This window comes from Solanum pennellii, chromosome 1 (assembly GCF_001406875.1).
Source record: "Solanum pennellii chromosome 1, SPENNV200".
NCBI lineage: Eukaryota > Viridiplantae > Streptophyta > Magnoliopsida > Solanales > Solanaceae > Solanum > Solanum pennellii.
In genome coordinates this window covers 103,892,532-104,010,655 of record NC_028637.1, presented here as the reverse complement: position 1 = coordinate 104,010,655, position 118,124 = coordinate 103,892,532, and the positions used below count along the sequence as shown (strand labels likewise).

Below are 118,124 nucleotides of genomic sequence, written 5' to 3'. Positions count from 1 at the left end.
GGGGGGGGGGGGGGGGGGGATTTCAAGTTTTGGGGATGAACTACTACTTTTGGACTAAACATGCTAGAAGCTGAAAGAATCTTTTTTGTTGGTCAGAACAGAGTTTTATTGAATTTGCAAAGGTTTATTGTCCCTTCTAGAAGAAGTATTTCATTTGCATCTTCTATTGTTTTATATGTGTAAGTGCATTTGTAACCGATTTTAATTCATAAATTTTTTTCTTTTGGTTTAATTTTTGTTTTAAGTTTATGATTCTTCAAAAAATGCAGTATTTTCGTAAAAAACTTGCCATGGTTTATAGTTTGTTCCAGTTTTGGGCTTGAAGATCTTACTTTTAGAGTTAATTGACTGCTGAAGTCAAAAGGCATATATCATAGTATAGCTACTATTAATGTTCATATGGTCAATATAACTGCTACATGGTTGCTTCAAGGAATGAACATCCCCTACATATTCAATTTTTATGACAACCAGAATTTCTTGCTCAATGATCTTTTTCCACCTCTTGACTTGCAGGATTATATATTCACAGTTATACTGAAACACAGCTAGTAGTAGATACTTCAAGGGGAGGAAAATTACATATACATGTAAAGTTCACTGCCTTCTTAAGCATCATCCATAGTATATGATCTCTGAGAGTTTTTTTTTATCCCTGTATTTTTCAAGATCTTATGATTTCTATGAGAATGCTGATTTTATCTTTGGCAGACATAAGGTTTAAAGTGTCTTTTCAGACCAGTATTAGTATACTTTCTGCCTGTGAAATTTGATTTTTCTGTAATTATAGATGTAGACTTAATTTTTCTCGTCTTCACGCAGTTTGATATCACTTTTCCAGCTGTTCCATGTTCACTACTCAGTCTTGACGCCAGGGATATTAGTGGAGAAGAACATTTTGACATAGTATGTGAATCCACATAATATTATATTTTTGTTTTTGCTTCTACTGTAGTCATTACGTCGCTGTGTTTCTTCATTCTTGAAAACTGTTTTTTATTTCAACTTCAGCGACATGATATATTCAAAAAGAGGATTGACTCCCATGGTGCTGTTATTGAAGTCAGACAAGATGGAATTGGTGCTCCTAAGGTTCGTTGGTGATTGATATTATATGTTTGAAGTATTACTCCGCATATTTATTTAATTTAAATTTGAAGGCCCATGCGTTCATGAATATTTGGCAATATTCCTCTGCTTATTAGTCCATATGATTCTTCTATGGACTTCCGACTTCCGGAAATGCTAGACTCTGCTGCATTTTTATGGTGTCAGCTATCTTAATGTTTTGAGAATAGTGATTACTTGCATGGTGATACCTAATTTCCTTCCATGGGTCTTGTAGTGAAGAGGAAGCATGTTGTGTTAGCCTGGTGATTCAGATATCTTATTGCCCTCTTTGTTTCGTTCTGGTTTTGATTTACTGTTTGTGTATGCTTCATTAACCGCATTTTGTTCTTGCTCTTTCTCTGTTTCGGTATAGATTGAGAAGCCTTTACAGAGACATGGTGGCCGACTTGAACACAATGAAACATACTGCGGCTCATGCTTTGGTGCAGAAACGGTACTTTTTCAATCTCCAATAGGCTTCTCTTTGTTTTCCTTCAACTAGCAAAGGTAGTTGCTGCTTTTAATTGATATTAGTCGGAATTCATCCAAATGTACATTTCCAGACTGGTGAACGTGAACTCTTGTTTTCATCAACAGATCACCAATTAATCCCTTATACGAACTTAGTGTCAAAGACTACATTCCATATATTTTACATCTATGTCTCCCATGTCTTTTGCAGGCAGATGATGAATGTTGTAATTCATGTGAAGAAGTTCGTGAAGCATATCGAAAGAGAGGTTGGGGGATGACAAATCCAGATTTAATCGATCAGGTTTACATTATGTTCATTTTTTTAATTGAAATTCAGAATATTAAGTACATTTAAAAAGAGAAGGTGCATTCAATTGCTTGTTGACTGTTATTAGCATGTGGCTGTTGACTTCTAACGCAGAAAAAGAATTGCTTACAAATTAGTCGGGTTAATGTCATCAAGGACATTGACAATCATATTTCAACCAATTTCTTTTGTATTAGCTTGTTGCCTAACCACTCCGTGAGGGGTTCGGGGGAAGTTAGAGACAGTTTAATTAAGTAGTGAAAGGGAGTATACAGTACTATTATTCAACACAACATAGTGTTGAAGGTAGAAGTTCCTATTCCGCATAGGAGAAATGATGAATGAATTGGTAAGTAGCAGAGGACGTGCTACTTGTTGTATTGTATATATTTCTGGCAGAAGTATATTGACTCATTATCAATGTTATTGACCCTTGCTCTTCTGCTGTCATTCTTCTTACTACAGCGGTGTTACTAATTCGATATTTTAATATGTAGTGTAAAAGGGAAGGTTTTGTCCAGAAGATCAAGGATGAAGAAGGTGAAGGATGTAATATTCATGGATCTCTAGAGGTCAATAAAGTGGCTGGAAATTTTCACTTTGCTGCTGGCAAAAGCTTTCACCAGTCAACCTTTCAACTCTTCGAATTGATTTCCTTACAATCGGATACTTATAATGTGAGATGCCTTTTATAATAATTTACTCTTAAAAACAGATTGTTATTAGTATCATGATATGTTTAGAAATGTTGGCTAACATTCAATCAACATTTATTTGTGTCATGCAGATAAGTCACAGGGTAAATAAGTTAGCTTTTGGCGACTCTATTCCCGGAGTTGTAAATCCACTTGATGGGTAATTTCTTTGCTCTCTGCTGACTTTGCTATGGTTCGCCGTGTGTGTTCTTCTGTCTACAGGTCAAGGTTGACTTGCTGTTGAAGTTTAACATGCATTTCCCAACTTATACCAAATCATAGTTACAACTTAGAATATTGGTTTGTCCGATTTGGCACATTTGTCTTCCGAATTCTTGCTGAACAACTATATTTATTGTATTTCCTCTACGTGTATCACATATCCTCCCTGCTTTTCCACCTCTCCCTAGGGAAAAGGAAAAATGGAGAAAATAGTATTTCCATTCTGTTTTTTCTAATAACTGTGGTGCTCGGGCCAGCTTGTGCGCGCCTCGACTATTTCCACGGGATATCTGCCACCTCCCACCAGCAGCAGGTACCAAGCAGCTTTGTCCACCAACGCTAGGACAAGGACATATAAGAAGAAATCACCTAGTGTTTTTGTCTCTGCTAGGATTTGAACCTGAGACCTCATGATTTTCAACCCACTTCATTGACAACTAGGTCACATTCTTGGGTGCATATTTCCGTTCTTTTTAGTCTCTTGCAGTGGTATATTGCCTAAGTTTTTTTGGTTCTATTTCTTTTCAGGGTTCAATGGACGCAGGAAGCACAGAATGGAATGTATCAGTACTTTATCAAAGTAAGTGTCTGTGGACATAGTATTCATCCTTTCTGTTACTTTCTCCTCCTAAGGAAATTAAGTAATTTGATTAAAGGGAAAATAAGGACCTGTACAGGAGAAGCATAGCAACTCAACTGTAAATTTCAAGTTTCTATGAATCTAACACCCTCCATGTAAGTGTAGGTAAAGCTGTGGTGGGACTCAGAAATACGTATACAATCTAGTACTTCTCAAAAAATAGTTCCACCAGGCTGAATGTGTGTCACAAGGAAATATTCGTCTAAGCCCAAGAAGTGCTCTGTAAATTCTATGCTAAATGTGTCATTGTTATGGTATTAATTTTAAATCATTAGTTAACCCCTTGGCCGCCAATCTTAGCTGCTATGTCCAGCATGAGCTTGGTGCTTGGCTAAATCTGTTAATAAAAGCTTAATTTACTGATTAGAAAAATTCAATCTTAGTTGCTTTTGGGGGAAGAAACAAAAATTAAGCTTCACGATCTGGAATATTGTCTTGCCAGCGACAGATATTACATTAAAAACGAACACCAATTGTTGCATAATTCCACAAAGTACTGATTACAACAAAAAATGTGACACAACATACTTGTGATTTAGTTAGGAATCAATTGGCAAGAATCAAACATTGTGTTTGTTTCAAAGGTGAGAAAATAAGAATTTGCTCAACGTGTCTGCTGGTGTTTCAGGTGGTCCCTACAATATATAAAGGTGTTAGAGGCCGTACTATTGATTCAAATCAGGTATTTCTTAGACCATTTTTAGATGAACATTTTCTCTTGAAGTTTTTGTATATCATTCTAATATGAAAGGACATTGGTTATGTATAGTTCTCAGTGACTGAGCATTTCAAGGGTTCAGATTTGGGTCTTTTCCAATCAATTACTGGAGTTTACTTCTTTTATGATCTCTCTCCTATCAAGGTGAAATCTTCCATCCATTTTTTCCCTTTATTCCTCTTTTTGTTTTTTTTTTAATTAATTATATATAAGTATGATTCTTCCCATCTGTCCTAGCCTTGGTGGACAGAGTCACCTGGTACCTGTTGCTGGTGGGAGGTGGCAGGTATCCTATCGAATTAGTTGAGGTGCGGGAAAGCTGGGCCCAGACACCACTATCTTAAATTTTTTTTATATATAAGTAGATGTGCAAGTGATGGATTTAAAATATGGGTTGGAGGGGTTTTCCCTTCTGTATTATATCAATTAGATATCACAATTTTGACAGTAGTCTCTATTATGAAACATCAAGCATGAAGGTGAAAACTTCCCATGGAACTAAATATTTGAAATATACCAATGTCAAAAGTAGCACAAGAAGGGATATATGGTCGGTCACATTACAAGTTTAAATCTTGCTGTCTGGCATTTAAGTGATCACGGGTTGCTGGTGGACTTATTATCAATCGAGTTTTGAAGATGGAAATTGCTTACTTTTTGGTTATAAAAAAGAGAAGAACGAAAGATGATTAAATTTGTAGTGGAGCAAGATGGTTTATTCTTCCAATTTGGTTTATTTTTGCAGGTGACTTTCACAGAGGAGCATGTGTCATTCTTTCATTTCCTCACCAATGTTTGTGCAATTATAGGAGGTAATTTACTGTATTATATATTATTTAAGCTGATTCTTTTTTGTATTAATGTTACTTGTGGTTGTTGGAGGAGTATCTCATTCTATGATTATATGACTTCCAATGAAAGATAGAATGGGTGGGGAAACTAGACCACTAGAAGATCTCTTTTTAGCCTCATCTATTCCAAGTGCAATCTGGAGTTCTTTCAAGCTCCAGATATCAGTTTTCCCATCATTGTAAAATCATGCTTGATTTGCCATTAAGCTCGACTGCTTGACTAAGTTACTTTGCTTTGGTAACACTTCATTGCGAGTAGGGTGTTAAACAAAATTCCGTGCACAACTTTGTTTATCCAAATTTTGCTTTGCATTTTATTTTAAATCTACAGTATGTCATGTTCCGCCACTTCACAATTCAAATTCTAAGTTCAAATTCAACACTGGAATAGGGGAGAAGAATCTTGAGTTATGGAGAGGCTTATGGAGAACTCTAGAACCATTAGACATTTCAAGAATACTTAAGAATTCCCTAGAATATCTAGAGAATTCTAGAAAGGGACCAAAGTGTAAATATTGTAGGGGATTTTTTTATTTACATTTTAACCCCCTAGGTTGTAGTATAAATAGAGGGGCATTCATTTGCAAGGCATCACTCAACTTGTCAGCAATCTTCCAAACCATACAACAAGCCTTGTTCCAAAGCTCTTTAAATCTTTCTTTGCATTCTCTTAGCGATCTAGCTTAAAATGGCTTACTTGAGCTTAAAAGATCGTGAAAGAATCGTGAGTACGTTGTAAAGTGCGGCACCCGTGACAATAAGCTTTTATCCGGTCACTAAGTAATGAACATTCATTTTTCTAGATAACTTTGTATGAGTAATATCTTTTTCTTCTCAATTTTTGTTCCTTACAACCTGTATAATACTTATAGCACTGTCCTTGTCCTTCATCAGGTGTTTTCACAGTTGCTGGAATATTAGATGCATGTATTTATCATAGTCAAAAGGCCATAAAGAAGAAAGTGGAACTTGGGAAGTTTGGTTAATCACCCTTGATGCAGTTACTGCATAGTACTGATGCTTGTTCATCTGTACTCGGCCCAACAAAAAGGAAGACATGCATCAAGTTTCATAGGGTAAATTACATTCAGAAGGGCTGAACTCCACAACTGCAGAATATGACTAACTTATGTAATTTCTGCATCATTTTTCATATTTTAGACGAACGATTTTGGGTATTGTTGAAAAAGTCGCAAGCCGAATGTTTCCTAGTAACAGAGTAAATTCTAATTTGTGTTACAAGTTGTCTTGTGTCAATGTGCTACCACCTTGATTGTATAATTAGATGTCAAACATGAGCCTGAATTTTAAGTACTTCTGATCGGACCATCAATTTGCCCTGTGAAATTCTGTCAAGTGTTTGCTTTTTATTTATAATTTGATTGCATTTACGGAGCTAAGCAGAAGTTTTAGCTTATCGAAGCTCGTGGTAGGTTGAAACTGTGATTTCATCAAGAATTTATATACCATGTCAAAATATTCTCAGAAATAAAAACAACAGTTTTAGATGCCGCCTAAACAACGTACATGCTTCTCTTAATTTGCTGTGAAATAAAACTAAAAACCAACTTTAGTACATGCAGGTTGCTAATTTACTCTCTCTACTTTTAATGTGAAAATAATATAATAATGTATGCTTGTTCTCTATGCATGCAGGTTGCTAATTTACTCTCTGCTTTTAATGTGAAAATAATATAATAATGATGTATGCTGCTGCTGGTTCTCTATAATTATGTTGCTGCCCAGGATCATTAAAAAAATGATTTAATATAAATAAAAATAATAATGTTGCTGCCCAGGATCGAACTGGGGACCTTCAGTGTGTAAGACTGACGTGATAACCACTACACCACAGCAACATATTGTTATGTAATGTATGCTATACGCTATTTAACATTTTTGAAAATAAAACTTGAAGACAGGGTTTCCCTTTTGTCACAATTCTGAATCCCATTTACCATGGAATAGGTCATAAAGGTAGGGTAACGTTAGTATATATCTTATCATTCCAAACCCACTTGGGATCACACTGAATACACATTGATGCAAGCAATTCAAAGACGAATGTATAATCCATTACATTCATTCCTATCTATCTAGTTATTTACATTACTACAAGTCTATATGTTTGAATTTATAGTGATTGTATTTCTGTCCCCCAGCTCTGTTTGTGTCCAACATACTTTACTAGTACCAATTCAAGTTCCTACATAGCTTAAATAACTCCTTCAGGGCCAATATACCATTGCCTGTTGTAGTAATAACTCAATAAAACTGCAAGAGAAACTCTTGTCAAGGGAGCAAGTTTTATTATCATATATGCTACTGGAACACAAGCATGAATAGTCAACCTGAAAACTGAATCCAAGCATTCAAACTTATTGCAACACTTAAATACGGCAGTTCAAAGCGTCTTTGCTTTTCAACTGCTTGTTACAGTGAACTCTTCGCACCTGAAACACTAAGCTATATACTTGAATGGACTGGTCAGATAATACACAGCCAAAGTTACTCTAATCGCAACATGAGAATATGAAGCCTTTGCTTTTCACTGACAAATATTATTACCATTGAAGTTCCCCAGCTTAACACTTGCAGTCAATGTAGACACTGAACAATTCCGCTAACAGATCTCGAGGCATGAACTCTTTCACTTGAAGGAACATCCACTATTCATACCAAGATTGAAGTTGGTTTATCTGCAGTTAACTGAAAGCAGCAATTGTGAACCTTACACCAAGCTTGGTTTGAGGATTGGAAATGGGTTGGTGTACCAAGGGCCAAGGCTATCTATTTTTTCTCCCAAATGTGACCAGATGAAAGTGAAAGAGAGATCTGACTCCTTTCATTCAACTTCTGAGGGGTTCAGAGTTTAAACTCTGTCTCATTTTGCCATGCTAGGTAAATGTTTTTCTCTTCCTCTTTAAGCTCCACTCCTATGGGCCATCAAACCAGTCGCTCAATGAAGGTAAGTGTTAGGTATAATCAAAAGACTCAACCAGCACTAAAGCTTCACTAAAAATTGAATGTAATTGACAAATTAATGATTTGTATCGCCTGCTTGGAGAGGTAGAAACATTTTGTAATTGCATGCACACCCTCATAATTTAACTTCAACTATTTTCTTGTTTTCTCTTCTGAGCAAGATATTCATGATACTCTACCAATTCTTTCTCCATTTTCTCTATAAATTGACTAGTATGCTCCAAAGACTGCTCATATCGATACTTCTCCAAGGCCTGCAGTTTTACAAGACAACAAGGTAAATCTTCAATTGAATATAAAATTCTTTTTATTTTTACGATCAAGCTGATTCAAGCCATGATATCACAACAAAAAAATGCATACATTACCTTATCTTTAGATAGAGTATCTGGAGGAGACATAACATCTGGTTGAACATAATTCTTTCCACGATAAAATATTATGGTATTGTCTGGCTTAATGTCAATAACAGTGCCTCTGCTTAGCCGAGTGAGCTCTGCAGCATATTCATGAATCTGCCCAGGCTTGCAAGGCCTGCATACAACCTTAACTGTCTCATGTTTCTTCCAGTGAAGATGCATATTCAACACCACCCCTCCAAATACTCCTCGTCTACCAACTGGTGCATAATTTTTCTTTTTCTCACCAGTGCGCTTCAAGTAAAACTTCTCCTCTTCAGTTAAAATTTCAGGATCATGTGGTTCATCTGGAGCTTTAGGTACCTCAAAATTTCTCAATTTCTCGATCAACCAAGCTTCCTTTCGTTTTGCCTACACAATATACATGCAATAACCAACATAAAAAGTTAGATCTCATCACTCTTCTTTTTCTTTATTCATCAGTTGGAGCATTGCCGAAGAAAGTGACTTAGTTGTCGCATGTCGCAAACACACGAAAGCTACTCACTTGATGTACGTACATGGATAAATGATTCTCTAAGATTTCAAAACCAAAAGTCAGAGCAAGCAAGAGAACAATGTCAAAAATGATGGCATACCAATTTCTTCTTTTTTGTTTAAACGAAAAGATAATATTTATTACTTCTATGTACCCCTATCCCATCCAAATTGCTCAATTGCTCAAGAAAGCATAAGCCAATAGGGAAGGGGACCAAAAACAGGGAATGCAGCACAACATAAGCTTATTCACATAAATAAATCAGGACCACTGAAATGCTTGGTAGTTTAAACTGGACAATTACTATACAGAGGGAAAGTATTATATTCAACATATCTTCGACATAGATATCATCAGCCATAATGGATCTAACCTTCTCAAGTTTGTATCTGATCCTAACTTCAGGATTTGGAGATCTCATTTTCTTCTTTGCCTTCAGTCGGTAAAATCTTAGTTCATTCAATTTTGCTTTTTTAGACATTTTAAACTTCTTCACGACACGCTTAACCTGTGTCTGACCACCTCTTTTTCCAATTTCTTGACCAAATCTAAATCTGACAACACCTTTCTCTGTATTCAACTCTATGGATGGACTAGAGAACCGCCTAGCATGAAGGAATTTCAAAACAATCTCACGAGATCCAGAACTTAATGAAATTGGCAATAGCGAAGTGTTCAGTGCAGGATCTTCACGAGATAATTTAGGAATTAATCTCATTTGGTGATAGTTTCTGGAAATTGAGGAGTTGCTATGACCAAGAAAACGCATAAGGGAAGTAGCTTTAGGCAAATATGGATTTGGAACACTTTGTCCAGAGTAACAAAACATATGAGGAGCTTCCCTGCATAAAACAAAACCAATCAGCGAATAACTTACAAAAATGCTTAGAAAAAACTAAAAGAAGATGTAAGAATGTACGTCATCAATTCGTAACAACCTAAACTGTTGAATAACCTCAATTTGAAATGTTAATTGTGTCATTCTAATCAAGAGAAAGAGAAAAAAAAATTCACACTTCCATTTGACAAATGAAGAATATTTCTTATTGGATACTCTAAAATAAGTTTTAGATAGAGAGAGCCTGCGCATAGTAATTCTAAATTTTGGACAAAGAGTGTGTGAAATTAGGTCTTCGGCCTAACTCACACCCCAAAAGCTAGTTCATAGGGAGTAGGATTGTCCAAGCCTTATAAGGAATCCACTCATCTCATTAACCACCGATGTAGTACTTTGTCATTCTTTTAACACCCCACCTCACGCCCAGTGTTTAGCATCGGTTGCATGGACAATTTTGATTTTTGGGGACCCCAACATCGGGTGAGACGAGTCATGCTATGATACCATGTGAAATTAGGTCTTAGGCCTAACTCACACCCCAAAAATTAGCTCAAACAGAGAAGGATTGCCCAAGCCTTAAGTCCACCCATGTCATTAACCACCACCGAGGTGGAACTTTTGTCATTCTTTAATAGAGTGAAATTTTCAATAAATTGACGTGCAGTTTGGAAAAACTATATGATGATTACTATGAACTCAAAATATTTCGGATAGAATGATTGAAAGATGGTCGTTTCTTGTTCCTCATTAGCTTAAATACATCAAGAAAGCTGAATAAAACTCGTAAATTGACTCGCAGCCTCTTTCTCCGAACCAAAAGAAGGAAACGATCAAGCGTCAATAAATAGAAACCCTAAGTACAAAAGTGTCTGTAAAGGTGTACCTTGAGACGCAATTGATATCGGAAGGCCTGAAAATGAAGCCCCAAGATCTGATGGAAGAGTTTTTCATGCGTTTGCTTATTGCAAGCATGATCTTCATGGCAGCAAGTACTGGTCGCTCAGCCGCTCTCATTTACCGGCGAAATTTGACCCGCCAAACGCACAACTCCACCCCGTGAGCTATGAGTCCCCGTTTAAAATTGGGGCCTTCTAAATTCGGCCTAATGCCAAAGCCCATCAAGAATTAATGGGGAACTTGTGGTAAATAGCCATTTCTTTGGTTTTTGACTTTGGAAAATTAATGGGAAACTTTTGTAAATAGCTTCTTCTTTTGATTTTTGACTTTGAAAAAGTATGAAACTTCGTTTGGTTAGATGTTCTAATTTATTTTTAGATGTTTAATTGAGCATAAAATTTAAACTTGTAATACTAAAATAAATTTAAATTTTTTTAGCAATGATTGAACTTACATGAAATTAACCCAAATAAACCACCTAACCAAAACCATATTTGATTTTTTTACTTTTGACAACGGAGTAAACCAATTCACTGTACAATGATGAGAATTATGCTGCACGGGCTTATTATGAAACCATTCAACTAATGAGTAAAATGATTATCGCTTAATTGTTTCAATACATTTTTCATTTTAGTCTATTTTGAAAAAGTGGTTTTTTTAATAATTAGAAACTTAATTTTAGAATCTCTCTTGTCACGCAAATGATGTGTCTACGTCCCATAAATTGAGAGAAAAGGAGTAAGCATAGATACTAATTGTTCAAATTAATAACATAGTACAATATGCCAAATTAGTTACTAATTATTCAAAATAATTATCGAGAGGGAGTTGCAGTTGCTAGGGAGTCATCTGTCATAGATTGATCCAGTGAGAAGGAGAGATCATCTTCGTCTTCGGATTCGGGTATCACCCCATTAATACTTTCCACTTCCCTCAACAGTTCACTAACTTCCGGCCGTTTTTCCGGCGACTTATCACAACAGCTTATAGCAGTCTGCAACAATTTCAACATTCCTGAGTTGGCACTTCTCTGAACAGCTATTTCCGTGTCAAAAATCTCAGCCGTCCATTCTTCTCGGACCGCCCTATGAACCCAACTGCACAGATCCGCACCGGTCACCCCCGCTGGAGCAGAATGTGAAGAAATTCTACCTGTTACAATTATAACTCTCTTATTATAATTTGATATATAAGTGGCTTTGATTATAAGATTGTGATCCGTTTAAAAAATTGGTACATTTTCTATATACTAATTCATTGATATGCAACAATGTGATCAATCTATAATAATGATGAATCAAGAAAAACAAATACCTGTTAACAATTCCAGGAGAAGGCAACCAAAGCTCCAAATATCAGATTTCTTGGACACTTTCTTGGAAGCCAGATATTCGGGTGATCGATAGGAAACCATTCGTTGAGTAGCGATGGGAAGTGCAATAAGGGAAGTGAGACCAAAGTCAGCAACACGAACATCATCATTTTCGTCGAGTAAAACATTGGTGGATTTTAGGTTGCCATGGGGAACAACGAATTGGGAGGAACTGACGTTCAGGTGCAGATGCTCTAATGCTCGAGCAATACCACGAGCAACGGATAATCTTGAGCTCCATCGAAATGGAATCCTACCTCTCGTCCCTTTTCCTCCTATCGTTCAACCAACCATGAAAAAAAAAAAGAGTTATGTATTTGAGTGATTATAAATGTTATAGGACAAACTAAAAAGAAAAGCAGATCATAGTAACATACCGTGAATGCGGTTGTATAAGCTTCCGTTAGGTGCAGATTTTAAGAGAAGCAACTTCTCATCCCTTGTATAATAATAACCAAGAATAGGCAACAAATTTGGATGCTTTATATCAGCAATAGCTCTTACTTGTCTCACAAATTCATCATTTGTTAAAGGTTTCAAATCCCTCAAACGTTTCACCACAACAGTTGGTCCATCTACCAACATTGCCTTGTAACAATTTCCAAAATTTCCTTTTCCCAAACCTTCTGCTGAAGCTCTCAGTAAGTCATCTAATTCAAAATTTATTTCACTACCTAAGAATATCAATTTTCCTTTCTCTAATTCGACCTCTGATGCCAAACTTCTTGATTCGACGCTCCTGGTTTCTGTTGGCGTTGTTGTGATCTCAGTTTTGCTAATCTCCATTTTATCAACCTCCATTAATCTTGTATTCTTATTCATCAGCATTTTCTTAAGCTTTTTTGTTTTTTTGAAGTAGTAAATGACTAGATATAAAAGTACAACAATGCCCACAACGTTAATTACTACCAAGATTGGTGTCAACATGGTTAATTTTGAACTATTTGAAGATCCATTATGTGAACTATCACTTGGAGTTGGTGTAGATGACTCATTATCCTTGATCGTGGTGCACGTTGTGTTCGTAAAAGGAGGACCACATAAATCATGGTTACCTAAGTACGAGGACGGACCAAATTTTTGAAGAGCTATTGTGCTTGGAATTTCACCAGAAAGATTGTTGTTTGAGACATTGAAAACTTTCATAGTTGACTGATTAAAACCGGGGATTGAACCGTTCAATTTGTTGTTCTGTACCTGCAATGACTCTAACAAATTAAGTGTTAGAAGAGAAGGTGAAATTTCTCCATCAAAACTGTTACCAGATAAATCAATGTTCTTCAAATTTTGGTTGTTGGAGAAGTTCATCAAGTTCCCTGATATGGAATTGTTCTTGAAGCTAAGTGTTTGTAATTGAGTGAGATTGACAAGTGCATTTGCCTTGAGTTTCCCAGTAAGGCCAAGATTTTCTAGCACAAGTCCAGTGACTCGACCGTTGATACAGCTAATACCATACCAATTTGGAGTGTTATTCATGTAACACATGAGGCTGTTCCAACTTTTTTGGAGCAATTTAGGATTGTTGAATTCAGCTCGAATCGCCAAAAGAGCATCCCTTTCTGTGCCATGATAGCCTATCGTAGAACCATCTTCGGCTATGGACACGGTACATAATTTCATCATGAAAATCAAAACAACATAGTACTTGATGAAGAGACTAGATGAACCCATAGTTGTTTGTGAAAAGGCAAAGAGATATGCACACAAATAAGGCTCAAAAAACAGGGGAGGCAATTGACAGCTACATTGTTGGGAGAAGAAAACAAGGACGATTGTTACGAGAAATTAGTTGTATTAATTAACAGCTGAGAATACTAGGAAATCAGCTAATTACTTCGTTAACTTGTAGTACTAGGTACATAGGAGATAGGTTTGATTATGGGAAACCTCGTGACAGTGTTTTTGTCTTAGAATTTGCCGCAAGACAAGCTCTTTTTATCTTATTAATCAATATGTTCTATGGGTTCAATTCTTAAGGTTCTTAGCATTGAAGGTATACTTCCGTTTATAGTCACCGGTGATTTCTCCATGCTCATTAAAATCCATTCAAGAAAATGAATCTCGAAATACAAAAAATCTAATGCAATTGCTATGTAGAAGTAGAGATTGTTCATCCCTAATGTCAGTCGATAGACAACAATTAGAACTTTAACCATGTTGAGAGAATAAACATTAGGCCAAATGAGAAATTGTTCAAAATCATATAAAGAGATCAACCATGAGCTATACCCATATTTTCGACCCAATATTAGGTAAACCAAGAAAAAGGACATATTTGTGTATTGTGACACCAAAGGACGGGCCAACAAGAAGTATTGAGAGACTGACAAATTTCTGAAGAATGATTCAGACAAATCTAACATTGGTATCAATAAGGATAATATGCCCCTTTTTGGGTTAATGATGGCTTAGCACAAGATACAAACCATAAGGTTTATTGAGCCAAAGCAAATATTACTGTTGATTTTAATAGATTGTATAGAATATAGACAATATAATAGCCATCATTTATTTGCAAGATCGCATGCAATGTCATCAGAGACTTAGTCGCGTGTGCCAGCTTCAAAATAAATTTTATTTTCAACTCTTTTAACCAAAAGTCTGTTGGATTGGGTCCATCTAATTAAGGTTTGTGCCACTAGGAAAGCTACCCTTTCCGATTGTCACATTAATCTTAATCAAATCCTCCTTTTGAACTACTAATCAATCACGTGAATTTGCATAGTTTTATATCTCTTTTTTTTCTTTCGTTATCTGATACCTATATTGAAGTCCAATTAGATTTAATTTGTATCATAAAGTCCCATATTAGGTAAAATATTTTCTAACAAAAGCGACTTTATAATCAAAAGACTCGAACCCAAAATCTCTTCGTTAAAATATCACTCACAACCATTATTGGTGTGCATGGTCTTATTCAATTTCATTTATCTATAGACTTTTACGTTCTCTTGGACCTTGGTTGACTTTTCTAGCTAGGTACTCTTGTAGCATCCTCCAAACAAAAATCTATCGAAGTCTTCCCAAATTTCTAAAAATTGCGTAGTGCTAAAAATATGCAAGTAATATTATATTCGCTTTCAGAATTACTTCACTAGCTACTTCATGGCATTCTTTCATGGCTATAGGTTGTCCTTGCTCACCTACCATTACAAGCGAAGCTAAGATTTCAATTTTATGAATTTTTAATTCTATAATTGACAATTTTAAATAGGAATAATAATAATTGAATTCCAAATTTAATGTGTACATATTCCATGAATCTATTAACACAAATAATTATCCTAACATATATGTTTGAGGCTAACACTATCACTCCAAAATTGTTTTGATTTTTTTAATCTATTCTCCCTTCCATGTTTAGTACGCATGTAGTTCTTTCGTACAAATAATTGTAGGAGAAAACTAAATACAGAGTACGCGCTCTAACAAATTAAAATTTTAAAGTAAGTTATATACATTTACAATGTGAAAGGTTTTGACACTATTAATCTAATTTAACATGTAATGATAGATACTATTGATGTTGTCGTAGATATTTGCTTATAATTATACCTAAAGAAAATTTCACAACTGTATATAATTTTAGAAAAACATATTATTTTGGTGAATGGCTTTATATAATAGCTTAGTTTGGTTAAAACTTCGTATATATAACCTCTTTTATCAGGAGCAACAATAAGTTCAGTGGGTAAATGCTTTTATTTATTGATATTGGATATAACTAACAATTTCATCTTGCAGCTTGCGCTAACTGAACGAAAGTAATTAGTATACATATATGCATCAGTTGAATGCAGAGCAAACTTTACGAATTTCACCATTAGTCCCTGTCAAAACTTCAATATTGCTCATTTTAACCATGGACTTTCCAAATTCTAAGCCGAATCTCAATCCAAGAAATCCCCTGAGGCCTAAGTACCTTTGGACAAACACCTTGGTCGAAGCATCGGTCCACAATATCTGGTCTGATTCCAGAATTCCGCGACCATTCCTCAAGTTAGAGAAATACGAGGTGTCAAAATTGTTCACGCTTCCAGTGTCCAGTGCCACACGCTTCGAGCCATCTCCGTTTTGTGGACATAATGCTTGAAGCTGAGAAAGAAAGGTTGCATCTATTGAAGGGTCAGGGCCACCAGTGGAGTTGAAATTGTATAGCCTGTAGCTGAAGAATTGGCATGCTGAGGTTCCAATTGTGTGCCCACCTGACCATACAAAATTAAAAGTTAAATGCCATAATTACATTCAGAGTCGTTAAAGTCTCTAGAGTATTTGATAATAATACTATTCATATCAAAATTATTTGTTTTAGTAAATGTTATGTTAGACTTACCAACAAGGGTGACAAGATCTTGAGTGTTGAGACCCTTTGCAGCAAACTTTTGCTTTTGAGCATCAACAGATTCAGTAAAACCTGGCAGATTAGATGTGTCTGATGCGCTTGAAACTCGTCCATCTCTGCGTCCCGTGGGGACAGACCAGGTCAATCCTTTAGTCTGCATCAACAAAACTATATATTGTTACGAAGGACTTAAATTTTTATATACACCGATAATATCGGAAAAAAATACTACATTACTAGAAGTATATGTTAACTAGTTATAGTAGGTAAGTGGTAACATCATGTAACGTATAATTATTTTTTAGGTGATTTGATAGTATCAAATTTTTTGAAGTTAAACTCTATTACCGATGCATGGGACGACCATATATATAACCAAAAAGTCCAAATAAAAAAACTACGTTCTTGCATGCAATATCCATGTGTGTATATATATAATTACCACGAGAACAGAATCACGAGCAGCAAGAGCAAGAATGTCAGCACATGAAACAACTCCAGGACAAACAGCTTCAATTTGCTGCTTAGCATCGTCAATAACCTCGAATCCTCTCAAATTGGTATTCGGAGGAGCTGTTCTCTCAGTGCCAGCACCAGAAATGAGGATGGAACCGTCACAACCTTGTACGAAACAATCATGAAAGTGCATTCTCAATAATCCTGGTGCCACTGTTGGATCAGACTGAAAATGAGACCTCACCGTTGATTGAACGATGGATTCGGCCCTTGGGCACGTACTGGAATAAAATCCAACACGAGTCCCTTGGCCGAATACCATAGTCACATCAATTACTAGCACCAGAATAAAAATAATTATAACCATTTTGTTGATTAAATTGTAATTGTAATACGCCATATTTTGGTGTTATGTACGTACTATGATAAAATTCTACTTTCTCTTAGTTTTCGTTACGTTGCTTAATGATTAAAATTGTATAAGAAACCTGGATATATTTATAGGCACAAGTAAATAAAGGATATACATGCAACTTTAGTAGCTAGATCAATGGAGTAAGAGACTACGAGTAAGCAAAGGTGGCTAAAAATACTTGAAAATGACTATATGGGGCCTATACGCGTTTGATTTTTTTTTTCTTCTTTATTAATGAAAATTACTAATTGTTGTTGTTTTTTAAAGCTTTTTTGAGGTGAGGTGAGTGGTGGATCAAGAATTCAACGCTGTTTTGTGGCCATGAGTTGGCAAGCAACTAAACAATACTCTCTTTGTTCCAATTTATGTGATATAGATTAGTATTTTTTTAATATGAAATTTACAAAAAAAAGAATGAAATTTAAAACATGTAGTTTAAAATAAGTTATAGATGTTGTATGACCACAAATCATTTTATTAGAATGATCATTTTAAAATTAAATTTTTACTAAATATAGAATTATATGATTCATTTTATAATGATTGAAAAATAAAATGTTATATAAATTGAGATTTAAAAGAAAATAGCATCCTTGATTTTGTCTTGTCTCTTTTAGCTCAAGTTTGTAATTAATATATAGGCATAATACATAAATATGCCTTTCAACTTTACCTCATTTTACATTTATGGGGTCCAACTTTGAGTATACATAAGTAGGCATTCAAATTTGTATAAAATTGAACAAATAAACAAATCGTCCTACGTGATATCCTACCTAACAATTTGTGTTCTACGTGTTGTCCTGCGTGTAGTATGCCACATTGGACTCATGTGTCTACTTGTTCAACTCTATGTATAAGTTTAAATGGCTACTTGTACACACTCAAAATTAAAAAAACACAAATATAAAGTAAAATCAAATTAAGAGTATATTTATATATTATATCTTCGTAATATATGAGATTTGCATGTAAATTTGTAGGTATAAAATAGTGAATTTTGTAGGGCGTTTGGGTGTCACAAGTGATAAGCTAATAATGTGAAATGTTGACTAAAGAAAAGGTAGGGATTACTTTTTACTAGTACTAAAGTATGACATCATGTTAGAAATAAATAAATAAAAAAAAACATTATTCAAAGGAGCACTCGTATCTTCAATTTGTGAGAGAATAATTGGTGGGTTTCACACTTACTTTCGGTTCCATGTATTAAAAAAAATTCGTCAATACATGTTGCTATTGGTAATATTAATTGCAGATCGGTAGGGCACGTTAAAATTTAGAATTTAAATATTTTTATTCAATAATCATTCAATATAAATATTAAATTAAAAATGAATTTAATCAAACATGCACTCAATAAATTAGCTTCGTCGAAGACTAGGACATTGTTTTAGTGCGTTTATGGTCTGGTAGTGGTATGTAAAAAGAATAAATCACGAAGCAAATAGAGAAGAGACATATTGTAAAAGAAAAATGTGCAAATAAGATTTCATAGTTCTAATAAATTGACCACTCCACTTTACTTTATAGTATTCTCATGTATATAATGGATCTTCTGGTAAGGGATATAAAAATAATGTTACATGGAATATATTAGTGAATATATAATGGATCGTCCAGTAAGAGGTATAAAAAGGATGTTACATGGAATATATTAGTTATTTCACATTTATTATGCATTGTTGATTTGAGATTATTTAAAATTATATGTATTACGTGAAAGAATTATAAAAATATTCTTCACAATTATTACGAAAGTATTTGAGCGGTAATTAAGCTTTTAACCAGGCTAATGCATGCATTCAATCTCCTCTCTTTACCAATATAAAAAAATTGATGATATTAATAATACACCTTGATACACAATAGAGTTCCACAGCATTAAAAAATATATCAAACAAGATATTACTAACACAAAGTTATTGCATTCATTATTTTTATAACACACTCTATCAAATGACCCTTAGAGACTGCGTTGAGGAGCTTGGGGTAGCAAAGGGTATTTTTGGAATTATCAGTTAATTTTTTATTTTTGTTTTTGTTTCTCTTTTCAGCTTAATATAGTTATTTTTGTTCTTTTTGTTTTCTTTTGAGCTTCTTAATTATTAATCAATTATTGCTTACTAGTTATAAAAAAAAAAAAAATTAAAAAGTAACAATAGAAGCAAATGCTAAACTATTAATGAAATATTTTTATTCAATTTCACGTTATTTAAAGATATTTATCTAGATTCCAGCATTATCTTTTAATTCCAGCATTATCTTTTAATATTATATCAATTATTGAGTTCAGAAAATTGAAGGACATTTCTTCGATCCCATAAATGGACCACAATTTTCCGATGTAATCAAATTCATTAATTTTGGGTCGATTGTATACCAAAAAAACCAACGTTGACTGTCAATTTTAACTTATTTTTTTCAATTTAAACCTATTTTTTGTAGTGTCAATAATTTAATTGTAATATTAATTGCAGATTGGTAGGGCACCCAAAATTTAAAATTTATAAATTTAAGTTTCAAAGTTATGAAGTTTAAAATTACATTTAATAATTATTAATATAAATATAAAATTAAAATTAGTAAATTCGATCGTAACCAACGTCAATGAACAGGCTCCAAAAAGCAAATAGAGAAGCGAGACGTTGTAAAAAAATACTATATGTGCAAATCAGATTCATAAGTCACTAAAAAGACATATGCTTTGGGCAGATGCTATAAATGATATAAAACAAATATTTTTAAATTAGTGTTTTTCTAAGGCGGTTAATCGTTGAAAGAATTAAAGTGGTAATTCACATTAATTTTAAAACTTTTTCAAATACTCATATCTTTTTTTACGTTTGTAATATGATATAACATAAGTATAAATATAAATACATTTTTTATTATTTTATTCTTTTAAAGTAATTAATCAAAATTTATTCTACCGAGAAAACTACGAAGAATATAGCATATTGAAATATCAAGTTTGGATTATTTTAGACCCAATTTGTTTCTCATGTTTGATCTTGTGGTAAAGTGATTTATCGTCGCTGAATTTATTTATTATTGTTCGTATATATTTTCCTAGGCTAAAATATCATCTTATATTTCTACACCCAATTAGAAAATAGGAGTTTTCGTTTACCTAAGTATAGACATTCTCTTTCACCACTTTATATTCAATTTTTGGGGAAACTACGAGAAAATACGGCAATTAAAGCATATACGTCAATGGAGAAGCTAATAATGTAATGTGACGTATGGGGCCAATGAAATAATTCATCTGTTTTACTATAAAACCTTACTAAATTAATATTTGACAATTTAATAATAGATAATATTTTCTTTTGATCCAACTTGGCCAATGGAAGAAATTGTTCATTGATAATAATAAATTTTTAAAAACCTCTATATAAATACAATCTCATCAATAGATAAATTAATAATTCTTTAAAAGTATAGATACTTTTTAGATAATTTAGTGAAATATAATTTTATTGTGAGTTTTTCTTGTTAACAGTTAAAATTGGTTGAAGTTTATCTCTAACTTTTCTTACTCCATCAAAAAGTTTCAGTGTTATCTTTTCGAACTGCACCATAAAATTGTGAACAGTTCTAGATGTAATAAGTGTTTTCTTATGCGTAACTAGTCGTAACGGAATTGTATAAGCTTCACCTTTATTACCTATATTATTTTTTTCGATGATATCCACAATTTCTTCTAAGTAAAGGACCTTTGAACATGTACCACTTTCATTTGAGTAATCCAAAAGGTTGTTGACATAATTTTTTTTTACGCTGACATCATTAATCATGACCTCAAGTTTATAAATGACGTTTTCGCTAAACACTCTTTAAATTAATAATATTAATTTATCAATTAAATAATATATTTATAAAATAATAATATTTAATAATCCCCTATATTAATTTAGTGAAGTTTTACTGACATTTTTCATTGACCACATTCTTTGAGAAACTACTCATTTTTTAGAAAATAAGTACTTCATTTATTCATTTGTCCTTGTTAAAAATAATTGTTCTTAATATTCTACTTACCATTTCACAAAATTAATGCACTATTTTTTTAATTTTATCCTCAATAGTTATCAACCTTTAAAATATGAATAGATTTTATATAAGAAAAATTAAATAATTAATTCATATTCATTGATTAATTAAATTTATTAAAATAAATAAATCTATTTTTATTTATTGAAAACTTAACTTTAAGATATTACTAAATTAAGATACAATAATAAATTTATATAGTTTTTTAAAAGTGACATAATAGCAACGAAGGCAGTATTGTCAAAAACACATCTAAATTATTCATTTTTTTTTTAGTTTCATATCCAAACTATTGAAAGTGTGAGTCTCATACATAAACTATCACTTTTTAGTTTGAGAAACACACCTTGGTGTGTGTAGTGCACTCTTTCTTTTATATGAAAAACCTTTGACACATGACATTCCACATAGATAAAATATTTTATCAAGATAAAAATTAAATAATAAAAAATTAAAGATTACTATCTATATAAAAAATTAAATTATTTTTCTTATCTCACTCCACCACCTCCTCCAGGTACCCCCTCATCCCGACAACCCCATCCTTTTTAAAAAAATAAATTTATATAGTTTCTTAAAATGACATAATGGTAACGAAGGCAGTATTGTCAAAAACACATCTAAATTATTCATTTTTTTTTAGTTTCATATCTAAACTATTGAAAGTGTGAGTTTCATACATAAACTATCACTTTTTAGTTTGAGAAACACACTTCAGTGGTGTGTGTAGTGCACTCTCTCTTTTATATGAAAAACCTTTGACACATGACATTCCACGTAGATAAAATATTTTATCAAGAAAAAAATTAAATAATAAAAAATTAAAGATTACTATCCATATAAAAAATTAAATTATTTTTCTTATCTCACTCCACCACCTCCTCCAGGTTGTTGGGCTTTGTGGAGGCTTGTGAGCCGGCCCGACCCATTACTGAAACCCTAGGTTAACCATTTGGTTTTCCTATAAATATGATCCTTGTATTTGTAATTCAAAGAGGCAGCACAAGTGAAATAAAAATCCTCCTGTTACAGTCGTGGAGTAGGGAAACCGAACCACGTTAAATTCTTGTGTGTCCCGTTTGTGTTCCGTTTCTCTTTTCTCTAGATTATTTGTGTGTGTTGTGTGTTTAATTCCCAACAATTGGTATCAGAGCGAGGTTTCAACAACATTGTAACACAAACTGTGAGAAATTGTCACCTAGGGTTCTTGTGTGAAGAACTGTGTGCAGGGAGGAGTAGCCGCCGTTACCGTGTGGGTAACCTCAAGCAGCAGCCGGCTAGGAGAACCGCGCAGGGTGCGAACAGCCGTCGTCCGTGTGCTGTCCGTCGCGCCGTTCCGTTGGCCGCCGCGTCGAGGAGCCTCAGATCCAGCCGCGAGCGTCCAGATCGTGAGCATCGTCCAAATCGCCGCCCGCTGTCTGTAGACGCCGTTAAGGGAATTGCCGAAGTCCTTTGAGATGGCAGAAGATGGGAAGTTCCGAATTGAGAAGTTCGATGGTACAGATTTCAGTTGGTGGAAGATGCAGATTGAAGATTTGCTGGTTCAGAAAGATTTGGACGTAGTGTTGGGTGACAAGCAAGGAAAATTGTCTGATGCAGAGTGGGCAGTTTTGGATCGGAAAGCTATGTCAGTTATCCGACTCTCGTTGACCAAGAATGTTGCGTTCAACATTCTTAAGGAGAAGACAGCGAAAGGCATCTTGGAAGCCTTGTCTAACATGTACGAGAAGCCATCTGCAGCAAACAAAATTTTTCTGATTAGAGAGTTGGTGAACACAAAGATGAAGGAAGGCAGTTCAGTTACCGAGCACATCAACTCATTGAATTCGATCTTAGCCAGACTTTTGTCAGTTGGCATTAAGTTCGATGATGAAGTTCAAGCTTTACTACTGTTATCATCATTGCCTGACAGTTGGTCCGGAACGGTTACAGCAGTTGCCAGTTCAGTGGGACCTAATGGATTCACCTTTGAGAAGATTCGTGATCTCGTTCTTGGCGAGGATGTCAGAAGAAGGAGTTCTGGAGAATCATCAGGTGATATGCTAAACGTCGTCAGAGGCAGAGGAAATAACAGAGGTAGTGGGAGCAGGAACCGAAGAAGGAGTCAGTCAAAGGCTCGGGATGGCTCAGGTGTAACATGTTGGAACTGCAAGGAGGTGGGGCATTTCAGGAATCAATGCCAGAAAGACAAACAAGTCAACATTGCAGAAGACAGCGTCAACGAGGATTTGTTTATCTGTTGCGCGGAGAGCAATGTGGATTCCTGGGTCATGGATTCTGGTGCTTCTTTTCACGCTACCCACAGCAGTGAAGCATTGCAGAATCTGGTTATTGGAGACTTTGGAAAGGTAAGGCTTGCAGACGATAGAGCTCTTGATGTTACGGGCATGGGTGACATGGTGCTGAAGACGCCAGTCGGTTTCTGGACCTTGAAGGATGTCAGAGTTGTTCCAAGCTTGACGAAAAGTTTGATTTCTGTTAGGCAGTTGGATGAACAGGGACATCATGTGAAGTTCGGAAATGGGCAGTGGAAGGTCGTGAGGGGCAATCTTGTCATGGCTCGTGGAACAAAAAGAGGATCGTTGTATATTGTCGGATTACCGTCTGAGGGAGTGACCGTCCCAGTTCAGAAGAAAAACAAAGTCCGGTTCACAGAATCTCGTGGGCAGAAGAAGGTTGTCTTTGCAAGAAAGAAACCCAGAGCCACAGGTCAGATTCAGGATGAACGAGCAAGGAAAGGTTCAGGAAGACCAGTCAGAGGCGTTTGTGGCAGTGGGAGCACCGGCCGTGCTTCAGCCAAGGCTCCTAGAAGACAGTGGGTCAAGAGAACCAGTATTCCAGCTGTTGATACGTCTCCAGAAAATTTCTTGCTGAGTATGGAGAGTGTTTGTTCTCAGGGAGTTCTAGGATCCGGCAGTTCGTGTCTCAAGTGGGAGCCGGTAGGGACCGAGGACGAGTCAAGGGCAGTTTCAGCCGTGACTGATGTGTTGAAGCTTCGGGGAGCTTCAACGGGCCTTTCAGTTGACTGATGAGAAGGCCGCTGTAGCAGGAGAGAGTTGAAAAAGATTACTAGACATACAAGTGTTCTAAGTGGATGGCAGTTGAAATTCTTCAAGCCTCCAAGTGGGAGATTGTTGGGCTTTGTGGAGGCTTGTGAGCCGGCCCGACCCATTACTGAAACCCTAGGTTAACCATTTGGTTTTCCTATAAATATGATCCTTGTATTTGTAATTCAAAGAGGCAGCACAAGTGAAATAAAAATCCTCCTGTTACAGTCGTGGAGTAGGGAAACCGAACCACGTTAAATTCTTGTGTGTCCCGTTTGTGTTCCGTTTCTCTTTTCTCTAGATTATTTGTGTGTGTTGTGTGTTTAATTCCCAACACAGGTACCCCCTCATCCCGACAACCCCATCCTTTTTTTTAAAAAAATAATATTATTTATAAAATATTTTTAAAAATTTCATATTTCATCCTCCCCCTCCCCCTCCCTAACCCCCCGATAGAAATTGATATTATTTTATTTAAAAAAATCTACCCCATCCTATTTAATTTTCCTCTCCTAACTTCTTTTTTTTTTACGTTTTTCTTATTTTGTGTTAGATATGCACGTACATATATTTTTAGAAAAAAAATTATACTAGTGTACCGAATATAACATAAACAACTAAAAAATATAAAAAGTCTTGTAGCGGCAAGTAAAAAATATTTTCGATGTATATCTAAACACTGAAAAAAAATTGAAAGCAGAGGGTTAGGTGGGATGGGTAGAATTATTTTTAGGAAAATAAAATAATATCTAAATTAGTATGTGATGAAGTAAAAAATGAAATACTTTTATAAAAGAAATTTAAACAAAATAAAAAACTTTAAAAAATGGTGCGGAGTAAGAAAATATTTTACATTTTATTTTATAAAGAAAATATTATTTTTTTACAATAGTTTTTAAATTTTTAATTTTAACTAATACTAATAATTCATTTATTTTTTGTCAAGGTTGAATATTTTATCCATGAGGAGTGTAATGTGAAAATTCTGTAAAATAAAAGAGAGAGAGTGTATTACACATACCATGATGAGAATGGTATAAAAGAGAGATGTGTGTACTAAAAAGTGATAGTTTAGATATGAAACTCAAACTTTCAATAGATTAGGTATGAAACTAAAAAAAAAAGGTATAGTTTAAGTGTGTTATTGACACTTATCTGTTATTTTATACTAATTTTTTCCTGATCAAAGAGAAACTAAATTCGACTAAGTAATTCTTATGTCTTGGCTAAATAAACAAGAATGATTTTGAAATAAGGAAAAAAATTTTGGCCAGAAAATTTGGTCTGAGATTTTCTTTATGTAATTTTACTTTTAAAAAATATTTTTATCCTTTTAGCTGTAATATTTTTAACTAAAAAATGAAAAAAAGATCTGTTCATTTTAAAATTAAAAAATATTATAATTTTTGAAATTTTCTGGCTATTTAATACTTCTCTTTGAATAGATAAAATCAATTTTTTCTTGAAATCTTAAAATATTGTTTAACTTAAAACCGACAAAATAGACGACATGTTAGTCAATAGTCATAATTAGTATTAATTAAGGTATCAATCTAACAACCTGACTTTAGTGTCATTGACACAAAATTACATGTTTATACGAGCAGATGAGTTATCACGTCACTTGCAAAGAAATATCAAAATCTATTCAAATTGAGTACTAATGATTTATTTGGAAAAAAAGAAGAGGACGAACCACAAATCACAATAATAATTGGAAATTGATAATGTCGATGTTGATGGGACCTTGGATAAGCACAAATATCAGTTGTAATCTAACAAAAATGTATTATTCAAACATAAATTATTATATAAAAGTGATTTTCGTAAATAATTTTTTAAAATAAGAAAAATTTAAAAGTTTAATGAAGTGATCAGCTATAATTATATAGTAGAGTTTCAAAAGTCAAAAAACACAAAAAAAAAATTAAAAATATTCAAAATATCTTTTAGACGTATAAATTATTGGAGGAAGGAATTAGAAATATCAAAGAAATATCAATGAACACTCTTTTTACTTTGACAAGTGTAAGTCCACTATATTCAATGCAACAAGGAATAATTATCGGTTAAAAGTATTTGTAAAAAAGTTATTGGTGTAGTTGTTTGTTTTGTCTTGCGTGTGAAGAATGGTAAATTATTGTCTATGATTTGGATTAAATTCATAATTACCACTTAATTATTTTAATATTATATTATTAGAAAGTACTTAAGTTAAAAATGAAAAAAGGAACTTCGACATCTTAACGTTATCGTAACTCAGGTTAATATTGGAATTAAGATGGAATTCTCTGTTTTCCGTCGTATTAATCTATTATTAGTTGAAGTCAAAAAAATAAGAAAAAAACTTATTAATCAGTCAACTTAACAATCGCAGCGAAGGCGGAAAAAAGAAGTAAGCAAGAAGCATTAATTTCATTTATAGAAATATCTTACAAAAACTATAAATATATAAACAAGTTGTATGCAACTATTGTAAGTAGGCACTACACGTTACGCTACAATGTCAATGGCGCTGTTTTAGAATAGGAATTATTCAAATTGGATATTTTTTATTACACAGATATCACAGTAGGAACTTCTTAAAGGCAGGAATTGTCTATACGTGAAAGTCCACTACAATTTCAATAAATGTTAGATCTATAAACTTATACTTTCAAAAATACAATAAATTCAATTTTTGTAACTCTAAATAATCAAACCTATTAAGCTTAGTGAATCTTGAATTGACGGCATCTAGGCTATAACCACATCGGTAGTTGAAAACTTTTATCAATTTCGTCAATATAAATACGATAAAATTGTACCATCGCTGGTTAAAATGCAGTAGTACATTGTACATTGAAAATTCGTAAAATTCAAAAAAGGATAAAGAATTATTGGTTTTAAGTTATGTGTCACCGTTTCAATTGACATAAGAATAATTTTAAAAAATAAATATTTTTGAAATTTATGATTTATAATGAATTTTATAATTTATGTGACTATAAATTAAATTATTTTAATACATTAAAATGAGAATTTATAAATTTAAATATTATAATTACTAAAATGTGATTTTTGTTTAACAAAATAAAAAATAAAATATCACAAAAATTGAGTCACCAAAACTAATGAATAGATGAATAGCTGAAAAGTCGTCTCTCAAATGTCATCACATTAGTTAGGTGAAGAGCGCGTTCCACTTGAGATTTGAGAAACAGTGAGCCGATTTGCATGAATTACGTGAGTTGATGAGAAATACTCGGTTCAAATATAGTTGTCTATTATATTATTTTATGATATTTAAAAATATTTAGTAATAAATAATTTATATTTAATTTCTAATTTATTTTTGTTATTAATTATAGTCATTTCTCTATTACACTTCAATTATTGTATTTACTACTCCCTAGCTTTGTCAACTTTTATTTGTTATGTTACACTTTTCGGAAGTCAATTTGACTGATGTCCAAAGTTAAATTAGATTACATTAATTTGATATTTTACACAAAAAATTTAAATATTTAAAAATTATATAAAGTTATATAAATTGCAATTTTTACATATCAATATGATGAAAAATATATATCTTAAAATGTTAATTAAAGTCTTTATGATTTTACTTTAAAAATATAAATCATGACAATTAATTAAGATGGAGGAAATATATTTAAAGGATAATATAGAATATTAGCTTTCTATTTATAATTTCCTGAAAGTACGAAAGTGAATAATAATGCAGTATATGATAAAGTCAACGTTGACCTAATCAGGATGAGTGAAAGATACATTCACCAGACGAGGAAGCTTCCTCCCAATGATACCGTCTCCCTCTGATTTCGCCACTACCCAGTTGTAGTGGCGAAACTAGAGAGAGCTACTTGTAGTGGCGAAACTAGAGAGAGCTACAAAGAGTGTGCACCAAGAATGTTAGAATTCTTTTCTCTTTTTTATAATATGAGAAATTTTTTAATTTTTATTAATAATATGAGAAATTAAACAATAAATTAATTGAGCTATTAGAATTTTTAATTAGAGTCATCAATATGGGCTAGATCTGTTGGGTCGACTGGTCTAACCCAAAATTTAATAGGGCTGAGCTACGATTGGAGCCTATTTGAGAAAATAGCTTTCTAGCCCGGCTTGAATAAGCCTGCTAATTTGTGGGGATTGAGAAATATCGGTAGGGCTGGCCCGCGGGCCAATAAAAATTAATTAAAAATTATAATATAATATTAAAATTTAAAATTAAAGAGAGTCCAAACTCAAAACAATTAGGTTAATATTTCTATTTAGATATTTATACTTTTACTTGAAAAAAAACTTAATAAATATTGTAAAAATAATTTTATTTGTGTATTTGATTAGAAAACAGTAACATTAACTTCATGTAATATTGTTTTGTCGATATTTATGATAATATTTTTAAATTATAATTTATAATTTAATTTAATAATTCTAAAGATAATATAATTTTTTAAAAGTGGACTGGCCCGGCAAGCCTGTAGCCCGGTTGGACTGGCCGTTTTCTAGCCCACACCAAAAATGAGCTAACCCTGCCTTATTCGTAAAATGTCGAAGTCTGTATGGATTAGCCCGAATAGAGTGGGCTAACCCATATTGACAACTCTATTTTTAATGAATAAGCCAAATTATACATGAACAGATTGAAATAATTAAAAATACAAATTTATAAAATATTTAATTTGTCTATATAGTTATTAGTTAGTTACTTAAATTAAATGATAAACATTTTATTAAAAGGTGAAATAAAAATTCTAAAAAAGGAGTACCAAAAATAAATTTATGTTTAATCAAAAAATGAGTTATCCATATTTATCTATGGCTTCAAAATTCATAAGATGAGAACACAAGCGAATATTATTAGCTTAGATTCTAAAAATTAGAAAAACATCGAAGATTGGGATTACTCGGGGGCTAAGGGGGCCTAAAAGCTTTGTTTGAAAAAATTAGAAAAAACTGCTTTAGCAACGTCTTTTTTTAAACAGTTCTTCAAAATATTGTTTTTCAAAAAATTAATTTGCGTTAGTAAATTCATTTGAAAATTTTTATAAGTAATTTGTGTTTGATTAATTTTCTTTTAGAATATATTTTTGAGAGTCAAATTAGAAACAAGGGCAAGTAATAATGTGCATTCAATATTAAAATTATTTTATAGTGAGAAACTATTTCAAACATCTAATACAAAAATTTTAATTATATTTTAAATTTAATTATTTAAACGTATATATTCAAATTTTCAATTAATATTATAGATGAAAAAATATTGTTAGAAAAATATTGAAAGAGGAATCTTTTTGTTATTTATTACTTTTTCTTTTTGGATTTAATCTTAGCCTATTATCCTTTTTTTTTTTTGGTTATGATATTCTAACCTTTTAAAATTCTCAAATTGAAATAAAATAATAAGTAAATTAAGAAATGAAAAATTTGTCGTTTGTTACATTCTTGGGAGAGTTTAAATCTTTAATTGTTATTTTTTCTTTTTTGATCCTATAAAAGTATTATTGTTAACTTTTATTTCTAATTCTATAAAATGATACATAAAGTAATATATATATATATATANTAATATAAAACATAAATAAAATAATTTCTTTTATTATATTTTAAAAAATAATCTTGAATAAATATCAATCAAACTTATGAGATACGTTAGTTAATTAATAAGCATATATTGATAAATATATATATTTAAGAGAAATTTTTGTCTTAAAAAATAATTTTTTATTTCTGCTTCTGATTTTATAAAAAAATAAACAAATCTTATTTTAGCTTCTTCTTAACAGTAGAAAAGTTATTTCTACATTCATTTGAAAGTGGTTATAAGAATTTGCCAAATACTTAATTTCTCGAAATAAGTGTTTTTATTTTCTTTAAATAAATTTATGTCCTCCCGATCATTAATATCCATTGTATTGTATTGTATCGATACTATATCTACAACGTTTGTTTTGATTGTTACTTAAAATGCATTGTATTGTATTTTCGCAAATTGTTCTAAATTCTCTTTTATTCTTAAATAAAACTCACCAAGACTGTTTAGTTATACTAACAATATTTTCGCAGAATAATTAACTAATTAAGCTCCATCAGTATTTTATCGTTTTGGTTTTTGACCCAAATAAAACTGACCAAGCTCAATTAGTTTTATAAAAAAGAATTGAGTTCAAATTAATCGAATCGGTTAATTATTTTGTCGATCAATTTTTACAAGTTCTTTTTTTAATAATCGCCATTAATTTAAGTTCTGTTAGTTGGATCAAACATTCTCCTTTTAACAAGTTTAAGTGACCAATTAAACTATGTTCAAAGGTTATATTTAAAATGGAAAAAGGTCAAAAATACTCTTAAATTATCTGAAATAGCTTACATATACCATTAAACTATATTTTGGCTCAAAATTACCTTTCCCGTCAAACTATAAGATCAAAAGTGTCCTTCTAATTAACGGAAATTATTAAATGCCATGTGGATGTCACATCGCACCCCAATATATTTCGACTGCCACATAGACTAAAAGAAAAAGGGTCAAAAATACCTTTAAACTATCCGAAATAGCTCATATTTACCCTTAAACTATATTTCGACTCAAAACTACCCTTTCCGTCAAACTAGTGGGTCAAAAAGTGACCTTCTTATCAACAAAAGTTGTTAAATGTCATGTTTAACAACTTTTGTTAATAAGAAGGGTACTTTTGATTCAATAGTTTGACGGTAAGGATAGTTTTTAGCCGAAATATAGTTTAAGGGTAAAAATGAGCTATTTCGGATAGTTTAAGGGTATTTTTGACCCTTTTTATTGGCATGCAATGTGGCAGTGGAATCCTATTAGCATGCAATGTGGCATCCATATGACATCCACGTGGCATCTAACAACTTTCGTTAATAAGAAGGTTATTTTTTACCCAATAGTATGACGGAAAAGATAGTTTTGAGCCGAAATAAAATTTAAAAGTATATATGAGCTATTTCGAATAGTTTAGAGATATTTTTAAGCCTTTTCTATACTTAAAAACTAAAATAAACCAACTCCTACAAATAAGCTGAGGCATAATTTTAACTAAAAACTCTGAAAGACACCATAGGTTAACATTATTATATTTATGCACAATGGTGGATGTTAGTTCATTTTAATCAAAGTTCTCCAATGTGAAAGGAATTAACAAATTAGTGGCCATGCATAAAATTCATTAATTAATGGGAATCCTAGCTAGTTAATTTACTGGCAGTCAGCACTTAGATAATAAAACAAATGAGCTGTTCAACGATTTGGCATATTAGTACTATTGATTGATTGTTTATCATAAATCATCATTATTAGCCACCACTGAAGAAATTAATTTGACTTGGTAGCTCAGTTACAAAATTGCCAGCATATAATTGGATAAGTAATTGAGTAACGTCTGACTTTCTGAGTAGCAAATGTTGATTTGGTACCTTGAGATATAAGATAAAAGAGAATTCAACTATATAATATATCTATGAAATTTCTTTTCAATCTAAACATGAATATTCCTTGTTCATTATTATTCTCATGCAGAAACAAAATTAGGTTGGTTAGTGTCTTCTATACTCTATAGTCTTATACTAATCAAATTTCAAAAAATATTAAATATTCAAATAAATAGAAGAAAAAAACTTGTTTTAACAGTACGATAGATTAAGCTTATTAATTCTAGCAAGTATTCTCACTGATTATTTTGGAAAAAGAGTCTACTAATAGGACAAGTCCATGCAATTTAAAACTTGATTTAGATCCGTTACGTGACAGTATTATATTGCTACTGTACTTTTTTATCTTTATAAATTAATCCCAAAATTAAAGTTTTTGTGACAACCCCCTCGGGATCCACATATTCAGGTATTGTCTCTGCCATGGGCGGCCATTCGCTCTTTTTAATCTCCTCTTATTGGCTCGCAGCCTCAAGGGAGAATCGAACCCGTGACCTATGGCTCCTTTACATCCCTCCCAAGGAGATCGCCTCTTACCAATTGATCTGCAGCTCAATTGGTAAGAGGCGATCTCCTTGGGAGGGATGTAAAGGAGCCATAGGTCACGGGTTCGATTCTCCCTTGAGGCTGCGAGCCAATAAGAGGAGATTAAAAAGAGCGAATGGCCGCCCATGGCAGAGACAATACCTGAATATGTGGATCCCGAGGGGGTTGTCACAAAAAAGGCGCTTTGACTAAAGTACCGTTTAACATTTTTTTTAAATTAAAAAACCAGACAAAAGCTATGGAGCAACGTGGAAATTGAACATGAGTTAGCTATTTTAGTTTGAAAAAAGAAAAATGTTGGAACGCAAAATAAATCTAGTGGAAGTAGTATATTTTGGACTTAGAAGATTTAATGCAATTAAATATTAGGTTGGAATAACCTAATCCCACTCTACTTGCTCCATTACTTGGAATTGTAGATGGTCAATGATCGTAAAATAGCACAAAAAAATTGCCCCTAATTTTAACGGATTCAAAAATATTAAAATTCGAAGATTTTGGATGCATCAATATTATTTTGGCTCACATCCTAGTTGAATTTGAATCCAAGTTTCCTAGCTTGTACCCATCGGTGGCAGAGTCTGACGTTTTATTTAGGGTGTTCAAGAATAATAGTTTTGCTGTCAAAATAAAATAAAAAAATATCTAGTTGGATTTGAACTTAAGTCTCATGAATGGATACTCTAACTTGTACCCGCCAGTCAGTTGTGGAGCCAGAAATTTTATTTAGGGATGGATCCGCCTTTACTAAGTGCACTATTGAATGATTTTAACTTGCTAATGATAATTAAATTTCTTGCTGATTCATGTATCTTTTATTCAACGAAAGCGAACTTGTTTAATTTTAGAGAAAAATTGGAGAAGAAGAGACAAATTTATATTTTCAAATTATAATATTTATAAGTTATGATCAGACTACTTGATATAAGTTTGACTATTAATAAATAACAAAAATTAAAGACGAAGATTGTTTAAAGAACAAAACGTGTAATTTTATGTATTATTATTATTATCACCAAACCTTTTCCCAATATCACTAGCACCACTATCCTGATAGTGGATTTTCAATGGAACTGCTAAGCTAGGTCAAAACTTGTGATAAAATTTAACATTTATAGAATAAAAATAAAGAGGACAATTATTTTATGAAGGCTTAATAGCTGAGATGTGAAGACTGTTAGGATTAAATTTCTAGAATAACTACACTTTATTTACATTTTTTATTGCAACTAACTTGTATTATCTTCTAATTGTACTGGATTACTAGTGAACCTACGTGTATGTGCATTGGTATTTGCTACATTCTAAAAAAGATGTAAATATATTAAACTGAAAGTAATACGTTACTACAAGTTTCTTACATACCTACATTAATTAGTCAATATTTTACATTATTTAGTTAATTGATTATTTTCTGTGGCACATGCAGACATGCAATAGCAACATTTCTTTTATTTTAAAAAAGATAGCACTATGAGAAACATTTTTAAAATTTTCTTAATAGAAACAGCACGTGTATGAGGTGCACCTCATTGTATGCTTTTGATAACGAAGAATACAGTTTACTTTCTTGAAATTAAGAAGAAAAAGGATAGAAAATTATTTGCTGGATGGGGAATTAGATTTTGAATCACACATGAAAATCTTGATTACGCGCCTCTAATCACTAAAGGAATATCTTGCAAAATCTTAAATAAATCATGTCAGCCGTTAATATGGGTTATGCTCGTTAGGTCGGTTTGGCCTAATTCAAAATTTAATCGGGTTGGGCTAAGATTTTTGAAGTCTATTTTAAAAAAAAAGTTTTTTAGTCCGTCCTGAATAAGTCTGCTGATTTGTAGGGCTTGAGAAATATCGATAGAATCGGTCGTGGGCGAATAAAAATTAATGAAAAAATATAATATAATATAGAGGTAACTTTCACATATAGTAACATAAAATCATATTCATATGCTATAGCTATAATTTGAATAATTGTGCTCCATAGCAAACATAAATATGTATATTTTGCTATACATATTAAAAAAATAGTTGTATAATTAGCTATACTTATACAAAGGAAACAATTATATAACTCGCTATACATATACAAAAGAAAGTTGTTATATACAAAAGATCAATTGTAAAATTTGTGTATGCGTAAAACGAGAAAGAGAGAAAGGCAAAAGAAAACGGGGCAGGAAAATATTTGTATTGTATAATTAAAAGTGTATAGGACGAAGATATTTGTATTTTCACGTGTATATACAATTTTCTCCCGCTTTATACAAACAGAAATACAATTTATACATTTCGTTTCTGTTTGTATAAGCGAGAGGGATGAGGGTGGCGAGCGAGATTTGGGAGAGTGGCGAGCGGGTTTAGGGTGAGAACTGGGAGAGTGGCGAGATCTGGGAGAGGGGAACGTAAATATATGTATATATACAATTTTTTCTCTCGCTTTATACAAACACAAATGCATCGTATACATTATGTTTGTATAAAAGCGAGAGAGGCGAGCGAGAATGCCACCAAACGAGAGCGGGGCGAGCGAGATTCCACCAGGAAGCGAGGTGAAAATAGCAATAGTTTGCTGTAGGGTACAATTAAATCAAAGTATATTTATAACATTTAACTTGAATTGATAGTTTGTTATTATATACAATTTTCCTAATAATATAATATTAAAATTTAAAATTAAAGAGCGTCCAAATTCAAAATAATTAGGTTACTATTTCTATTTAGATATTTCTATATTTACTTGAAAAAAATTTAATAAATACTATAAAGACAATTTTATTTGTGGATTTGATTAACAAGTAGTAGAATTAACATGTAATATTATTTTTGTTAATATTTATGATAATATTTTTAAAGTATAATTTATTATTTAATTTAATAATTATAAATAAATAAATAATTTTAAAAAAAAATAGAATGACCCGGCAAGCCTGCGGCCCACGTACTTGTAGGTTGGATCGATCATTTTCTGGCCCATACAAAAAATGGGCTACCCTAACTTGACCCGTAAAATGTCAAAGTTTATATGAGTTAAGCCCGAATGGGATGGACTATCCCAGATTGACATCTCTAAATACATCCATCTTAACGATAAAAACACTAAATAAGATATAGTAACTCCATTCTAAAATAAATATTTTTTTATCATGTTAAATAGTTTTTCGGCGCCATAAATATATAGAGGTATAAGATAAGAGAAAAAAGTAATTTTACGATATGATTTTGTAGTAAATAACTTGATTGAGATATAAAAAGATAAAATTAAATAAGTTACCCGAAAAAGAATTAGCTAACAAAGAATACGGGAAATGAGGAAAGAAGAAATTGTAAGAAAATAAGCATGCAATATTTTATTATTCAACAGAAATCTCTAAAGAAAAAAAAAAGAGATTTTAGAGAAGTTTATTGGAAACGAAAAAAAGAGAGTCCAAGTTTAATATAAGCAAGTGTTTGGCCATATTTATTCATTATACAATTTTTTAAAAGTTTTCAAAGTAAAAAATAATAATTTAAAGATTAGAGTTGATTTTAATTTTTAGGAGCGATTTAGAGTGAAAAAATAAAAATACTTTTGGTTATCTTTCAAATTGTTAAAAATTCTGCAAGTTGTCGAGTTTAACTCAAAAACATAAATGAATTATGTCATGTGCATTTATATTTTGAAACTGCTCTTTTTAATTGGAAATTTTTCAAAACAATAATATTTTGATATTTAATAGGATTTTTTAGTAAAATTTTAATATTTATTAAAAATAACAATATTTCAGTTTGTTACGAGTTGATTTATGTATTTTTTTAATATTTAATTTAATATAATATAATTAAGAAACGACAAACTAGAGAAAATCAGGGGAGGATATTTCAAATTAAATTAAGTTGCTGAAAATCTTTATTACTTTCTTTACAAAAGATTATGAGACCTAAAATAGGTGGTCTCCTCCTACTTCATAAAGGTCATTATTTGTCCTTGTCTTTCAAAATTAGTTATTTTTATGAAAACATTAGAGTTTTATCTATTAAAAAAATTATTTTTTTGAAATTTACAAATTTGAACACCTATAATTTTATATGTAATTTGACATACTTTTTTCACAGTGTATTTATTTTATTTACCATATTTTTGTGTCCTTTCTAAAACCGTATCATTCCAATATGTATGCCATTTGTATTTGTAATCATTCTAGTTTTCAAGTTGTATTTTCATATGTTATTTGACATACTTTTCTCACAATGTATTTATTTTATTTACCAGAATTTTATGTCGTTTCTTGAATCGTATTCATTCCAATATGTATGTCATTTGTATTTATATTCATTCTAGTTTTCATGTTGTATTTTGTATAATTAAACTTGTATTTCTTTATTAAATCGTATTCATTCCAATAGGCGTGTCAAATGAATTTGTAGTTATTTAAGAAACATATTTGTATTCATTTTATTTTTTTATTGTAAATTTTATTTTTCTCTTCAAAATTATGTTTCCTTTCCTAAGTTGTATTCATTCTAATAGATATATTATTTGTATTTGTATCATTCTAGTTTTTATATTATATTTTGTATTATTATATAAATGTATTCAACATCATATTAAAAAAATGTATTCAAAATATTAGAATGTACTCAACATTAAACAAAATAATCATATATATGAATTTCTAGAATCTACAAATCTGAAAAAATTAAAAGAGAATCACAAAAAGAAAATTGAAAATTATAAATATATGATGAATAATTAAACAAAATCAAATGAAAATTGAAAAATTTGACTGAAAATCCGTAATGTGTATAATTGGTGCTTTAAACATCAAATTAAAAAAATAATTTCGAATGATGAAAATTACCTTGCTAATCGAGAAATCTGTTTGAATTAATAAATAATTTTAGTTTTAACTATAAAGAATTTCTTAGTGATCAACAATTTAGCACCTTGAAGGAATCTAAATTTGAAAGGTGAGATATGATGAGAAAACATGAAATGTGGGGAAGAAAGGTGACTAATAATGAGAAAAGGTAAATTGTATTAATTTTTTTTCCAATTTATAACGGTTATTAGTGTGTATTTTCGTCCAATAAATGACTCTTTTCATAAATAAAATTAATTTAAAATACTAAAATATACTGAAATATGAATACAAGTTATTTTATAAAAATATTTTCATTCTGCCGATTAAATAAATATTTCAAATTATTGTTATTTTGATTAATTATGTTAATAATTGTGACTTAATTCTAATTTATCCCTTTTTAATTCTGCCTTTATTTTGCATTTTTCTCTTTTTCCTTCATTGAATAGCCCACTCCTTCTCCCTTTTAAAAGTGATTGGACTTGGGGGTGGGCTTAGGAGAATCCAAAATTTAAACTAAAATTTGAACATTTTGGGCCTATGATGAAAATTTATGATTAGATTGTAGGGATTGAAATCGAGAAAATGTTATTAGACATAGCAATATGTAATCTTTAATATTTTAGTTAATTAATTTTCTTTTTATCTTACCACTACTTACTCTTAAGAACCAGTTTTAGACTTTTTAGGGACTAATTTCTCATAATTAATAGATATTTTTCTTGTAGTTTTCATTTGTGAAGCTAAACGACTCATGTTTGATCAAGAACTTTTCCCCCATAACAACTTATATATTTCACATAAAGGATATATATTTATTTATTATTATTTTTACTAAAAGGCAATTGATTTGATTTGATTAACTTATTCGAGAAAGCTAGCTTAAGATAAATAAAATCTGATAATATTTTTTTGTTTGAAACCTTGTTCCACGCATTAATTAACCTTTCGTATATCTATGAGAAATTCAACTCAATTTATTTTCTTATTTTTAATTTTGGGGTCTATGTTTTGAAACGGAACGATTCAAATCACTAAAGGATGAGAATAGGTTATGAGTTGAAAGACAATAATCAGACCCCAAACAACGATATATATTCCATTTAATCAAAATTTCAATTAAAAATTAAATTTCTCCCTGATAAGTAATTAATATTTAGAAGTAAAAATTATTTTTGCCTTCAAAAAATTGTTGTTAAATTGAAAATTATTGATGAAATACATAAAACCAAATAATCTTATAAATGGAGGATTCACATGACTCAAACAAAACTCAACTCATTCATTTCTTTCAAAGCTTGGATGGGTAATTGATCCGTTTATTTAGTAGTTTAACTTATTTTATTTAATCAAAAATTAAATTAATATATTTACTCATAGAAAATCTTATCAAAATATATTTAAAAAGGCATATTTTAATTTTTTTATGATACATAAAAATAAAATCATAATAAAAATTAAAAGACTAATTTAATTTATTTTAATCCCATTAAATTTAGCCAAATAAAGACCCTTTATTTAGCTAAACAACTCTGTGGTAGTTGCTTGCATTAGATTGGTCACACTAATAAGGTCGTTCGGTTCTTCCAAGTCTCATCAACGTTGTTATCTCCGCCTCCACTCCATTCTTCTCCTTCAAACTCCCCTACAAACCACTTCGTTTTTGTCGCTCCCAATTCTTCTCCTTCTCCAAAAAACCTTTTTTTTTTCTTCAATGGCTTCTATGGCTCTATCCCAATCTGTCTTCTCCACTCCCACTTCTCAAAGATTTGAGAATGCCTCTTTTCCATTGCCCTCATCTATGCTCAAACAATCTCTTGTTACCTTCAGATCTCACTCACTATCCACCCATTGCAAGAAGATACGGAGTAATGTCATCACCAACTGTGCTGCTCCAGACAGTGATTCCAAAATCGAAACCCCAATTGAATTGAGTATGCAATTAGTGCGTTTATTTGCTTTTCTTTTGCTTTAGCTTTTTCTGATGTTTGGAATCTTGATTTGTTTACAGGGTACCCAGCATTTCCTACTGTGATGGATATCAATCAGATTCGCGAGGTTTTGCCCCATCGGTATGCATTTTGTTTTATCTGTTTGTATAAATGTTCATTAATGACTTCACATGATAAATTATTTAGTATTGGGGTATGAATGAACGTGAATTGGGTTGGCTAGGACTTACAGTCAACTAGTTTGGGATTGAGGGATAATTGATTGATTACTTTACTGATGAGAGCTGCATTGTATTCAGTTTTCCGTTTCTTCTAGTGGATCGAGTGATTGAATACAATCCAGGAGTGTCGGCTGTCGCCATCAAGAATGTGACTATCAATGATAATTTCTTTCCTGGACACTTCCCTGAGAGGCCAATCATGCCTGGTGTCCTCATGGTTGAGGTATGCTTATGAATTTTCTGACTGAATTTCCATTTGCATTAGTTCAATGTTCTATCATTTTGGTTTCTTATTGAATGTGGTATAGCTTTTCAAAACTATAAAATTGGATGAATTAGTTTCCTATCCCCTATTTCAGATTTTAATGTCTAAACTTTTCCATATAGCATGTTGGTTCATGTTGTCATTAAACAGATAAGTGATATCCGTACTTTGAGTTGCTCTTTTTGTGGCTTGGTTTTAAATATTAGTCAGAAGAGGGCTTTTAATGAGTTATGAAAGTTCACAAGATAATTGACTCTATTCAGAAAATGGGGCTAACTGGATGAATTGGACTTGAGCTTTTGACATATTTATTAAACCGGATTTTTCTTTGATCTCTTAGGTGATCTTTTATCATTTCAGAATTCTCTTCTACCTGAACTAATTAACTTTCTTTTCCCATCTTGGTTTTTTTGTCCAAGTAAAACTGTGAGAGCCAGAAGATAGCTGAAATTTGATCCTCTATCAAAAAGAAAAGTGAAAGTGAATAGTATTATATTGTGCTGACTGGAATTTTTTCTTATAATTAATGAATCTTTTACGGCATTTTTCACTATGACCAAATTGTTCATAGGAAGAATTTCCTGGCATTTTGTGAATTTGGAACACGAGTGAAATGCTGTTACAATAGTAGGATTTTAAGGGAAGCTTTTAAAACATCACATACTCATACCACAGTATAGTAGTGTAGCACACCTATTTTTGTCTCACATTTGAAAAAGACAGTATTTTGTGATATCCATTACAAAGTGCTTAAATCGCCATGTGCTTAGACACCAGATTCCTCCTTAACTATTATCATATATCCCTATTGGAACCTTCTCTAGTGGAGCTTCTTGAACCAAATGTCATTATAACATGGAAGATTATGTGCGTTAATTCTAGAAATATGCAGGTTGTTCTGAAGCTGGATAATAGAAGTGGAAGTAGAGTAAGTTTAAGTGAAAAGGCAATATCTTGATTCCATTGTTATCGTACAAAAAGCATAGAGGATCACGCCTTAATGGCCTCAGAGAATGCTAAATGACATTAGTTACTGCTAAAGCTGTACCTCTCCAGGTTTTCAATGCACCTATTCTCTATGACAGTGGGGAAGTCCTAATCTTCAGCCTTTTCAGATTTGTTCCTAACATATCAGTCTAATCCCAAATCCTAGAGTATTAGATTATCAGGATTTGGGTTTACAAAATACAGGCAGAACTGCAACGTAAATCTTTCTTTGTAGAAGGAAATTCTAGAATTCAATTTAACATGAAAAACTATTATAAAAATTTATGAGGAAAAGGGAAGTTAATGGTATATGTAGGATGAGTTGTAATGCAGAATCGTCAATGTTGATGCAAAGTTCATCACTTATTTCTTCTTCTGTTTAACTTATTAAGATGGGTCTAAATTTCTACTTGTTTTGTTATCTTACCTTTGTTGCTGCAAGGTTTTAAGTTTATGAAACTCTGATGAGTGTCTGTTTCTGTCAATCCAGGCAATGGCCCAAGTTGGTGGCTTGGTTATGCTCCAACCTGAAGTTGGAGGCTCCAAACAGAACTTCTTCTTTGCTGGTATAGACAAAGTAAGGTTCAGGAAGCCAGTGATTGCTGGAGATACTTTGGTAATGAGAATGACACTGATCAAGCTACAAAAACGTTTTGGAATAGCCAAGATGGAAGGTAAGGCATATGTAGGAGGGGATGTAGTCTGTGAGGGTGAATTCTTGATGGCTACAGGCAGTGAATAATGCTGTGAAAGCTACTACTAGGAAACTTTCTAGCATCTAGATCAGTTTTTTCCTCCATCCAGCTGCCCCATTAAATGTTAAACTAGGAGATTATCTCATTATTTTCTTTATCTGAAGAGTAGTTGCAATCTATGAGCTTTTGGCTTCTTTCCTAGCCAAAGATAAACAGGATGAATGCGAATTCCTGTATCTATGATAAGGTCCCTTTCCTTTGGGTGCATTGTTATGACAATTATGATTCTGGTTGTATGAATATGTTTCGTCTTAAAATCCAGGAGGCAGCAAATAACTGACAACTCTGCCATCCTGGTTGAATTATTTAGTTGGAAGGTTTGTGCAACATTTTAATCAAATTTACATTTGTGACTGCAAATTATACTCATTCTTGAACCAGTTTCTTCAATTTTAAGTTATGATTATTGAATAATTTAATTGGAACCTCTACTACCATATTGCAACCTCTGCATTGTTAAAATTTATATACTGTCTCAAGAGGAAAAAGCTTGAAGTGACAAATTCAAGCTTTGGTTACTTTCTTTCTACACTCAACGGCTCTTTCACAGTGAAATGTTTAATGTGAATCTCTTACAAACCAAGAGCTCCAAGGGGTGTCTTCCCTTGTCCAGCCTCAAAATAGAAAATTAACATGGCTAACATAGCAAGTCTAGCATGCTTGATCTCAGCAAGCTTTAATCTCTCAAGCTTCTCTGTGTCGGGGACGTAAACTCCATTGTTAAGTGTACCAGCTAATGCCAAAGGATCAAAGAATTTGCCACCAGGGTAACCCTGTTCGCCTGTGAAGTTGGCAAAGTTCTCAGCAGTCTTGGACCATGGAGTGGCCCAATCTATAGACTGAGAGTCATTGTCGAAGAAGTCGACCCACCTTTTGCTCTCAACCCAACCCATGAGGAGAAGCTGAGTGCCAAGAAGTGAGCCAAAAGAGAAAGGTGCAATAGCTCCAGGATCAGCACCAGCCTCAAACCATGGAATGCCACTCCATGCTTGACCAACAAAGATGCCCAATACAGCAGCCATTGCCCATCTGCCATGAATGAGCTCAGCTTCTCTGTACCATTTCAAGAATGCAGGGTCCTTGCCAAGACCAAGTGGGTCAAAACCAAAGTCACCAGGGAGCCTGCAGGTACAAAATACAAGGTTAAGCCTTTACAACAGAATGAATGAAACAAGAGGAGATGAGGGAAATAAACTGTTTGTATGTAAAAGTAAACTTACGAGCCATCGAGCCACTCGGGGTCAACCAAGTTGCCACCAGATTTTACAGCAGGAATCCAAGATTTCTTTGGAGCAACAGCAGCAGCTGCCACAACAAACCTCTTGGGAGTGGCAACTCTGGCAGTAACAGGAGCACCTAACAAGGCTTGAGTTTTCTTGCCACCAGTCAAGAAAGAGGAGCTCAAGCCATTCAGCACTGCAGTAGCAGATGTGGTGGTCATGTTTATTTTGGATAGTGGTAAACTGCAAATGCAAAGTTTCTGTATTTGAATATTGAAGTGAGATTCCTGTTATATGGTCATGAGATCAAAAGAGGGCAAATAGTAAGTAGCCAAGTAGGATAAATGAAATCTGCAGATGAAATCTAGTGGATAGATTTCTGACCAATGAGATGTTGAGCTCCATCTCTATGTCCCCTATTCTTAACCATACAAGTGGACACCTCTACACGGGGTCTGTAATGCCCCTCTCTCAAATAAGAAGATATTGGGTTCCCTAAGAAAATGACATCTTAGTGAAAATAGAGAAAGAAAGAAGTTCGTAAATAACATTGCACTAATAACTAAAAGTGAGGTTTGAGAATGGTAGAGTGTATACAGACCTTCTATTTTGAAGAGGAGGAGGGAGTGTTCTCAAAAAGCCTTAGCTTAAAAAGGAACCCTGCCAAACAATTTGAAGAAGGGGATGCAAATATGGGACAATTACATCAACACCATTAATGTGAATTGAAAAGTATTACACAACAAACAAGAGAAAGAGCATTAATGAGAACTAAATAATGCAATAATTGGTGCCAAAACAAACTAGTGAAAGCCGTAATTGAAATTCAAGAAACTATAAGAGTAGTAAAAGCTTATCCGATAGAAAAAAAGAACGATCAACTATCTACTAACCTTATACCTCTAATGCATAAACTCTAAATACTAGGTTTATTTTGTTATTTTCATTAAGTTGTAGGCACAATAATTTAATATTAAACCATCAATTCGTAAACCTATTTTTGTAGTTATTGACTCCAAACTTAAATCAACTTGCAAAAGGTGACCCATGGACTTAAGTATTAGGACAAGTCAAATTATATATATGTTCATGTCATCACTAAATATTTTATTAAAAATATATCCTATTTCATCAAGAACCTACAAACACATCCATATCTCTGCTCATTTAGGACAAGAGGCGAACTTTATAAACTTGTGCGCGGAACAATCAAATCAACTGAGTTACTAAAATTATTATTTTTTATAACCCTGGCAATTTGAGTCATATAATAGGTGTTTAGTGTAATTAATATTTTCACTAATTCACCCATTCCCTCCCCTTGTGCAAAACCCACAGTCAATTGCCCTAGCCCCCAAACCATATATGCAACAGAATTTTCTAACTCACAATCACAAACACACTTATGAAATTGTTAGATAAATCTCTATTGTCAACCCTAAAATCCATAGCCACCCAAAACATTGTTTCCCATTATCACAATCTTCAGCAACATAGAACCATAGTGAAAGTCCGTTTGAAATGGGTGAAAAACAGAGGTTTGGACCATATAATCGATGTGCAAACGGATCTTAAAGCAGCTTGTTTACTAAAAGACGCCATTGTGCGTTCACCAGTTGGGTATCTTACTGCTAAGTCGCTTGCTGATTCCCAAAAACTTCTTGGGCTTACAGTTCCTACACTTAGGTTTATTAGAAGATATCCAACTCTTTTTGAGGAGTTTCCTCACCCAAAGTACCAATCTTTGCCTTGTTTTAGGCTTACCCAGATTGCTAAAATTCTTCATGATCAAGAATTGAAGGTCTTTGAAGATAACCATGCTGATTTGGTTGAAAGGCTTTCCAAAGTACTTATGATGACAACCAACAGAATGGTAATTCTTTTTTTTCTTTTCAATCATTTGGTTTGTTGCTAAAGAAAGAGCTTTTCTTGAGGATTTTTTTAGAAGGTACTAAGTATTCTATGAGAACTGTAGTAAGACTGCGTTTCTTGGGATTATTGCCAATTTTGAATGTAATTATACTTCTGTTAATGCATTTTACCCATCATGTATCCAATGTAGAGAAGCTAGTGGATTGTTATTAATTCGAAAATGCTTTGTATCAGATTGTGGTTTTGGTATATTGTAGTTGGTGGTGCAGAAAATTGGATCATTTTGGCTAAGTTGTGAAGACTTCCTGATGAAGCTTTTAAGTATCAAAGATAAAATGCCATTTTTGTGAATTTCAAAATACAGTTCCAGTACTGCTCGTTTTCTCTATGTGGTGCTGTTTTCTTCTCTCTCATTTATCAAATTTGACTTGAATATTTGCAGGTGGCGCTGCAATCATTGCATCCTTTAAAATGGGATTTAGGATTGCCTGATGATTTCGATAAGAGATTTCCAGATCATTTTAGAATAGTTAAGGGAACTAATGGGTTGGCTTGCTTAAAGCTTGTTCAGTGGCCAGAAAAATATGCTGTGTCAGAGTTGCAAAAGATGAATGATGATAGCAGCCCTCCGGCGGGGTATAGGGAATTTAAAAGGGGCAAAGCTGCATTAGAATTTCCCATGAGTTTCCCAAGGGGATATGGGGCACAGAAAAAGGTCAAGGCGTGGATGGATGAGTTTCAGAAGCTGCCTTGCATCTCACCTTACGAGGATTCAAGGGGAATCGACCCTAATAGTGATCTTATGGAAAAGAGAGTAGTTGGGGTTTTACATGAGTTCTTGAGCTTGACACTATACAAGAAAACAAAGAGAAATTACTTGAGGAGCCTGAGAAAGGAATTATACCTTCCAGATAGATTTACTCGAATATTTACTAGGTATCCAGGAATATTTTACCTCTCCCTCAAGTGCAAGACAACGACTGTGGCATTGAGAGAAGGGTACCGTCGTGGGAGACTTGTAAATGCACATCCTCTGACACGCCACAGGGATAAGTTTCACCATGTTATGAGGACTGGGTTAATTTACCGAAGCAAAGGAGTGGACATTTTGCCGCAGCTGGACAATGTGCTTGATGAAGAAGAGAATGAATTGACTGAGGAAGAAGAGATTGAATTGACTGATGAATGCGATGGAACATCTGATGCAGAGACAGCTAGTGATGAAGACTAGGATCCCTTCAACATAGGAATTTCTATAGAGAAAAAGCTCTTGAGGTACCTTGACTTATGGTATTATATCTCTTGAGTTGTTGTATTGGTGTTGATTGAACTGGATATTATATGTATATAAATGTCTATCTGTTATGTGAAAATGGAATCTCTACTTTAAGATCAGCATTGAAAATTGGCAACTCTTTTGGGTTCACTGATCAATCGTTGTAGGTAGAAGGAAGTTTTTACTTCTACATTACATATTACATAAAACATCTATCTAGAGGGTGCAGTTATATTGCTGTTCATACAATGTGAGTTCCTCCATCCATTTTTATTTAGATAGCCGGAAGCTGGATGTGAAAATTATGATCTGGCACGGTAAATTTTGAGAATTGGTACAACAGAAGAAGGATATTTCAATTCTACAACATTGACAATTATAAACATATCATACAACGAAACAACAGAAAAGATGGTTATAGCAAATATCGATATCTGATATAGAAATTAGTTAGCCATATCTTCCTAGTCTAAGTATATTACATAGAACACAAACATGGACCCAACCATTAAGCTGATATGACAGTTTTCTCGCCCATTTAATTGAATTTTTTAAATTAGTATGGTTTATGTTCTTTTTGTTGATATGTAACTCTCAGGCATAAGGTATTTCTTGTAACTTGATTCCATATTCCAAGATTGTCAGAGACATTGTTCTTACGTCTATTTAAGGAGGAAAATATGTCTGTTAGAATGTTGGACACTGTTTTTTTTTTTTTGGTTTCTCTCCTTTTTTCTCTGGGAAAAAGTCTTATTTGGGTTTCTTCTAAATTACAGGAACAAGCGTTTTACGTGTAGTTGGTAGCCTATTAAGTGGACTAGGACGCAAAGCTATCACACATATCCAGAACAAGAAGTGGAACTGTTGACAATAAGTGATACTCCTCTTGGAAAAAGTTTTAAGAGATCTACACCTTGTACTTTGTGGTATATACCAAGATAAATAAAATTCTTTATGCTTGTAACCTGGAGTGCGAGGCTTCAGTGAGAACGTCTTTTGCTGTAATAGACAAAGGTTCAGGAAGCCAGTGGTGGCTGGAGATGCTTTGGCAATGTGAATGACACGGATCAAGCTGCAAAAAAGATTAGGAATAGCAAAGATGGAAGGAGTGAGATATGTAGTAGGGGAGGGATGTGCTCTGTAAGGGAGAGTTCTTGACGGCTACAGGCAGTGAGTAACAGGGCATATGTATTAGTCTATTAGTAGGAAACTTTCTGGCACCTTGATCAGCTTTCTCCCTCCATCTGCCCCCATTAATGTTAAACTAGGGATTTTAAAAAAAAAGAAAAGATCATCTGAAGAGTAGTTCAATGAGATTTTTGGTTTCTCTCTCTTGCCAAGGCTAAATGAAATGGTTCACAATGAATGCATATTACCTATATCTGTGAGCAAGGGTACCACCTTTGTGTGCATTGGTATGATAATCCTTATTCTGATTGTATGAGCTTCTGGTCATATAAACCAGAAGGCAGCAACTCACTGAAAATGCCACCTTCCTGGTTGAGTTATCTTCTTGTGAAGGTTTCTGCTGTATTGATTTATGATCATATTTTTATTTGTGACTGTAAATTATACTTATCAGTGAACTAGGTATTCAAATGTTAAAAGTCACGGTTCTTGAATCATTTGATTAGAGTTTTAACTACCATATCTCCGCCTCTGCATTGTTACAACTGTTATACTGTCCTGCTTGGGCCAGACCAATATTAAATATTTTCTTGAAGCATATTAGATTATGTAAGATCATAAACTGTATCAAGGGGAGATCTTGAATTTTCTAAAGGGGACAAACAAATTTTGATTTCTTCTTTCTACATCCAGTGAATTTTTACAATGAAATTTTTAATATGAAACCCCTTACAAACCAAGAGCTCCCAGGGGTGTCTTCCCTTGCCCAGCTTCAAAATAGAAAATTAACATGGCTAACATAGCAAGTCTAGCATGCTTGATCTCAGCAACCTTTAATCTCTCAAGCTTCTCTGTGTCAGGGACGTAAACTCCATTGTTAAGTGTACCAGCTAATGCCAGAGGATCGAAGAATTTGCCACCGGGATAACCCTGTTCGCCTGTGAAGTTGGCGAAGTTCTCAGCAGTCTTGGACCATGGAGTGGCCCATTCTACAGACTGAGAGTCAGGGTCGAAGAAGTCGACCCACCTTTTGCTCTCAACCCACCCCATGAGGATAAGTTGTGTACCAAGAAGTGTGCCAAAAGAGAAAGGTGCAATAGCACCAGGGTCAGCACCAGCCTCAAACCATGGAATGCCACTCCATGCTTGACCAACAAAGATGCCCAATACAGCAGCCATTGCCCATCTGCCATGAATGAGCTCAGCTTCTCTGTACCATTTCAAGAATGCAGGGTCCTTTCCTAGACCAAGTGGATCAAAACCATAGTCACCAGGTAGCCTGCAAGTTCAAATATAGTTATGCCTTTGCAAAAGAACGAAACAGGGGAAAGGAGCAGAGACGAGTCTAGATCAAGTTCAGGGTTCAATCTTTCTGCTCGAACCACATATACATTTTCTGAAAAAATACATGAATTCTGAATCCTAGATTCATCTCTAGGAGATGGGGGTTGAGGGTTGGAGATATAAAGTGAACTTACGAGCCATCGAGCCACTCAGGGTCAACCAAATTGCCACCACCTCTTACAGCAGGAAGCCAAGATTTCTTGGCAGCAGCAGCCAGCACAGTGAACCTCTTGGGAGTGGCAGCACCGCCAACTCTGGCAGCAAGGGGAGCAGCCAACGAGGCCTGACTTTTGTTGCCACCAGTCAAGAAAGAGGAGCTCAAACCATTCAGCACTGCAGCAGATGTTGTAGCCATGTTTGTTTTGTATATGTTGAAGAATGGAAATGATAGTAATATGCAAAGATATGGATGGTTGTTTCTTGTGTCTCTTCTATGAATGAAGTAGTGAGATATAAGTTTATAAGATCAAAAGAGGACCTAGTAAGGAGCCAAGTAGGATAAATGAAATCTGCAAATGATCTCTGGTGGATAGATTTCAGACCAATAAGGTGTTGAGTTACATCTCTGTCCCTTATTTGTACCATACACGTGGACACTCCCTTCTCCTTTAGTTTTGATTCTTTGTCTTAGTTGTTATTCCTGTACTCTATGCATACATGATCTGTAACCCCTCCCCCCTCCCCCCGCCCNNNCTCCCCCCGCCCCCCCCAAAAAAAACAACACAACTTCTGAAATGCTTGAACTACAGATTTTGCTGTTCTCTTTTGTGGCGGTAATTGTCGTTAAAAGGTTGTGTTGATTTTAAGATAGTATGGAGTATCATAGCTTTTTTACCAAGTTCTATGAAGCTAGACTACTAGTACTTGTAACAGTCAATAGTTTTTATAATTAGTGTTTATACTTTTATGTTACATCACTCATGATGACACTCGCAAAATGCAACCCATGAAGTTAGGACCTAGAAAGGGCAACTCAAGAATTAAGTTGTAAAAAATCTAAGGGAGAAAAGGATGTGGTTAAATTGATAATCTTGAAAGATGGATTAACTAGTAGAATAGGACCATTTTAGACGAAAGCAATGGGAAATATCTCATTTGGGTTTGCGGCCCATATAGCAATTGAGAATAAGTGGTGCTGTTTAAGAGTTATTAGGTAGCCAAAAAACCATTTCCCGGGTAAAACCAAACAGAAAATAATGATCATCATTCCCAAGAAAAGAAAAGACATGAACTTCTATCCACAAAAAACAACTCAAATAATCTTTAAAAATTGTTAGAGAAATTGTAGTCATAATAGTTATGGCTGATTCTTTATGCAAGTTCTTGGATGTTCGGTGCATAACAGGTTCTCAATGCTTTGCCACCTATTTTTCTGCCCAAAAACCCTTCCTTTTCCCAACTCTTGTCAGAAGAAAAAGAAGAAGAAAATCACTTCACATTGCTTTCTGCTCCACACCCATTTCCCCAAATCTTGATGTTGTCTCTACCCATGGTATGTTTTCCCTTTTAAATTGCTTGAATCTTTCTCTTATGTGATAAAAATTTGTTCTTTTACCAATTTGGTGGGGCTTTGATGTTTGTTTTTGGGGTGTGGCAGAGCATTCTGATGGCACTTTACTGTTTCGGTTTGGGGACCCAAGAGAGATAGCGAAAGAGGATGAATTGGAGGAGCCCCTTTTGGATAGTGAGGAGGAATTTAGTGTGGTGAAGGTTTTAGATGGTGATAATGAGAGAGAAGTCATTGTCAAGAAAGTAGAGAGGGAAGCCAGGGGTGAGGCTGTGACTGTGGTCACTGATGCTGGTGTCTCTGAATCAGTAGTAATTGGCAATGGAAGGAATGATTTTGTCGAAGTAGAGACTGGATTGAGTGAAAATTTTCTTGGAGATTCCGCGGATGAAATTGGTTCGATTTCACCTGAAGGAATTCAAAATGAATCTGTAGCTGAAGTCGATATTGAGAATGCAGTACATGTTGAGGAGATTTTTGAAAAGAAAGATGATAGTGAAGCTTCAGTTCCACCACCACCAGAGAATTCTATTACTTCTTTCGAAGTTGAGGAAGAAATGATGGGTCAAACAAGTGATGAATCATTTGAAGAATTGGATGATGACAAATCACTTGTTTTAAGTTCACCTGCAGCAATGCCTGTTTATTCTGACTTAGTAAACACTAAGGAAATTGAAGAATTTGAGGGAGAAGTTTCAAGTCAATTGACAGAGAATGACGGTGACAAGGATTGCTGTTATGATTCAACTCATTCGGAGGAAAATGGTGCTGCTTCTGCTGATATTGAGGCAGCGCACAATGATATTGAGATTGTACAACAGATAGAACAAATATCTGAAAATATTGGTATTATATTGGAAGGGTCCACGGAGAGTGTTCCAGAAGGAATTAATCTGGGGAATGCCGAAACTGTTGCTGACGAAATTAGTCCAGAGAATGCTCCCGAGGGAATTAATCTGGGGAATACTGAAACTGTTGTTGACGAAATTAGTCCAGACAATGCTCCGGAGGGAATTAATCTGGGGAATACTGAAACTGTTGTTGACGAAATTAGTTTAGAGAATTTTCTCGATGGAATTGATCTGGGGAGTACTGAAACTGTTGTTGACGAAATTAGTCTAGAGAATTCTCTCGATGGAATTGATCTGGGGAATACTGAAACTGTTGTTGACGAAATTAGTCTAGAGAATGCTCCTGATGGACTTGATCTGGGGAATACTGAAACTGTTGTTGACAAAATTAGTCCAGAGAATGCTCTAGGGGGAATTAATCTGGGGAATGCTGAAACTGTTGTTGATGAAATTAGTCCAGAGAATGTTGATATTAGGCATTTGTCTATGGATGCTGAAGACCAGAGTATCGAAGTCCTTAATTTTGAAAATGATGATCAAACCGAGCTGAGTAATTTGTTTTTAGATACAGAAGATCAGGCTTCCCGAAATAGTACCTTCAAGGATAGTGATGTGACTGAAGTAATGCCTGATTCTCCTAAGCTGGAGGCTGAACCAGTTTTTGATGAGGAAGTTGATCACAACCTAATGTCAGAGTCTAATGAAAGTGAAAGTCCATTACCGGTGAGTTTTACCCACTTATCTTTAAGGTTATGTGTGTATCATTACAGTGCTCTGCTTGCTATTAATTATTGTCGATCAGATGAAGCCACCTAAACAGATTATTTAGGTCTGTTGGTTAATAATTTGTGTATCAAATGTTAACTGGACAATGTTGTGATTGTCTATTAGAGAATAGGCATTTATTACAGAATAATGTATGTTGTGCAATAGGTGGCTATTCCCAAATTTAGAGCTATGTTCGTATTTATTCTAGTTAGGGATGTAACATGCCCCTTTGCAAGATTCCTCTCTGAGTTTTGCAGACATAAGACTGATCCTCAAGCTCAACTAGATATGGTAAACCTGTTTTTAAATACTACTACGGGGTTGTTGGCGTGCAGCATTTAGTGAGCTGGCTCTTTAAAACTTTATTATTCCTCCAGTACTGTGGTGATTTAAGAATCAAAAATGATATTTTGTCATGGCTGTTTTTTTAATCTTTAAGTTGGGACTTCTCGTAGTTAATTAACGTTACACCTAGTTTTTTTTCTCAACATAATATTATACAAGATGGAAATGGAACTGTTAAGCACATTACTATATGATATCATAGTGACATATGTACATAAGTATGATGGATATGTGTCATCAAAGAAGCTGCTATGGTGAAACACTTTAGCATCCCTCTTCTCTTTCATACAATCTAAAAAAGCAATGGTCAGCTTTCCCTTCTTTCTCTAGTTTCCAACACAGTGGTCTGTTATTCTTTACCTTTGCTATTAGTACAGGAGTTGGGTGACTATCAGGCACAGTAGTTGGTCAAAACCTGGCTGCAAAAAGCTTTTACTTCAGCTATTAACTTTCACTTGGATTGTTCTTTAGAACTTTTGGTTTCATCAACTTAGTGAATTCATCAGCAATTACCTGGTTCATATTTATCATATTTGATGCTCTCTTATTCACAGAGTAGTTATCCATCTTACGCTACTTTGACACTGATCACTGTCCTAAAGATTTGGTTATACTTACATATTTGGTACTTGAAAGATTCCACGTACACCTCTCCATATAGTTATATGCTTGAGTGTTTTGTTTGGGAGCAACATGAACTAGTTCTTCCAGCATTTTATCCCAATCTATAATTAACTGTCATTTTTTTAATCCCGATCTACACTTCTCTCAGTCAGATGAAAATTTGCCTAGCTTATCCTTGGAAGAAGAAAGAAAAGAAGATGTAGAAAACAATGAGATCATGGAAGTGTATGGTCATGAAGTGGTTGAGGATAAATCTTCAGAAGTCTTAGACAGCAGGTAATCTTGCTAATATACCTTACCTATTTCAGAATTACTGCAATTGTTTTATTTTTCTTGGACGTAGAATGTATACATATTCTCTAAATTCTTTATATATATATGTTGCTAAACTTGTTAAAGATTGGTGATGTTAGAGTTTCTTTTTTTTACATTTTTCTTCAGTACTATACTGATGTAGAGAAACACACATGTTTAATCCCTTAACAAATAGGAGTAGTTTATTTTGGCAAAATTCTTCACCCAAACCCCCTTTTGACTACAATTTTTCTGCTCTTGATACATCTGACATCTTATGCTCTCATTTTCAACAGCAAGGAAGCTACGCCAGCAGCAGCAGAACTAATTCTGTCTTCTGGTGCTACTTTATTGCAATATCCCTCCAAGGTATTTCAGATATGCCTTATAATTTTCAATTTTTTTAAGTTAAAAGTTACCACTTAGTCATGAGGTTGAACTGAGTTTTATGGTATGTTTGCTATTAAGATGCACGAAAAAGGTAGTTCGGCTTTTTAATATATGTATATATTCTCATAAGTTTTGAAATTCCAGATGAAATAAATGTTTATTCATTAGAAATTGAATGTGGAATATATGTCAGAAGATATTGATTGTTATTTTCTTGTAGCAAATAAAACATCTTGATTTATGAGTAAGAAATTCGAAAAACAATAAATAAACCAGGCATTCGCAGGTGGACATGAAGCATATTTTATTGCTTGTGGGAAGTGGCTAGGGGTAGCCGATGCAGTTGGTTCCTGGTCATTGGAAGGTAAAAACTCTCCGACTCGTTTTCCTATCGTGCATGGCACCTGTATAGCCTTGAGTTTCAGTCTGGAATTCATGAATTAACTTCCATGGAATTTTAGAAGGTTAGAGGCACGTAGTGATATTTTCCAACTGAATGATGAGCAAGTCCAGAAGCATTTTAGTATATATCTATTTTAAGAGAATGTGCCTTTTATTACTCAGGGAGTGATCCAGGAGTATATGCCCAGGAACTCATGCAAAATAGTCAATCCATTGTTTCTCAGTGCGACAAGGATTCAATAAATGACCCTAAGCAAGTCCTTAATCTGAGCGTCTCAAAAACAGATTCCCTTGGATCTTCAACAGTCTTGATTGCTCATTTTGATGGAAAGGTATATTCATTACCAAATTAATATCTGTCTTATGCTACACAACACCTCAATTATAGTACCTTCCTGAAACAGAAAGATGCTCTCATAGCTCACACATACCTATGAAAGAAGGATGTTCCCATAGCTCACACATACCTATAAAAGCATCTCAGGTGCAAGAAGCTTCCCACATTCACACAGGGTTCGAGAAAGGGTCGCACCTCAAGGGGGTGCAATGTAGGCGGCCTACCCTGATACAAATAAAGGTATCATTGGCTGATTACACTGCTCGAACCCTTGAGCTATAAGTCACATGGAGACAGCTTTACTGATGCTCCAAGGCTCGCTTCCAGCTGACACACACCAATACATTTGTAAATTCATAATGGATTATAATTTAAGTATATTAAGCTGGAGTCTCAATTTGAATTCTTTATGTTATCATGCTCTTTCCTTTCTCATTCTTTTCATTCAAAAACTTGCTAAATGTTTTCATCTAAAAGATATCATTAGCATGTGTGTGCACTTAATAAAAATATAAGAGTAAAGAGTATCAGGAAGTTATTACTGCTATACAGTGAGAATGTTTTTCTAAGATATAGATTGCTGACATGTTACTGGAATAATCTTCAGTTCATCAATTTTCTTATACGCCAGAAAAGATCATGGAAAATATTTACCAATGCTCACTCATGAACATACTTTGAAATGAAATTTATCGTTAACAGGCTCTTCATGTGGCTAATATTGGCGACTCTGGATTTATCATAGTAAGGAATGGCAATGTTTATAGGAAGTCATCACCCATGCTTCATGAATTCAATTTGCCCATACAAATTGAGAAAGGCGATGATCCATCTCAACTTCTGGAGGTATGTATGTGGACATGTTTAATGAGGCAATCCGTCTGAGAGATGTATCCAAGCTTGTATTCAGAAATTACTCCATTTCTTGTGTATTTCACCTTATTCTTCAGGAGTACAAGATAGAGTTAGATGAGGGGGACATCATTGTCACTGCAACGGATGCACTTTTTGACAACTTATATGATCAAGAAATAGTATCAATCGCCTCAAGGTCACTGGAAGCCGACAAAAGTCCTCAGGTGCCAATGCTATTTTTGTTTACATTTTCTTATCTTACCTTCTATGAAGTGTTACTGCTCTTTTCTTATCTTGTGGTAGTTATCCGAAGGGTACAACTTCTTCTTATAGACTCTCAGATACAGTTTAGGAGAACTCGTCCAAAATCCATCGTGTAATTTAATCACATTTCTAGTATGTAATGCAGTGGATTTTTTTTTTCTTCTTTAGGAAATTGCGGAGATTTTGGCAACAAGAGTGCAACAAGTGGGTAGTTCTGCTTCGGGGAGAAGTCCATTTGCTGATGCAGCTCAAGCAGCCGGATATGTTGGGTATACTGGTGGCAAGCGCGATGATGTGGCTGTCATTGTATCAGTAGTTCAAAAGGTAATCGTGTCAAATGACAACTAGTAACATCGCGGTATATACATACATATATATACCTAGTTCCACGTAAATTCTTTAATGTTTCCCTTCCACTTTGTAAGCAGTTTTTTGATGTCTCAAAGAAAGTAACTGTAACATCTATGTTGATGGGGTTCAGTAGCTTCATTGAAATGTAAATTTATGGCATCTGATTCCTATATCTACACCATCCATGGCTGCTCTAGAATGATTCTATGTGTTCTTAACAAGACCCTTCCCAATCTTTTTTTTATAACAATGGTGTCAAGGCCAGCTTGTACAAATCTGGACTATTCCACTGTTTACTACCTCCCACAAGCACATGTATAGGTACTACTGAATAATTCTGTCTATCGAGGCTTAGGTATTCAAAAGTTATATCTCGAATGTTATTATATGCAGTTCTTGAAATTTATTTTTAAAGTAAACTCAATTAAACCCTGAGGCATGCTTGTGATATGATTGGAATGTGAGTTGGATTGGTCCCAAAGAACCTCAAAGTCACACTTTTGATATATTTGAACATCTTTTATTGACTATAGGGAGTAAGTTTATTCCCAAACCTGTGTGGACCAAATCATTTTTGGGATTAAAAATTATTCCCTCTCCTTGTAAAGGTATATATTTTTTTTTAAAAAAATGCTGATGCTTTATATTCCACGTGAAATCTTTCTGCTGGAACTGCAAGCTAAGTCCGCCCCACCAAAAACAATTTTTATCTAATATTCTACGCTCCAATTCCAACACACAAACGTTATATATACCAAAAAGTTAATTTTTCCATTTTTATTTACTCCCTTCGTCTTATTTTATATAATACTTTTTAGATTTTGAGATTCAAATAAATTAAACATATTAAATTATCAATTATTATGATTTATAATATTTTCTTATGTAATTGTATAAAATTTATTTTAAAAAATGCGATATGGGGACCATGAAGGCATCACCAATCACGGGAGTAGCAACACAAAGAAATTAAGTAGCCACAACCCACTCACACATCACTTTCTATTTTTTTGTCACAAAATCAATCATAGCAATGACCGACTACTACCTGTAATATTTTTTTAAATCCAAAAGAACTTTATTCTGATTCAACAACCGGTCAATAAAAAAGCAGTACATACAATATATATAACTCAAAGTGGACTTCACTTTGATTAATTAACAATTGTGAAAAAATTAATCAAAGTTAGCAATCCTGCTCTTTGGAAGAGAAATATGCTGTTATCAGTAATCATAACTTTTTCTTTCCAACTAATGTGCTTATAATTGCATAAGCACTTGGAGGGGGGACTCATAAATTAAGTCACATCTTTTAACTTCAAAAAATTTCACAGTACAAATTCAAAATTTAAAATTCACATGGTCATGCAATTATGAAGTATAGTGAGTGGCAGTAGGCAAGATGTGACGTGTGGCATTTACTGAACACTAAAAAAGTTGAATTTTAAAAAATGGCTGACCAAATTTGAAAATGCAATTCAAACTTTGCGCCGCATAATATCTGGCATCGTATAACAAAGAGAGTAGTCCCTCTCCTTATTCTCAATTTACATATATTAAAAAAAATATTTTTAAATATTTTACTTCATAAACACAAAATTTAAAGGATCATACGGGTGACACATTTTTAATTTAGAATCATAAAATTAAAATTTTTATTTTTTTTGTATCCAACAAAATGAAAATACTTAAATTAAAATTGAGCATGCATGGTGCATCAAATATCATCATAGTAGTATTTGCATGCCTAGGAATATTTGGTTGGTCTTTTTGAGGTGACAATTATCAAATAAAAGAAGTCATTCATTTTCTATTAATTATTAGGTAGCTGTCTCCAAATATTCCCTCCACTTTTACGCATGGATTATGCTGCTTTTTAATCGTACCAAGCACTAGATCTCATGTCCTCAGTATTATTGGAAGGACCAAAAAAAAAAAAAAATAGAAAAATTTCAACAATGGTCAGTGAGTTATATTCCAATAGAAAATGCCTTTCTTGTTTGTTTAAAGCCATATAAGGCTTTCCTCAATCGGGCGTCTTCTTGCTGCAGATTCGTGAAAAGAGCTAAGATCCACTGCTATTTCCTAATTTCGTGCCACGGTACAGGATATTTGCCGATGGATGGAGTTGTAGTCTTTATATTCTACTTGAAAGAGTTGGTTTTGGTTCTTGTGGAATCAAACTAAATGAAAGATGAATTAATATGAATATTTGGTAGGAAGATAATTAGTAGGAAATACAAGTCAAAGATTGTATCTTGGTAGGTGAAAGTTAGGCAAACCATAAAATGGTTTGCTATCTTAACCTTGACAATTTTGACACATAGCGATGTCATGGATGACATCAATAGGATGAATTTATTCCTATAAATAGGTAGCTCTTAATTCATTTTCAAATCATCCTTTCACTTGCCTTCTCATCTTCTAAGGCATTGTGTTCTCTCTCTTGTAGTATTTCACTTATATTCTTTGTATAGTGAAATAAATATTGGTGCAGTTGTTCTTTGGTGGACGTAGGATCATTTTGATCCGAACCACGTTAAATATTGTTGTTCTTCCTTGTTCTTTAGTTTCACGTTTCCGCTAACAATTGGTATCAGAGCAAGGTTCTGTCTGAGTATGCTCTGTGGTTGCAGCACAGTCTGAACTTCCACATCAGAAAAGGATTACTTTGGTTTTCTGTAGTTCCAAATACATTGTAGTAGAAAAGGAAGAACAAGTAAAAAAAAAATAAGTTCCATGAAGTTTGAAATTGATAGATTTAGTGGGCGCAACAACTTCAATATCTGGAAAATCCAGATGATAGCGTTACTGCGGAGGGAAGGTTCAATCCATGCTATTGACGGAAAGTACCCCGATAAGATATCGGATTCCGACAAAGAAAAGATTGAAGGAGATGCATTGAGTGCAATCCAACTGTCCCTTGCACCTAACGTACTTTGTGAAGTGAGTACAAGTACCGAAGAGACGGCCAAAGAGTTATGGGAAAAGCTGGAAGGGCTTTACCAGGACCAGTCAGTGACAACAAGGATGTTGTTACAACGGCGTCTTCATACATTTAAGATGGATTCAGGTACTTTGTTGCAAGACCATCTAGATGCGTTCAATAAACTTGTGATGGACTTACAAACTGCTGGAATTAAAAAGGACGAGGAGACACTTGCATGTTCTTTACTATTTTCATTGACTTCAAAATATCGTGATATTGAGAATTCAATGATGTATAGCAAACAACCTATTAAACTTGAGCAAGTGCGGCAAGCACTAAACTCTTGTGATGTGCGGATGCATTTTGAAGGAGACAAAAGTGACGAAGCTAGTGGACTCTTTGTAAGAGGTCGTACTAGCCAAAAGGGAAGGAGCAAATCGAAGTACAGATCAAAGTCTCGTGTGAACAAAAAGAATGCGGAGTGTTGGGGCTGTCACAAGAAGGGGCACTTTGAACGAGATTGCCCTATGTCGAAGTCCAAAGAAAAGGCGAGTGCATCCATTGTTGAGAAAGTACATGATAATGATGATGATTATGTACTAACAACATCATGCAATAATGGAGTCTATGACAACAAATGGATCTTAGACTCTGGTTGTACTCTGCATATGACATTCCGAAAAGATTGGTTCAGCAGCTATGAAACAAGCAGAGGAACTGTATTAATGGGCAATAATGCAACTTGTAAAATAGTTGGCATTGGTTCAGTTCATGTTCGCTGCCATGATGGAATCATGAGGACTATTACAGAAGTCCGTCATGTTCCTGATCTAAAGAAGAATTTGATCTCCCTGGGTACTTTAGATAAACAAGGCTATAAGTACATGAGTGAAGGAGGAACTATGAAAGTGACTAAAGGGTCTTTAGTCATGTTGAAGGCCAAGCTGGAGGATGGCCTCTACACACTTGCGGGAAGCACCATTATTGGCTCTGTAAATGCATCTACAGTGCAGTTATCTAATGATGACAAGGCAAAATTATGGCACATGAGACTAGGCCATATGAGCGCACGAGGATTGGAGATGTTGAGCAACCGCAACCTTTTGAATGGTGAGAAGATCAGCACACTTGAATTTTGTGAGCACTGCGTCTTAGGGAAGCAGAAAAAGGTCAGCTTCAGCACTGGCAAGCACAAGACGGGAGGGGTGCTAGACTACATCCATTCAGATTTATGGGGTCCCTCTAAGCTTCCATCAAAGGGAGGAAAGAGGTATCTTCTCACATTCATTGATGATTTTTCACGAAAGGTTTGGGTGCGTTTCCTGAAGACAAAAGGTGATGCTTTTGAAGCATTTAAAGAGTGGAAGATTTTGGTTGAAAATCAAATTGAGAGGAAAATCAAGTATCTTCGCACGGACAATGGCTTGGAGTTTTGCAGTGAAGAGTTCAATGATTTCTGCAAGGTTCATGGGATCGCAAGGCATAAGACGGTCAGGCACACACCACAGCAGAATGGAGTTGCCGAGAGAATGAACAGAACTCTTCTTGAGAAGGCTCGTTGTATGCTCTTACAAGCTAAGATGTCCAAAGTATTTTGGGCTGAAGCAGTTCATACTGCTTCTCATATTGTCAATCGGTCTCCAGCATCAGCGATTGACTTTAAGACTCCGAATGAGGTCTGGTCAGGTGAACCCTCTAACTATTCATACTTGCGAATATTTGGGTGTCCAACTTATTATCATGTTAATGAAGGTAAGCTTGAACCAAGGGCTAAAAAGGCCATATTCGTAGGGTATGTTGATGGAGTAAAAGGGTACAAACTATGGTGTTTGTCTTTACTCAAATTTGTAGTTAGTAGAGATGTTACCTTTGATGAATCCTCTATACTTGATCCTCGTAAAGTTTCTATGGAGTTATCTAGAAACGAGAACAACGAGCAGGTGGAGCTACCGGTGGAGCTTACCAAGAAACGGGATCAAGAGACTCAAAGTGATGAGTCAAAAGATGCAGAAGAACTTGCTTCCAATGAACCATACACAATTGCGAAGGGAAGGGACAAAAGGCGGATACGGAAACCGGAACGTCTTATAGAGCAAGAAAATCTGATTGCACAAGCGTTCGTAGCTGCAGAAGAAGAGATTAAGGATCTCGAGCCCTCTTCGTATATTGAAGCAACTTCTTGCAAAGATGCTGCACAATGGCAGTTGGCCATGATGGAAGAGATGGAGTCTCTTCACAGAAATGAGACATGGGTCTTAGTTAAAAGGCCAAAGGGGATGAGGACAGTTGGATGCAAATGGGTCTACAAAAAGAAAGAAGGTATTCCAGAAGTGGAAGCTGCTAGGTTCAAGGCGAGATTGGTTGCAAAGGGTTTCAGTCAGAAGGAGGGAATTGACTACAATGAGATCTTTTCTCCAGTCGTGAAACATAGCTCAATTCGCGTGCTGCTAGCATTGGTTGCACAATTTGATTTAGAGCTTCAACAGCTTGATGTCAAAACTGCTTTTTTACATGGTGATCTAGAAGAGACAATCTATATGGATCAGCCTGAAGGTTTCCTAGCTGAAGGAAAAGAAGACCATGTATGCCAACTGAAGAAGTCTTTGTATGGTTTGAAGCAATCCCCTAGACAGTGGTACAAGAGGTTTGATGCATTCATGACTACACATGGATTTTCGAGGAGTGCATTTGATAGTTGTGTGTATCACAAGAAGATGTCTGGTAACTCTATGATTTATCTTTTGTTGTATGTTGATGATATGCTTATTGCTGCTAACAACATCACAGAGATAAATATTTTGAAGAAACTGTTGAGCAAGGAATTTGACATGAAGGATCTAGGAGTTGCAAAGAAAATCCTTGGAATGGAAATTTCAAGAGAAAATGGTGTTGTACATCTTTCTCAGAAGAGGTACATCCGAAAAGTTCTTGAAAGATTCAATATGGATATGAGCAAGCCTGTAAGTACACCTTTAGCTTCTCATTTCAAGCTTTCGGAGTTACAAATGCCTCAATCTATGGATGAGGTGAAGCATATGTCAAAGGTTCCTTATGCGAGTGCAGTTGGTAGCATTATGTATGCTATGGTATGCANGGCATTGTGTTCTCTCTCTTGTAGTATTTCACTTATATTCTTTGTATAATGAAATAAATATTGGTGCAGTTGTTCTTTGGTGGACGTAGGATCATTTTGATCCGAACCACGTTAAATATTGTTGTTCTTCCTTGTTCTTTAGTTTCATGTTTCCGCTAACACTACTTTATCAAGTATGGTGATACTAATTACTTAAATTTTCTAATCACAGAACTTTCTAACTACCTGGGCTTTAATCTTCTAGATTGGTATAAAGATTTTGGATTTGTTCATAATGATCAAATTTGATCTGGTCTTGTTTCCACCTTTCCAGTCATTCTCGATACTATTTTCTTTTGATTTTCTGTTATTTAAATCGTATGTCTCCGTCACTTTTAGTTATTTAACATTCAATGAATGACTGATAAAGGATCCATTGATATTAATATAATCCAATTAGAATGCTTGGTACTTTGTAGTTATACATAAGCAAAATATTGAAAATCGTATTTACTCTTTCTATTTCTAACCATCGGGGAAATTCATCCTACATTATTCCAGCAAATAGCAGAATCGTGGCTAGGTTAATACTTAAAAGTATATATTAAATAATATATTTAATATTAACATTGAGAGCCTCGCTGCCAGTCATACACAACAAAACAGAGGTTTTGGCCTTTTCAGCTCAAATTTAGGGATACACGGCGTTTCTTTTTCATTTTTAGCCGTTGCCAAAGTTCATTCGACTTCTTCCAACTTTTAATCAATTTTCTCTCCAAATTTAAGAGTTTAATTGTGGGTCCCAATATCAATATAATCATATCCTTTGGGAGAGTAAATAAAAATAGGTTTACAGAATTGTATCAACAAAAAAAATCAAACTCCCATCAAATATAAATTCAGATAACTCATCAATTAAACTACCTAAATTTTCTATACTGTCATAATAATAACCCATTAGAGAATATTTTCTCCATTTTAAAGTTGTTGCTTTTATTAGTGGTGATCTAAATTACTTTCTCCATTTATCTTTACTTGTATGCTGACTACTTTACTACAAAATAGTTATATAATAATACTTATTCAATTAAAAACATATATTCATTATTCAATAACTAAAAAATTCTTAAAATATTAAATTTAATGTATTTAAAAGGTAATATAGTAATATTATCTTTATTATATTATTTGTAATAGGTGAAATAACAGACGTCTTTACTTTTGCATTGTCGTACTGATTAAAAAATTAAAAACAAACAATTAACGTGGAATAGAGATTATGTTTTTCCTCTATAAGTTTCAATTCTTTACTAAAGAAAACACCCTCACGAAAGTCTTTGGAATTTTGGTATTCCATAACAATAATTTTGGTTATTAAACGTATTTAAAAGTAGTGTAATTAGTTGAAATCTTAACGTATCGTAACCGTTACTGTCTAATTGATCCATCTCTTATGTTTGTTACGTGCCAAAATACTGTATCGAAATACTAAATCTTGTAGGCAAACGAATAGTTAGTGAAAAGTAGTCACGTAATTTGGCATATATTGTTTACAAGCAATTAAACGTCATAAAAGATGCAAAAAATAGAGTTCCCTATCCAGTGTATACTCCCTTTTTCAGTTTTATTTATCCACATTTACCTTAACATGACATATTAAAAATCAATTAATAAAATAATAAGTTTAATAATAAAAGAGAATTAAAATTTTAGTAATAAAATATTTTTAAAGTTTTCAAATAAAATAAGTTTAAATGAATATTTAAATTTAATAAATAAAAATAGACTAAAGCAATAAATAAAATTTACGGTAAAAAAGAAGACACATTAATTCAGAGTTCTCTACGCTGTCCTCTTCGTGTTTATTTTCTGTCGATTTATTTATGTACCAGTCAATCGCATTTTATTTTTATTTGAAATGTTTTACGTGATTTTTATATTTTAAAGTGGTTAATGACTATAAATTATAATATTTTTTTATATAATTTTTTAAATATATATATCATATATAAATATGTCATTTAACTTGATTTCAATGAGTATTTTGTTTTCAAGTTTGAATACGAAGTAAAATAAATAACATTTATGTACTACGTGACATAATAATGTATTTTTGTTTAATTTTATAATATAATTTCCAAAAACTTTTTCAATTTTTTTAAAAAATTGATAGAAACCCGACCCAACCATTACCTGCCCCATTCTCTTTTTACTCAATTTATACCCTCATTCCAACCTTTCTTCTCCATTCTGTAACCCCAAAAGCAAAACTGAAAAGTTGTGAAAATTTTCTCCAAATTCTGTTTTCTCCTGAAAATATGTCTACTTCCAAAATGAACTCATTTGCTCAATTTTGCCTTATTTCAATTTTGTTTTTTTCTTGTACAAGTGTAGAATCAGCCTCTCGTTCTGCCCCTGCTCCGGCAGTAGACTGCAATAACTTGGTACTGAACTTGGCTGACTGTTTATCTTTTGTTACAAATGGAAGTACAGAGAAGAAACCAGAAGGTACTTGCTGTTCAGGCCTTAAAATGGTATTGAAAACTGACGCTGAATGCCTTTGTGAGGGTTTTAAAAACAGTGCTCAGTTGGGTGTTGTTCTTAATGTCACTAAAGCTATGGCTCTTCCTGCTGCTTGCCATGTATCTGCTCCTTCTGTCAGCAACTGTGGATGTGAGTTTCTTTACTTGTAAAATTCTTAACATTTACTTTGCCATATGCTCTGTTTCTGACGATTAAAAAAAAGTTATGAACACTATTATGTAATTTTGAAGATTTTAATTTTGTTTTTTATTTGTACAGTGAGTACTGACACTGGCGCGGCGCCTGGTACGTACAGATCTGGCGCTTAATAGTATTTTTAGTTCCTTATTTGACTGTGGTCTCTGTTTGGATTAAATGTTTCATTTTCTTTACTTCTTTAAAATTGGTTTAAATATCATACTAATACATAAAGAAAATTATGAATGTGTATTGTCCCTAGATCTGAACCTATAGTTGAATACTGCAATCCACCTACCAAAAAAATACAAAGGAAAGAATCTCATGAAATGTTCATTTTGTTTACTTCTTTAAAATTATATTCCATTGAAGTAATCTAATTGATTGAGCCAACCCGAACACCAAAATTTTACATCAAATCTCTAACCTAAAGCCAAATTTTATAACATTTTGGGTGTGTAAATAGTGTTTGGTCTAACACCTTTCTATCACCCAAATTCACTTTATTGAATATTTTAATATTATTTTATTATATTAAATTTTTGATTAAACATTGTATAAATGATATGTTTTCACTAAATTTCTTGTATATTTTATTATTTTTATAGAATATCTTTATAATATTAATTTTAGTTATAAAAGTTAGCTTTTTTTATAAATTATTTTTTCTATATATGACTTTTTTAAGAAATTAAATTTATGGTAATTTTACTATAAATTATAATTGGATATAACTATAATTAACCTTCACAAAAATTAAAAATACAAACATATAAATTATAAATAAATAATATAATGTACTTAAAAATAACCGAAAATAATAAATACTCACCAAAGTAGTAATTCACATACATACAATTTATATAATGTTTAATTAAACGTTATAATGAAATAATATTAAAATATTTAATAAAGTGAAATTTGGTGTTGGATTGGAGCTCCAAAATACCAAATTTTACACCAAATAAGGATTTATTTGGTGTAAAATTTGGCGTTGAGTTGGAGATGGTCTTAGTTTAATCACTAATTGGTTTTTCTTGTTAAATTACTCGAAAAGACAAAATAAACTTAAATAACAAAACTGATGTAATGTAATCAGTAGATTAATTTTATGATCATGCTTAACTAAGATATCCTGAATAACAAGATGTATCGCATGATTGTAATTTCATAAGTCAGGTCTGGGAGGATGGTGTGTCTGTAACCTTGGGAGATTGTTTCCAACAAGATCTTCTACCTGTCCTTATCTTCCTAAAAGTTTAGAAGCTCAGTGAACTTGTCTTATCAAAAGTTTGATTACTATTTGCTCTTTTTCTTGTGGGGAATTACCATTCGAATGTCGCATTCATTTTTTCTGAAGAAAGTGTGACATAGGTGGTTAATGAGATTGGTGGTGTCTTTATAAGGCTTTGGTCACTCTTTGTTTCCTTTTCTCGAGTTTGAGTTAGAGTCGGAATTCATTTCTCAACAAAACTGATTTCTGCTCTCATAAATATAATAATTGTGTTTATTTGCTGATACAGCTCTTTCTCCAATTGCTGGATCACCAACCATATCAGCAGTTGCTCCAGCCACAACCGAGGGTGTGAATGCGGTCACTCCAGTGCCAGCTCCAGGAACCTCCGATTCTACTACATTGGCAGCTCTGTCCATTGGACAATTGGGTTTGACACTAGTGGTTGCAGTGTTCTGTTGGTTTTAGGATCATATTTTTGTGTTGGTTCTAATCACGCGTTTTCTGGGAGCGAGCACAGATTTGTTTTTGTGATATTTTGTCATTAAACTTTGCTTAGTTGGTGTACTCTAAATTTTATTTATAGTAGTGGTAGGTAATTCTGTGAGACCACGTAAATAGGGATCACATTTGTTTTCTGATAACGTTCTTATTTGGCTGATATATTTTTTTTTCTCAAATCTTATTACATTTGTTTTCGTTTATCAGCTCATTAGTTATTTACTTCATTCTGGTAAATTTTCTGTTAACTTGCCCTTTATTTTTGTCAACTTGTTATGGTGAAAGTTTAGTCCCTTTTCTTTTTGGTGTTTGGTTATTATAAGCTTTATAGTGAATTTGGGTACTTATTTAGCTTGCCTTTTTCATGTACTATTAAAAGTATACAGTTCCATTTTCTTTATTTACTACATTTTGAAGGTCTGGTAACTGTACGTTTTAGTAAAGTATATATGTGTATGATAATGTCAGGATACTTTTTTTCTTGATTGGCCCTCACCAGTGAAGGTCAAACGAGGCCTGCCTGTATTTGTTTGCAGGACCACCATTGCAGTATTAACTCTCTTGGATTCTAACATGCTCAACATTTGGGGGCCGTTTGATAGGACGTATAAAATTCTTAAACACATTAAGTTAATGCGTTAGAATCAAACAGCTGATAGAAAATAATTTCAATGTAAAGGCCTAATACATGATTGATAAAGTAATTTTGATAGACAGTTGCTGTTCAAATTTGGAGAACTTTTACACATATTTTCAAGTATACATTACATTTATAGAATTTATCACTTGAAATATATCATTTCCTAGTCTCAATCAGTTGTAAAACCTTAGGCATGTTACAATTGAGATTATACTTGTAATTCCAATCAAAGAGATTATTTTAAGATAGAAAAGAGGCCTTGCTTAGCTATCAGTCAATGGAAGAATGAAGAGTTTAGAATTTGTGACAAATGCCTATAATAAAAAATTACACAAGCCATTTCATTTGTACAAACTTTTTTTGGTTTAACATAAAGTAGTTGTAAACAAAGCCCATAAACTGCAGAAAACAGCCCATGAACAAGTGGTCTAATATGTAAACTGGACTCCTGTTAGTAAACCAGACAAAGCGAATGCACGTCGAATTATTTACTAAACGAATTGAGTTATGACTCACATTTATCGAATTTGATCTATTAAAATGTTTTTTTTTTCTCCGTTGAGAATAATAGGAAACAATAAACCATAAAAATAAAAGTATAAAAAATTGGTTTGAATGGGACAAAGAAATCAGCATCAGTACTGGCATTGTTCACATGATGAGAGTTCAACAATTTTTGCACAACAGACCTTTTGGGTGAATGATGATAAAACCATAGGATTTAAAACAGAACTCTACCTAAATAGAAACCAAATGCCAAAAAACAACTTTTCTGTAATAAGTCTCTCTTTCACTCTTTCTTGTTCATGTAAATCAAAAACACAATATTTTTTGGTAATGGCCATTTCTCTTCTTCAACAACTATTTATAGGCCAAAATTCAGCTCTTTTCACTTTTGATATGCTTTCCAACACACTAACTGGTGACAAGTGTCCCATCACTGTTACTCTTTTGCTATCCAAGTCTATGCTGAAAGATGTCACCCCTGCTCAAAAAACGACGCATCTTAAATTGTCTCAAATTTTCAAAAAAAATACTTTAACTATAAGCGTTCTATTATTTTTAAATAAATTTTGAACTGATATTTTTGGGTTTGGCTACAATAACTGTGTTTCAATCCTACATAAATTAGAGTTGGCTATATTAATCTGTCACATCTACGTTGTATTTAAGATCATAATCAACCAACAATAACGTGCCCAGTACGACCTCACACGATATGACCTTTATTCTTACATTTATAGTATTTGTGATGAACTCTCTATCAACAAAAATATGTATTAAAACAATGTTCTAATATACCTTCCATCTTGGAGAGATGTTTCTTCACTTTACCAGCACAGCCTTGACAATGAAGTGACACTCTCATCACAACAACCTGCATAAATAAAAAAATAAAATAAAAATCAATTCTAAGAATATTAAAACATCATATTATAAAATAAATGTGTCCTAACCTGGAAGGAGTTATCTGAATAGGGTATTGAAGGAACAATTTTGCAACCATTTTCTTGATCTCTCTTAGACATTGCCAAAACAGAGGAACCAGCAGCAGCAGCAACAACATTTCTTGATCTCTTACTTATAGGCATTGAACCAAGTGTACGAGGTACATCACCTAACCTCGTACCCTTGTTAATCAATTTTGTATGTTCTTCCATCGACATTCTATGTCGCGGTGGCGGCGCAGGCACGATAACTGACCTTGAATCACAACTCAAACACACTGCAGTTGAGAATTGAGGATGGCACATAAATCCTCTCATTTTCTTGTATCCTCCTAATTTCTTGTAGTTCATTTTTCGTTTTACTATTTTCTTGTACTTACCTAAAAGATAGTCAAAAAATGAAGTTATAAAGAGAGTGGAGAAGAAATGCTTCTACTCTTAATGACTTTAGCAACCAGTGGGGCTTGCTAGTGGCAGAGTAGTATACTCCGCACTATTTCTACAATAAATTCCATCTTATATAGTGTGTAATTTATTATAGCAAGTTAGTTAGAGTACTATATTTATTAGGGTGTCATCAAATGTTTATTACTCCCTATGTTTGGATACGAAGGGGAAAAAATAATTCTCACATTTATTAGGATGATGATTAGCAGAGAAGATTTGTTACTGAATATATAATATGGTTTGAATTTGGATGGTCAAATGATGACAAAAGGGTCAAGATTTTTAAGAAAAAAACAGTACCAAGTGTACAACTGAACTGATCAGTGGCTTCAGAGATCGAAATTTTGTTGTTAATGGAGCCCAACATGATAGAACAGTACAAAAGTGCAAATTTCAGACCATTCCAAGCTTTTGATTCTTTTAGACTATTATGTTAACCTAAACTCCATGTCTGGTACTACTTTTCCCATCTAGCTAATTCGGATTAAAATACTCTTTAATAGCGAGATCTAAGTACTCGGATTTGAGCCTCTAATTAGAAGTGAAGTGCCCATATTAATTCATTGTCTTGCCTTTGGTAGTTTAACCTAGACACCCTTCTCTCTCATCTCAAGTACTAAAGCTTCCCCTTCCTCTAATGCTCAACTAATTGAACTTAGCTATCACATTAAATTGTAAAACCACCTACCTACATTCTATTATTTTTCTTCATTAATGCTTTCGAATGTTTTCCTAGTAATAGTGTCACATTTTCCATCTACTTTATTTTCTCAAAAACTGTAGAAATAATAACACCTCAGCGTGATTTTAATTACATAGTATGGAGTTTAGTAAAAGCTGCTGCAATTATATTTATTATTAAGTGATACCTAACATTATTGCAACCAAAATTAATGCATCACTTTCCTTCTTTACTGAGGGATTATTGGCATTGCAGAAAGCAGCAACTCCCAAAGTCAGAATACTAGTTCCTTTAGGTGGTCCTAAAGATATACGTGATAACAACCCATGCTTAAAAATTCATGTCCATGAATATCTATTAGTTGGTTTAAGATTAATACACACATCGTTTTCCTTTAACATATTTGTAACAAAACGGAGGATAATATAATTCTCCATTATCACAGAATTGTTATCCCTTATATCAAACGGCCCCTTACGACCATTCTTTCCATCTTCTAGCCAGGAGAAAAGGAATATACTTTTACAACAATAACATACCAGTAAAAATCTCACAAGTGAGGCCCCAGAAAAAAGATATCTACTATTGTACATAAAAAATAATGTTTCAAGTTCGGTAAGAATTTGGAGAGGAATTTCTCTAGACTTCATTAAAATGACAATTGGAGCCAACGCTTTTTTATGCTTCTTTTTCCACTAAAAAGCAAATCTGTAGCTTTATCTTCATTAGTCAGCTATACAACACTAAACCATCGCAACATGATGTTTTTAAACAGCAGGGTAAACTAGAGGTCACTAGTATCCATATGTACATACTGTTCTAATCTTGTATTAATAAAAACTTTGATGGATTAAGAGATGCATGGAAGTAACGAGTGTTGTTAGATTCTGTTTAGAGTTGAAACATGCTGACGTCTGAGAATGCAATGTCACCAAAATAAGCAGTTATGCTCTTCAACCTTCCATGAAGCATATTCTCTTCCATCTGCATAAGGAAGGAAGGAAGCTCTAGTATAACTGTATAACAGACAATGCTAGCACAACAAAGAGAAGAAGACTACCTCGACTTTCAAGGGGGGAGAAGACAACCAAGCGAGCTCTTCAACTTGCAGTAAGTCAACATTACGAGGCAAGTACATAATGATATTTGGAGCTACGCTTTGAGCAACTTGGAATAATGAATAACTGCACAATAAGTAACTTAAAGGGTCTCGTCAACAAAGCACACACTTGTCTTATTTGACAGAAATAAGGTGAATCTGAACTATATAGATAGAATTACACAACGGCAGAGCACAAGGAATGAAAACTCAGATTAATGATGAAACAAGAGATAAAAGAGTTGGTCTGATAAATCGTTGACAGAAGTTGAAGATCGGATTAATTATGTACTTCATCTAAATCCTCCTTTTCCCACCTAGACTCACTTCTCAACCTCACACTGGATCTGGGAAATTTTATATAAGTCAAAGCCTGACAATCAAGCTCTAGATAGCTTAATGATTCCTTTTAACTGTACCGGCCTTTTTGGCATATTTACATCTACAGAGAAGTTCTTGAGGTAATTTAAGACCAAAACTAAGGGGAAATGATATGAATGAAAAAAAAAAAGAAGTTACAGTTCTGAGGTATGCAGTTGATTTTCAGCCACACAAATAACCAACAATGGAAAAATATTCTTACATAGTGAAAACTGAAAAGAGAGTAGATATTGTACTTGCTAAATAATCCAAACGATGATGATTGATAGGTTTAATACACAACACAAGAAAGTAATTACCATATAGCATGAGCCAGAGTGACATATAAACAATTAGTTTACCAAATGCAGAACATACCCATTTTTTGGCTTCAGCAAGTCAAGAGTAAAAGATTCCTTTGTGCTATATGCCGGACCTCCCCATGGTGGTGAAAGAAATACTACGTTCCCCTAGTAAAAAGATGATGGCAACATTTAGGAAGAGAAACAGCAAAATAAAATTGCAAGGATTGAATAGGAGTCCCTCACGGGGCATTTTACATTTCTGTTTTCCTGAATTTTATGGACATGCAATACTGGAAAAACCTTGCAATGGCCTCATTTTTTTGAAATCGAAAAACCATTACTTTGCTGAGAACATATTCATTGGTGAAGGAGCAAACACACATAATCGATGATCCAATATGCAGCTATCCAACCCGTAAAGATCTAACATGCTTTAGTTTCACGCAACTCCAACACAAGTGGAACAATAGCATAACAAGAAGTAAAATCTATCACCCAGTAGTCGAAATTCCTCAAACAGTTTAAAACTTTAAGAAGATGAACTGATGTTCTTTAGTAAAGGTCAGAATTCTGCATTTATAAGTTCTATCTGCTACTTACGAAACAGGATACTATCTATCCTCAAAGTCTACGTGATTAAGGCAACTACTGTATACATCCAATGTCATATTATTTTATGCAACATAAGGCTGCTTCCAGCAATAAATAAGCAGAGGGTATCACAATAGTACATAGAACTTCAGGATCCTTCAAGTGACAGAAGTTAACAACCTTTTGTAGAGACAAATCTGTAATCGAACCATATATCTAACATGGAAACAACAATAGATAACCTCACTAGACAAAACACGATGCTGTGTCATTTACTTTCAAATGCCATGATGTACCAATCACTTGCAGAACAGCTTAGGGTTTAGCCTTGCCACAATTGTACGTTTTAAAAGACAGTTTGATAGACATAAATTTTCTTTTTTTGATAATCAAAAAAACACCGAGGGTCAAGAGGCACATGCTTCGATACTCGGTGGATAATTGCCTGCTCCTCTACCCTACTCCACTTAAATACCTTGTTATTGCCTACGGCAAAATTCAAATTTGTTGCTAGACATAAATTTCTTCAAATCATTTTGGTTTTCAAAATTGTAAAACTAGGTGCAGACATAATTTCTAACATGACGGAATACAATCTAAAGATACCAGAAATCAAAAATTTCATTAATCTGAGCCATGATTATCATTTTTGTAGAACCATATTTACAGCCAAGTTGTTATTCAAGCACTCAACTGCCAACAAGAAGCAGCAGTTACTTGGATCTCTAATTCAAGAGTTCCAAATCAGTAGTCATCATGTTTATGAAGACTGAAACAAAACTGTTTATAGATCTAAATACCAAATTGCCTGAAGCATGAAAACAGCCTCACTCGTGTCCATGGTTAAAGGCTTAACAAATTTGACAATTCCCAAACTGCACAATGCAGAAGTCTTAATGCTGCTATCAGCTAAATCTTGAAAACCACACACTGGTTTGTAAGATCTTAATATCGATGCAGCAAGAACCTTGTATCGAATGTGAAAATCATTAAAAGCTAAAAGCTGCTAGAGATAGAAGATTACTCTAACAAAGTGAAAGCATGAACCACCAATATAATATATGAGGCAACTAGTATTGGATAGGATCCAGGTTATCACTTCTACTGGCTTCACCTCGATAAAGAAATTATAGCTACTAACAGAGAGGACATATGCATTACCTACTATCAATCAATCAATTGATAGAGAGAGAGAGAGAGAGAGAGGAGATGTACCTTCAAGGACGAGGCCAATTGGAAAAAGTCTCCAACAATGAATTCGATATGATCTTCAACACCATATATCTTTGCATTTTCAAAAGCCAGTGCGATCTTTTTAGGATCAATATCAATAGCAATGACGTGATGACACCTATGTACGAGATCATGGACATCAGTCTACTGCTACTAATATAGATTGAAACATCAGAAATCAAAATGACAAGTTCTTGATTGACCCACAGCAGCAAAATTTACAATTTTATATTCCACTCAGTACACTATTCGGACAACAATATAAATGAGGTTCCACATACATTTCTGCACTAAGTTTATTTCTACAAGTTTCGCATATAAAAATTCATTGCCCGCTCTTTCATTTTAGATGTACAAGATGAGATTTCTTTGTCCTAATCCAAAGACAAACTGACAACTTACAACATGCAAGGCAAAAGAATTAGACCAAATCCAACTGCAAGGCGATACAGAAGGGAGATAAGTTGTGGTGATCACTGTTGCTGGTTTTTGCGACATGCTACTATATGAAGTTCAACACTGGGCTGAGAAAGCCAAAGTCTTGGCGGAGCAATGAAAGGGTGAGTTGATGGGTTCTCAATGTGGCAAAGAGAGTTGGAACAATAATAGTAACAAAAAATCCCTTTGGGATTCAACACTGCAACTTCTAACAATCATATCTACTATATGAACTCTTAAAAAGAGGAATATATCTTAGATTATGCAGTTATTATACAATTTACGGAGACAGTTTTGGCACATGGCAATGTTCCATTCCCAATTAAACGGAGTAAGGGAAAATCCTTTGCTCCTCTTAAACGATGGGAATATATACAAAGTAAGAAAATTTGAAGATAGTAAAATGCATTCAAAACTCAAAAGCAGGCCTAAAATGCATAGCATGGTTTAGTGTTTCTTTCTACTAATTCTTTGAGATTGTAGACATAAGCAATTAGACTAACACCTATGCTGTCACAGAAATTCACCTCTCTACAAGATTTACTCAATTTCTTCACAGAACTTCAACAAATCTTTCATAGAGAAATATAACAGTGCAAGAAAAAGGGAGTACTAAATAATGAACACAAAGAAATTCGTCAAGAAACACAACATACATAGTGGCAAACTGAATAGCATTGCCACCAACTCCAGTAAAACCATCAATGACGACACCACCGCCACAGCGGCTGGCATGCCTGAGGGCAATCTTCTCCGGTGTAACGGAAAACCAACCTTCTTCATCCATCTTAATGCCTTGGTCATATCTCAAAAAAAGATCATATCTTTGGACCCAATACTTCTTTACAAGTGGACTAACCCCTTCATCTTTCTTGGTTCTCCATTTTTCTTTGAATTTAACTGGAAAAAAAAACACAAAGATTCTCAAAAAAAGTACATAATGGCTTCAAGATTCAAAATTAGGGCAAATGGGTACCTCTTCTCTTGATAATCTTGCCTTTTCGTTTTCCAACCATTTTTTTTTGGGTGCTTCTCCTAACACCATACACGGATTGAAAATCTGGGAATCAAAGCTTTCAAAAGGAAATTACGCGGGATGATAATTATGGGATCCTTCAGTAGTAGATGAGTGGAAAAAAGAAAAATGGAACTATTTGTACTCTTGGACTTTGTAATTTTGAAATTTTAAGATTATATTTGTTTTCATATACAAACTATATAGGAAAAATTGTAGTATATAATTAGCAAACTATAAATTCAAATTAAATATTATGAACATAGTTTGGTTTAATTGTACCTTGTAGTAAATTATTGTTATTTTCGCCTTCCTTCTGGTGGAATCTCCTTCGTCACTCTCGTTTTGGTGGCAGTTTGGCTCGTCTTTCTCGCTTTTATACAAACACAAATGTATAAAATGTGTTTGTGTTGGTATAAAGCGAGAGGAAATTGTATATACACATATATTTTCGTTCTTCTCTCTCCTCTCTCATATCTCGTTCGTCACCCTCGTCTCTCTCGCTTATACAGACATAAAATAAATGTATAAATTATGTTTTTGTTTGTATAAAGCGAAAGAAAATTGCATATACACATGCAAATACATATATCTTCATCCTATACACTTATAATATACAATAGAAATATTCTTCTGTGCAGTTTTCTTTTGTCTTTCTCTTTTTTTTCGTTTTATAAAACACAAATTATACAAGTAATCATTTGTATATGTATACTGAAACATATTATATAACTGCTTTCTTTTATATGTGTATAACAAATTATACAACTGTTTTTTATATGTGTAGCAAAATATACATATATATGTTTACTATGAAACACAATTATGCAAAACAATAACTATAACATACAAATATGATTTTTATATTTACTATATGTGGAAGTTACTCAACTATAAATACTACGAAAAAAATAATTCTCAATTGATCATATTTTTTAAACAAAATGCTATAATTTTATGTGACAAGTTTATATTTTAAAGAGTTGTGAAATCACGATTTCATATACTTATCAATAATTTGGATTTTAAATGATTATCTCAAATTACATATTTAAATACTAATTTAAAATTATCACTCCATATCATATATTCAAACACAAGATAATTTTAACAAAACTTTTTTATAGACCAATTGAGTTTCACGTGTGAAGACGTTTTGAGGAAAAGTAATTCAACTTCGCCCTTCTACTTTTGATCATATTGATGTCATTGTATGTGTTTTAAGTTGAAGCTCCATCAAAATTAAATATAACTTTGAGATAATTTTTTAATGGTAAGCATATAATATAAGTTATAAATAATCCTATTTTTCAAAGTTATAAAATATATGGAAGAGGAATATTATTTACCCTTTTTCCTTTAACAAAAAGGCAAATCTATGATTAAGCCTTTTTTAAAAAAAAATTCCATTTATGTGTTAGCTCTATATATAGGTGATATCGGTAGTTTACTCAAAGAATTTATGCTACTTTACAAATAATTTGTAAGCAATGAACGATATATAATTATTTGCCTTGCTTTTAGAGGTGCAAAAGACATTATTTACCAGAATTTTTTTCGTTAATTTGTTTGTTTTATTTCAAAAAAAAATATTTTTAAAGATTAAAAAAAAAAATTTGTGAGCAAAATTCTACATTTAATATAAAGTAAATACTAGGTGATTTCTTCTAATTTATTTTGTCTTGATAAGTGGACCTATTTGATCTATATTGATGGTGGAAGTTGATACATGTATTTGTTAACTAGTCGAAGTATATCTAAATTAAACTAGATACTTTGATTATTAATATTGTCGTAATTTTTATGTCATATTAAAGTAATAATAAAAATATGTCGTTTTCATTACATTATTCTAACGAATGACGAACACCACCAAAGGAGCATTTTTCATCTATAGTACTTTTAGAACTACAATTTATTGATTTGCAACGAAAATATTGAAAGTAACGATTTTAGTAATATTAAATTAAGACGCAAATAATTGATTATTAATAAAAGGTAGGCCAATATAAATTACGAGGACGGCCGAACCACTAATCCATCTTTGTTTTTTACTCGATTTTGTTATACTTCTTTGTTTATATTTTTATATATATTAATAGTAAAACTTTAAAGCTTTAAGGATTCTTGTCTTAAATATAATGCAAAGTTCCACACTAAACAACTTAATAAAAAAAGAAAACGTAAAGTTTCTTCCAAGAACCAAATTGCAAATTAAATGTCGGTAACAAGTTATTTTAAGATAAGCCGTATGAATAACTTATCAAATTATTATATTATATATATTAAAACAAATTATTTTAAACATGATAATAATTAAAAAATAAAAATTTTATATCATCACTATTTATTTATATTCCTCGTACTCATTAGTGAAATTAAAATTATTCTGATTCAAACGGAACCGCGGTGGAAAAAAGGAAACATCATATGATATAATTTTTTGTTTTTTCATTAGTCTTATTAGTGTCACAGGCTCACCGCAAGCGTTGTCTCTATTACAGAGCCAATGAAGCAATGGCTGTAGAACACAGAAAAGGTAACAATTTTGAGACTTCTTTCACTTCGGGACCCTTTAGTCTTATAACCCAACCCAACCCCACCCCACCACTCCTTCAAAGCTCATGGGCAAAGCCCTAATGATGAGTTTTCGCCTTTAACTTTTTCTTCATCTTTGAATAGGTAACTGTTCTTACTTATGGTAATTTTCAGATTTCCTTTGTGGGTTTTGATGTATGGATAGGATCCTTAAACCCCTTTTCAATTTGGGTGTTGTGGGGCTTTTGGGGATTCTATTGTGAAATATTCAATTTTGAGGTTTTTACTTGTTTAGGTACACCTTTTTTGTTTGTTGGGTAACTGTGAAAATCTGGAGGAATTTGTTGATGAATTGATGAGTATATGTTGTGCTAGTAAGTTCCCCCGTTTTTCTGTGTTATCAGTGAAGATTTGTGTTGTTTCATCTTGAAATTTCAATTTCTTGCAATTCATATGCTTTTATGTATTGTAAGTTGTAACCTGTGATTAGGAGATCGTTTCCTTAAGAGCTTGTTATTCCGATTAATTACTTTTCAGTTGGCCTAGTTTGAATTTAGTCTCAGTTGATCTTTTTCCTCTTTTCTTTTTCCCCTTTATGATATTAGCTGAATGGTTTTGCGGTTTTTAGTTGGAGGTACGCACTGAATTGATGTGTGGCTAGCTGGATTTTACGGGTTTGGGGCATTTTAGTAGAAGGCATGCACTGAATTGGTAGGTGCAGATTATCAAGGTTGCAGCATAATAGGGGAAAGACTAATGGGTGGCATATTGAGTCGGAGTAACCACAACTCTAATGTGGGGGATCTTATTGAGGGCTCCCAAAGTGCATCATGCAAGAGACAAAGGACATCAGATAGCTTCTGGGAGCATAGTCCACGATTAATTCCAAGCCTGCCTGATGAAATATCTATTCAAATCCTCGCCAGACTTCCTAGAACACACCACTTAAATGCAAAATTAGTTTCGGCGAGCTGGAAAGCTGCTATTATGAGTCCAGAACTTTATAGGTGTAGAAAAGAACTTGGAACAACCGAAGAGTGGCTCTATCTTTTGACAAAGACTGAAGGTGATAAGTTTTTGTGGTATGCTTTTGATCCGATCTCCATGAGATGGCAAAAGTTGCCACCAATGCCGGCAATTGCGGTCAATGATGAACCTAGAAGTGGTTTATCTGGACTTTGGGTATGGAACATGGCAGGTTCAAGTATGAGAATTGCTGATGCCATAAGGGGTTGGCTTGGAAGGAAAAGTGCTCTGGATCAAGTTCCATTTTGTGGTTGTGCTATTGGAGCTGTTGATGGATGCCTCTATGCCCTTGGGGGATTCTTCAGAGCTGCAGCCATGAGATCTGTCTGGCGATATGACCCCATTGTAAATGCTTGGAATGAAGTAAGTCCCATGTCTACTGCAAGAGCTTATTGCAAGACAGGTGTCTTGAATGGAAAGCTTTATGTAGTAGGAGGTGTTACTCGGGATCGTGGGGGACTTACTCCCCTTCAATCTGCAGAAGTATTTAATCCTCATACTGGTATCTGGTCTGAAGTCCCAAGCATGCCATTTTCAAAAGCTCAGATGCTACCCACTGCTTTTCTAGCTGATCTACTCAAGCCTATAGCTACAGGGATGACGTCTTATCGCGGTAAACTATATGTTCCTCAAAGTTTGTATTGCTGGCCTTTTTTTGTTGATGTTGGAGGAGAGGTTTACGATCCCGAAACAAATGCATGGGTTGAAATGCCACTTGGCATGGGAGATGGCTGGCCTGCTAGGCAGGCAGGAACAAAGTTGAGTGTCACTGTTGAAGGAGAGTTGTATGCACTGGATCCCTCTAGTACTCTAGATAGTGCTAGAATAAAAGTTTATGATCATCAAGATGACACTTGGAAGGTGATTGAAGGAGATATACCTATTAATGACAATTCAGAGTCTCCTTATCTTCTTGCTGGTTTTCTTGGAAAGCTCCATGTGATCACTAAAGATGCAAATCACAATATCATGGTCATGCAGGCTGATAAGCAAAATCATTCAGCTCCTTCTCCATCAACCTCAGCAAACTCTTTACAAAAAAACCTACACGAAGTTCCAGAGCCGGTTTTAGGATCTGAAGCAAATATGTGGAGAGTTGTTGCTTTGAGAAGCGGTGGATCTGCAGAGCTGGTTAGCTGCCAAATCCTTGATGTATAGTTATGTCACACAAGGTTGCTATTCCCCTTGTTTTGATATTGCCTTTCTGTTTTTCCCCTCAGTTAATACAACTAGTTAGTTTTTTACTTGAAGCTTGAGTCTTGAGGAAATAGCAACACTGTTAATATTGCGACCTCCAAACATTTATATTACATGTATCATAAATTTGGCTAAAGTATGTTGTGAGATTTCTGTGCATGTCTGATAAAAGAGGCAATAGATTTCAATCCTGGTGTGAACTTCTTCCTTCCTTCTTACCTAAGAGCTCTGATTCCGCTTAAATAAAAGCAGCTCTTCTTCCTTACTCTTTCGAGTAAGCATTTACATGTTTGTGGTCAACAAAGTTGATGATTAGGTACTTGTTTTATAATCTGCCGATTAGAAAAACAAAAAACTTAAATTTACGATTGGAAGCTACTATGGCGGATGAATTACTGTTTTTGTCAATCATCTGTTCGTTGTGACTTGTGAGTTACTTGGAAGATGGCATAACCACTTTGCTGAGGAAAGATCGTAGAGGTAATTCCGCAACCACCATACAGCTGATGCATATATTCCATATATTTTTTTTTTTGCAGGAATGGAATCTAACTATGAATTAACAAAAAGGAAAGAAATATGTGGTGCAGAATATTGTGATTGTGGTTGCATTGCACACTCAAGACTGTTTTATGAACTATATATGTATAATTATTTGTAATGATATCATTGTTCTATTTGCCTTAATGATACACAGATGATTTGTTGAACTCTGATGTTTTCTGCATATGAGATATCTGAACCGTTGCAAGTTTTACTTCCCCTTATCTGACATTCACCAAGACCTTTTCTTTGAAACACACAACTCACCAGGTGACTAGAGTGACGTGTTTATTTGCCGAACAAACAATTACTATCTGATGCACCCATAAAGAAATATTACATTTGTGCTTCCACAGCCATTCTTGCTGTGGATTAACTTCCACATTCAATCCTTTAATTGACCCAGAGTAAACTATAGACATTCAGATGTCATCAAAATTCCTGACATACAATATAATCTTAAAAAAAGAAAAAGAAAAAGAGAGTATGAAAAAGAAGGAAAATAAATATGCACAAAGATGAAAATTGGCTATTACAAATACAAAGGATTTCCCTTGAAAGAGTCCTATATGTGCTGCTGGAAGAATAGCTGAAAGATCATCTTGGCCCTGATAACTCATCGGGTCGTAGATTATAAGTGGAATCTGCAATAATCCAATCAGTGTGAGGATGGTGAGCATGGTTGAAGTCTTGGCGGAACATCTCTTCCTTCTGCCATTCTTCCCACCTCTCGGCAAGGCCATCACCTTCAAGCATTCTGACCACTTCCGACATCTTTGGACGTTCCATAGGAGAGCTCTGTGTGCAGAGCAGAGCTACCTGAATAAGCTGTTTCACCTCTTCTTCATTATAATTACCCTGAAGATCTGCATCTACTAATGTTTCATACTTCTCGTCCTTTAGAAGTCCCTTGACCTGAAATTTTAACACAAGTTTTGAGGTCAGATAAGGTACATAACCATATTTTTCACATGACTGCCATTTCTTAAAAAGAAATCAGTGTATGCAGACTTCCCTCATCATGTCAACAAATAATTAATTTCATCATTAAAATAAGAAAGAATTCACCATACAAGTTGTTGAGATTTTTTATAAGCAGCCCTATGAGGAGATTTTTTATAAGCAGCCCTATAGGGAGACTGAAAAGACAGAAAACCAGAGAGCATGATTCTCTGTGCTCATATTTGAACCATATTGAATTTCCAAGTTCAGATAGTCACTTTATTTACTTTCCATGTTCGGATAGTCACTTGTCTTGCAATTTTCGATACTTCAATTTACTTCAAGCATAGTGAAAGAGTTGACCATCTTCTGCACTCCCAAGACCTAAAGGGTGGGTTCCCTTTCTAGAGGATCCTCCCTAAGAAGTCCCCTCTGGATAAGTGTATCCGCTATCTCGCCTACTCTCCGATGCAAATACAGAGAAATAGCTTAGCAATTCCATACAAAGGGGAAAAAAGAGAGTTTTATCTGCACGGAAGGCCACAGTCAATTTGGCATGGAAGAAGTATCTAAATCTTCTGATATAGCAATATGGTGCTTTTGCTAACCAAAGGGAAAAAAGAATTAACACTAAAAAGCAATTCCAGAACAATCTGCTACTAAACGATAATGAAAGTGATCCACCCTGACCATACAGCTAATGCAACAACTGTTTTCGCAAGATAGTTAAGTAAGTTCTAGAAAAAGAAACAAAAAGATTACACGAAGAATGTGCACAAATACAAGTCCCAGGAATCAAATTATTTTGGAAATATGAATGTTCCGTATGATGTAGTATCAAATATGACAGGGGGTCAATATAAAACATTTTACTTTAAACAGAACTACAGCCCTGATACTTGAGTAAAGAACAAAGAGAGTTATGACTGTGTGTAACATAAAACGAAGATTTCTCATCGATGGAAGAGGATATAAAACGAGAATATGGGATGTGGGTAAAGTACAGGGGTAAGGAAGGGATAACAGAACAGGAATGGGATTGGGAATATCAGAGGAAAAGGCAGGAGAAGAGAAGGGACATGACAATGTCTTATTTGCCAGTCCTAATTTGTAGTGGTGGGTCTACAAATCAGCTTTTTCATCATGTTGAGTGCAGCAATGACAGTGTTCTGCTTATAGGGAGATAGATGCATGCAGGAAAGTGGGATCCTCTCACCCGTGCTCACTTCCATGTTTGAAGTCAGTTGCACGACAAAAACTAGCAATTGTAACGAGTATAAAGTTTCAACTAATAAAGAAAAGAGAAAAAAAAAAGCTAGAGAGTAGAACAACTAGAGCATGTAGGTTAGTAAATCCTTACCCAATCTAGCAACATGACATCATCATCATTTGCAAGTCGAGCAAGATCAAATGCCCTTTGCCCAGTTATGAGCTCTAGAAGCATAACTCCATAGCCAAACACATCAGTTTTCTCTGAAGATTTACCCGTGGATAAATACTCGGGGGCGATATGCCCAATTGTACCACGTACAGCAGTAGTAACATGAGTATCCTTGTAGTCCATGAGTTTGGCTAACCCAAAATCCCCAACAACTGCTTCATACTCCTCATCCAACAATATATTTGCAGCTTTGACATCACGGTGGATGATCTTAGGGTCGCAATGATCATGCAAATAAGCAAGGCCTCTTGCAGATCCAAGTGCTATACACTTCCTTATAGGCCAGCCAAGTGGTGGATCTGATTCTGGCCGCTCTACAAGAAAAAACAAATCACCATAAGGACAAGTTCAAGATGTCAAGTTAACTAATGCAAGTTCCCATTTTAGCTTGAATGGAATTTAATTAATTGATATATTGTGGTTCATACATCAATGAAGATTACTTCCCATATCTGACATTATGAATTCAGAACATAAAACTTGAACGGAAATCTTAATGTTTGGTAGGACATCAAGGATAGCGACGCTTTTGAAATTGCTTGATAGACCACGGGTAAAATCACAAAGAAGAACAACTTCTTACTAGGGGATTGAATATTCTAAACTATAACAAACTAACTCCTAATACAACCACGATAATATTCAATTATGCCAAGTTTACACAATGATGTACACACTGCAGTAACTTCTCCAAATTACTTATATTACCAGACAATAACTTAAAAGTTAAAAAAAGAGTTATCATTTTTCAGTTTTTTCAAGAGCTTGATCTGATGTATTTCAACTCAATGGAGCAAAGAAAAAGAAGGATGGAAAATCCAAGACTAAGAGATACCTCTCAAGCGTGAAGCAACACTTCCATTTGCCATGTATGGATAAACAAGCAACCGTTCAGTTGCTGTCATGCAAAAGCCCCATAAACGAAGTAGATTTCGATGCACGGCCATACTAATCATTTCAACTTCTGTCTGAAACTGTAACTCTCCGCCTTGAGTACGCTCCTCTTTTAATCTTTTAACAGCAACTAAAGAGCCATCAGCCAGCCTGCCCTTGTAAACCTTGCCAAATCCTCCTCTTCCAAGTATATTTTTGTTGCTAAAATTGTCAGTTGCAACTTGTAATTCGCGCAAGGAGAACCTCTTGAGTTGTCCAAGATGAACTTCTGGATCCTCCTCAGCTGCAAAGAATGTAAAATTGCAAGAACTCATTAAATTAAAATTAAATTTGAAAACAAAAACTAATTCAGATGTTTGATTAAGGCCTCCCACCTGGAACATCAAAGAAGTGGTCTTCCGGTTTCCTTCGACGCCACCAAGCAAGCAAAATCGCAGGAGCTGCAAACAGAAGAGCAGCCCCTGCAGCAACACCGCCAGCAATCGCCCCGGTTGCACTGTTTCCCACACCTAGGAATTTCCAAATTTAAGTTTTAATTCCCTTTTTTTGATGGACGACAAAAACGTAGCACAGGTAGTTCAAAAAATTTTGAGAGAAAGGGATATGATAGTTTCACCATTTACACTCACACTGAGGAATATGTTGTAAAGCTAAAGTGCTAACAAAATAGAAAAGATGCAGAAATAGGAAAAGATCCTTCAGTTTATTTATAACAATACGGTACTTGTTTGTTATTCGGCCTTTTGGTGGTGTTGATTTATGTACAGTACTCAGAGATGGCAAGGATACATTTTGACAGCATTCATGGTCAATGAGAATTGCACAGCACGGAGATTTTTCCCCCGCATGTTGCTGGTAAATGCACTGAAACTAATTTCTCACCAAAGCTTTGATACCATGTGAGAAATAAGACCCATGGGGAAAGAATTGAGAGAATGCATGACAATAAATTCTGAAGTTTGGGTCCTTTTATAGTCACGATATTCAATGCATACAGTTGCATTTCCTGATGTAGGACACTTCTATCCACTCTTCAATATCACTTGTACGTCTAATCTATTTATTCAAACCTATCAAACATTAGATAACCCCAAAATCACCTGTAAATTTATATCACATACACTACTAGAAGTCATTATAATGTGCAAATCAATAGCTTGTAAAAGAAAGATCTTGTTACGGTTTAGTCTCTTCGCCAAAAGCAGTCAATTTGGGGAGGGGGGGAGGGGGTTGCAGTGTCTTAACCCATAAAACATAAATTATTTTAACAAACCTGGAGAAGTGGGTGTTGGAGTAATAGGTGGAGGTGGAGAAACTGGAGGAGTTTCCAATGGATTATTAGCAAAACTGAAATATAGACAGACATTCAGATGTAAGAATTTCCTTATTCACGATTCCAGTGACAGAACTTAAATCAAACTTAGTGCTTTCACAGACCTGATAGGAGTAAAAAGCGAGAAGGAACCATTGACTGGAACAGGTCCTGTTAATTTATTGTTTGACAAATCACTGCATTGCGAGGAATGAACATTAGTACCTAAGAATTAGAAAATACTGAGGGCGAAAAAAGCACATGATTAAAAAAGTGCAGCTTTATACTTACAGCACTTGAAGTGAAGTGACTGTGGTTAAAAGCACCGGAATTTGTCCAGTCAAACTGTTATTGTTAAGCCTCCTTCAATTTAGCAAAAAATAAATTATTAACAATACGAAAAAAAAAGTTTGATCAAGCTTAAACAGACAGAACTCGACTACATCAGCCCATGTGAACCTTGTAGTAAATACTGACTAATGAAGAAGAAATACTAGAATTAGAAGATGCTAAAAAATTCATGCTCAATATGTAAGAAAGCTTCCTGACACTATCAACAGGTTAAGATTTATGTTTGTATATACGATCTTCACAAGTATCTAGTTTTCAGAGTTTAGGGTAATAACAAGAATAGCATGTAAATTTTTTATCCTGTTGAACAGCACCCCGATGAGCCTTTATAGAGAGCAGCAACCACTTAAATTTTACCTAGCCTTTTGCAAGCCTATATAAGGGAATCAGGAACAATGACTGCCAAGTATGATGGACAAATTTTATTGTCAAGTACTGATGTTGGACACACAATGAGCATGTCTATGTCTAACTTTCAGTATATTGTTTGAATTTTCAGACATGCATGTCCTGCACTTTGGACACCCTAAGACATCAACTTTGGGTACTTCTATGAGCTGCTTCAGGTTTTTCTTCTTCCGCCTCCTCTTCCTCTCTCTCTCTCTCTCTTTATGAATAATTTAAGCCACAGAGACAATTATGATGCTGTCTCATTGGTAATAATACTCCACGTGTTTGAATTTTTTTTATCTTCATGTCTGTCACTTGGCCAATAAGGAGCAAAGTCTATCCTTATTATCCAAATAACTAAACAAGAGAAATAGTACTACAGAGTACAGAGCCACTAACATGTTCTAAAATAAAAGGTAGCATTTCTTGACTAAGCAAAATCTTCAGAAAATAAAAGCTCACGGCTTAAGAAATTACTCAGCCAAGCAAAAGAAAAAAAAACATATAGAAGAGGAAGAAGGATGTGTAGCCCATACAGGAAACGTAGTTTCTGAAGCTTGCCCAATGTGTCGGGGATTGGACCAACTAACTTGTTCAGGTAAAGATCCAAGCTCACCAAATTCGTCAAATTCCCCAGTTCATAAGGAATTCTTCCACTTATATTATTACTATAAAGTTCCCTGCAATTAGGAAAAAGAGGTCGTAAGCAAATCAGTTCTAAAACTTACAGACCACACAATCTGTAAAAATAAAGGGCTATACAATAGTCATCACATAGCTATGTAACACATTAAAAATTAATAAGTGCACCCACAAGCTACACTTTTGAGAGAAAAGAAAAGGAGGTTCAAATGTGTTTAAATTGTCAATGGGAAAATCTGGGGCAGAGGGATTCTGTCCATGGAAATAGTATTTCATTACTGCTTACCGCATCTTCACTCACTCATCTTGCTACCTCGGACAAAAATAATTCGAGTCAAATCTTATTGCAATTTGAAAGGACCATACAACTTCTAAGCTATTCCACATAATACTGCTTTTCCAATCTATAGATATGATTATCAGCATGATATACGAAACATAGAAGTCGCTGAACTAATTTGAAAGTAGTATAATTAACTCTCAAATTAGCAAGCAAGAAATGAAGCTATATGTAGAAGGTTTCAAGTATTTTATGTTCAAAGGAATCACCAGCATATGTATCTGTTAAGATCAGTTTAAACAGAAGCAGAGAGTTTTTTATGATCCACTCTCATCGGCCCACCAATTCAAAAGTGCACAAGAAATTAAAATTAATTTAACAACTGTGAAATTCAAAGCACAATCACGCCACATTTCTTATGAATTAACTCACAGAAATTAAGCCCAAAAAAGTTAAAGAAATGACTCAGGTTCAAATCACTTGATGGCAAAATACATTAGGTAAATTCTTTCCATCTGCTATTTGCCTAAGCCTTGGTAGACAGAGTTAAACGGTTCATGTGTTGGTGGGAGATATCAAGTATCCGGTGGAATAATCGAGGTGCACACAAGCTAACATGGACACAACCATCATTTAAAAAAAATAATTAAAGAAATGGTTCATTGGCATGAGAATTTGGAAAAAATGTAAATTACTAATACCAGAAACTCATAGCCTAATAGTGCATAAATGGAACATGACAAATAGAACGTCTGTCTCCTGTCAAATAAATCCACTCCTTCCCAGTGCTTGGACTAAATAGTAAAAGTATATGGAAACTGGGACTACCAGTGCAGTAACTCAATTCTTGAATGTTGCAAACTTTGCCATTTAAGGAGGAAGTACCATGTAGATTTGGACATATTAATAGGCGAAGTACATCATCTCATTAAGGGAATATGTAGGTATATCCACTAGAAACGTTATACCTCTAGAAAAACAAGATGAACATTTTTGTTTAATTTGGGGTTTGGTATCATGTCCGTGGAGAAAACCGAAGTTCGCTGACAAGTTCAATAAATGACGATGTATCTTATCGTACCCACTCAATGCACAAAAAGAATCAGTATAACATAATAGGAAATGCTACTTAACATATCATAATTTCTCAACCAGAAGAATAGAACATAAGGATTGTCAGGATTGAATATAATTAAAAGCTGCTGGTGAAAATTGAATGAAGAAATTAACTCTTTCAGTTTCATATTTCCAGTCCTTGAGTGAGAGTCATTCATGATCTGTGAATAGATTTGCTGGGTCCTAATAACAGCTATGCACTAACTTTAATTTTCTTGACACCTATTTAGGATTATTTTGACCTTATCCAACGACAAACAACTCAAGGTACACAAACATTAGTGACTAAACATAGGTATGTGGATACATATATGACATTCGTATAGCGACAAATTATAAATAAAACTAAAAGTTAAGGAAACAAAAAACCAGTTCAATTATCACAAAAGGTAACTTACAAGTATTGCAAATTCGAGAGTTGACCAAGCTGGGGAACGAGTTGACCCGACAAATTTGCATTTCCAAGATCACTGCATGTAAGACAAATGGAGCTAAAATTGGTAAAAATGAACCCCGTAGCATGAAACATCAGGGAGATACCTAGGTTTTCAGTAGCTTACACTCTAGTTACGCTATTCTCACTGTTGCAGGTCACATGAAACCAAGTACAAGGATTGACAAGGGTCGGATCCCAACTTTGTAAAACATTGTTAGGATCAGCCAAGGTTGTCTTCAGCGCATTCAACGCATCACCTGTCTTACATGAAGTGATTAACAATCAGTAATTATCTTGTCCTCGCACCTCCTTAGTAAACGAATACTGTAATCAGTAATAGTTCAGCACTTTCTTAAAGCTGTTTCTTTACTAAAATTACCTCTTTATTGGTTAGAATACTAAATAGCTACTTTCCTGGCATTAGTTATACTCAAACTGATTTTTTTTTTCTTCCACCATCCCCAACAGCCCAAACACACAATGATTAGCAAAATTAAGCTCCTAATAGTATTAGTTAACTACAGTTCAACTGTTTAATGCAATGAATGTAGAGTTTAAGTTCAATTGTTAAACAATCAATGATTCAAGCAAATTAGGAACAGAAAGAGTCAACATCTTTTAACTTAATTGAAAGCAACCAAACTAAAAATGTGAAGTTCAAGAACAGACCTTCAGTGTTGCCACATACAGGAACCAGCAACAGCCCAATTAAGCAAAGAAAAACTGAAGCAGACCCCAAGATCCCCAAGACCCATTGATCCATCATCCCACCTAATCTCTTCACCACAACCCCACTTGCTAAAAACCTAGATTTTACTCATTACAATCTTCACATACTAACTCCACATCTCCAATAAGTCAAAAAAAATAATCAAAACCCCAATCCAAGAAAATGAATGCCTTCAAATCTGAAATACCAAAAGTAGCAGAAAACAGTATAACACAACAGCAAAAGGGATCAAGAAACGATTTTTTCAATTTTCTTGAATTTTCTTGGAGAATTGAAAAAAAATGGCAGATAAATCAGAGTAGATTGAAACTGTAATAGTGGATTTTGTTAAAGTTGAAACTTATGGAATGAAGAGTAAAATTGGACGGTTTAAGGTGAAGAATGGTAGTAGTCGTCGTTACAGAGGAAGAGAGAGAGATGTTTGGTCAAAGGTTGTGCTTTCGCAGTTGTCTATTCTATTTAGGAAATAAACTTAATTAGTGCTGTTTCGGTTAACATTTTTATGCATTTCTTTATTTCAGTTGCTAAATTTTGACATGTTTTTTTCTATTTGAAAACTATTTTAAATTGTTTAGACTTTGAGACTCACTTAATAGAAAGTTAGTTTCTTATTTTGCATAGGGAGAAAAAAACATAATATGTAGAACTCTCACCCCTACTCATTTATTTAATTAGTATTGTAGCAAAGTCTATTCTTCTAAGAAATTTGGGTTAGTAATTTTAAAAAATGGGAGAGATAAATGATCATATACGATGAAATGAAAGTTGCTTTTAGAGTATGTAAAATAAGAATATATTGTTGAGGTTTAAAAATATATTTTATAAAGTGATAATTAAATTAATAATATTGTATAAAGGGAGAGTTCATCGGGCAACAAAACCTTCACATTTAGAAGATGAATATAGCGGACATGAAGATGCTTAAGTGGGTGTGAGCTATATTGAGAGAGAGAAATGACTAGGAATGAAATCATATCGAACATGGTGAGAGTGGCCTCCACGGTGAAAAGGTGAGGGAACGGAGATTGAAATGGTTCGTGCAAGTGAAGAAGAGGAACATGGTATTTTGTGAGAAGCAAGTTGTAACATGAGTTATACGAGAGGTAGAGGTAGGAGTTATTTAACAGTTGTGTAGTCTTTTATTCTTTAATGTGTATTACTACATGGTATTTTATTGTCATATTAATCTTGCTTTGGAAACATTTCTTTTTAGTTGAAATCTATTCAAAATAATATCTCTATTTTATAAAGATAAAAATAAAAATTAATGTACATCCTACCTTCTCTATATTTAATTTATAATATACTATACTAGATATTTTATTATTTTCATTACTTCTTACAAATAAAGTCAATCTTTATTACTTGCTACTTATCATGTATTTAACTTATGTGTCAATTTTTTTTACGTATAATTTGTGTTTTACTTAATTAGAGATAACGTATACATCTTATCAAAAAAAAATTCATATTTCAAAATAGAAATAAAATTTGCAATTCTATGTATGCTTACTCTCCTCAAATTTCACTTATAAGATTATGCAAATATGTTATTATTGTTGTTGATGTTGAAGTTAGAAAAAGGTTTTGTGGGAAAAATTATTGATTAGGAAATAAATTAATGATTTTTTTACTATAATCTTGTGGTTGATATATATATATATAGGTTAAAAGGGGATGTTAGAGTCAAAGACGCACGCCCAATGTGTAGGGCCAAAACAATAGTGGATGAATAGTATTTGGAAAGCAGCTTTGTTCTTGTGACTCATACTTTCCCCTTATTCAAAACTAATTTTTTAATGTATTTGTTTTCATTTGTGGAAAAATTACCCTACTCATTTTTTCCAACTCACAATCCATATCAACTCTAGTGCCTTTTTTAATTAGGTCTTCCGTTTTATAATATGTTAAATTAGGTCTTAGGCCTAACTCATACCCCAAAAGGTAGTTCAAAGGGAGGAAGATTGTTTAAGCCTTATAAGGAGTTCACTCATCTCATTAACCGCTGATGTGGGGCTTTTATCATTCTTTAACATAATAAATAGTGTTTTTCATATTTAAAGTCATTTTTTAAAAAAGTTATTCATTTATGACTTATAGTATCGTTGATGCGAGGTGCATATTCAAGCTTTTTTTTATTGCTCAGAAGTATATTTAGATATGTTTTGATTTTAGAAATTTATCTAAATACTTTAAATAATTGTATTCGCTACTAATTATATGACAATCTGTCCAAAATGCGGGGAGCATATTTGAATATTTTTAAACGTTAAGGAATATTTGAGATAGAAGATAATATTAAGAGCGTCTTTTGAGTTAATTTTGTTCTTATCTATTTTTTCATATTATTATTAATTGCGAATGGGAATCAATTGTTAACTCTGTGTCCATTACTTAATTATATGTATATTTGGTTTAAAATTATCTCCTAATTATATATTCCTAGTCACAATCCATATCTAAAAATTGTTGTTATTTTTATTTTATTATTTATAGATCTTATTTAGATTTGTATTAAAAGTAAGCAAAGCCAAAATTAGGGGACAAATCATTTTATAGTTTCTTTTATAAAAGGAGGGGAAGTTAGGCATGTGTGTTTCTCTATGGTTTTTGTTTTGTGAAGACTTTGAAGAACAAATGCTTCATAAAGTTGAGTGCTAAAATAATTATGTTGTAGAAAAGGGTATTTACATTGATACATAAAATGTGACTATTCAATAAAGCTTGATGATAAGCCATTTTCCAAAGACCCTTTGTGTTGAGTAATGGTCACTGTTTCAACACATTAACAACTTTGTTAAATCAACATGTTTCTAATGTTAAACATATATAAAAGTCAAAATTGGAGACTTGCATGTTGGACAATTTTGAAGGCTCCATTATATGTCTACACATTTTCTTATAATGTGAGTAAATGAAGAGTGTTAAATGGACGTATTAAATTGAATTGAGCATAAATGATAATAACCCGTTAAAAAATGAATGATAAGATAAATTAATTTATATGGTACGCCCTAAATGTTAGTTTGGTTGTGATTTTAAATCTTGTTTTGATATTGATTCCTTTTTACATATAATTTGAATCCAAAAGTTAAAATTTTTTTATCATAAACATTAGAATTTCATAATTTATGAGAATTATTAAAACTTTTCTAATTTTCACATTTTTACAATATGAACATATCACGGTTCATATAAGATAATGTCTCAAGGAATCGTATTAATAAATCACACATTTCCGCATTTTTATTTATAAATAAAAATAGTTATATGTTAAAAAAAATAACAATAGTAGTAAATAGTTATTTTGTAATATAACTCTCTCACGTGGTTACATAATTCCTTCACATTGAGCGTAAGTCTTCTTTCTTTCGTAAAATTTAAAATTATTAATTTTAAAATATAAATATATACGTCAACTTTATATTTATTATAAAAAAAAAATATAGAAAAGCTGAGATTTAAATTTAAAACTGAAGTTTTTGTTCAAATTTCATAAATAAACATTAATTTCAAATTATTTGTGCTTCATCCTTGCGTAAGGATCATACCTTATTTTTGTGTATCATTCTATTTTTATCAAATGTCTCCAAAGAGACAAATTAAAACTTCAAATTTTAGCTTTAGTTAAATGTGACATGACCAATCACCTACTTAATTTAACTCTAACATGTGATGTGAAAATTCAAATTTGAATAACAACCGCATTATATTCGGTCCATATCAATTAGTTATATTTATTTTGGTAGGACAAAATCCATATTAATTAATTATCTAAATTAATTATTACTCCAACTTAATTAGCATATTTTATAATTCTTTTTGTAGGACAAAGTTCCAGTTTTAGGTGTCTCATATGGTTTGAACTAAAAGAAAGTTGAGTTTAACAAAAAACAAAGGTAAAGTGAACACAAAGTTAATTATTCTCCTTAGACATTAATTAGATAATTTAAAGTATAATTAAGAAAAATAGTTATACTACTTAGAACAGATTAAATAAAAAGATTAATCAGGGAAAGGAGTAGTTAAAGTAACGGTGAATTCCACCATTTATTATTTGTCCATACGAATAAAGTTAATTATTATTTGTTTGATCATCTGCACGAAAGTCTAACTAATTCAAATTCGTATCATATAAAACCTCATTCAGATGAAAGCACTTCATATTAAAAAAAATCATACACAAACTTTCAACCCGAAACATCTAATTAATAAAAAATCAGCTTCATCCGCTACATTACATTCATAATGCATAAAGTTAATTTGATGATTAGGTATTGTTTTTTCTTTATCTCTGGCGTTTCACTTTAAACAAGTAGCGCACGTGCATGATGATGTTCGTCTGGCTATTAGGTATACAAATTAAACATATTCAAAGAATCATAATTATTTTGAATGTTCATATATTATACAACCACTCAATAAACGTGTAATTATATATGTCCCCCCCCAACGATATTATTAGCATTTACTAAAGTTTAATTAATCATTAACTATGATGGGGAAAATGTTAATTTACATGTGCTACGTAAATATCTATGATGGTTAATTTATACTGTATGTATATTAGGTATAATAATTAAAAATAAAGTAAAAACCATTATAGTGTTTATTGAGACTAAATTCAACTGCACCTTCTTAATAAAGCGTTAGAGAAACAACATCTCTTTTGATAAAGGGAAAAAAAATTTGGTCAGAATTTGATCAAAATATCAATTTTACCATTTAACTTTCTTTTAACTAAAACATAAAAAAAAAATGTTTATTTTAAAATTGAAAAAATATTATAGATTTTTGGCCAAATTTTATGGCCATTCAGCATTACCTTTTGATAAAATAAAATAATTAAATGATAGATTGTTCCATGAGCACAAAAACTATGACAAAACTCGATAAGTATTTTAATTTCATTAATTTTTGGACCTAATAAGTCACAAAGTAAGGACATGATATATATAATCTTCCAAACGCATGGTTGACGCCAAAATCCTTGACCTTGATTAGGTCTTTGCTATCAAACTTTATTAAAATTTCACTTCTTTGATCGCTAACGAAAATTTATCTCCTGATTTCTTTCTTTAAATTATTATGGACTAAACGCTCGCCCTATTTTTCTATTATCAGAACTCGATTTCGAGATTTTTTTAATGAAAGTTAGAGGTCGCAATCATTCTCCATTTTCTTGTTGACTCAACACTAGAGGGGGTCTACGCAGTTGATTTATGACTTTGTGAGTTGTGTCTGTTTGGCAATGTTGGAAAAGACAAGTATGAGGTGACCTGCATATCTAAGCCCATTAAATTTTTAGAAGTAGCCCATATCCTTACTAGCCCAACAATCAGCAAATATAGGCCCAGTTTATAACTATCTATACTTTTTCAACGGACCCATCAACTCTTTCTTTTCCGGCCCAATAAAAGATCCCTTTTATTTGGGAAAGGGAAAAATACCGTCCAATCGATCAAAATATATATTTGTTGATAAAAATAGGAAAAATTACTGATATTTTTAAAATTTTCTAAAATATCTTATTTCTGTCTAATGTATTCGAGCCAGTATTTAATATATCTGAGCTACATATTATGAACCCAATTAGTTTTATAAATGTACGCGAGCTATATATTCTGTATTTGATTTATGTTATAAGTGTCCGAGATACTCTTTAGTATATCTGGAAGGTACAAACTTTAAGAGTTTATTGTAATCTAAAAAAAAAAAAGAGGAGGGGGGGATAAAATGTAATTTATTCTTTACACTAAGATATTTATGTAAATTTTACAATAAATAAATAAATATATTTTATGTATATATACAATAACATACATTTGTTGGGTCTTATTTTGGTGGAAGACTATGCAATGTGGTTTTTCCTTTTACTTCCCCAATTTGTTTGTTACATTTAAGCGAAAGAAAGATATTATTTTGATGGGCGATTAAAAGATGAAATGTAATAACTCCCTTTTATTTCTTCATTATTTTTTTCTCCAGCTATTATTTTGATGGGCGAATAAGCAGTGTAGTACATTTTTCCCCTTTTGTTTCCTAATGCTCTTTTTTTTTTCTTTCAATTATTATCTTGATGGACAACTATTTCGGTTAAATTGATTACATAAAGTCTGATGTTTGAGAAACTTGCAGTACAAAAGTTTGCTCTGATCCCAAGTTAAAATCATTAGAAATGGAGGACCCTCTTTGGATAAGATTGAAGCAATAATAAATTTAAAATATCACTGTCACTCTCTCACGAATAATTGCTTCTCTAGACATAACCACTATACTTGCTTTTCCATATTATCCACTTGATGAAATTTTTTAATGATCACTGATGGGGCCCTGCATGAAATTTTGGGCCTTAATTATGGGCCATATAAGCTTTTCTCAAGTCTACTTTTCTTGTCCCCAAAGTGGTCCATTTCTTTATATTTAGTTTTATGAGAACATACATTCAACATGGAGTCAGGGTCTTTGGATTGATTTAAAAAATATAATTTTTTTAATTTAAAAGTGTTAAAATTTATTTTAAAAATAAATAGTTATGTGATTGGATAAAAGTATTATTATTGAAAAAAAAAGTTTTTGATGTGTTTGACATGTAAGTGCTGATAAATACTTTTTTTAGTCAAAATATCTGAAATACCCTTAAAAGGTTGTTAACATGATAAAAAGTTGATTAATTTAAAGTTTCTATACTTTAAAAAAATTAAAACAAAATTAATTTATATTTTACATCCATAAGTAATAACATTTCCTATCATTCACATATTTCTTTATCATCACGAATTATTTATAAGAGGAATATAAATTTATTATTTAAGTTAATTTTGTATGTGCAACTTATTGTAGATAATAATAACAATAATAATAATAACAATAATAACAATAACAATAACAACAACAACAACAATAACAATAATAATAATTAAGGGCAAAAAGGTAATATACTTAGTCAACATAAAAAGGCTTTTAAGTTTTTAAAAAAACACTTTTCACCTAGTTTTTAACTTTTGGCTTAAAATAAGTCGTTTTGAACTTAAAATAAGTAATTTTGACAATTGTCAAACAATTTAATAAGACAAAAACTGAACTTTTAAGTCGGTTTAACCAATTTAAAAGCCCATTCAACAAACTCTTAAACTAGATCAGACGCAGATTCATAATTTAACTTTTACATGCTATACGTAATCTCAAATAGCTTTATGATGTTAGCTGCATTTTTACAAAAAATTATATATATATATATATATATATATACACGGAATTCGAGTAATTGAGCTGGAGAAATCATATGTAAAATAGACTCTTGTCCTTAAAGGTTCCATAATTATTTGGTAAAATCATCCATTTGAAGCAAGTGATCATAGAACAAAAAATAAGTAATGATGAAATTGATTGGCTAACCACCCATCCAACCAACTCCTACCCCCTTTCACCCTAAGATAAAATGGGGAGAAAGAATATATTTATACTTCACAATTTCTTATATATAGGTAATTAATTAGTTGGATGAAAAAAAAAAAGGATTTTGGTCAAAAAGTATGAAAATCTTCATGTTTTATTCAACTGCTCTAATTACCTATTCAATTATTTTCACTCTTTGTATGAGCTAATATGTTTTAGACTTTAAAAGCTTTAAATAATAGTATTAAATATCTAACTGTTTAATATGGCCTTCTCCTAATTATATATTGATTTTAATGAAATCATCATCTAACACAAGCAATGTTGCTAATGAAAAAAGATTAGTTTATTATAAGTAGTCATCAATTTATCCAATTCTAGAATTTCCTTTTGCAATTTATTTCTTTTAAAATCTCTAGTTATGAGTTAAATTAGAATCAAGCCAGGTTATTACAATTTTTTTGGAATGAATTGATGTGAACCACACTTTATTTTTACTTTTGAATTAATAAATATCACTCACAAATTACAACAGTCATTCATCATTAATAATCATTTCATCTAAAAATAATTAAGGTTAATTTGAGCTAAAAATGTACTATTCCAAAAGAAAAAAGAAATAGAAAAGCATGGTGTATGGGGTCAATTTGGTCAGAAATTTCAGTGAAGAAGCCATTTGAGGATTTATGATTGGTTGTTCTGAATAGGCCATTGAGTTTGAGAATATACACTGCCCATCAAGTTACTTTAAATATATTGGGCCTACCTAAGTTCGGTATTGCGAATTTTTAGTTCGAATTTTTATGATTTTATAAATAAAAGCATTTTTGAAAATATTATCTTCTAAAATAAATTTTATAGTTTATAAATCTAGCTTCAATCGAACTTTAATAAGCCAATCAAACAGCTTATTCCCTTTAAAATAATAACCAGATAATTAGAAGTAGTACGTAATTTTTAAATATATTCAAAAGAAAAGGTTAGTGGATAAACTTGCAACATTTTTCTTTACCATAAGATTTTTCTCTATTAGCTTTTTTATTGGGACTACCTCCCATGTGACAAAATCATAAGATGTTTATTCTTGCACTAATTTTTTCACTTAAAGATCTTTATATTAATTTTTTATTTCAATTTGGAATATAATCAAGTTTGAAAGAATAAATCATATATAAATTCTCCACTGAAAACTACACAATAGTGTTTGTTCCATAACATTAGAGGTATATCTATGACTATTTGTTATTTGTTCTATAGTTAGACATCTCACTTTGTCAATCTTATCAATATATATTATTCATAAACATGTCTATCGGCCCGTTTGGATGGGCTTAATAAAAGCAGCTTTAAAAAAGTACTTTTGAAAGTGTTGAAACTTATTTTTAAAATAAGCAGTTATGCGTTTGGATAAAAGTGCTGAAGTTGCTATAAAGAACGTGAAAAGGAAAAATGGAAGAAAGAGATGTTAGGATTATGTGGGTAATTTGGAGATTGTATAAAAATATTAAGGGCAAAAAGATAAAAATGTGGTCAACTTAAAACAGCTTATAAGCTAAAAAAAAAAAAGCACCCCTACCCCAGCTTTTAACTTTTGGCTTAAAATAATTTTTTTTTAACTTAAAATAAGTTATTTTGAGTATTGCCAAACAGTTAAATAAGTCAAAAATCAGTTTTTAAGTCAGTTTGACCAGCTTTTAAGCTGAACCAAACAGGCTCTAAGTTGTATCAAGAGATAAAATCTGTTTCCTTCAAAAGTTAAAATTTACATATTTTTTTAACACGATATAAATTTAAATTTAATCAAATTTTAATAAAAATATCTCTTTGTTACTATTGTATATGAGTGTATTTCACTTTTTCCTGAAGTGAAATATATGTGTTATTTTCTATTATCTATTTAAAGTCTATAAATGTCATGCTATAGTTTCCTATATGCACTGACAAAATTTGTCTCTAGGTAACCAACCAATGTGACATTTTACTCGAGGACCATAAGATATTTTCCTTATCTTTTTATTAATTCTTCAATTTATCTAAAGAATAAAAGTATTTATTATATAATTCTCATTGAATATATATATATATATATTTTGCCTACAAAATATTAAATTTTTCTCTCTTTTGAGGTAAACATAGTCTTAATATTTATTTGATATTATTTCAGATAATATCGTTCTATTGTATATATTATAATAGAGTTGTGTCTTCGCCGCTGAATCCCGCTAAGGCTAGGCAACAGAATGGGATGTATCGGTACCAATTTCGCTATTGTTGCGATTCGTTTCGGTTCGGTTGTCTACGGGAGAAAAAGGGATATTTTGAACCGGGACACAGAACGGCACAGAATCGAGATTTGATACCGGTGTACCGTACCGGCTTATTCCGATTTCGATCAAGTTCTAATTAATTAATATTTTATCTTAAATAATAAATACTATCCAAATAACACAACTGTGCCATATTAGTATTACATTCGATACTTAGTTGAAACATAACCCTTCCTAGAAGGTGGTTGTGTAAACTATGCATTCTACTAATAGTTGTAAATTGAGTTTGTAATTTGTAATCCAAATTTAAATAAATTAAATTGATATTTTTTAATTTGTGTAATTATTTTATTCTTATTTTTATTTAATTTTTTGAAATTACAAATTTAATTATTTAAATTACAAGTTATAAATATAACTTATAAATTATAACATATTAATAAATAATAAGTAATAACTTATAAACTTCAAAAGATTTAAATCTTGAGAACTTAATTAGACTTAACTTGCAAATTTAATAAGTAAAAATCTTTAAAAAATATCTTTAAAATAAACTTAAGTAAAAAATTACATTATAAACTTAAAAAATATTAATTTATATTTAGAAAAATAAAAAAATATTTATATTTTCATAATTAAAAAAAATCATATTTTAAAATAACTAGATGTGTCATTCCATTTATTCTATTCCGGTCAATTCTGATTTCATTCCGAAATATAATAGGACGAGACAGAAATAAATCCGTATCAATTCATTTCGATACGATAGTTCCGTTCCAATCCGTTGCCCAGTCTTGATCCCGCGCGCCACCATAAAAATGATTATTTTTGTTATCCATTTGGTCCGTGATGCTATTGAACTATTCTCCGAATCTGGTCTTCTTTCAAAAAATTTAATTAAAATCCAATAGACAAAAACATCTGCCAGATTTGTTTTTATATGTTAATATTTATTTTACACTTCATAGAAAACTTCCAATAACATTTTTGAACGTTGTCGGTGAGGTGATTAGTTAAGGATTTAAAGGGTCACTTTATAAATGATTAATTGATTAAGCAAATTCTCATTGTCATTAATCTGATAATGACTTTACGCAATTTTTAAATTGCATATAGAACAAATTAATCACTTTCAGCAATATAATGTTAGTACTAATTAAGAACCTAATTAATTTCCGCCAAAAGAATGTGACACGAGTATATACATAACGCCAGATGCCAATGATGTATTATTATTTACCTACCTTGATTAAATAATATTTTAATCATATAATTAAGAAACTAAATGAATAATGTTGTGTAATATTTTGGTTATCCTTATCACAAATGCATTTTTAAGTAACAATTATTGTACCTTTTTGCTTGTACGTATTTAAAGTTTCTTGTATTAATTCATTATCAGTTCATAGTGATATAAAATAAAAGGTTGAATTTTCGATGGACATTGTATAGGTATAAATTCATGTGTAATTAAGTTTCAGTTGAATGATTTTGTTATTATAAAATAAAAAAATAATTTTACTAGATAAATTTATTGAATTGAAGAATAGATTAACTCGATATTATTGTATCATCGTAATCATAGATGTATTAACAATTATATGTTGCACTTGCTCCTCTTACTTGTACTTACAATATTTTATATTGTTAAATATTGATTAATAACAATTTAAAAACGTACGTATAATAATTAATAACAAAGACAATATCACATGATCATGCTAACTAATTAATTGATTAATAGTATAAATTAAATATTAGTAACAAAAGTTAGTTGATATGTTGTGTGTGTATTGCTTTTAATTCGTGTGTTATTCCAACTCATAAGGGCAATCAAAAAAGATATTTATTCATATCTTAATGGTCAAAATAATTTCATTAATCATTTCATATATTGTACAATATGATCAAATAAAGCAAAGATACTCCGGTATATATTCTAGAGCGTATATATTTTTATTCTTTAAAATATTAATATGACTAGGCAAATAAGTTTAATTTAAATGAATCAATGTATGAGAGCTATTTTGTATGCTAATACAAAGTGAAAAAATAAACTATATATGTTGGATCCCACTTTTTGTCTGGTGCTATATACTGCAATCAATATGCACTTAGAGAAATGGACGTAATTGATAAGAGAATCATATCGTGAGGAATAATTTTTAATACAATACGCCTGCAAAATTTGATTCAAACAAAAGCAAAAATTGCGTTGCGGTGGATAATATTAAAATTTGATTATTCTTAATTAAAAATATCGAGATTGTTTGAACCCTAGGAATGATTTCTATAATTAATATTTTTTTAAAAATAAAATAAAATGAGAGACTTCCAATGGGTATGAGAAAGTCAGGTAAGACAGCTTTCATATAATGACATTTTGTTTCTCAATGTTAAAAATAGCCCTTTACTTTTCCTTTTTTCCTCAAAAGTTTTTTTTTTCTAGATAAAAATATTTTCTGTTTGAGAAGTAAATGTCGGAATTAGTTTAGAATTTTGTATATTTAAATTCAAGATATTTTTTTTCAATATAAAATTATATTTTTTTAGAGGGGGCCTAAATTATGAAAAATCACATTATTGAATTGAATTATATTTTATTAGGTAAAATTTAATTTATTGTATCAAATCAAATTTTGATATCTACTATCTATTTTTAATTACAGAATTTTAAAAATACCAAATAAAATTCCAAATGATCATACTTAGAAATCTTTTGTCAGGCTTTTTATTTGTGGTAACCATGGTCATTTCAGATGTTTACTTACCATGTTGGATAATAATAATAATTATATAAGTTGTATTACTATCATAATTCGTTACTTTAAACATGTAAAATTTTCAAGATTTTTTTTTTAAAAATAATTAATTGAGAGTATAATAAGTAAATTTTTTTTATCATTTCTTAATTTATCAAAATGGACAAGTAATTAGGGGCAACTAAAAAAATGGATATGTGATAAGGGTTTGAGAGAGTATATTCAAAGGGTGAAATAGTAAAATTACTTTTCTATTTTTAGTTTCTTGAAATGTGTGCAAAGCCAATACTTGTAGATGTTCCTACTTAGTTGTTCATTTTAACAAATCAAGAAAAGACAATTTTTTTTCTATTATATCCTCATTTAAACTTCTTGTAAATTTTATAATTTTAATTCATTCTTTTTGTAACCATATTTAATAAGGGTAAGATTATAACTTCACCATGTTAATTATTGTTATCTTAATATGTGTATCTTTTATAAAGTGAACAACTAAATAAGAATAGAGGGAGTAATAAATAAATATTATTGGGCATGATGAATAATAAATATGAATCTTAAAAGATGTAATAAAGAAACAATTATAAATAATTATAATACTAAATTAGGAATTAAATAAAAATTTATTTAATAATTTCATGAAATAAAATAGATATTATTAAACGTCTAAAATATTAGAATATCATAATAGATAATTATTATTAAACGGAAAGAAGAGTAGCAAGCGTTATCCATTTCTACCTCACGTGTTTCGATTAATATATACAGTTGGCATCCTTTTCGCGCGCATTCGCCGAAATAAAAAAAGAAGGGACCCTACTCTAAATTTAGTAGAATGGGGTCTTTGAACTTTTGATTTAAGTTTCTATTTTTTCGTTAATTTAATATGACACATTTCTTAATTATAAAAATTACGTAATAATCAAACTGAAAGGTATTTATTTATTTACATGTCTAATCGTTTTTTAACAATATTCATAACAATCAAAATATGGTGATTACTGATTGAAAAATTTAAATTCAAATATTGAGAATTGAATTTGATGAAAATCATTTGTTTTATATGAATTAAATATAATAAAAATATATATTTGTAACTTCATTCAATCAACTTAATTTGTGCTAATCTATTTAATCACGTTTTTCAGCATAATTGTAAAATTACGAGATTATTAATTTATGACTAAAATTTACTCCTTGTAATATAAAAAATATTTTGAAAATAATGAAAAAGAATGGGGCCAAATGTGAGCCAACTACCGAGAAGAATCACGGGGCTGTTTTCCAAATACTACCACTCGAACCGCCTATGTGGATGTCCCACTTGACTACTTTGGTCGCTCGATTTAAAAAATAACGACTCTAGTTTGATTTAAAATAAAGTTTAAAAAATTTATTTTTTAAATTTTAAATTAAAATTATGTCAAATATATCAAAATATTTTTTAACTTTGTAATCTTAAACATGTTATGTAAAAAATTAAAATTAGAATATTATAAAATAAAATCATTTTTTTAAAAACAAACTAAAAATGAAATAAGGTCAAAGTAATTTTTATCTCCACCACTCTTTTAATAAATTTCAAATACACCTAAAATATCATAGAAAAAATGCTTGATTTCTACTAACGTTTAGTGATGTCAACAACTTAATATTATTTGATTCAATATTTCTTTTCTTTATTTATCACGTTGTATTGAATAAATAGACGCTCTGTTTAATAATATATATTCGTTCATTGCACTATTTTGAAATATGTGATAACATTTTTATATTTTATTAATTATAGTCATTTTATACATAGTTTCTAATTTATTCTTATCATTAGTAGTAGTCATCTCTATATTATATTTTGAAATATCTGATAATACTTTTATATTTTATTAATCGTAGACATTTCACACATAATTCCTAATTTATCCTTAGCATTAATAATAGTCATTTATCTATTATATTTTTAAGATATTTTATTTATTATGTATATAATGTTGAAGAAGAAGGAAACTAATAGATGTGAGATTTCTACGTATAAAGATATTTTGTTATTGACACTTCAATTAATCCATATATATGCAAAGTCAATAATGGACAAAAGAAATATTTTTTATTCACGCATACACGTAGGTGTGTTGATTGAATTGTAAAAAGTACACTTACACTATCTTTATCATTGAGTTGTCAATCAATTTTTAGAATTAACAAGTTATTACTTAATTTTCTGGTACAAATGTAAAATCAATGAAAAATTACTGAATTCATCCGAAACCACCTAACTCTGCCCCGCAGTAAACTCTCTTACGTTGTTTTGCTTTATCCTCGGATATTTTTTTTTATCCTTTGTAAGAAAAGGTCGACATCGTCTATCCTATACAAAGAAGACATTTTTAGTAGACTTCGAATGACATAAGAAAAAGAAGAAGATAGTCAAGTAAGAAGGTAAATATTGTTGGGCGTATCATTGCCTTTTGTTGTTATATGTAATATGTCCATTACCTTTTTATATTAGTGTCTTATCGATTGTCACTATTATTAGTATTAGCATTTAGCATATATATACAAATTAAATATTAAGATGCTCATCCCAATAACAAATCAAACATAAGAGACTAATTCCATAAAAAGTATTTAAGATATTTAAGCTTAATTAAGTATTATTTATTTAATTCTCTTTTGCTTGTTATATTCTTTTTTCTTCGTGTCAAACACTATAAACTTGGACCAATATTACGAATATATTTTTTTATTATATAAAGTACTTAAAAGCCGTTGGAAATATAATTTTTAAGTTACTATGAAAAAAATTACAACTTACATTACATTTCATTTGATTTTTGAATATCTAATTTAAAAGATTAAATCATTCTTAATTTCAAAAATAAATAATCTGATAAAATAAAATATAAAAATTAAAAAAAAACCTAAAGGAAGTGATATTTTCCCCATGAGATTGGAGTTGGACCACTTTTTTTTCTTGCAAAATCCATCTAGCCTTTCATCTTCTATGGCGATGAAGATTTTGACATAAATTCCTATCGTATTTTTTAATCATAAATTATTTGAGAGATTGAGCTTAATTAGTATCAATAATTTCCCATGGGATTGAAGTTGGACCACTTTTTAATCTAATGAAATTATATAAATTATACAACATATAACACTAACAATCCCATGATTTACCCAACAACCCTAATGAAATAAACGATCTATACATAGAAAAAACATTAAAGAGAGTTTGAATCATAAACCAGAAAAAGATAACATCCATTGACAAAATAGTCTTCCCCGTATTCTTTGTTTTTATCTCAATCTTCATTGAATTATCTTAAAATCCACTACTGTAACACACTAATTTCTAGCTGGAAACTTTAATTTGACAAATTTCACCTAACCAATCTCCCCCTCCCCCATTTCTTATCTACTATTCAACCGTAGAATCAAAAAATTACTTCGTAAAATTACATTAAATTTAAAAATTTTAATAAATCACAAGATCAAGAAAATAAATCGATGAGATCCATAAGCTTAATCGGATTCATAATGCACATGAATCATTTTTTAATTAAAAAACCCTGCAAATCTCTAAGACCAATTTATTTATTTATTGTTTTCATGTTTTACCCAAAGAAAACCTTTAAATCCAACGCTATCTTTCACATTCTCCAAGGAGCTTCCAAACAAAAAGTACCTATAGAAATTCGAAAAATAAAATCTTTTACTGACCCCATCTTACCATTTTTACAACAAAATTATTGGACAGCAAAGAAAGAGAGAGATACGACAGTTTCTCTCTCAAGGTTTAAATAAGTCATGGAAACTGGACCCCATTAATATTATATACTACTTTCGTCCTAATTTAAATGTCTAAATTATATCAAAAAGACTACGTACGTCTTTAATTTATAATTATATAATTCGAAAATTACATTTTGTATTTAATCGATTTAAAATAATTAAATTAAAATGGATGGGGAGTACATTTTTTTATTTTTTACGTTTATCCATCACGGGTTGCTACAAAACAACATGCCTTTGCTACCATTTCTTCTCCTATAAAAAAAACCAAGATCTGCCTCTCACTACTCATATCACACATCTTTATTTCTTCTTCTTTACATGAAGAAGAACAGGGCAATGGATGAAATCAAGAAACATCAATACTCTGTTTTGCTCTGTTTCTTCTTCATTTTATCTCATTTTTGCTTACAATTCAAACCAGTTTCAGCTCAAACATCTGCTGTTTTTGCTTGTGACACAGCAACCAATCCTAGCCTGAAAAGCTTCCCATTTTGTGATGTGTCATTGGGTGTGTCAGATAGGGTAAATGATCTTGTAAAAAGATTAACATTACAAGAAAAAATCAGTATGTTGGTAAACACTGCTGGTAGTGTTAGTAGACTTGGAATCCCAAAATATGAGTGGTGGTCTGAAGCATTACATGGGATTTCATATACTGGTCCAGGAGTTAAATTCAATAATATAGTCCCTCATGCCACTAGCTTCCCTCAGCCTATTCTCACCTCTGCTTCTTTCAATGAAACTCTCTTTGAAACCATTGGAAAGGTAATATCTTTTTCTTCTTTATAGGTATAAATTACTCAAGATTTGTTTTTTTGGCCATTGCTTGTGGACTAGTGACGGAGACAGAAATTTTATTGCTCCAATATGAAAAAAGATTACACATTGAACTAAAATTTTTATCTAGCTAAACAGTATAATTTTTTCCGGTGATGGCCGGATACTATGGTTATTGATGAGAAGTTAAAGGTCAAGTTGTAGACGTACGTCGCCATCATGGCATTATCTAAGGACCACTCAGTTTATTTGTTTTATAACATTGAATGATTTTGTACTTTTTTTGAACAAGACAATGAGATATGTCCAATTTTATGATTAATATGTTGTTGTAGATGCTAAAATTGATTGCTAACCGTGTGAATTGATTAGGGTTAATGCTAGATCCTTTACTAATGGGAAGTGGGAAGAAGACTTTTTTTTTTATACATTATGGTTTCTTAAATCAGCAAAAGCTAGTTTCTTTAATTAAAGTTTATATCATAAAATAGGATATATGAAAATATTTTTTTGTTGGAAAATTTAATTTTAGAAGGTATTCCAGCTTGCAAAGTATTTGGTTAAGATGTTTACATCTTTTGAGAATGACAATAATTGACAAAAGCATGCACCAACTAGCCATTTATTAATAATGATAATAATATCATGCTAAATTGCCCACCCAACCATATGTTATAATAGGGTATATTATTATACTGTCTTTTTTGAAAAGGAAGATTGATCCTTGTTAGATCTATCATGTGATTAATGTTGAAAAAAACAGTTGAGAGTTGTATCAAACAACAATGCATTTAAGTTTATGTATTGGAATTTAACTTGTGATAGTATTAGTTACCATTTTTACTAAATTACTAAATTATGCTCAATTAGTACATGAAACTTGAACTCGTAAAATGTTGATGGTTGCAGGTGGTGTCCACGGAGGGTAGAGCAATGTACAATGTTGGTCAAGCAGGATTAACATATTGGTCACCGAATGTGAATATTTACCGCGATCCCAGATGGGGAAGAGGCCAAGAAACAGCTGGAGAAGATCCAACGCTCTCTAGCAGGTATGGTGTAGCATATGTTAAAGGTCTGCAGCAGCGCGATGATGGTAAAAAAGATATGCTTAAGGTTGCTTCTTGCTGTAAGCATTATACAGCTTATGATGTCGATGATTGGAAGGGAATCCAACGTTACAATTTCAATGCTAAGGTACTAGTTGATTGTATGCCCTTTTATTGAACATCTACAGTATCATTTTTAGTATGTTAAGCATTTCGTGTTTTTTTGTTTGTTGTGGTGAGTAGGTAACTCAACAAGATTTAGATGATACATTTAACCCCCCATTCAAGAGTTGTGTTCTTGATGGAAATGTAGCCAGTGTGATGTGTTCATACAACCAAGTGAATGGCAAGCCTACTTGTGGTGATTATGACCTTCTTGCTGGAGTCATCAGAGGACAATGGAAATTGAATGGGTATATTTAGTGCTTCTCATATTTTGTTTTTTTTTGAAAGAATTCGTGAATTTAGAACAAGTATGGTTTATACAGATACATTGTTACGGATTGTGATTCGTTAAATGAGATGTACTGGGCTCAACACTACACCAAGACACCAGAGGAGACTGCAGCTTTGTCTCTAAATGCAGGTTAACCATTTTAAGCCCTTTTAGTTGGACTAATCAATCATAACATTAGCTCTATGCGAAGACAACGTAATATTTTCTCATACTTCTTTACCATTGGTAATCAAGAATTTGCTAAATATGATAGGGTTGGACTTGAATTGTGGTTCTTGGCTTGGTAAATACACTCAGGGTGCTGTAAACCAAGGACTTGTAAATGAATCAGTTATCGATAGAGCAGTCACAAACAATTTTGCTACACTAATGAGACTTGGATTCTTTGATGGTAATCCAAAAGACCAAATTTATGGAAATCTTGGTCCCAAGGATATTTGTACTGAAGATCACCAAGAGCTAGCTCGTGAAGCTGCAAGACAAGGAATCGTCTTGCTTAAAAACACAGCAGGTTCATTACCTCTATCCCCCAAATCCATCAAGTCATTAGCAGTCATTGGCCCTAATGCCAATCTTGCCTATACCATGGTTGGAAGTTATGAAGGTAAATTGGATTACTATGTTCTATTCACTGACGGTATAAAGATTTTTTAACACATGCAGTGTTTATATAACTTCAAAACACCAGTTACTAAGAGTCTTTTCTCGCATTTTCTTGAATATTTACAGGTAGTCCATGCAAGTATACAACTCCTTTGGATGGCCTAGGTGCATCAGTTTCAACAGTTTATCAACAAGGCTGTGATATAGCTTGTGCCACTGCACAAGTTGATAATGCCAAGAAAGTAGCAGCTGCAGCTGATGCCGTAGTGTTGGTAATGGGATCAGATCAAACTATTGAAAGAGAGAGCAAAGACAGATTTAATATAACTCTCCCTGGACAACAATCACTTCTAGTAACAGAGGTTGCTAGTGTTTCCAAGGGACCTGTAATCCTTGTTATCATGTCTGGAGGTGGCATGGATGTACAATTTGCTGTCGATAATCCTAAAGTCACTAGCATTCTTTGGGTTGGCTTCCCTGGTGAAGCTGGTGGTGCTGCGTTGGCTGATGTTGTTTTTGGATATCACAATCCAGGTGAGTTTCGTCTTTCCATTCGTTCATACATCGACTGAACCATCAAATGAACATGTGACTAATAAGTTTTGTTGGAATCTTGCAGGTGGAAGGCTTCCAATGACATGGTATCCACAGTCATATGTAGACAAAGTTGACATGACTAACATGAACATGAGGGCAGATCCAAAAACAGGATTCCCTGGAAGAAGTTACAGGTTCTACAAAGGTCCAACTGTTTTCAACTTTGGTGATGGTTTAAGCTACAACCAATACAAACACCACCTAGTAAAAGCACCAAAATTTGTGTCCATTCCTCTTGAGGAAGGACATGTTTGTCGATCGACAAAGTGCAAGTCTATTGATGCTGTTAATGAGCAAGGCTGCAACAACTTGGGATTAGATATCCACTTGAAAGTTCAAAATGTTGGGAAAATGAGAGGAAGCCACACTGTTTTGTTGTTCACTTCACCACCCTCAGTTCACAATGCACCTCAAAAGCACTTGTTGGATTTCCAAAAGATACATTTGACACCACAAAGTGAAGGAGTTGTTAAGTTCAACTTAGATGTTTGCAAGCATTTGAGTGTAGTTGATGAAGTTGGAAACAGGAAAGTTGCTTTAGGATTACATGTGTTACATATAGGAGATTTGAAACATTCCTTGACTCTGAGGATTTAAAGAAATCCTCATGGTCCTTAAATTATTTTAAACTTCTTTTTTTCTCAAAAGGGAAAAGGGAAATTCTCAAATTATCAATATGTTGAGGCAATTGTAACAAAGTATCTCATTTTGTCAAGGTGTCCAACACATCTAGAACAAACAAAATATTTAAGTTGTATGAAGCTTCTTATTTTGTTATTATTCCTTCTCTATGCTATTTTGTTTTTCTTCACATCCCTATATTATTGAATAGAAATGATTTAAACGAAAGTTAACACTTTACTATCTTCGGATTAATTATTACACTAAATATATTATTGATACGTATCGTAAAGTAGCTTTCAAAAGGTGTACCTACCTTTAACTTTTTATTGATATATTTATATAAAAGGCTGTTTGTAGACGAAATACAACCTCCATATATATATGTGTGTAAGAAGTCCAGTATTGTCGAACCGTTAAGTGCAAAGCGTCATCATAGTGTGGACTTTATGGGGGAAAAATCCCAAGTGAGAAAATAAAAATACAAATGTTATGCAAGAAAATGTATCTACAAAAATAGATAATAACTATTCGGACAAAAGAGCGGTAAAACTATAATATATATATATATATATATATATATATATATGATGTTGTATCTCACTTGTAGGAACACACTGAAATGTTGTTGTGTTCTCAAAGGCAGAACTCGTTAGTGAAGGTGCACATGCCTTAACAACTCGACTTCTACAAGCTACACTAACACGCTAATTAAGCATGGTGAAGCACTCAACCTAGGCTATGGGTCGGAGCTACGTGGAGCTCAGGAGGGTCACCCGAACTCCCTTCGTAAAAAATTACATGAATTTCAATTTTATGAGTATTACTGCCTTAATGAAATGAGTCTAATAGTAACCTGGATGACGAAAATTACATTAAATTTTATTTACAATGGTATCCTCCACAATTATAATGAAAAAGATGTAAAAAAGTTTTGAGGGGCAATTGAGTCTTCAATTAAGTTAATGCATCACAATAACTAATATATAGATTAGAAAATAGTATCAAACAAGATACTAATAACACACAAAATTAACAAATGCATTTTTTTTTTCCTACTGAATAACTCAAACAATCCTTGACATAGATTATGAAAGAACACCACGCAAAATATTAATAATACATAAAATTAATGCATACGTTATTTTTTCTAATCATTAATGAATCCTGGATAAAAAGCAACTTTCATACGGATAAAAATAGCTGAGAAACAAATATAGCAGCTAAAAGAAAAATATAGATGAATTTGGAACGAAAAATTTCCTAAGAAAAAAAAAGAAGACATTTAATATAATTTAATGTCCGTAAGAGTTTCGGTATAAGCAAAACCCTCCCGATCAACTGTAACTGCATCAATATCATAATCTTGAGAAATCATTCGATATTGGCCACCACATATTATCTTATATTCATATGATGTTTCCACTTGTTCTGGTGTCACCCGATTCTCTTTATCAAAGCAGACTAATACTTCATCATCTGAAAACGCATACGTTGGTACGATTTTATAAAAACCAACCCTCGGAATAGTTAACAATTTCATCCAAGAATCTTTAAGACCGTACTTTTGCATTACCCATAAACTAAATTCTTTGTCATCTTTATAATAAAGATGAAGCATTCCTCTCAATACTGATAGTCCCACATGAACATCAACTTGAACTTCAACGTTATCAAACTTGAATAGAGTGAGCTCGGAGCTTACTGTATCTGGCAATGATATCTCTCCGTAAATTTCATCTGAAATATTAAATGAAACCACACAGACCTCTGATAAGAAACCAAGCCAATGAAATGCTCCATCTACAAATGGCAGAAGTTCTCCACCACACAACAGACCACTATCTGTTCTGCCAGAGGTTTTACGATCAATTATTTTCCAGGAACCATTTTTCAGTGCGAAAATTTCATTGTCGTTATTCCCAGACATGTCAATCCTGAAGACTTTATAATCTTCACTTTTAGAGTCAAAAGCCAATCCATAAGTAGTTCCCTTATCACCATCACCATAATCACTGAAACTACTACTAGAGTAATCTTCTATCTGTTCATGATTTTTAGAGTCATAATTAGCCAATCCATCATCGTGGTCACTGATACTGTTAGAGTAATTTCCCATATTTTCGTCAGCATTTTCATATTGATCTCCCATCTGAAGTGAAAATTTAGAATGGGGAAGTCGTATTGATTGTCTAGTGGAAGGGTTCCATAGGACTAATATAGAAGGTTGTTCGTCATAACTGTCTGTCCAAATTCCGATGAGAAACAAGCCATCACAACTAGAATACATTTTTATTCCATCTTTTATATTAGAATCTGAAGTGCAATCAAATATGGGAATATCCTCCTCCGTTAAGGTGAACGAACCAGACCAGAATTGACAGTTAGGATCCCACCGGACAAAAAGCAATTTTTGAGAACTGAGTTGACTGTTTGAATGATTGAGATGCGTCTTTTTAAAATAAGGTTGAGAAATTAGCGTGTTCCAGAATTTTGAGACGCAATTGAAACGAATAAGTGACTTCACAGGTAGCCTTTTCAAGATGTCTATAAGTATTTCCTCCATTACCATTACAAAATGGATGGCAGTATATCAAACAAACTCAGTTTAGTTTGGTAGGCTGTGATTCAGGGAAAAAACTAAATGAATGCCTGTTGCAGGGAAAGAAGTAGTTATTTTACCGAAGATATAGAATTTGATTCCTAATAGAATTGGAATTCTATTTTTGTTGGTTTTGTCATTGTAAAAGGATTCCGTTCTAATAGAGATTGCTTAAGTTTATCCTCAAATTTGAATAAAATTTCACGCAAATAGCTAAACAAATTGCATCTCAAGCCAATGTGAAACTTGTGGCATATTCAATAACCCGGTTCCGATCCAGAACTCAACCCGCGTTTGATTTCGCTTAAAAGACCTAAAATTTCTTTATTCAAAAATTGATACGCCCTCCCGGAGGAGTAGCATCGATGACGATAAACGTAACTACTACGCCGGCGAAAGATCTTGCTTACACCAATTGCGCATATTGTTCTCCTACAGATCTCAGAAACTTTCTTGTTCCGGGATCCAAGTTCGCTGATGCTTTTGTTCTCACTCTTGCATATTCAGATTTTGCAAATTTATTCCGTTTCTGTTTTTATTATTGTTGAGCATTAACCAATGAATGCTGATGAGCGTATGCAATTTGTGCTTTTCTATTATTATATTCCTACTGCAGCATTTTTAATGATATTGCCTTAACTGTGAAACACTGCCCACGACGCCATTCCTAATGGTCAACTTCAAAGACGTTATGCCAAAGTTTCCACTGGAGACTCGATATCCGTTAGCAGGTTCTTCAGGACTGTTCAGATATTTTTGCTTACTATCCTCTGATTTTTCAATAAAATCAGTTAATTAGTCCTTTCACTGTTCAAATTGCAGATTTGTTCCAACTCAGGACTTCAACCTTGCTTTACTTACCCTTGACTTGGAGTTTGTGAAGAAAGGGACCAAAGAGGAGCAGGTAAAACTGTCCAGTGTTTCTGCGTCTCGAGTTTTTTATATCCAACAGTCACTAATGTTCTATACAATGGCTCTATTCCCTTTGAAGTGCCAAGTGAGAAAATAAAAAATATAAATCTAATGCAAGAAAATGTAACTATAAAAAACAGAGGAGTAATAGTTATTTGGACAAAAGAGTGGTAAAACTATGATATCACTATTTATATGGGGTTGTATCTCACTTGTGGGATCATATTGGGTATGTTGTGTCCTTAAAGACAGAACTCGTTGGTGAAGGTACACATGCCTCAACACCTTCACTTCTACAATCTACACTAAGCAAGGCGAAGCACTCAACCTGGGATCACCAAGCTTCAGGGATTAGGCGTGCTTTAAGAGAGCCTTAAAAGAACAGCTCTGGTGAAGTTCTGATTGTACCATATCTTTCAGCTTGTAGCAAGTCTGCTGTAAAGCATGCAGATCTTTAACAATTTTTGTTGTGATGCATTTTGGTTATATCCATCTTCTAGTTTAGCTGGTTTTGCTTTGGCTTAGGGATCAAGAGTACTCTGGTTCAAACACTTCTGTTGATGTAGACATTGTAAGTTTACCAGATATCTCTTTTATAGGTCGATGCATATTCTTTGGCTGATCAAGTTCGCAAGAGATTTGCCAATCAGGTGAAGGCTCTATCCCCCTGTTTCGTCTAAAAGATGTCTGCTTTCAATAGTTTTTCTCTTGTTATCCTTTACCTGACAAAGCTTATTGGGCGGCACATACTGTGTGGTTCTTCATATCTGTACTTTCAAGAATGATTTTCATGTTAGTCTACTTTCTTTAGAATTTTGGAAGATAAGGCTGAATAGTTACCTGATCTTTCATCTTGTTTTGCTTTTTTTCATAATCAATTTAACATAGTATGAATATACTCCCCTCCTTGTGCTGGCTACTTTTGTCTATAAAATCATGCCATATAGACAACTGAGGATAATGACTGACACATAAATGAGTAGCTTGGCTGTACTTATTCATTTTACAGTTTACATGTCTATTATCTGCTTTATTAATCAAGATTCATATGGAAATGCCTTGGGGCGTTCAGTTGGAATCAATATGTAATAACAATATGGCATCGGGTTCTCCTTGTAGCTGTTCAATTATATATTTATCCCACATGGGGTGAGAAATTGCTCCAAGCCTTTAGGTTTTGGATTGGGTGTTCATATCTTTTTACATGGTATAAGAGTCAACCTTTAGCAAATGCATTTTGGCACTGGTAGACACATTAAAAACAGACACTTAAGTCAAACATGCCCCTTAGGAAACATGCTCTCAGCTTTACAAAAGGAAGTCCTTTCTTTCTTAAACTTCGTTGCTCAGTCACATCATCACATAAATGGAGACGGAAGAAGCAGTATATTAGAAGATGATATAAAGTAGTTGTTCTATCCCTTAATTCCCCGGTTTACCAGAGAAACTGCACTAGATGTTACGAGTCTAGTTCTGATGAGAGTAACTGATGTATAGATAATTTTACCTATGCAGATTATGACAACTGGGCAAAAGGTGACACTTGAGTATCATGGCAATGGTTATATAGTCACTGTGAATCAAGCTACTGTTAAGGGGCAAGAAAAATCTAATGTTGAAAGAGGGATGGTTTCAGCTGACACATACGTTATATTTGAAGCCGCAAACTCCAGTGGGATAAAGGTTACTTCTGTCTTTAAGTAATATACTAGTTGTCAAAGAAAATGTCTTCTCTTATGTTTATTGGAGTTCCTTTTGATTTGATTCTTGCTGCATCTGACTTCAATACAGATTGTCAATCAGCGTGAAGCTGCTAGCAGCAACAACTTTAGGAAGATTGAATTCAATTATGAATCATTGGGTATAGGTGGTCCGCGTGCAGTTTTCTGATATTTTTCGAAGAGCTTTTGCTTCCAGGGTTTTCCTTTCCCAAGTGACAAACAAGTATGTAGAGTTCTTGCTGAATAAAAAAATTCCTTCTGTTTTCATGATAAGTTAAGTCTATTTCTTGAAGAAATAGTGTAGTAAAATTACTTACTCACATGGCCTTGGCTTTGGGATGAAACTACTTTTCAGGCTTTGGTATCAAGCATGTCAAGGGAATGCTTCTCCATGGACCTCCTGGTACAGAGAAGACGCTGTTAATGAGTAAGGCTTGTCGTGACAAAGTTTGCGACCTCTGAGAGGTTAACGACGCCGGTCTCGTCTGGAGTCTAGATCGTGACAAAGTTGGTATCAGATCACTAGGTTAAATTCCGAGAATAATGAGTTCACATCAACCACATTGAATAGTTTCTAAGTCATGGTAGTAAAGTGCACCACTATCCTGGATTAGAGACTGCATGATGCGTAGAAAAATTTCCCTTCTTCTGATNATGAATTCTTGGGGTATTTCTGAGAGAAGTCGCGGTAAGCCGCGTATCTTCCGTTTCCTAATGCAACTATTTGCCGTTTGGCGGAATTTATGCCATGAAAAAAATGCAACTTCTAAAACTAAAGAAATTTAAACAATTAAACAAGTTAGTCAAATAGAGTTNCCTAATGTCTGAGTTCTTGGTGTTATGAATGTTTTATCGAAAAAATTATTTTTGAAAAGAGTTTGTTTTATTTTTAAGGTATTTTCGACTTTTTAGGAGTCGCCACTTAATTTTTAAGAAAAATCAAGAAAACTTTGTTTCTAAACAACTCAAACAGAAAAAATTGTTTTGAAACTATTTTTAGGGGGTTCGGGATTCTTATTAGTGTCTTAGGAAGGTGTAAGGCACCTAAGACACTCCGCTAACTTGCGGTTTTCCGACGATTAACAATTTGACTACTATTTTTTAATCTTTGCGAATTTAAGATTTAACTTATTAAAGTTTATCTAGACAGATTGACAAGTTTGAAACATTTATCGTTTTAAGATTCCGTCTTTGATTTTAAGTTTTGATAAAATAGATAGACGTTTCGAGGGGGGTTCGGAGTTATTCTAACCCTAGACTAAGGCATTCAAAGCGAAATATAAACAAATAGCAAAGCGAAATAGAGAAAGAGAGAGAGAGAGGGAGGGAGATTTTGGGTCCAAATTCGGGTTCTGTCCGCCTTGACCGAATTTTGGACCCACCTGTTTCCGGGTTTTAACCCATTTTTCGCACCTGTCCTAGCCTAAACATACAAAATACAGTATAAAGGTAAGAAAAAAAAAAAACGACAAGAGGGCTTATGCCCATTACAAATAGAAATACGACATAAAATAAAGAGATTCAGCGGGTCTTCTAATCCGCCTCTTCAAATTCTTCAATGTTCATGGCATTCGACACCGTATGACTCGGAGAAGGATATTAAGCCTTCTACGACTTTCTCAAAAGTGCCGGGAGAGGAGAAAAGGGAGTTCATAATGAACTCGGACGTATTTCACCTGTCGCAGAGCAGCGAACTTGGGGACGAGCGAGCAGCGAACGACTTCCACACGCGGACGGCTAGACGTTCTTATGGACTGGTGTCGTTGGAATGGAAGACGATATCGCGACTGACACTGAGGCGAGGAGCTCTGGTTTTGAATGTTTTCAGCCAACAGTTCGGAAAGGCAAACGAAGAAGGGGGAGAATCTTCGAATTCGATATCCTCCTTCGTTCTTCTACAGCAAAAGGAAAGGAGACCAAAGTACTCTCGAAAGTGCGCAACAAACAAATAGGAAAATTTCTTTTTCCAGAAATTTCCAACACAAGAGAATCTAAACTTTCAAGGAAGATTCCAACTCTTTTTGAAAATTTCTCAAAACCAAAACGTCCAACCCGTAATCTGAAGACGGAAGGGGTTTATATAGTGGGAGATTTAGGGTTTCGAGTTTTTGGGCGGGATCCACGAATTTCTTGGCCCATTTCGGACTCGAATTTGAAATTCGAATCCTTTCCCTTAAAGGATAAACAACCTTTTCCTGCAAATTCGACTCCATTCCGAAAGAAGAAGGGGAGAATTGACGGTTGGGATCGATTGAGCGGCTACGTGTCTCGATCTGGAGCTGCGAGGACAGTCCGCGTGCTGGCGAGGACGACTGTGTCGCCTTGCGTGCTGCAGACCTGCGTGGCAGCGAAAGAACGCAGGCTTCGTCCTCCCTCGCTTCGCTCACGCGCGATGAAGAGGGGAGAGGAGAGGAGAGAGAGGAGTTTGGGGAGAGAGGGAGAGAACGTGAGGGAGACGCGAGGGTGTGGGAGAGCGATTTCTGGGGATTTTTTGGCGTACGTCGCGTCTGTGTTTTCTGGGGAATTTCTGGAAATGGTGCCTGTTTTTCTGTTTTTGGGTCGATGTGAAGAGGAAGAGGGAAGAAAGGGGATGGGGGGCCGGGTCGGATTAAGAGTTTGGGCCGGGTTAAAAGGATTTGGGTTGGGTATAGAAGAAAGGAAGTGGGCCGGATTTGGATTTAGTGGGTTGGGATGTTTGGAGAATTGTTGTTAGTTGGGTCAGGTTGAGGGGGTTTAAGTGAAAGTGGTGGGCTGGATTTAATTTGGTGGGTGTTGGGCCTATGAATTTGGGCTCGAATTGGTTGGCCGCTGGGAATAAAATTGGTAATGGGTTGGAAAGAGTTGAGGTGGGCCGCTGAAAAACGTGGGCCTGGGAGTTGGACTTGAGTTTGTGGGCTGTTGGGAATGGAATTAATTAAGGTGGAGAAGGTGATTGGGTTAATTTGACGAATAACCAATTAAAATGACGAATTTTGCATCAATCGATTAACGAGCCCTTTTTATTTAATAAAATAATTATCCAAGTCGTAAAAGTAATTCCAAAGTATAATTATATTTTAAATGAAACTAGTTTGATAAGCATTTAAAATGTATATTTGATGGTTTTGAATAAATCATGAGATATACGAATTATATACATAATTATGTAAATATGTAATTATCGAAAGTTCTGTTAAACGTATGCGAAGTAACATAAAATTCATGTATTATATTATTTTGATTTTCGCAAAATTTATAAAATTAATTAATTGAAATAGTTTGGAAAACTTGCGAAGCTTGATAATCAATGTACGCTGACATGGGTCAAAAATTGGGAGTCAACAACTGTCCCTCATTTTACTCGGGTTGATGCAAGCAATTCGAGGAAAATGAAATTGACCAAGCCAAATTTTGACCAACCCCATTCGTCTTTTTTTTTTTTTTTAAGAAGGATTTGACAAAAGGTTTAGGAATTATGGCCGAACCCTCGAAACGGGTTTCCTACATATCTCAGGCTATATGAGAATTCAGGCCACTTGTAGTTCGATAAGCTTGATTTATCGCACGATTTTGAATGAATCAAAAGCCACCTCGATACCGAATTATGAAGGTATCGAAATGTTCGAGAATAGGATTCGAGAGTGAATGTTGGAATACAGCCGAGTTTTCAACATTGAATCCGCCTACATATCCTTAGACTTTTCGGAATCAGGCTGTGTGTAGTTCGACTCGATCGGTGGAAAAGGAAATCTATTACGCTAGATAACCTTCGGCTTTGAACGAGTGACAAAATAACGAGTATGAAAAGTAGGCTTGTAACCTCTTAGCCATGAGTGTGGAGCTCTTCACATCCGTAGGTAAGAACTTACATGGACATAATTTCCAAAGCTCTTGGCGCATTGTCACTCGGATTGGAAACTTGCTTCCGATAAGACAAAACTTCCGGATGCGAGACTGAAACTGACAGAACTAAAGAAAAACCCACATGCCTCGAGAGGGGTGGTTCGATTGTGGTGGAAGTCGCTCCTCTGCTCGCGTCCTAAGAGTTTGACATTCCTCTTTGGACTGTGTCCCAGTTCGCTGCTAAGAGAAAGTTCCACGTTGTGCTGCGTCCTTTTTGATGTCGTCCGCACCTGTGGTTTTTGGAGAATTCATCCTTTTGGATGCTCTCGACAAAGATTGAGATAAAACTCGTCAGCTTAAAAAATGCAATTAGGATGGGAGACAGTGTCTTTTACCATGTCGACACTTCATTGTTCTCCTCCAATCGACGTCGACTCGGTCGGTCTGGCGTCCAGCAAATAAAGCTTGTGCCTTGCGTTGCAATATAATCTTCAATGTACTCTATATTTGATGTCGAAATAAATAAATAAATGCTGATGCGATATTGACGTTTCTTTTGTCGTCATCTTCGATGCTCTTCTTGATGTTTGCTTTTATCAAAAATAAAAGAATGCAGTTGAGGCCGATGGATAAATATTGCTCTTGGGATACACAATTTCCCTTTCTTTGTCCATGTAAGTCCTCTTGCTGGGCATGAATATCTTCCGGCGATACGTAAATTCTGCGAGGTATGAAATCTTCTCGCGATGCGTAAATTCCTGCGAGGTATGAGTCTTCTCGCGATGCATAACTTTCAGCGAGGCATGAAATCTTCTCGCGATGTGCAAATTTCGACGAGGCATGGATTCCTCTCGTGATGCATAAATTTCGGCGAGGCATGAAATCTTCTCGCGATGTATAAATTTTGACGAGGCATGAAATCTTCTCGTCGTGCATAAATTCAAGCGAGGTATAAAGTCTTCTCGCGATATATAAATTTGACGAGGCATGAAATCTTCTCGTC

The 118,124-nt window shown here is 33.2% G+C and overlaps 16 protein-coding genes and 1 non-coding gene across 22 annotated transcripts in view; 8 read left to right on the top strand and 9 right to left on the bottom strand.

The window, feature by feature from the left end:
* Window positions 1-6,364, top strand: part of LOC107008349 (endoplasmic reticulum-Golgi intermediate compartment protein 3-like) — an 8,802-nt gene extending 2,438 nt beyond the window's left edge. Inside the window, exons 2-13 of the mRNA XM_015207345.2 lie at window positions 517-590; window positions 823-906; window positions 1,012-1,092; window positions 1,484-1,564; window positions 1,793-1,885; window positions 2,389-2,568; window positions 2,679-2,746; window positions 3,337-3,388; window positions 4,077-4,130; window positions 4,218-4,310; window positions 4,912-4,978; window positions 5,912-6,364. Coding sequence (XP_015062831.1) covers window positions 517-590; window positions 823-906; window positions 1,012-1,092; window positions 1,484-1,564; window positions 1,793-1,885; window positions 2,389-2,568; window positions 2,679-2,746; window positions 3,337-3,388; window positions 4,077-4,130; window positions 4,218-4,310; window positions 4,912-4,978; window positions 5,912-6,003 — 1,019 coding nt within the window. The 3' untranslated portion in view covers window positions 6,004-6,364. The remainder of the gene's footprint in view (window positions 1-516; window positions 591-822; window positions 907-1,011; window positions 1,093-1,483; window positions 1,565-1,792; window positions 1,886-2,388; window positions 2,569-2,678; window positions 2,747-3,336; window positions 3,389-4,076; window positions 4,131-4,217; window positions 4,311-4,911; window positions 4,979-5,911) is intronic.
* A 439-nt stretch (window positions 6,365-6,803) lies between these two features.
* Window positions 6,804-6,876, bottom strand: TRNAV-UAC. The gene has a single exon. It is a non-coding gene; the product is annotated as a tRNA-Val (tRNA).
* Window positions 6,877-7,282: 406 nt separating this feature from the next.
* Window positions 7,283-10,900, bottom strand: LOC107008270 (uncharacterized CRM domain-containing protein At3g25440, chloroplastic). The gene is made up of 4 exons (XM_015207236.2): window positions 10,621-10,900; window positions 9,273-9,741; window positions 8,371-8,772; window positions 7,283-8,256 (listed from the first exon to the last, which is right to left on the bottom strand). The coding sequence occupies exons 1-4, from the start codon at window positions 10,749-10,751 to the stop codon at window positions 8,131-8,133; spliced, it is 1,128 nt and encodes a 375-aa protein (XP_015062722.1). The 5' UTR covers window positions 10,752-10,900; the 3' UTR covers window positions 7,283-8,130.
* Window positions 10,901-11,361: 461 nt separating this feature from the next.
* Window positions 11,362-14,673, bottom strand: LOC107029243 (probable inactive receptor kinase At2g26730). The gene is made up of 3 exons (XM_015230619.2): window positions 12,387-14,673; window positions 11,952-12,284; window positions 11,362-11,789 (listed from the first exon to the last, which is right to left on the bottom strand). The coding sequence occupies exons 1-3, from the start codon at window positions 13,678-13,680 to the stop codon at window positions 11,452-11,454; spliced, it is 1,965 nt and encodes a 654-aa protein (XP_015086105.1). The 5' UTR covers window positions 13,681-14,673; the 3' UTR covers window positions 11,362-11,451.
* A 997-nt stretch (window positions 14,674-15,670) lies between these two features.
* LOC107014121 (peroxidase N1-like) lies at window positions 15,671-17,278 on the bottom strand. The gene is made up of 3 exons (XM_015213984.1): window positions 16,794-17,278; window positions 16,343-16,505; window positions 15,671-16,214 (listed from the first exon to the last, which is right to left on the bottom strand). The coding sequence occupies exons 1-3, from the start codon at window positions 17,205-17,207 to the stop codon at window positions 15,796-15,798; spliced, it is 996 nt and encodes a 331-aa protein (XP_015069470.1). The 5' UTR covers window positions 17,208-17,278; the 3' UTR covers window positions 15,671-15,795.
* A 21,427-nt stretch (window positions 17,279-38,705) lies between these two features.
* LOC107026610 (3-hydroxyacyl-[acyl-carrier-protein] dehydratase FabZ-like) lies at window positions 38,706-41,719 on the top strand. Its single transcript, XM_015227649.2, has 4 exons — window positions 38,706-39,110; window positions 39,188-39,248; window positions 39,428-39,572; window positions 41,092-41,719. The coding sequence occupies exons 1-4, from the start codon at window positions 38,891-38,893 to the stop codon at window positions 41,341-41,343; spliced, it is 678 nt and encodes a 225-aa protein (XP_015083135.1). The 5' UTR covers window positions 38,706-38,890; the 3' UTR covers window positions 41,344-41,719.
* Window positions 41,720-41,793: 74 nt separating this feature from the next.
* Window positions 41,794-42,866, bottom strand: LOC107026609 (chlorophyll a-b binding protein CP24 10B, chloroplastic). The gene is made up of 2 exons (XM_015227648.2): window positions 42,577-42,866; window positions 41,794-42,478 (listed from the first exon to the last, which is right to left on the bottom strand). Exons 1-2 carry the CDS (start codon window positions 42,795-42,797, stop codon window positions 41,929-41,931), a joined length of 771 nt encoding a protein of 256 aa, XP_015083134.1. The 5' UTR covers window positions 42,798-42,866; the 3' UTR covers window positions 41,794-41,928.
* An 815-nt stretch (window positions 42,867-43,681) lies between these two features.
* LOC107026594 (protein WHAT'S THIS FACTOR 9, mitochondrial) lies at window positions 43,682-47,244 on the top strand. Its single transcript, XM_015227641.2, has 3 exons — window positions 43,682-44,449; window positions 44,891-45,723; window positions 46,501-47,244. The coding sequence occupies exons 1-2, from the start codon at window positions 43,982-43,984 to the stop codon at window positions 45,677-45,679; spliced, it is 1,257 nt and encodes a 418-aa protein (XP_015083127.1). The 5' UTR covers window positions 43,682-43,981; the 3' UTR covers window positions 45,680-45,723; window positions 46,501-47,244.
* Window positions 47,245-47,475: 231 nt separating this feature from the next.
* Window positions 47,476-48,649, bottom strand: LOC107026607 (chlorophyll a-b binding protein CP24 10A, chloroplastic). The gene is made up of 2 exons (XM_015227647.2): window positions 48,331-48,649; window positions 47,476-48,131 (listed from the first exon to the last, which is right to left on the bottom strand). The coding sequence occupies exons 1-2, from the start codon at window positions 48,549-48,551 to the stop codon at window positions 47,582-47,584; spliced, it is 771 nt and encodes a 256-aa protein (XP_015083133.1). The 5' UTR covers window positions 48,552-48,649; the 3' UTR covers window positions 47,476-47,581.
* A 267-nt stretch (window positions 48,650-48,916) lies between these two features.
* On the top strand, window positions 48,917-55,407 carry LOC107026588 (probable protein phosphatase 2C 62). Of its 2 annotated transcripts, XM_015227621.2 has the most exons (9): window positions 48,920-49,688; window positions 49,794-51,277; window positions 52,440-52,567; window positions 52,882-52,954; window positions 53,252-53,339; window positions 53,540-53,709; window positions 54,417-54,560; window positions 54,665-54,793; window positions 55,002-55,407. In XM_015227621.2, the coding sequence occupies exons 1-9, from the start codon at window positions 49,496-49,498 to the stop codon at window positions 55,179-55,181; spliced, it is 2,589 nt and encodes an 862-aa protein (XP_015083107.1). In that variant the 5' UTR covers window positions 48,920-49,495; the 3' UTR covers window positions 55,182-55,407. The 2 variants fall into 2 exon arrangements, with proteins under 2 accessions (XP_027774187.1, XP_015083107.1); XM_027918386.1 differs by lacking the exons at window positions 54,417-54,560; window positions 54,665-54,793; window positions 55,002-55,407 and adding an exon at window positions 53,782-54,384 and having other exon boundaries at window positions 48,917-49,688.
* Window positions 55,408-63,421: 8,014 nt separating this feature from the next.
* On the top strand, window positions 63,422-65,867 carry LOC107008596 (non-specific lipid-transfer protein-like protein At2g13820). Its single transcript, XM_015207700.2, has 3 exons — window positions 63,422-63,859; window positions 63,989-64,015; window positions 65,431-65,867. Exons 1-3 carry the CDS (start codon window positions 63,505-63,507, stop codon window positions 65,607-65,609), a joined length of 561 nt encoding a protein of 186 aa, XP_015063186.1. The 5' UTR covers window positions 63,422-63,504; the 3' UTR covers window positions 65,610-65,867.
* Window positions 65,868-66,892: 1,025 nt separating this feature from the next.
* On the bottom strand, window positions 66,893-74,052 carry LOC107013477 (trimethylguanosine synthase). The gene is made up of 9 exons (XM_015213383.2): window positions 73,862-74,052; window positions 73,542-73,785; window positions 72,430-72,565; window positions 70,697-70,788; window positions 69,920-70,043; window positions 69,792-69,843; window positions 67,740-68,110; window positions 67,585-67,660; window positions 66,893-67,267 (listed from the first exon to the last, which is right to left on the bottom strand). Exons 1-9 carry the CDS (start codon window positions 73,899-73,901, stop codon window positions 67,137-67,139), a joined length of 1,266 nt encoding a protein of 421 aa, XP_015068869.1. The 5' UTR covers window positions 73,902-74,052; the 3' UTR covers window positions 66,893-67,136.
* Window positions 74,053-76,307: 2,255 nt separating this feature from the next.
* LOC107005039 (F-box/kelch-repeat protein At1g22040) lies at window positions 76,308-78,849 on the top strand. 5 transcript variants are annotated; one of them, XM_027918370.1, is made up of 3 exons: window positions 76,446-76,582; window positions 76,734-76,812; window positions 77,067-78,849. In XM_027918370.1, the coding sequence occupies exon 3, from the start codon at window positions 77,195-77,197 to the stop codon at window positions 78,620-78,622; it is 1,428 nt and encodes a 475-aa protein (XP_027774171.1). In that variant the 5' UTR covers window positions 76,446-76,582; window positions 76,734-76,812; window positions 77,067-77,194; the 3' UTR covers window positions 78,623-78,849. The 5 variants fall into 5 exon arrangements, with proteins under 5 accessions (XP_015058996.1, XP_015059016.1, XP_027774171.1 ...); XM_015203510.2 differs by lacking the exons at window positions 76,446-76,582; window positions 76,734-76,812 and adding an exon at window positions 76,308-76,439; XM_015203530.2 differs by lacking the exons at window positions 76,446-76,582; window positions 76,734-76,812 and adding an exon at window positions 76,358-76,439 and having other exon boundaries at window positions 77,044-78,849.
* Window positions 78,850-79,519: 670 nt separating this feature from the next.
* On the bottom strand, window positions 79,520-87,774 carry LOC107005030 (BRASSINOSTEROID INSENSITIVE 1-associated receptor kinase 1-like). Its single transcript, XM_015203489.2, has 11 exons — window positions 87,678-87,774; window positions 87,133-87,265; window positions 86,971-87,042; window positions 85,071-85,214; window positions 84,085-84,156; window positions 83,919-83,990; window positions 83,755-83,828; window positions 82,856-82,990; window positions 82,423-82,764; window positions 81,507-81,901; window positions 79,520-80,119 (listed from the first exon to the last, which is right to left on the bottom strand). The coding sequence occupies exons 1-11, from the start codon at window positions 87,772-87,774 to the stop codon at window positions 79,802-79,804; spliced, it is 1,854 nt and encodes a 617-aa protein (XP_015058975.1). The 3' UTR covers window positions 79,520-79,801.
* Window positions 87,775-104,171: 16,397 nt separating this feature from the next.
* Window positions 104,172-108,237, top strand: LOC107002795 (beta-xylosidase/alpha-L-arabinofuranosidase 2-like). Its single transcript, XM_015200966.2, has 7 exons — window positions 104,172-104,725; window positions 105,647-105,934; window positions 106,030-106,199; window positions 106,275-106,372; window positions 106,497-106,847; window positions 106,973-107,380; window positions 107,466-108,237. The coding sequence occupies exons 1-7, from the start codon at window positions 104,279-104,281 to the stop codon at window positions 108,038-108,040; spliced, it is 2,337 nt and encodes a 778-aa protein (XP_015056452.1). The 5' UTR covers window positions 104,172-104,278; the 3' UTR covers window positions 108,041-108,237.
* Window positions 108,238-109,349: 1,112 nt separating this feature from the next.
* Window positions 109,350-110,630, bottom strand: LOC107025894 (F-box protein CPR1-like). The gene has a single exon (XM_015226677.1). The coding sequence runs from the start codon at window positions 110,628-110,630 to the stop codon at window positions 109,350-109,352; it is 1,281 nt and encodes a 426-aa protein (XP_015082163.1).
* A 75-nt stretch (window positions 110,631-110,705) lies between these two features.
* LOC107008022 (vesicle-fusing ATPase-like) lies at window positions 110,706-113,850 on the top strand. The gene is made up of 7 exons (XM_015206908.2): window positions 110,706-111,165; window positions 111,317-111,397; window positions 111,489-111,570; window positions 112,178-112,228; window positions 113,094-113,261; window positions 113,370-113,522; window positions 113,655-113,850. The coding sequence occupies exons 1-6, from the start codon at window positions 111,032-111,034 to the stop codon at window positions 113,466-113,468; spliced, it is 615 nt and encodes a 204-aa protein (XP_015062394.1). The 5' UTR covers window positions 110,706-111,031; the 3' UTR covers window positions 113,469-113,522; window positions 113,655-113,850.
* The last annotated feature ends 4,274 nt before the right edge of the window (window positions 113,851-118,124 follow it).

Coding starts and splice junctions, on each gene's coding strand:
- LOC107008270 (XM_015207236.2), bottom strand. CDS start 10,751: ATGAGAGCGGCTGAGCGACCAGTACTTGCTGCCATGAAGATCATGCTT. Junction 9,742..10,620: donor GATATCAATTGCGTCTCAAG/GTACACCTTTAC, acceptor TGTTTTATGCAG/GGAAGCTCCTCATATGTTTT. Junction 8,257..8,370: donor ATACTCTATCTAAAGATAAG/GTAATGTATGCA, acceptor GTAAAACTGCAG/GCCTTGGAGAAGTATCGATA.
- LOC107029243 (XM_015230619.2), bottom strand. CDS start 13,680: ATGGGTTCATCTAGTCTCTTCATCAAGTACTATGTTGTTTTGATTTTC. Junction 12,285..12,386: donor CTTATACAACCGCATTCACG/GTATGTTACTAT, acceptor GTTGAACGATAG/GAGGAAAAGGGACGAGAGGT. Junction 11,790..11,951: donor TCTCCTGGAATTGTTAACAG/GTATTTGTTTTT, acceptor TAATTGTAACAG/GTAGAATTTCTTCACATTCT.
- LOC107014121 (XM_015213984.1), bottom strand. CDS start 17,207: ATGGCGTATTACAATTACAATTTAATCAACAAAATGGTTATAATTATT. Junction 16,506..16,793: donor CTCGTGATTCTGTTCTCGTG/GTAATTATATAT, acceptor TTGTTGATGCAG/ACTAAAGGATTGACCTGGTC. Junction 16,215..16,342: donor AGATCTTGTCACCCTTGTTG/GTAAGTCTAACA, acceptor TTGTATGGTCAG/GTGGGCACACAATTGGAACC.
- LOC107026610 (XM_015227649.2), top strand. CDS start 38,891: ATGGCTTCTATGGCTCTATCCCAATCTGTCTTCTCCACTCCCACTTCT. Junction 39,111..39,187: donor CGAAACCCCAATTGAATTGA/GTATGCAATTAG, acceptor ATTTGTTTACAG/GGTACCCAGCATTTCCTACT. Junction 39,249..39,427: donor CGCGAGGTTTTGCCCCATCG/GTATGCATTTTG, acceptor CATTGTATTCAG/TTTTCCGTTTCTTCTAGTGG.
- LOC107026609 (XM_015227648.2), bottom strand. CDS start 42,797: ATGACCACCACATCTGCTACTGCAGTGCTGAATGGCTTGAGCTCCTCT. Junction 42,479..42,576: donor CCCGAGTGGCTCGATGGCTC/GTAAGTTTACTT, acceptor TTGTACCTGCAG/GCTCCCTGGTGACTTTGGTT.
- LOC107026594 (XM_015227641.2), top strand. CDS start 43,982: ATGAAATTGTTAGATAAATCTCTATTGTCAACCCTAAAATCCATAGCC. Junction 44,450..44,890: donor TGATGACAACCAACAGAATG/GTAATTCTTTTT, acceptor GAATATTTGCAG/GTGGCGCTGCAATCATTGCA.
- LOC107026607 (XM_015227647.2), bottom strand. CDS start 48,551: ATGGCTACAACATCTGCTGCAGTGCTGAATGGTTTGAGCTCCTCTTTC. Junction 48,132..48,330: donor CCTGAGTGGCTCGATGGCTC/GTAAGTTCACTT, acceptor TTGAACTTGCAG/GCTACCTGGTGACTATGGTT.
- LOC107026588 (XM_015227621.2), top strand. CDS start 49,496: ATGGCTGATTCTTTATGCAAGTTCTTGGATGTTCGGTGCATAACAGGT. Junction 53,710..54,416: donor TTGCTCATTTTGATGGAAAG/GTATATTCATTA, acceptor TATCGTTAACAG/GCTCTTCATGTGGCTAATAT. Junction 54,794..55,001: donor AAGCCGACAAAAGTCCTCAG/GTGCCAATGCTA, acceptor TTTCTTCTTTAG/GAAATTGCGGAGATTTTGGC.
- LOC107008596 (XM_015207700.2), top strand. CDS start 63,505: ATGTCTACTTCCAAAATGAACTCATTTGCTCAATTTTGCCTTATTTCA. Junction 63,860..63,988: donor TTCTGTCAGCAACTGTGGAT/GTGAGTTTCTTT, acceptor TTATTTGTACAG/TGAGTACTGACACTGGCGCG. Junction 64,016..65,430: donor TGACACTGGCGCGGCGCCTG/GTACGTACAGAT, acceptor TTGCTGATACAG/CTCTTTCTCCAATTGCTGGA.
- LOC107013477 (XM_015213383.2), bottom strand. CDS start 73,901: ATGGTTGGAAAACGAAAAGGCAAGATTATCAAGAGAAGAG. Junction 73,786..73,861: donor CAAGATTATCAAGAGAAGAG/GTACCCATTTGC, acceptor TTTTTTTTCCAG/TTAAATTCAAAGAAAAATGG. Junction 67,268..67,584: donor ACATCTCTCCAAGATGGAAG/GTATATTAGAAC, acceptor TTTTTTGAGCAG/GGGTGACATCTTTCAGCATA.
- LOC107005039 (XM_015203510.2), top strand. CDS start 77,195: ATGGGTGGCATATTGAGTCGGAGTAACCACAACTCTAATGTGGGGGAT.
- LOC107005030 (XM_015203489.2), bottom strand. CDS start 87,774: ATGATGGATCAATGGGTCTTGGGGATCTTGGGGTCTGCTTCAGTTTTT. Junction 87,043..87,132: donor GAGAATAGCGTAACTAGAGT/GTAAGCTACTGA, acceptor TCTTACATGCAG/TGATCTTGGAAATGCAAATT. Junction 83,829..83,918: donor TCGCTTTTTACTCCTATCAG/GTCTGTGAAAGC, acceptor TCTATATTTCAG/TTTTGCTAATAATCCATTGG.
- LOC107002795 (XM_015200966.2), top strand. CDS start 104,279: ATGAAGAAGAACAGGGCAATGGATGAAATCAAGAAACATCAATACTCT. Junction 104,726..105,646: donor TCTTTGAAACCATTGGAAAG/GTAATATCTTTT, acceptor TGATGGTTGCAG/GTGGTGTCCACGGAGGGTAG. Junction 106,373..106,496: donor AGCTTTGTCTCTAAATGCAG/GTTAACCATTTT, acceptor TAAATATGATAG/GGTTGGACTTGAATTGTGGT.
- LOC107025894 (XM_015226677.1), bottom strand. CDS start 110,630: ATGGAGGAAATACTTATAGACATCTTGAAAAGGCTACCTGTGAAGTCA.
- LOC107008022 (XM_015206908.2), top strand. CDS start 111,032: ATGACGATAAACGTAACTACTACGCCGGCGAAAGATCTTGCTTACACC. Junction 111,166..111,316: donor GCTTTTGTTCTCACTCTTGC/ATATTCAGATTT, acceptor ACTGTGAAACAC/TGCCCACGACGCCATTCCTA. Junction 112,229..113,093: donor GCAAGAGATTTGCCAATCAG/GTGAAGGCTCTA, acceptor TTACCTATGCAG/ATTATGACAACTGGGCAAAA.